We start from the raw sequence: 144,179 nt of genomic DNA on the forward strand, positions 1-144,179 counted from the left end.
GATGTGTGTGAATTTAAAAGATAAATTTTCATGTCAATAAAGTACTGTTGTGCGATAGACTTCAAAAGTTATGTTGGTTTTGTGCAAATCCCCTCAGTGGACTACATCTCTCATCTCGAACGATGTACGTCACCAACGTAATGAAATGATAAGATTAGCTGTTATGCTAGTTAACGGTTGCATCTTGCTGCCTGCTTTGTCACTTAACAGTATCTAATGTACAGTCTATGGACGAATACAACTTACCTGATGTGTTTAATCCTCTGACTCATGGTATTTTCATCGGCAAGGAAAGCACAATTAAGACCTGTTGCTGGTATGCTTGTACAATCTAGTGTGGCTGTGAATGAGCTAACGTCATTAGCGCGACTGATGGGTTTGTAGTCGTTGGAATTACGATCTTTCACAGTGTTGTAATTCAATAGTTACGAAACAAACTGCAAATGTCTTTACATGAAAAATTGTCTTTAAAATTGACAAACATCATATGGGTAATTCAAGGCACAAGTCAACCGAGACCAGAAAATAATTAATTTTTCGCCATAGACTGGCATTCAAAATTTTTTGAAAGATAGGTCCCATGGAGGCAAACGGAAGTGGCGTCACTGGGACACTCTATAGTCCAGTAGTAATAGTTAGCAAATTAGTAACAAACTGAATTTTTCAGGATATGTTCAGAATACATTTAGGAATGACATACTAAAAGTCCCCGTGAATCCCCTTTGTGCTCTCTGAGATATTCAAGATGGCGTCCAAAATGGCCACCATTTGGAGATTTCTCTCCGTATCTCAGGCTTAAAACCTGATACAAATGCAATTAAAAGGTCAAAATATATGTTTTTTTTTTAGGGTAAGTGAGTCAATTTCATCATTAGTTTCTTGAATGGAGACATGTCATAATAATTAATCACTTCAGTCATCATGTTGCTTGGCTACAGCACTTTGGACGCAAAGTTGCCAACTGGAAGGACGAGGAAAGTGAAGTTCTGCTGATTGCCTTATTGTAAGCTATGTATCGGAACTGATCCAGTGATTCACAACTGGAAGCTCCATACAGCTTCAGGAGGAAGCTTTGACCTGCTTGTTGTACTTGCTGATGAGTACTTGCAGCATTGATGAATGTGTCAAGTAGATCATACTCTTTCTTCTTATGCACCAGATTAAATGCCTTACGCTTCCCTTGGCGATACAGAGCAGATACAGTGTCACATCCAGTTATAGCATGTAACACCATCAGATATTTACTGGTGTTACCAATGCTCCCTTGTATCTCGTATATGTTTATGAAATGGCTTTATTACTTGATGTTTAGGACTTTATGTGTACAAGTATAATATTATATGCAATATGAAGTCAGCATTATATATAATATTATGTGCTATTACATTACAAAGGTTATAGAGGGAAAATTGCTGTCTGATTGTTGTCTAACTGTGCGTTCAGACCAAGAGCTCCCAAAGTTGCAAAATCGCTTTTGTCACTGGTAAAATGCAGCTGCTAAATAATGATTCTGTCGTTTTTGTCGCTCAAGTCGCTCACGATATGAGAGATTTGAACCTTCTAAGATCACATATTTTTCATAGACACTAAGATGGTTTATAAACATGATTAAATGTATACAGAAATGCCTGTAGCCTAAATGTGCTTTAAAACTTGCCATCAAAGTTATTCCTCTTTTGCCAAACTTTCTGAATGAACAAGGTATTCTTATTCAAAGTTAGCTTACACTAGCTGTTTTTTGGGTCACTGTACCATTTAAGCCCACCATTTAACCTACCATTTAAGGAAAAAGGCATTTTTTGCACATATTTCACATTTAGAAAACATTTAGTTTGTATACTCAACATTTTTAATCCTTAAGCAGTGTATCTATCAGTAGGGCTACATGTATTGACTAATGGTTTGCTCACTACGCTAACTAGCATAACTCATCTTTCTACATAAAGATATAATACAATAAACAATAATCTCCCAATTTACATAATATGAATCTACATACTAATTCAGTGGCTGAAAATAATTGAAAAGAGGCTCTATCTGAGGGGTTCAAAAACACCAAAGTTTTGAAGCGACTTTATCTGAGCCTCCTTGAGACTGCACAGATGTAAGCGAGCCTTATTCAATATTGACAAATGTGATTGGTGCCAAATAAAACTAACATATAATAAAGACATTGTGTGATTAGAGAGCGCCCCTCTTTTTCTAAAAAATGACTTCAAAGTTACACATGGGCTTAAATGGTGCCTGGGGTTAATGGGTACACTAATTTTGTGTTATTGTCACATTAATGACCTTGTAATCTTGGTTAACTTTAACTTTAGCAGTGTGTCAATGGTGAATTTGGATTCCTTGTATGAGAAAACATATATTTTAACATTTTTATTGCATTTGTATTATGTTGTAAGCCCGAGATCTGGAAAAATCTCCAAATAGCGGCAATTTTGGACGCCATCTTGAATATCTCAGAAAGCACTGAGTCAATTGACTCAATTTTGAGGTAATGCTCTTGGACTATAAATTTATCATAACTTTTGAAAGGTTAATGATATTCCAATTCAGTCTTTTTTGTTAAATAGCCCACAACTTGCTGAACATGTCATACACTCTATATTTGTCTCTATCTCGTATAGAAATATGATGAAAATTCATTTTTATGTGAATGAAATTCAATTTTAACGAATTTCGGTATACATTTGGAGAGGATTTTCAAAGACTGTTCATTACTATATAAACATTACCATATTTATTTTACATCATTCGATAGAACTGACCCTTCTGATTACAATGGTATGTATATCCCATTGATGGTATGTATTATACTCAAGAAATAAGTTTTTTTGTGTAAGGAGGTCATCCAGCACCAAAAATGGGTGTTCGGAGTGTTCGGCACGGGCACGAAAGGGTTAACGCGGACACCTCCCCTTAAGAGCAGTGCATGCAGGTTCACGCTTAGGGCATGTTTGGGACACAGTCGGAAAAAACAAACAAACAATCTTAAGATGAATCATAGAAAACCCTGGTAAGTGCATGAATCCATTGTCATCGGGGAACCGGGCCCTGGGCTTTTCACAACTGAACAAGAATGCTCTTGTTGATTCATTTATAAAATCTTTTTTCGAGAATTTTGATCATGCAGGAAACATGAAAAAAAAAAATATATTTCCTGATCATAAATATCAGGAAATTAAAAGCAAATTCTGCTGACCACCAAGTCACTGAAAGTAATGTTTCCCATAAGCCCCCCCCCCATACAACGGCAGAAGCGCCCCCTAGTGGACCCGCCGGCGGGCCCATTATGAATATTCAAATTAGCTTGTAATTTATTCCTGCAGTCATCAATATTCATCCAAAACAACCAACTAGTCATTGTTACTAACATTCCAACTATGTGCATATGTATTGTGGATAGCCCTAATGCAATAGTTAACTAGAACGAACTATATTCACCTAGCCTAGCATGTTGCTATTGTTTACACCGGAAGTAGCCTCCCTTTAAAACGGAGCTCTTTAAACATGTTCAAGATGTAAGTTAAGTTCAAATAAACTCAAAATAAAATTATTTACCTTCAACATATCTTAATAATTGGATTCAGCTGCATGGATATGTCCAAAAAGGTTGTTTATTTGCTTGCTCACGTTACAGTGAAGAACAGTAACATTTACCCTATATAAATGCAACAAGATCTTCTCTAACTCTTCCCGACCGCCAAATTCAAGTTTACATACAATGCTATACATGAATCAAAAGCTAAAGATGTCCTCTTTATAATTCCAGAGTTGTTATTTGCTGTAAACTAACTAGTTTTGATAAATGACGGTCTCTTTCACCTATGGTGAGAACGCCTGTCTTGTTTACATTCAAACGTGGTCTCTAATATTACTTCCTACTTCGCGTCAGGCTTCCCAGAAGTGATTGAGGTCTTTCTTAACGAATAGTATGCCTTCTTACAAAAACATAAATGTGTCATTTACCCTGATTGGTCTAACCACGCCTTTCCAAGGATAGTGCGTCATGACAAGGACCCACGTGTAGTGCTTATGCGCATGTTGATTACGCAGAGGTGCAACACCGGCGCCGTAAAAGTCAGCGGCTTTGACGAAATTATATCTTTGCTTCTGACTATAATATTGCTATTTTTGCATCATGGCAAGACCACGAAGCATGACTTTGGAGGAGATTCACGCCTTCCTTGATGTGGAGTCGGACTTCAACTTCGAGGAGATTGGTGATAGTGGTTCAGAGTCTGGCAGCGTGGACTCCGAGGTAGAGGATGCATTCGCGGAGGGCATGGATGTCCTCCTTGACTTGTAAGTGATCTTGTGTCTATTCACGTAATGTAGTTGAAGTAATGCAAATGTGTATATATATAAGGATGTGTGCCTTTGCATAGCTGAACTTTATGGTGCATGTCACGTATGAGCGAATGAGATACTAAAAGTCTCACGAATGTTAGCCTTTGCATTTAGCTGAACGCAGTGCATGTTAGGAGAGAGAGAGAAAGAGTGAGATACTTTGGCAGCCTGTTCGTCATAAATATGTCCATGTCTTGCACAGTGTAGGAAAGGGTAAGGCATACTATTATAATGTATTGGCAAGTAAAATGGAGTAATTTATCATAGAAATAGAGATGCATACAGTACCAGTGTTGCGAGCTAGTAGCCACCCTGCCTAAAAGTTCTGCACGCTCACACGTGGTCAGTGCTACTGCTGCCCACCCTAAAGTTGCTACTTTATCATCACTATTAACCTGTTAGTAGCATGCCATGCAGGTGTGCCTTATAATACTACATGGTGACCATTTAAATATGCAAACTTTTACATGTGGCTCATTGTTCTTATACTATATGACTCCATCAAACATGCACTTGTTATGTTGGTATAGTGATCATTTTCTTGTGAGTGATACATTTATTAGCTTGCACAAAATATAATTAATTACTCAGTGGAACATATAGCCATTTCTCATTTTAATATATTGTCCCATCTTTTTGTTCATGCAGTGCTGAACCATCTGCCCCTCTGCCTCGCTCCCTCACCTCCAGTGACCCTTTGGAAGGGACCTCAGCTACAGCCCCACCTGTCAGGCCTCCAGCGTCTCCCCCCATCGCCACTCCTGGTACCTCTGCCACTGGTCCCTCAGCCAGCACTAGTGCACCTCAGCATCGTGCAAGAGGCCCAGCTCCAGCCCCAGCCTCAACTCCATGCCCTCCTGCAGCAAGGTGTAGTGCCAGGTGTGGCAAGCGCCCAGTCCCAGCCTCAACTCCATGCCCTCCAGCAGCAAGGCGTGACAAGCGCCCAGCCCCAGCCTCAACTCCATGCCCTCCTACAGCTGCTGCGTGCCAGGCATGGCAAGCCCCAGCTCAAGCCCCAGTGGAGAGTGACCCCCCAGTGGACATGTGGCATGATGCAGACTGGGAAGATGTGGAGCCTCCTCCTTTCAAGTTCTGTCCCAAGAGTACCCCAGACCCCCTGTTTTCTAACACTTCTACATTTCCCCTAAAAGACATAAGCTTAGTTTCAATACAGTATTTGGCATTTGGAGAGGTAAGGATCCTCCTTATTGGTTAACTTGAAATAAGTGTAAATATTAGCCTGAAATGAAGTGAAATTTATATTTACAAGGTCAAAACACAAAAATACCACACACACAACCTGCTAAATGGGGAAAATCTTGTTTTTGTATTTTGGAGAGCTTGGAGAGGTTATGGACACTTGGAAACGCCTATATGCACCTATTAGAAATTGCTGTGTAGAACCTATGTAATTTTATGCATCTGCTTAAAATTTTGGAGTTTGCTTCCTAAGAACATGTAGATACAGGAAATGTAGTGTATGACCTGCTGTTCTAACACACCATCCATGGACACACTGACAACCACAAAAATAATAGGCGTTTTTTACTTTTTTGACATTTTCCTCTGTATATGATGTTCTAAAATGTAGACTTAATGAAGGAAATAAAGGTCTGGAGGTGAATTAATGTCTTGGTCCATTTGTTGTCTTCAATTTAAGCCCTTAATATCCAATGTGCTGCATGTAAAACATTAGATAAAGAATCTTAAAGTCTTCAAGTACAAATCGTTCCAAATGAAGCTGGAATTCCTATCTGCGTAAAGGGGTTAACATGACCCTGAGTTTTGTTTATTTACAGAAAACCACATGATATCAGTTGGCCCACGCTGAGTAAATAATAAAACTTATCTGACCCTGTATTTCCAGTCCCAAAAAACATACATATCTCTATACATATGGTCTACCCATTAGTCCAGATGTGCCGTTATTTCCTAGAACACATAGGGCTAAGAGGGTTCACACCCAGGGCAGGGATTTTTGTTTGTCTAAGAAGAAAAAATATGTAAAGTAAAAACAAAGTTATCTATTGACCAAATAACTTTGTAAAACCAATTTTAGGATGTCCTGGCAGGACACAGAGAGCTCTATGTGCCCTCCAAAATCTTGATAGTGGGGAAAAAACAGCTCATGACCTAGCCTTTAACTATCTGCAGGAGATTGTGTTTTGCCCTGGAAGTGTGAGGGTTGACAGTTCTGAGGCAGTAGAGAGAATGGTGATGAAAGGTAGATCTGCCGAAACAACTGTTATTGTGTATCCCTGGCAACAACACTTAGGAGAGATTAAAGATGTTAGGTCCTCAGAAAGATGTGTCTCATTAAGTGAGAGCATATTTGCAGCACATGAGTCGTAGAACATTTCCAGTATGTTTCCAAGTCTTTTTAGCTTCATGGAGCAGACTGGCTCCAAGATGGGGTTAATCATTTTCATATATCTGGGTCCTACTTTTTAGAATTGCTTCAGTCCAGATATCTGTCAGTAGTGTTAAATCCATATTAGCTTTATTTATTTGGCAGAAAAACTTTGGTAGAAAAAGCAATAGAGACTATTTACATGTTAAGTAATATCTTCCCTGTAAAAATACATTCTCAAAGTAGAAAGACTCATATTTATGTCTTAGTTCTGGCAAGTGTTTCAGTCCTCAGAGTAGTCCGTGAGAAAGCGAGAAAATAATTCCTTCCTGCTGCTTCTCCATGTGCTTGGCCTGGCTGGAAGCTCATGCATGTAATCGTGGCAAACCTTTGGAAATAAAACAGGAACTTGAATCTGGCATCAACAGCTTATCAAGACAATACAATAGTGGTTTGTGTGTGTTTTACATGTGTGAATATTTTTTTTTAAATAATCATTTAAAGTGATGAAAACACTGGTTGGAAGAATGTACACTAATCATATACAGTATTTTAAAGTAATTTCCGCACCTGATAAATCCTGCAACTCAATGCTGTGCTGATATGGGTTGAACCTTGGATTACAAGAATGAGCCATGAGTATGAAATCAGGGAAAGTGTTGTAAGTAAGGCTTTAAGTCATTTGATGAAATGTAGAAATAAAGAAATCAGTAGTACCTTTCATGTGCCATGATCTGGGTTCTGTGATAATTATTTTGAAGTTTCTGTTGATAGTCATCAGCATAGACATAAGCAAAGGTTCTTGAGCATGTAAATTATTAGAATTTTATTTTTTTTGTTACTTAAATGAAAATGTAATAAGCTGAAAATTCCCAGTGAATAAAACAAACATAACTCTGACCTAATGAATAATTATGATAAGTTTAATGTCTACATACCTTGTGTTTTATGAAGCAGCAAACGGTGATAGGTAGAAGTATTCCACAACATGCTGTCATGGCAATAAATCCAAGCTTGTAGAAGTTGTGTAGATCTTGGCTAGTCTCATTCCTGAGGTTACTCCCCAGCTTTTCAATAGCAGGCTCCTCTGAGAAGAAATTAATTTGTGACTATCACACTCACAGTGTTTCTTCTAGATCAGGGACTGGTTGTACGCGAGCTGCCACTATGGGGTACTCAAGATGAAAAGGGCAATGTCGGAAAGGTGTTAACAATGATAAATTAATTAATAATCTAATGAATTCATTAATAATAAATAATTTCGAATCGGGTTATAATAATATGGAAACATGAAATTAAAGGAAATCATTTGTAAGGGTGTCACAATTTCGATTTTATTTCGAAATCGATCGAAATTACATCTCAATCTCGAACTTCGAACTTAAAAGTAGAATCGACGATGCAGCCACACCCCCAATGTCAGATCCAGCATGTATGCCAAGACGCACAAACACACATGCACGTGCTAAACTGCAGCGTCAACACTCCTCTAATTTTAGGCTGCAGCCAGTTAAAATATAGGCCTACACATCAACCTACCGAAATCAAAGCCCCTCTTGCTACTTTGAAATCACCGGTGTGGAAGTATTCGTTCATTCACGTCAATTAAAACTAACTTAGCCTACTCAACTCAGCAAGTGAAAAGATGGTCTAATTACAGTCCAAAGTTACTTTAAGGCTTAAAATGCACATTTATAAGTACATATTCCATGAGCACTAACCTTGTGTCTCTTCGGAGTGTGCTGAAACAATCAAATTAACATTCTGTGTTGTTTCATTTTACTATCTTCACGTCTCTGTTTTAGCCTAAAGTTAGTTCTGTTTATATTACAACCTCGCGGTTGGAGCGGTTTCAAAATAAAAGCCCCCGAAAAAGAAAAGGAAAAGGGCAAAAAGAGTAAATAACATATAAGGAATGCATTAATAGTAATATTTAAAAAAGATCAAAAATCGAATCGAATCGTGACTTTAAAATCGAAAATTACATCGAATCGAGGATTTGGAGAATCGTGACACCCCTATGTTTTCATTAAAAAATAAGCTACCCACAATGCACGTGATATCCTGCGGGACGCCAGAATATCTGACACGTTTGTTTTGTGGAAGCATAGGCTTGGTAGGAGGCTACGCAAACATGGAAAACTGGCTAAAAACAGGGACACTGTCCAAAAGAGGAGAAGCGAGAGAAACAGAGCAGGAGACGGGCAGAATGATGATGAACAATGGGGCAGAATGATGAAGGCAGAGGTGGAGCGCTTGGGGATAAAAGAAAGGATGAGACAGAAAAGACTGCGCGAAGAAAACAAAAGTATGATGAGGCATATACTGTAGGCCTTGGCTTCACATGGATTGGGAGACAGACTGCCCACAGTGCACAGTGCGTAGTTTGTAGTGAGGTGTATCTAACCGGTCTAATGTTCTTCACACTGTTTTTTTTTTAGTGTGAGAGCTCATAGACCAGTTGCACATTTTGATTTTGTAATTTGTTATCATGTAGGGCGGCTAATTAAACATGATGCCTGGAATGCGTCAATAGAATGTGTTACTTTTTTATGTGTCGGATGGTGGGGGTACGCGAGCCGAGTCAGGATGTAGAAGGTGGTCCGCGGGGAAAAAAGTTTGGGAACCGCTGTTTTAGATTTTTCTTAGCTGTGGGGGCAGGCCAGGGGGACACCCCCTCCCACCTTCAGAGTGAGCGGGAGAAAGCTTTGGTAAGCCAGTTATCTATAGGGTGGCCATACGTCCGGATTTAGGCCATGTCTGGTGTCCTGCACAGCCTCAAGCCGGACGCTCATTTGTCCTCCTTTTTGGAGTTGCGCTGGGCTTCTAGAATCGGACGCTAGACTGGTAAACCCAGCCTGATCTGCCGGCGATTTCTTTTTCGCTTACAATTACAATTTCGTTACAATTTTGCCGGCTTATCCACCTGGCGCGCTATTGGCTGGTTTACAACGATGACGATAGCGGAGCGACGGCAAAGTCTCTCTCATGACTGTCAATCCAATTCCCTTTCACCTCTCAACGTTGTTCAATGTCTTTTTTAGGTTAGCAAACAAATTGATTGAGTGGGTTTAAACACAAAAATCGCTCGATGCCATTGCTGCTTCTGCAGACCGCTGATAAATAGAATGTTACCTATTAGCTGACTCTTTTATCCAAACCAACTTACAACGTCGGTTAAGTACCTGAGCTTGGCGGGCTGTAAGCAGGTGCCGGCAAAGGTTCCTGCTGGGCATACTCTGTCTCACAGCTCCAGTCCACAGGTGTACTGCTGTGGGTGATGATGTCCAGGTAGAGGGTCAGCACCTCCTGCACCCTGAGCAGGGCCTCTTTGGGAGAGCCATGGTACACCCGTTCAAATGTCACTGGATCCTCCTGATTTTGCAAGAACAGTAGCAAGATTAGTGCTGAATCAGTATAGTCAGTGTCTACATCAAAAGGAGAATTTAGATCATAAAGGATCAGTTCAAATCAGACATCTCAGATTTTGTTCAAATGCTGTCCAAGGCCTGTAAAATATTTCTGTTCAAATCATGTTATTCATATTATTTTCAGCGCTTGAAATTACTTCAGTTTTAGGGTGTTTTCACACTTGATCCCTTTCAGCCCTCTAAACAAACTCAGATCTATGACTCAGCATTTTTTGTGCATGTGAACACTCCAAATGCACTCAGAACCCTCAAAAGTGAACCGAACTGAGACCACCTCGGGAGGTAGTCTCGGCATGGTTTGCTTTAAAGTCCGGCACGGTTCGCATTATCTGTGCATTGTGAACACAAATCGCCCTGGGTTCTCTTTTTGCATTGTAGGCTAGCATATTTTGTCATACTTGACTTACCATTGCCAAAGGAAGAGAAGGCATGTTGTTTATTATAATAATAAAAAACAATATTATCGTTAGGCTCATGATAGGCCTACAGACATTTGTAGGCTAATTTGGCTACAGCCAAACAAGTTTGTTATAACGTTAACATTAGACTGCATATGTTTTCCTCCAAACTAACAATGTAGAAATCAGCGAACTTTGGATTACATTGCTCACCATTTTTCATGATCTGCTAGCTAGGCTATTATCTCTCTGTCTAACTCTTCTTGCATGTGGCAAACATAAGAGAGACTGCGCAGTGCAGTTAACGGGATTCTGTTCACTTGTCATTTTGGACGTGAGCTAGAGTTGGACATAGCAACAGTAACCAGGTGGGGTAGAAAAATGCGATTCACCGGCGTGTTGACTGACAGTTCAAGAGGATATTATACAGTGGGCAGTGCTTCGACTTGGCCAGCTTCCCTCGCGGTCCGCGCGCGGGATCACGCAGCATCAAGCGACTTTAATTTGTATTTTTCCAGTGACGCTGCAACGACACTGCAACAACCGGCAGAGGTCTCAAGTGAGCAGGGTGTCTCGTAAAAAGAAATGGAGCTGAAAAACCCTACACAGACTTCACTACAGACTTTAGCAGACTGGTTTAGAAATAATTTAATAGCCAGAAATATGCCTGCCCTGCCCTAATAAAGAAATATTTGGTTAACGGCGAGTGAATCCCCTTTGCAGCCGTAGAAGAAACGCAGGACAAATTAAACATTCTGGTTTTCTCCGAGTGCAACGATGATAGACAGACATCATTTGGACAACATATAGAGCATATTAACCTCCTTTGCTTAGCAAAATGCCTTCCTGTTACGTCCTGTTATCACGGTAAGTTACAGGCGATAAACTATTTTTGATGGTCACAAGTTTACTTCATTAGCATTTATTTTTTTGATTATTAAAGCGTGTTTTTCATTTAAAGGCTTGACTTCGTGCTTATTCAGAAGAGCATTTAGTGCTCTCCCCAATCCCAGACGTTCACACTGCATGTTTGTTTGTAATGGATGCAACCGCGAGATACGCTTGTCATAGGCGCCGATACCGTGGGTGCTCCGTCTCTCGGGCACCCACTGAAAACATCGAGCACCCACGTGTGCCAGCTTACAGTCCCGGCTAAATTTACATTAATTTAAAATCAAACATCGCAGTTTATGTTAAATTCAGCATCTCTCATAATGTGATTGGATATGTTGCTGTCAATTCCCTACTTCATATACTAACCACTAATGAGAATGTCTCTCGTATGAAAATTCCTGACACTTCCCACCTGAAGAATTAACGCAAGGCTTTGTCGGGTCTTCAGCCCCGAATGTTTAAAATGTATATAGCACTGTGCTTTATGATTGTTGGCTTCTGATGGTATCTTGCTAATTCACTGAACTGTATTAGGTGACACAAATGGTATTGCCTTTATCTTTTAACTCCTTGTCTGAGCGACTACCAGTCCTATGGTTTTTAAAAGTCAGATGTTCCCTGACAAAGACATTTGAAAATTAAGAATGTTTATTGACTTGAAAAATACACTAATTTTTGCAAACTCCCTTCATTCAACCCTTGAAGACATCGCGGTCTGGTGCGCTATGTAGATCGTTTCTCGTACCATTTAATTTCTCAGAATTTAGGTCTACTAGGCCTACAATAACGTCATCACCAAATACATCTTTTATTTTTAGTTGATCAACCACAAAGAGTAGCATAGGCCTACTGTGCACAGTGCACTGACGACTGTAGCAGCCCAAGGTAACCAGTTGTAGATGAGAGGCAACCCCTTGTTTCAGATAGCCTGGACAACATGTTACCTGGGTGTTGCCTAAGTTATTAATTAATGGTAGCCTACAATAGTTAATTGATTCGCGTAACATATAGTTGGCTCAAAGAGTAGGGAATCAGGATGGAGAGAGTCACGCGTGTGTTGCTTTTGCGGGATCTAGGCAATATTATTTGCGCATTATGTCAGTGACGCGCATCATGTCATCTGTTTTTAACTTTTTGTATGGTTATTGCTTGACAGGGGGGATCCCACGCAACCTTCAGCCATAAGGCATTTCCTAATTCACCCGACACTGATATTCAAAATGTTGAAACTATTTCGGCATAGTCTATAAGCAGTTTAATTAAATGTAATGTTAGTTGTAAACAAACGGGCTACTTGGTGAGGCTTGGCCTCACAGATGTGCTCGTGCCTTAAATGGCAATACAAATCTTCACGATAGGCCTATTAACTGACCGCCCGATTCACGTTGGCTGGGGGGCAGGGGGGGCCATCAGACATTTGTTCCCAAGGGTCTATGCATTGTTAATCCGGCCCTGCCCCCAACGAACGCAACTTTCCACCTCTGAGACAGATTAAAAGAAGTCTAGAGGACTCCTAACTCACTAAGACCTACTTACTGTAGGCTGCGCAAACCACAGGCCTTTTTTTTGGGCAAGTCTGCATTCGAGGCAGGCCTTCTGTTGAAGAATTTTATATAAATCCTGCGCTAACAGTAATCCTCCTACCCCCCGCTACCACAGCTGTGGATAGTGTGGCATGCTCACGCTTTATGTCTCCTTCTTGCAAACTAGGCCTATAGCTCAACCATTTACGTCTTCAAAAAATAACAACTTGCCAGATATGCCTTCATATCTTTGGGCTTCATTCAGCATTTTGTTCTTCCACTGGAAATTACTATTCTACATTTGCTGCCTGCTGCATCCTTTCTGTTTGTATTGTTTAGAAAATGTTTGACGTCTTGAGTTAATGCATTAAACATTGTTTGCTGGTAACCAGCCACAAATAGCCTACAGATTCTTGCGTGCGTACATTCTCTATTCTCTCCAAAATGTGCCCATTCTATATGCTGGCCAAGTGCGTAATTCTGCGGCATAAACCAGATGTATTTGTTTATTGTACAGAAAAATAAAAATAACCTGTCAAGCAGTCAATTGACTACATTGCAGTCAATAAGTAGGGCAAATTACTTAAACCAAAACGTGGGTCATAGTTGTCTAAGCCTCTGCTGTGAGGCCAAACCCATGAACAAAGACGATTGATATCTGCAATAGTTTTTTTTTTTGCTAAACAAGCTCACAGCCCGAACGAGTCATAGCACTGAAGGGAGAGGCAACTGGCATGTGATCTCCCCACGGGCCAATGGATGTACAAGTTTTCTCCTGTGCCTACGATATTTAATCCAGTGTTTTGTCAAGTTGCAAAATGCTATTCGTTTTAACGAATTTTTATGATAGTACCCTATACAAAAAGTACTTCATACTATCTTAATTGCTTTATACTCAATACTTGACCAATGGCTATTGCATCTGTCTATTGAAAGTGAGAATGTGGCATGTGATCTACTGTGTAGGCTTCATAAAATGAAATAAACAGATTGTTAATGGCCTACAAGCTGATCTGGGGTGCGTTTCCCGTACAACTACGGTTAGCTTTTTACTAACAGGATGCATCGTTCAACTAACCAACATGTAAGTTACGACTGTTTCCCAAAACTGTCGTACTTACATAGTACTGTAAGTTTGGACCATGATAGTTTCCAAACTTCAGTAGTCTGGTGGTTAATGACGTTTATTAGCACTTGACAGGTGTGTGACTTTTACTTACGTGCACATGGCTGCAAATTCACTTTTAATTACAAGGATACAAGGAAGTTTATTGTCACATGCATATACTGGAAGTAAGAAATGCAGTGAAATTATGTTTATGTATTTTCTGCCTTGGGCATTTTAAAATATGGATGTATGGTAGTTAGAAGTGTAAATATCAATTAGAAACCTAAATATATTTATAATTATTAGTCTTTGACATGAAGATCCCTGGAACTATGCTTCTAGCATTCTACCACAGGTCGAGAGGTGTAGTTGTAACTACACAACTTTACGATAGTGGTTGCGAACGTTCGTTGCTACTATGGTTTTGGGAAACACTAGTAGTGTAACGATGCATTGGACTATGTAAGTTCCAAATATGAATGTAATTCTGCGGCATAAAGCAGATGTATTTGTTTATTTGAGGGTCTCAAAACTCCTTTATTGTGACACACCTGCCATCAATCAGTATTTTCTCTAGAAATATAATCCTTTTTTAATGTTGTCCCAAAACTTGAAGTCTCCAAAACAAAAGGCCATGACAATAATAAGGATAAAACAAGGCGTGTTTGTATTTTGTGTAATTTTCATGCAACTGAAATGGTATGTGGGGTTGCTAGTAGGACCTTAAAAATCTATGTGGAAATAGCTGTGTATATGGAAATTTAGTGTAGTGCTGGGCGGTATACCGGTTCACACCGTATACTGGTGTATATTTTCGGTATGATATGAATTTTTAACATACCGCCATACCGGTGTATTTGATTACACAACGTTTGGTACGCTGCGCCGTGCGACAGTGTTTCAGACGGGACTTTTTTCACACGCACGCATGGTGCGACTGCGAGGCATGGTGAGGGTAAACACAAAACACCCTAAGTTTTTCCCCTGAAGAAGTATGACCCTTAAAGCTTAATTTCTCCTTAGGTAAGGGGTGTTGCACAGAATACCTTAAATTGTTTCTTTAGTTAAGGAAAAACGTTAAGGGATACTGCATTAAAAGGGATTTGCCGTCACGAAATTTCTATTGAGATTGTTCAACAGCTGTAACTAGCTGGCTAGTAGGTGATGTCGTTAGTTAGGAACCCACCGAACACAGTGAAGTTTAATGATCTTATCATTCATCTCACCTTAAGAATTCGCTGAAATTATCCAGGTAGCAAGTAAAGCATGTTATAGACATGAACTGAGCAATACTAGCTGGCTAGTTAGAAATGATTCTGACTGTCATCAGTGCACCAAAACAAACTTTTTTGTTAATGTTTTGCCTAGCTAACCGAGCCGAACCGAAGCTCATGGCAGGCTAACAAGACATCCACATCCACATGAAGTTAACGTTAGCCTACCACTATGTAAACCACACAATAACAATAAGGCATGTTTCTGATCGTCCTATTTGACAGAGTAAGCATATTAGCAGAGAGGTTTTATTATGACCGCCGCGCAGCGATGTACCCCCATCATTGATCTGTAGCTCCCCCGCTGGACTGCACCCCCCACAATAAATTAATTTATGTGTACATTTAGTGACCGTACACCAACAAGGATTCCCGGGACACTGAAAGACCAGGGTACACGAAACTTGGTGGGCATGTAACCCCACATGGATAGCATGGAACCATCGTTTTTTGTTTTGATCTGTAGCCCCCCGCTGTACTGGACCCTCCGAAAGGAGGGTAGGGCAGACACAGTTTTCTTTGAATATCTTGAGAACCGTAGGGCCTAGGATGACCATTTTTTTCCGTATGTTTGCCTCCAGGGGTCATGTTAACCCATTCCATGTGCACACATGTGCACAAACTGATACACACGCACACGCATACATTCACAGTAATCATACGTATGACACATACTCACACAGTAGACATATGTACGCATGCATGCACATGCACAAACACACATACGCAGGCAAACACACAAACACACACACACACACATAAACATAAACATGTACACGCACACATGCACACAATTCAAGAATTTCTCAGAATTATGAACAGGCAAGATGGGTGGGGTTGTATAAAATGAATTTTACATGTGAAATCTATGAACTAATCATGTTTTGGTACTTCTTGTCTAGCAGATACCAGTGAGAATTGAGTGTGGATAATGCATAAGACAGAATCATATAGGCCTTTCAGCGTAATTTAATTAAACCAAACGCCCACTTAAACAGAGAATTGCTGAGCACAAAGCCGCCATACGTAACCAAAACATGGACTATGCTATAGCGTGCCACTATCTCCAGGTGAATCATGGCTCTTCCGCCACACTGAAATTCTGGGGAATTGACAAAATACTGCCTCCCCAACGAGGCGGAGACATGGTCAGAATGCTATTTCAAAGAGAAGCGTTTTGGATCCATACACTCAACACAGTTGAGCCCCATGGTTTAAATGAAGAATTATGTCTTTCCTGTTTTCTCTAACTATGTCATTTTTTATTTTATGTTGATTTATTTTGACTCACGTCTGATTCACACTGACCAATGATGTATTTGATGCTTACTTTTCTTTCTACGAGGTCTTGTATTGGTTAATTGATGTTAATACCCACCCCTCACTACTAACCATTGTCTTGGGAGAGGGAGGGGAGAATGGACTTTATTATCTCTGCAATGTTACCAGTATGATTTGAGTCTGAGGAAGACGCAGTGCGTCGAAACGTCAGTCGTTTGTGCACCTGAATAAAAAAAGTTTAAAAGTTCTCTGAGTGCTCCGGTCATCCCTGGGTGTAGTCTCTCTGAAGGAGAACATTTGAATTTGATTCACAATGAAACGTTACATTTAATTTACATGTTAACAATGAGTAGTTTTGATTGTTGTTGGTGGCGTTATTGCATCCCTTTTATGAATGCAAAATTGTTCCCTCGCGATTGGAAGCTCCTGTTGCCGCATAGGCGACGCATTTCAAAACATCGCAACGTGAAATGCCGCAAAAAGCTGTTTGTGAATAGGTCTTAGTGAATTAGGAGTCCTCTCGACTTCTTTTAAGCTGTCCCAGACTTAGGTGCTACTTTTAGGTCTAAAATGCTTCGTGAATTACTTTTAGTGAAAAAAAGTAGGAGTCCTAAAGTTAGGAGTGACACGCCCATTATTTTTAGGAGTTGCTCCTAAATTCGTCACTTAGGAGCTACTTTTAGCCTTAAAAGTCTTTGTGAATACGGCCCCAGAACTGTATTGCATTTTGGGGCCCTATTGCATCATATCACATCGTATCGATTCGTACCAAATCGTTCTATATTAAAATGTATTGTTTCTTAACCGTATCGTAGCTTATGCATCTAGATACGTATCAAATCATCTTATAAGGGAGAGATGCACACCCCTACCCCAGTGGTTACAACAATTACATTAATACACAGTATTAGGTGTTATAAACCCTTGTGTCAAAATCCAAAAACACATTCAGAAGCCCCTGCCCAAATTAACTTAAAAAAGCGCACTAACCACCAATCAGCCAACCAATGGTCACAAACACAAGACAAATGGCCCATCTAATAGCAGTATACTGTATGCAGCATGTCTTTGGGGTTATCAAATGGGCACCCGCATTCACCGATGTTTCGCTAGGCCAACGACACCTCATGAAGGCTTAACAGTGAAACTAGCGTCCTGGAGACACTCCCCTCCATGCTGCCACCATATAGAGCTGGACAGTCCCGCCCACAGCCAAAATGCGGTTAGGTGCCAGATGTAAGATTCCCATTCATTTGTCCCATTGACGTTTGGAAAAATCCGTATCTAAAGAGTTTTACAGCATGTCTTAGGCTAACCAGCTACGGCATAAATCATAAGCATACAACATATCATTTCGAGTGAAAAAACGAATAGAAAATCCCAAAAAAGTCAAAGGTACAAGATTGTGTACATATTTTCATTTCCGAGCGAAGGAACTACTCATCCCATAAACCACCGCGCCTCACTGAATAATATATAAGCAATGCACAAACCAGCGCGAAATCATTTCCAACCGGCGACAGCACGGGAACCCTTTCCTCCAAACAGTGATTTTTATATAGTGAATGTGCAGTTAATAGCAGTTATTTCAGGAATAATCGTGTAAATAATAGTGTTTTGATATTGAATTTTATATTTATCATCATGTGTGTGAAAACGGTTAACGTTAACGGCAGTGCTTCGTAACGTTACCTGACTCATCCTATGCCGTCATCACTGCTCAGTCGGGCTGATGCATGGACTGGTGCATGGTCTGCTCTTGGACCACCATATTCAGTTTATTAATTTGCAGTGAATTATTACACAAAATGTTCATTAAATGCACGAAGTATTCCTAGGTTAATGATTGATATGAATCATACAGTATGAAGGCTACAGTAGCCTAGCTAATGTTAACTAGCACTGCTAGCAGCATTAACGTTACCAACCTCCCTGCTTAACTCACCACAACTTTGTAGGTCTTGTCCCTCATGCTGGCCCTTACAAACTGACTCTCGGACACTCAACAGTCAATAATGTGACCCGATTTAAAGTGGCTTTCACCCCTTTGGACACTCACTAAAACATAATATATTTCATACCTGTGTTGCAGCATGTAGGCTAATGTTAGCTGCATTATGTAATGGCATACAATGTCGGAAATGCTAAAGGTTAGCCTGTCGGCTACCTGAAATGTTTGAGTGTTTAAACTAACATTTACAGTGGTCTATTTGATAGTGTATTGGCCCTGACTAAGTTCGTGTGATGTATAAACCCCAATCCTTGTTGATACAAGTACTAATATTCGTCAAGAAAGTTTTTAATCACATTAAGATTTTCGCCATAGGCAGTAAAAGACTCCACCATCTTTGTCAATATTTTTCGCAGAGAAAGTTTCAAACTATGACCATAACGGCCTTTCCACCAATCAGAGGCATCATTGTGGGATTGTTCAGGATTGTGGGTAATGAAGTACTTATCCAAGAGATCGCGAATAAAAGGCATTTATCTCAAAACAAGGTTAGTGCCCCATGAACTTTTGGCGTCTATATGAGCATATACAATCGCTTAGTACAGCCGTAGCTGGTTTTAAGTCTACCTTATGCAGTTAAGTTTTTATGGCTTATACCACAATTTTATAATCACCACAACAATATACCGAATTTTTACATCCGGCATTGGCTGTGGGCGGGACTGTGCTAACCTGACCCTAGCCAGATGAATGTCGTTCCGCTTAGCTCCGCCTAGCTTCACTCACATCCATCTGGGACCTCTTCCATTGAGAGTGATTTCTCCAACCAACTTTATGGTTTAGCCAATCAGGGCGCGAGGGCGGGGAGTTTCATAGATGTGACATAGCGTAGAAGCGACTGTGAGTCTGTTATTAGCGTCACGGGTTGGCTTCGATGTGAGTGGTTGAAGTAGCACGTCAATAGATGACGGACAAGTGGCTTATTCAATCATATGCAAGCATTTTTTGATTAGGCCCAGCCTTCTGAAGCAACACTTCAATGGATCGGTTCCAGATGGATGAGTGGAGCTAGGCGGAGCGAAATTCATCTGGCTATTGCCAGGTTAGGACTGTGCAGCTCTATTACCGCATTGAAATATCCAATATCCAAGATACTAGGCCTGCACGATAAATCGTTATAAAATCGCAATCTCGATTCACCCCTGTGAGCGATTTAATTTTTAAATGACTTCGATTCTCATTTAAGTTTACGAGCCGACTGCATCACAAACGCTACTACTTTCTTCTGTGAGTTTTAAAGCGCTCCCCAGCGCTGCAATGCTCTCCCTTTTAAGAAATGTTCTGTAGCCTAGGGTAGGCTACTGCAAAAAACATTGGGTACTAGTGACGAGAATCAGCCAACCACTCAGTCTCAAACCGAACTACATGGCCAGTTGAATGTTAATTCTCTAAAAGGCAAGCTGTTCAAGAGTGTGCTAAGAAATCATTCTGTTTTTTAATACTGTACTTGCTGCTAATACTGCTAATTTGTTTTGTTTTGTTATGGTTTATGTGTGCAATAAACATTACACTTTGTGAGAAAAAAAATCGTGGCAGAGAATCGTGATATCAATTCTAAGCTAAAACATTATGATTCATATTTTTCCCCGAATCGTGCAGGCCTACAAGGTACTCTTAACCAGGCATGGTCTAGGTTGGTTGGGTTGGTCCGTCCCGTTGATGTGGACTGAACCATAACCCTAAAAACCCTAACCAACCACCATCGACCTAGGCACAGTCCATCACAAACACAAAACAAATGAGCCAGTTAACTTACGCCCCATGTTGCCACCATATTACCACAATAACATATCCAAAAACACTCTTAAGACATGGTCTAAGTTGGTTAAGTTGGTCTGTCCTGTTGATGTAGACTGAACCATAACCCTAAAAAACCATAACCAACCACCATTGACCAAGCCACGGTCCGTCACAAACACAAAACAAATGAGCCAGTTAGCTTACCTTAGCTTGGGCCCCAGGAAGTGTAACTTCTCCTTACCCACAACCATTCACTTGCTTGTTCAGCTAGGACATGTTACTAACCACTTGCCTTAGACTTTGTCTACAAATGCCCAATTCAGACAGCAAGCCAATAGGAGATCTGGCCACAAACTCTCGTGCACCGATTTCAATAGGCCTTAGTGGCACACTCCAACCTCGCTGGGCTGCCTCCTCTGCTATTTCAATTAATTTCGTTCTCTTCAGCTCATTGGCCTCTTCCACTCTGTCTTCTCTGAATCCGACCACAGAAGTAAATTCGGTCTTAATCTAGTGCTCACTATATGTGGAGGTACTGCCATCTGCTGGCCAAGATCAACTTTCATTTCCCAGCCCCGCTCCATTTTCCAACTGGCCGGTTTTACACCTGGCCTTCACGGAACGAGGCCTAACCCCTTTACTAGTTGCTAATGAATTGACTTCTCTCTGTTTATCCTCAATTGCCACTGCCAAACATTTCAATACCTGGTTGTGACGCCACGTATACCGCCCCTGGGTGAGACTGACCTTGCACCCTGATAGGATATGGTGGAGGCTGCCCACACACGAACAAAGTGTGCATTTATCATTCTCGCCAAACCATTGACGTAAGTTCTTGGGAGCACATCATACGTAGCACCTAACATAAATTCTGATCCTACCAGCTTTCATGCCCCATAGATCTTTCCATCTAATCTGTCTTTTTTCCATTTTTTCCCAGTTCACCCACTGCCCTTGTTTTGCCTGTGACATTGCCTTAGTACTGTACATCTTACAGTCTCCTCCTGTGTATGCATTTCCTCCACTACCATTTTCCTCTTTTCTCCTGCAGAAGCCTTGCTCCACAAGGGTTTACTTGCGTCCAACCCTAAACACCCCCACCCATGCTGCACATGGCCCATTATATCCCTATGCCTCAATGCTGATTGAGCTTGCCTAACTGCCTGTTCTGGGTTCCACTTCCTCCCTGCATTAGACAACTCTACAATGCCCTTTCCCATACAAGGCTTATTTATAGTTATAATATATCTTAGAAGGCAGGAAAAGAAAGTTAGATTGGTTTCGAACAGCACTTGTTTCCCTGTCCCTGTTAGATATCTGAAAAGTTAGCATTTTTTACCATTTCGAAAAGAGCCACAATTCGCCCTATTCACCCAGCGGCCAGAACGAGGCTACAGGGTACACTTGCCACCAGGTGAATAAGGTAACTTTATTAACGTTGTGCCAATATTTGAGCTCTCCACATATAATATGGGCTTGAAGATTTTAAGGATTAAACAAGGGAAGGTTGTGTTTTTTCCCCCCATAGGATTAAAATGGTATGTGTGGTAGCTAGTAGACACCTGAAAATCTATGTGGAAGTAGCTCAGTGTATGGGCATTTAGGTGTACAAAGTGCCAATGTTGTACCATAGATATAAAGAGTCATAGATAAAAATCATTGTTTTACCTCAGGGACAAGAATGAAAAAGCAAAAGTATACAATGTAACCAAGTAAGTCTATTTATCTATGAATAGAACATGGAACATCATTGGCACTTCATACACAAAATGACTATAAAGTGAGCTATTTCCACATTGATTTTTGTGTTTGTACTAGCTACCCCACATACCATTTTAGTGGTATGAAACCTATGGTACCTATGAAAATCACCAAAAAATACAATCACACCTAGTTTTATCCTTAATACATGTGCATTTGTTATGGAGACCTCAAATATTGCCTCAACATTAACAAAAGCATATAAGTTTGCAGATAAAATACTGATTGATGCCATGTGGGTACAAAAATGATTTTACTAGACCCTCAATATCACTAGTTTTGCACTTTGCTCCAAATTTAGGCTTTATGTAAAATAAATGGACATGCAGTATAAACTTTTAATGGTCCAGTCATACTGAGAACATGTTTGTCTTCGATCCTACTAAATTTGAGCAGGCTAGGAATAATAACATGGTCTCTAGGATATGGTATTTCTAAGATATTATTGGTAGGTCTCTAGGATATGGTATTAAATTTGAGCTGCTGGTTGTGGATGGAATAAGAGGGCTGCCCGGTTTTGTTTCCTCGTTATTGCAAAATAATCTTTTAAAATGCAAACACAAAGGATCTTGGTTTATTCTGCTACTTTATTATTTTACATTTGATATATATATATATAGATATATATATATATATATAGTGTTTCCCATACATTGACTAATCTGTGGCGGGGCGCCATGAAATCCAAATCGGCCGCCACAGATTAATATTCTATGTTTAATTTAATTTAATTGAAATCAAATCCTTGCATTGCCATTGAGCTGCGCATTTTAAGTACGCAGCCTTTCCTTACCCCGCCCCGCTCTCTCTCCTAGCATTGAAGTTAACTCTGCTAAGGTCTTATCACAACATAGTAGGCTACATTGAAGAGACTAAACTAAGTTAAGTTATGCAATCAAGCAGTATCTCATAGCTAACATTAGAATACTGTTTGGATGTCGAATTTAGCATGCTTAGCCCCCCTGTCCAAGTCAGCTACCGCCACAAATTGAATCCTATTCTGTGGGAAACACTGATATATATATATATGGTTAACAAATAATATGTGCAAGATAACCCATGAAAATAATCTTACATGCCTTTTATACAGCTTTAAAGGGGGGAAAACAGGCTTAAAATGGTCCGAATGACATGACTCCCCAAATTAATCCTCATCTGAGAAGTTAATTATTTATGTATGCATAACATAAATATTTTTTAAAACTTTTGGAAGAATCACTTAATCATTTGCAAAAGACAGTTTATTGCTAAAATGTCCACATGAGCAGAGATCAAGCCCTAAATAGGGACACAACTCATTGACCAAATGTTATGCCAGTGTTAGCGTTAGCATTAGCCAATGTAGAACCACTAGCTGGGTTCCAATTATCAAGCTAAATCTAGGCAAACAAAGGCATCCCTAGGCTAATTGTATCCCCATGATCACCTGGGGTGAGCATTTGTGAATCTGTGGGGCTTCCTGGGGGGTATTGTACCGTTATTTCAGGAATAACATTACAGAAGCTACAAAATTTTGATTTGTACTACAGTAACGTAGCCAGCTAGTATTTAGCTGTGCAGTATGTACATTGAGTAAACCTCCTTCATGATACCTTGACGTGCTGGTGAGAGAACTAGCAGCCTGGGCTTTTAGCTCAATTACTAGCACGCTCGCCTCCCGATCCGAGGTGCTAGAGAGCAAATATACATTCAGCCAGCTCAAAAAGCGCAGAAATATACTGTATGCTCTGTCTTCCAGAGAAGTATACACTACAACTCCAGCTGTTACTTGTCAACCAAAGGCCATCTTAGTGCCAAAAGTTGACCAAACCAATACCTGTGGTGAACTTAGCATGGGCAATAACAGAGGATGAAAAGTGGGCTGAGTATGCAATCAAACTGATGCTTCACTTTAGTCAACCTGTCTGACCCACCTGCTATAAACTCACTCCTTCCTCTCTTTTATGAAAAAGCTGCCGGCTTTGCCATGGTCAGACATGACATGAATGTTGTAAAACAATTGACAAAGCACCTAAATCCCGGCCAGGTCCCAGTTATGGCATTTGACCTACCACTATATACATTTACAAAAATGGTTCAGTGGAGTGATCCAGACTGTTACGGAGAGAGAGGTTTGTGATGCTTAGTGGGTTACACATAGAGATGGCTCTATGGAACACAATCAGATAACCTTTAGATGGAAGTAGTTGAACAACTGCACTATGTGATGCTGGGGTGGCTACCTCTGGAACAGCAGACTCCTTCTAAAGGGTGGGCTGCATGGAAACCATTTCCAGAAGTAATGGATACCTTCATTGCTATGACAGCAACTGCTTGCATTGCGGGAGAAGTACATTTGTGTTCTTTATGATAAGAAAACGGATCTTGAAAAAGTCAATGATCTCAGGAAGGACTTGTTTTCTCAAATATGTCAAATATGTTCTCAACGGAAAATATCCCTCCCACACAGGCTGCACTGATACAGCATTCAAATAGAACAGTGTACCAAGCTAGCATTTGGTCCAAAGGTCTGCAGGCTACCCAGTCAGTGTCTTCTACTGAAAAATGACTCCTGACTAAATTAGATGATCTTTGGACACCTTTATGGACACTTTTACCAGAGGCAGCCAAAGTATGTGGAGAACCTCTTAAATGTGTCAGCAAAGGTGAGCCTCTCTGCTCTCGAAAGTGCCGATGCCAGGATGCTGGGTTGCCTTGCACAGTATTATGCCAATGTGCCAGAGCATGTGAATAGATGCATATATGCAGTATGTAGACTAGGACTAATGTAATCTAGTGTGGTGTTTTACTGTGTCTTAAGAAGTTGCAGGGACTATCTGTGCTTAATTGTATGTTTTTTATGAGGTCTGCCTGAGGTGCTCGAGTGTCTGTGTTTATAGTATCCTTGAGACAGTTGGTGGATATATAGGTAGCCATAGTGTAGCCGTATGGTCTGCTTAAAACAAAGACATATCTACAAGACATACCTAATTTCATGTTTTTAGGGGGTTGTTTAGTTGGCCTTTGAAAAAGCTGCCAATTTCGTGGATAGGCAGTGCAGCCTTTTATCAATTTCTTTAAAAATGCACTTCCCGTTTGAGTAATCTTCCAGGATAACTTAGGATCACCCAAGGGACATATATCAAATTTCAATTTGTTTTGGTGGCCTCTAAATCAGCTGTTAATTATATGGGTGGCCATTTTAAATTTCTTCAAAATCTCACTTCCTGTTTGAGATATGTTTGGTCACCCCTTCTAGGATGTCTTAGGGTCAACCAAGGAATATATATACCAAACTTCAAGCTTTTAAGAGGTTGTTTAGGTGCTCTTTGAATTATAGCTTCCAATTTTGTGATGGAGAGTGTGATATTTTTCACTTTCTTTAAAAACTCACTTCCTGTTTGAGATAATTTGGGGCACCCCTTCTAGGATGTCTTAGGATCACCCAAGGAACATGTATACCATATGTGAAGCTTTTAAGAGGTTGTTTAGGTGGTCTTTGAATTAGCTGCCAATTTTGTGGCGGGGAGCGCAGCATTTTTCAATTTCTTTATAAACTCACTTCCTGTTTGAGATATTTTTGGGCACACCTTCTAGGATGTCTTAGGATCACCCAAGGAACATATCTACCAAATGGCATGCTTCTATCCACCGCGTACTTAGGACTAAACACCACCCTGTGTCACTGGATATTTGACTTCCTCACCAACCGTTCACAAGTGGTTAGAGTGGGGGGTCTGACATCTGACTCATTAACCATCAGCACTGGTGCTCCCCAAGGCTGTGTTTTGAGTCGACTGCTGTACAACATCTACACACATGACTGCAAAGCCAACAGTAGTCATACCTCCATCATCAAGTTTGCAGATGACACAGTGATCTTGGGCCTGATTAGTAACAACAATGAACAGCTCTACTTGGATAAGGTTGATGATGTGGCACAGTGGTGTCAATCTAACAGCTTGACACTGAATATCAATAAAACCAAGGAAATGGTAGTGGATTACAGAAGGCAGCAGCAGAACTACAGTTACACCCCACCAATGATCAGCGGGCAACCTGTAGAGAGAGTCACAAGTTTTAAATACCTTGGTGTCCACATTACTGAAGACCTAACATGGACTGTTAACACTCAATATGTTCTGAAGAAGTCCAGACAACGACTCTACTTCCTTCGTCAGCTAAGGAAATTCAAAGTTTCTACATCCATCATGAAGGCCTTCTACACTTCAGCGGTTGAGAGTGTTCTAACTGGTAGCATCATCACCTGGTATGGGAACTCCACAGTTAGAGATTGTAGTACTCTGCAGAGTAGTGCGCTCAGCTGAACGTACTATAAGAACTCAACTCCCTGCTCTACAAGATATCTATTCCAGAAGAGTACTCCTAAGAGCCCAAAAGATTCTGAAGGACTCTTCTCATCCTAACAATGGATTATTCCTACCGCTGAAATCAAGAAGACGCCTATGTAGTCACAAAGCCAGAACTGAGAGACTCAGGAGAAGTTTTTATCCCCAGGCCATCCGAACTCTGAACTCACACTATACTGACTTTGCACACATTCACTCTTCAGCACTCTCAAACATTTCCCAACTCTGAACTCACACTATACTGATTTTGCACTTATTCACTCCTCAGCACTCATGACCCCCCCCCCCCCCCCACACACACACCTACAAGACTTTTAGCACTTTTACATCCCTCACCCTATGCTATAGACCTTTATTCATTTTCTTATTTCATCACACGTCAAAACACACACACACACACATATCTGACTTTCTCCAACTTTTGCACATCTCCATAGAACTTTTTATTTATTATCTTTGATTTCTCCTCCATCTACCCATGTCCTTGATTGCCTAGCCTTTCTGCCCCCACCCCCATCCCCAACACACACACAAAAAACACACACACTTACATCATCACTGTCATCACCTCAAATACATACAGCACACTGCTTGCTACAGTAAGCCTCCTCTACTTGCTGCACTCTGCCCCCCTACATACACAGCACATTGTCTTCAGGATCTTCTCCAACACACATCCTCTCCATACTTACAGCACACTGCCCCCACCTACCCACACGCACACTACACACACAGTCACTGCTACACTCCCCTCCCGCCCACACACACATCTTCATCACTCACATACATCATACATACAGTACTCTGCTTGCAATAGTAAAAGTCCCTTCACCATACTTGCAGTACACTGCCCGCCCCCCTCTCCCCTACATACACAGCACATTATTTCATCAGGAAGCTTCTCCAACACACATCCCCAACATACTTACAGCACACTGCCCCCAATACACAGCACATTGTCTCATGAGGAAGCTTCTCCAACATACATTGCACACTGCCCTCTCCCCACATACACAGCACACTATCCTATCTCCCCTGTCATCCCCCAACACACACACCAAGACCCTGGCAGTTGGGTTAGCCCCTTGAGCCGTGGATCTGCCCAAGGTTTCTTCCTTGGTAAGGGAGTTTTTCCTTGCCCCTGTTGCTCTTAGGGTGCTCCTTGTTGGTGCCCCCCCCCATTCCAATCCTCCCCACCTTATGCAGCCCTTGCCACTTAATCTACTAAACCCCTCTTCTACTGCACTTTTTTACCCCACTTTGCACAAATAGGCTGACACCAGACATAATTTCACTGCATTTCTTACTTCCAGTAACTATATGCATGTGACAATAAACTTCCTTGTATCCTTGTATCCTTGTAACGATTTTTCACTAATCTCCCCTACTAGTGATCTGAAACGTCTGGTTAGAGGCACAAAGTTTAAAGACATTTAAGGCGTGTCCAGTCCACATTCGCTAATTGAATTCCGTGATTTTTTTGTGATCAAGAGCTGGGCACAAAAGGGTTGTTGTTCTTATGTTTCTTAATCAGTCATGGGTGTGTTTTGAATATCCTTTCAACCAATGATTATGACATAATGACGGATAATGATGGTCTGGTAATGATGATCTGCTAAACTCAATAATCCCTTTTTAAAGTCCAACCCTTGTGTCAAATGGCAAACACAGTTTTGTGTATGGGTAAAACCTTTTTAAATCACTAACAACAAACTTGTGTGGTAAAGCTAAAACAGCTGTTTTTGTGCGCCTTTTGCAGTTACAGTGTCACAGTGCACTTCATATACTGTAGTTTTTCTGAATCATTCTTGAAGGACTCTCTCTGAAGATCTCTGAAACCTATGTAGCCAATAAATCCACCAAATTTGCCAAGCAGGACACACATTCTCACACATTCTTTGCAGTACTGCAAAGTGAATTTACGGCTTTATGCCAGGTTCAGACATGTTTTCAGCTTTGTTTTGGCATTATTTTGAGAAACTTCCAGTGTGGGTCCCAAATATGAAGGTTGGGAATGATTCTGAAACAGTCTTGTAGTGTGACATACTCATCAACCAGCAAGTTGTCCGTCAACGAGTTGTTGAGTGTTACAAGAGAGCACTGTCCAAAGCTAGCTGGTTTGCATGCTAACTTTTGCCATTGTGTTTTTGGGTTGTCCATTACTTGTACATACTCGTACATCTACATAGGTCTTCGTATGTCCCATTCTAAACGTCACATACTAAATGTCAAGGATAAAGGTCACTGTGACCTCACAAAAATGCAGGTAGACTGAAACTTGGTGGACTTAAATGCCACGGAAGGCTCTTCAACAAGCAATATATTTTAGATGTAGCATCAGTATAACAGCATCTTCTGTTATATTCTGCTCCTTTCATGTTCTCTCAGACACTAAATATCTTGTTTATGCAGGATAACAGGGCAACTCTTTATTCAACTTTGACGCACACATAAATCCTTCAGCATTTTAACATGCTCTTTCACTAGCTGCTAAAACACAAGTGACAGTCCATCGAAAATGTATATGCTTGCTGAAAAGCCTTCCTGGAGGAGCCTGGCATATAGGCAGTTGGTATCTATTCAATTTAATTAAAAAGCAGACACTCACCTCTACCTCCTCATTGATGACGGGTGCACATTGCTGGGAGTAGATATTGAGGATTAATCCTTTTAGGGCACGCACATTCTGCCCGTTCTCTGAGCTTGAGACATAGTGGAAATTTGCACTGAGCAGCTCAAGTGCCCAGGGCAGGGCTGCCTTGATGTAGCACACCTTACTCTGACAGACAGGGAAACAAAAAAGGCAGATTAGGAGCCAATCAAACAACATAAGTAGCTTGTGATGGAGTCAGGAGATAATGTATTTAAAGGTGCTATGTAAGACATTTATTGTAATAAATCATAAAATGACCATAATATGGCATCAGAGATTAAAGCAACATGTTATTTTCAAACACTGGCTTCACTAACAACAATGGTACAGCCAGGATATTCATAATTCAATTAATGTTTTGAGGTTGTGTTTTGGCCTGCTGCGCCACCCTCCACCAATCACACAGCTAGTAGCATTTGGATTGCCGGATTAGCTGACTAATGCTCTCAAATGTTTTGATTTTGGACAGTAATGGTTGTTCTTACATATAGCACCTTTAATATTTTTTCTTAAGACAGAAGATCAGGTAGGACATAGGTAATGAAGGCATTTTATGAGATTGAAAGAGGCATTTAAATACTTTGATTAGGATTTACTGAGATCAGAGCAGTAAATAAAAATGAAAACATGATGTAAATGTAATTATATGCCTTTATGCTGGGCTTTCATTCACTTACCAAGCTCCCCCTTTCAATGAATGTGTAGGTAATGAAACATCCACTTTGCAGCTGGTTGTTGATCTGTACGGGTAAAGGAAATGTGAAGTAGGATTCTGGCCTTTTTCTGATTGACTGACGATTTTCTGTTTTGATGGTTGCTTCCTCAGGCAAGTATGTCATCTGTTTTACTAGATTTTGTTTTGAAAGAATTATTCACTGAAAGCGTTTTTTTGGAAAGCATGGGCTGTAAACAAGTTTTTATCCAGGATTAGTCCTTTATCAAGAACATCAGACTATGGCTGCACAGAGAGAACCGATCAGCCGAGAGTACAGACTATTATGAAGAGATTTAGAGCTACAATTCATGACCAATAGTTTTGAACGATTTCAAGAAATGGATTGTGTTTCATATCCTTTTACAGTTACCTGAGTCATGTGCTAGCACATTTGCATTCTAAGTTTTCTTGTATTGGTGTTTGGCAGTGCTTACCAGACTTTTGATATGAAGCAGATGGTCTTTGGTCAGGGAGTGCCTACATGGGCCACGGACATCCCCCATGGCAAGGTTGACACACAGCAGCATTAGAACACACAAAGTCTTCACCTGAACACAAGATGGAAAGTTTTGCTAGTGACTTACAGTGTGTCAATTGGTTCTGTTGTACAGTGTTCTATAGTTTCTCACCAAAAAGTGGGCAAACATGTAAAATACTGTAATCCTTTTCATTACACTTTGTAGTGTTATTCAGTTGCTCCTTCATACTGTACTAGAATTTACTATTGCATTATTTTACACTTCTACTTCTAAAACATGTAATATTGACAGCGTTTTTATTGTGTATGTGAAACTGAAAACAAGTTGGAGCTGTTACAAATATTTGGAAAGCAGACATGCATTCAACCTGCCAGGTAGGCCCTACATCTGATTTGAAGACTAGACTGAAGTGAGACAACCTTGTTTTTACTTCCTAACATTATGAGGATAATTGTTTTTAGCTATGACAAACTATGGATCCTTTGTAATGTCTTTTCAGCTGGTCATTCTAGCTCTTGGACGAACGTGTCTCACAGTATGACTGTTAATAAATACGAAAGAAAATACGGATCTGCCAATGCCCTATTAGTCTGAGTGGAATAAGTACACAGCAGTTGCTATTCTCATTCAAAGATCACAGTGGTTTGGATGCAATTTAAGACGATAGACACACACTTCAGCTTTTTTCAGTTACTCAACCAGTTGTCATCCATTGTTCCAAACACAACCTAACATGCAGATGACAGTTACTCATGAAAAGTTATTTTAGATTAATGCTTCAGAAATAATATTTTATTTCTCACCTGTGGTATGGTGTTTTCACCATTGTGAAAGACTACTGGTACCAGTAAAAGGAACTAAATATTTGTATCTGTTTTATTTTACCATCTGCTGATAACCAGGGGCTATGGTGCAAAATAGATGGATGGATTAGTCAAGCAAGTGAAATAAAGTGTTTTAAACAAATTGTGGAAGTGTTAATGTTCATACTGGCTTGCCTTTGTCATCACAAGTTCTCTTTTGGTCTGCCTAATTGAAAACATATAAAATTGTTGATAAAAATGCAAGAATCACTATTGTTGACAATATGACACATTTTATATCCCTGCTTTTTAAATTAGAAATTAATAAAGAGACTGGTTGATTTAGGATCAGTAATGTTAAAAATGTAGTTGAGAACAAAGCCAGTGAAATTTTGGTTATATTTTCATAACATGGTCTTCAAACAGAATCAGATGGAAAGTGATCTGTTTTTTGTCTTTGCTTGTTCGAGAGTGGATATAGCAGGGTAGTTTAGATTCAGCATCCAATCTGGGAACTCTGTTTCCAATTTTTGTTCAGAGCCTTCTCCCTGTGGTGGAAGATGGATGATTGCCAGGAGAGAAGACCAAACACCACATTTGGTGCACTTGCCAATATGTTACAGCTTAAATAACTTTCAGACATGCAAACATGAACATGGAAATGAATCAGCATGCATAAACAATTGATTGAATACTTGCTCAAACTTTCCCCAGTAGTCATGACCAGTGAAGTACTACATGATCATACGACCTGCAGACCCTGTAGTTTGTCCAAAAAGGTGAATATTTTCTGGATTAAAGTAAATACAGTAGCACTATCTTACCTGCTCTGATAGCAAATGTGTCAGCTTATACAATGACAATCCTGGCCATAAAAGGAATAGGGAAGACTTGAAAACCTCCTTGGTTGAGAACAAAAAAATTGTGAAAAGAAATCCTTCACGTCACATTGTGACAGTTTGACTTGCCGACCCTTGAATGAGAGTAACGGTTATACGAGCGTCGTACCTGGGCGTTGTGTAAAATTTGGTAAAGCTTGGTGGTGGTCATCAGGCTCCTTGCTAGACTCAGCAAAGGTCGAAGTCTGTAGCTGGATGCATCGGACCAAGCAAAGTTTTTTTTTTTCTTTTAGTTTTTTTTTTTATTCAATAGAGGTAAGATTTCCCAGTTTGTCTCAGCTGAACTTGCAGGCTGTCACTGATGGTTAAGTGTCCATTGTGGCTGTTTTAAAATAGATTGGATAGAGGGTTTCCTCTCTTGTGCTTTTCCCTCCTGCCCTCTCTCACCTCCTCTGTGTGTGTGTGTGTGTGTGTGCGCGCCCCTCGTGTTTCTCTCTGCTGCCGGTTTTCCTCTCCCTCTTCCCTCTCACTCCCAACCACACCTCTTCGCTCTGGCATTTACACACCAAAGTTTCAGGCATTTTACAACATTAGACTTCAGGAAATACCAGATAAAGAGTTCAGATGCAAAAGCCTCTAAATCCATCTGACAGTTTTCTCTTAAATTGGCTTTTTTTTTTATCAGGTTTTTGCCTACAAATTGATATTTCAGACCAGGAAGAGAGTGGTATTTAGCGGGTTTTGAAGCTAAATTATTTGATTAACGTATACTATCTGTAGACAGCATTCACTCTCATCGTTATCTCATTTTTGATGGAGGTGGCGTTTAGAGGCTTTTCCATCTGAATTCTTCAGATGTTCCTTCTATAAAAAGTAACAAATATAATTTTGGAGTACATTCTATTTTGGCTTGTATTCATTTTACACATTTTATTTTACAATGTTAAATTTTCTCATGTAATAAAGCTTTATACATACTGTACAGTGCTGCTTGAAAGGTTGTGGACCCTCAGACATGGTTAGTTGCTTTTTACAACAAAAAAAAAACTTATTAAATGCACATCCAAACCAAAGCTGACCTTCCAAATAATAGACAGAAACAAAGGAAAGTTAGTTGAGTTCATAAGTTTACACACCCATGCTAAAGTTGACTAAAAAGAGGAATAAAAAAATCATCTTTTGGAATTTGATCGTAATGCCTTGATTGAAAAAATTAGGAAAAAATCCAACTTTTGAGGACACCAATTTTCTTTGTGAATGAATGATGTATCGTAAATAAATAAATAAATGCTCTTCCTTAATATACAGGAGACAAGTTTTGTTATGATACCAAAATTATTCTATACCGTCTCTATACCAATACCAAGTCAAGAATGATACTTTTAAAAAATTTGATTTGGGGGCTCCCACTAGAGGTCTGCACTCCCGCGGTAAACCCGCGGGTCCCGACGCAAAAGAGTGCGGCGCGGGACAACTTTTGAAAGCTCTTTGCTGGAGCGGGCGGGATGAGAGAGGTGCGTTCGCGGGTGTGGGACAAACCGATGATTCACTGCATTCCCGCAAATTAAATATGTGCGTAAAATTAAATATGGAAATGCTTAAAGTACTGTTCATAACTATAGTTTAGCTGGATGTTCTGTTAGGCAGCATTAAAAAACGGGGTTTAAGCGTAACTGACGGATAGCAGGCCTATAGCCTATATTGTCGTTTACGTGGGTTCAATTTGTTCCTGCTGCTCATTGTCAAAACTCAAAAATCGAAAGCATGACAGAGGAAGAGGGCACCAGACTAGGCCTAGGCCTACTTCAGTTGTTAGCCTACATTCAGAACCAAGAAACTGACATCTGGAGTCTTTCTCAGGTGTGTGTGCTCCTTTCGTGAGACAGAAAGAAAAACTGAATAGGCTATCCCTCCTGCATGCGGGCTTTAGCGGGCGGGAGCGGGACATCATGTTACAGATGCGGGTGGGAGCGGGACTAAAAATGACACATTTATGCGGGAGCGGGACAGAATATTGCGGGAGCGGGACTGAAAAATCAGTCCCGCGCAGACCTCTAGCTCCCACCACCTTCATGTCATCAGTAATATTGAATATAGTGTGATCATTCACACCCGTGGCCATCCTAGCCACACACACACACACACACAAACATACATGGAAAATGATGGTTTATGTTTCCATTTCATATATTTTGGAATCTAAATATAAAATATTTTTAATAATGTTTAGTATTTTATAATCTGCAAAATTACTAGTAGCTAAAATATTTAGTCATTTGAATACTGATTTTAAAACTATTACACTTATACAGGCATATCACAGAGCTTGGACCGGCATCCCAGTAAACAAAATAAAGTCCTGGCGACGTCCCCCAAAGGTCCCCTGGCGAACGTCACCTCCTCGAAATTGTGTAGGGTTCCCTTTACGTCCCACGGACCTCTGTTTGGGAGGTCTAAAAGACGTCCACGAGACTTTAAGAGGACGTCCTGTAATGGTCACCGCGGCGTTATGCGCGCAACGTTTATATTTCCGCGATGGTAAAAAAAACATGAAGCGCGATTTGGTATGCTATTACATCCTGTAAGTCTCAGCGTTGCTAGGAGAGGTAGACGGAAAATGAACACGAATTAATGACTTGATCTACAACTACACAATCAACTTCACTCACCTCATATTTTCACGCATGTATGAAATCACGTCCTCTGAATGCATTACACTAATGATGAGTAGACATGGACATTTATACCGGGCTAGGATGTGCTGCTTTCACATCTACGGTGTCATTTTCTTAATAAACTAATACAACGTTTTAATGGGCATGTCCCGTAGCACAGCGGTCCCCAACCACCGGGCCGCGGCCCGGGACATTCCTTAACCGGGCCGTAGCCTACGACATGAGTTTTTAAAAAAATGCATGCAAACTAAACTCAATTTAATTCGCAATAATGTCACGTTTTTACATGACATAGGCCTATATGCAGTTGTTTGATTGCAAGCATGTTTGCATTTTGCAAGGTCTATTTTCTTACGTCTGTCTGTCCCGCCTTCAACACTTTACATATTGCATTCAGCGCTGCGCAGCCTCAGGTCAGCTCACTTCACTTGATCAGTTCTTGGCGAACGGTAGTGTCACACGAAGTTAGCTAAACTGCTAGAATGAGCAACAAAAAACAAGCATCTTTAGCAGGTCACTGGCCAGAGTGTTTGAGTTGCGAGAGCCGCTGCAGAGATTTCTTACAGAAAAAAAGTCACCATTAGCTGCACATTTTAGTGATGAGGACTGGGTGTCAAAACTCGCTTACCTGTGTGACATATTCGGGTTGCTTAATGACCTCAACCTGTCACTCCAGGGGAGAATGACGACTGTCTTTAAACTGGCAGATAAAGTCGCTGCATTTAAAGCCAAGCTTGATTTGTGGGGACGACGAGTGGACCGGGGTGTATTTGATATGTTCCAAACAGTAGTGGGGGTTTTGGAAGTGACTGAGGCAGGGCCCTTTCTCTCGCAGCTGGTGCGCGATCACCTTGTTGCGCTTTCAAATGAGTTTGTGCGTTACTTCCCATCCTCCAAAGATCCACGGCAAACCAATGAGTGGGTCTGCTACCCATTTGTCAATATCCCGAATAGTCCTAACTTGTCAGCGCAGGAGGAAGAGCAATTGATCGAAATTGCAAATGACGGTGGTCTTAAGAGTGTGTATGAGGAAACCTCTCTGGCGGGTTTTTGGATCCAAACCAAAGCAGAATATCCCGAGATAGCCGTAAAAGCGCTGAAAACGTTGCTACCATTTCCCACCACGTAGACCTATCTATGCGAGGCCGGGTTTTCGGCAATGACTGCAACTAAGACCAAATTGCGCAATTGACTGGACATTTCAAACACACTGAGGGTGTCACTATCTTCCATCACCCCCAGATGGAACCTTCTTGTTGCAGGGAAACAAGCACAGGGCTCCCACTGATTATGTTCGTAATGCACTATTAGTTCCCATGTTTTGTTCCCATATTTTGTTAAACATGTTCACACTTGATAGATGTAGCTTCAAGTTCTTCAATATCCATAGTTCATATTGTTCAATTTTCACTTCTTCAAGTTCAAGTTTTTCACATGTTTAAGAGTTCGTTACCTTCACTGTTTATACATAACTGGAGCTAGTTCTTTTCAAGTAATGCATGCACAACACATATGGAAGCCCCCGCCGGTCCAAAAAAAATGGGAATAGATTCCAGATGTTTCTATTCTATATCATTGTTTTATTAATAAACAGTAAGGCTCTGGTGAGGCAGAGAGCTTGCTCCTCGTCAGAAATCTCATCGGATGTGCACTCTTTGCTGTTTCCACAAGGAGCTGCTGTAACATCGGGGACAGCTATGCGACACTTTTAAACGCCGCATCGCATGCTGCAAATAAATTACAATGACATTTAAACAAGTCATGAAGAAGCAGTATCCTTAATTCTTCTGCAATGTAGTGATAGAGCAATGATAGAGCTAGATCGTTTTGCTTTACAAATTAAGTAGTCACTTCTGTTGCTAGACAACCCTAAACAAATGCTACGTGTGGTCTGTTTTTAACATTTCTCTAGTTTTATTGCATCGTATTCAGCTCCAAAAGTCGGTTCAGTCCCAATTCGGCCGTGTGTGTGTTTCTGAAAATAAAACAGATAATAAGTACGTGATGTTAAATAAACCACTGCCTATTTAGAGCATGTTACATGCATCACGTAATGACAGTTATCTGAAGAAATGCGCATTGTAGGCTAAGCTACAAGCTAAGAACAGCAACTTTGCTAACTACACCAAGCATCACATCAGCGAACATGACTTTGATAAAATCCCTTCCCTAGTTTGTAACGTTATACATTAACGTTAAACTCAAAATGTATGTGCTACATAATTCGCAGACATGCTGAATTATGTAGCACAGACATTTTGAGTTTAACATTAACAACTTTTTTTCTTAGTTTATGAAGTTGTCGTCTATGAGCAAAGTAGACATTTGGTTCTACTTTGCTCATAGACGCACAACTTCATAAACTGTATGATATGTTGCCTTAGACTACGGTAGGCTAATGCAGCTACTGCTAAAGACTAGATAGATAGATACTTTAGTCATCCCCAGACGTGTAACGTGAAGTCGTGCATGGATGTGATGTCTCCGTCCTGCAGGCGGTAGTCAGAGCGCTCTCAACTCCACTGCCATGTGTGAATAAACAAACTGACAACAGGTATAGGCCTACAGTATCTACTGATTCGATCATTGAGACTACAGAATACAGTAAAACAAACTTTCTGTCTTTCTGAAGTTTATTTTTGTATTCCGGGGTACAGTAGCCTAATTGCCTAATGTCTTGACAACAGTTTTTCTTACCGGCTTGCTGTTTAAACTGACTGCGCCGCTCTGAACTTTCCTGCCAGGTTTATGACGTAAACCGCTACATCTCGGCTCTGGCATTGCCTAAACTCATCGTCTGGGAAATCAGATTATCTGTCAATATTGGGCTTTGAAAGTAGGGGATATTTGCTCAGTAATAGTAGGCTACATTTTGTAACCTAGAGAAACCGAGGGGAAGTTAAATTAGAAATTAGAATCGTTGGAAATTAAAAAAACACGTACAAAAAAAGATTCGGGGCTTTTGAAAAGAGATTCGGGGCTTGAGCTCCCGAAGCCACCCCCTCGCTCCGCCAATGCAACCACCCAGCAGTAACTTCTGCATTCAGTGAGATTTGCACCGCCCTAATTTTATTTTTGACTCTTCCCGTCACCGTTGCAACCTATGAGCGCTCATTCTCCAAGTTAAAGATCATTAAAAACCACTTGAGGAGCACAGTGGGACAGGAGACTGAGTGGACTTGCCATGTTGTCCATAGAGAATGAGAGAGCAAAGAAAACGGACATACTCAGAGCATCGTGGACGAGTTCGCAGAGCGCAAGGCTCGTCGTATGCCCTTCAAATAGTGCTGCGTATTATTGTTGTTTTATTATTAGGGGTCATGTAGCCTAATGTTTTTGTTGTTGTTCTCTTGGTTACATACGTTCGATGGACTTCAAAATTACATAGTTGCTCTCCGTGGCGCTGACGCTTGTAAGACGCGCTGTTGCGGGCATGTGTATGTTGTAAAATTATGTTATGATGAGTTTAATAAAGGGCCCGGTCATGTGGCCCGCCCCCGGCCCGGCTCTGACTTGTTCCGCCACTGATGTCGGCATAAGGTCCGGGGGACGTCCCGTGTTTGTTGGGATATGCTATAGCCCCAAATCGCAAACAGTGGATTAGCTAGGGGCAGTGAGGCAAAAACTTCCAAAATAGCATCAAACAATTTAGACTTCAATCACCGCCATACACAAGCATCACTAAACGTGTTAACTTAAATTAACAACAGTGTCCAGATAGTAGGCCTATTAAATAAAGGAATGGTTCGGTCATTGTGCAAATTAACCTTTTAGGCTAATGCCACGCAATTAGCTACACAAATAATGTAATGTGGTAATATAGCCTACACCAGGTTATGCATTAGCCCATTAAACTTTATACAAATAGGTATAAGACGCGTGGCACTGTTCCGTTTCTTTGAGGACAAGACTGAAAGGGAGTAAATTTGTCCTAGGCCACCTCTTCCCACGCATAGGAGAAATCTCGCTCGCTTGCAGGGATGGCAGTAGATCTCGCAATCTGAGCATTTCAATATTGGGAAATAAATGACTGCTCTCTCCACCATGAGAAAAAGTCAAGAGTCATTAGGTGTTTTGTAATCAATGTAAGCAGCCACTTCGCCCTGAAAGACTGCAGGCAGATCCCGTGCATGTGATTTTTAAAAGTGAAAGTGGGCGATTCTCATGAAAAACAGATTTAAAACGGTTCACACTTGAAAATTTTAAAATGGCATTTGAATACAATTTTTCTTTTTGTTATGCAAGATTAGGGTCTAAACTTCTTAAAACACTTAAATATATATATATATATATTTATATTCATTTTTTTCTGTATATTTTGGAGCATTTTAGTCAGTCAGAGCACATAAATTCTCAGCACCGCAACATGATAACATAGAATAGATATGGTTTAAAAGTTACAACTATTTTAATTTTTTAATAGATATTATTAACAGTTGTGCCCATATGTGTATATAGCCCAGAAATTTTTTTTCAATTTTATGATTTGTCTCATTACCGCAACATATTTCATGATTCATGTCCTGTTTTTTCAGGATATTTAACTGAAAATTCAAATGTATAATTACTTTAGTACAGATGACAAATGAAGAAATACAATTTATCCAAATACCATTATAAACTAGAATTTGTTTTACAACAGCAAAATAATAAGTCAATAAACCTGTGTTGCGGTAAAGAGAAAGGTGTTTCGGAAATGAGTGTCAAAGTTTCGGTAATGAGATTCCTACTTAATTACACTTTACACAACAAACACAGAGTGTGAATGCTGGGAATATATAACAAATTCTTGAGATTTACCTTTAGAGTTTTGTATGGAGAAGTAAATGTGGCATTTTCTGTTGAAAATTATTCTCAGAAAGAATGAAAATATCCCATTTTGAACTGTGTATTTTAATAAAACACATTCCAGCATACTGTACCTCAGTACCTCAGACATAAATTCATTAAAAATATAAGCATGAATGTAGACATAAATGGAAAAGGAATGTTTAAATACAATATAATCAATACATCTCATTACACAACTGTGAAACATTAAATTCATGAAAACAATACACATCAATGTAGATATAAATCGAAATGGAATGTTTACATACAAAATGATCATTACAACATCTCATTGTGCTCATCTCATCTCATACATCACAATATGCATCAGGTTTGTGTTTAGCCCAAATATCAGGCAAAACACAAAAATGCCTCGCAGAGGAAGTGACTGGCAGAGGCTCGGGAATTTGGTCTTTGATGTCGTGGGCGGTAGTACCACACCTTTTCCCCAGAAAACTTAATTGATGGCACATAAAATCGGTTTTCCCCAGCGCAGTTCATAGTGTCCACCTCATACTGGTCATCTGCAATCTGTATTTTAGAAAGAATAATTTTAAGAGAGTGCCATCAACTTGCCTCTCCAGCACTCATTTGAAACTTGGCGACTAAACAAGCCTGACAATGTAGTTTCACCTGAAAGTAATGCCTTGAAATATTTTTTTTACCTGTGTAACTACACCGAGGAACAGATCTGCGTCGTATTCCACAAGGACCTACTGGCCAACCTCTATGGAAGCCTCTGGTGGCTTTGTGGAAACGTCGTCTTCCTCCGCAAATGCATGGCGTGATGGAGAGAAGCACTCACAATTTTTCTGACAGAAACATGACACTTCCCTCGTGTGAACTACCCCAGGAGTGGTGGACATCAGCTGTTGTGTAGATTAACAAAAACAGTTTTAGTAATTTATCTACTGATTTACTAATTTATGGAAATGTGATTAGGATGGCAACATAATGATATCTTGAATGTACTAACTTACAGTATGTGGCTAGTGTGACTTGTTATGTGAGCACTTAAATATATTAATTTTGACCTACTTGGTGGATTTTCATTGTCCCTGGGACTGGCTTAAGGTGTGGAGGAAGCAATTCACCCCTCTCTTTAATTTTGTCCTCAGACACCTGTCAAAGTCACAGTGAACTTCATTATCAGTTTCTTAAGTCACAGGCATTTCACAGAAGATTGAAATGGTGTTCAACCAAACAATCTACAATGTGCAATATAGCCTAGAACATAGTTACACACACACACACACCTGGAAGAGAGTTACCGAGGAGTTCAGGGTCAGCTGCTGAAACAGAGTATCTGCATCTGGGATGCTTTGGCCGTATGCCACTATTCGGTCTGCCAGGTTTTAAGGCTGCCCCCACGCCATCTGGGGCTCCTTTTCCAAGAGACGCCTCTGTGAAGTTCCATGTCACGTATTTAAATCCATGGAGGAATGGTACAGTGGAGGCCAAGTAGAACGAATTTCTGTTTCTGTATTGGGATGTTGGGCCATCAGAAACAAAATGTATGTTGCATACATTGGGGTGTTGTTGGCGGATGTACCTCAAAACAGGTTCCAGGTGGGCCCATGTTGCTGTTGCATTGTGCTGGAGGCTGGCAGACACTGATGCAAAGGCTTCCACCCTGCCTTTACTGTTGTAGAACACACCAGTGTGGAGGATTACCTGCTGGTTCCCACCTCCGAAATGGGTATCCTTCACTTCCCGCGCATACTTGCAGCTCCAATTTTCGCTGTAATCGATATGGACCATCACATCATCATCATGGATGCTATCCTTCATCGTCTTGAGAGCGGAAAACTGGTGCCTGATGTTGAAGATATGTGCGGCAAAGTTGGGGAGATGTTCCGTGGTAAGAGCTACCAACCTCTCAATGGAAGTACTTCGGGTTTCAAGTGCGGTGTTCTTCACTTCTTTCTCCCTGGTTGCAGCTTTCCCAGTCCTCTCCACTGTGATAGACCTGGTCACCCACTCCTGCCAGGTGATTATGTTGCCCTTGTTCTCCACATCAAGTGCTGTTGGAATCACTCTGTCTTTGCAGGCCTCACAACGATTGTACATACAGTCAATGTTGTTGGTGTTGCACACAACTGACTGTACGACATCACCTGCGCAAGATGATTCCCAAACTCCAAGCTGGTGTAACTTTTTTATTTTGAAATGGAAATTTTCATGCAGCTTGCATGCACATGTATCCCTGTCAGCAACTTTTGGCCTGACAATCCAAAACGGTCTAAGCTTAAAGAAATGCGCCTTAGACACATTTTGATGCAGGTTTTCACCACAAAACTTCTTGTGCAGGTTAGCCATTGTGTCACACAAGTGCCTTTTCCTATGGATCACTCCTCTCCGCCGGATCTCCCCAGATTTTCCGTTGACCACAGTGGATACATCATCCCTATGGAGGAAAGAATGTACCATTTTCAACAGGCCTTTCCTCTTGCTGTTGAGCGAAATGCCACCTTTCTGCTGCCTGACTTTTTTGTTTTTTTTGGGTCGTGGCAATCTGCTTGGTCACAGTCACCCTTCGAGCTTGAAGTCTCCTAAATTTCTTGTTGAGATTCTGCATTTCTTTTCTGTTTTTTTTCAATTCCTCTTCTGCCTATCTCAGTTTGGTCCTCAATCTGTTGACAACTTTTGATTTCTTTCTGATTGTGCTTCTCTTTGGGGTTGATGACTGTAGTGGTGGTGTTGGTACATCGTCTTGTATTGATACGTGATCCTCAGGTGTTGGCTTATTTACTTCAGCTATTGCTGAAGAATCACTTAATTCACTCACAGAAGAATCTGGAGTGAGACTGAGAACACATTGGGTTTGTTTTTTGTTCTTGTAGCTTTTCGCTGAATATTGTCTCCACTTGAGTTTTTTTTTTTTTCTCATGCTCTCTTTTCGTAAGGTCCTTGACAGTCTTCACTTTACCACTCTCCTTACGTTTGTGATACCTGAAAGAAGAACCCAAGATTTGTGTTACTGAACAGTCATTACACAAATTAAAGTTATGTGCACAACCATTGTTATTTATATTTGGACTTCATTGTGTGTCCATGTGTGAGCGCATGCACATCTGCCTCAGCCTCATGTACACGCCTGTCTTTCACAGTCTGTCTCAACCTGTGTGTGTGTGTGTGTGTGTCCCTATTATCTCCCTGTCACCCCGAACCTCTCTCTCTCTTTCCGTCTGTACTCCTCAAGTAGCTCAGGATTGCTGTAGATTTTCCCTCTGAACTTGCCTTTTTATTCAGAACAGATTCCTGTCTGTTAGGAAATGAAATGACATTGCATATTACAGTTGATTTTAAAATGTAAAAGGTAAAAATATTACTTTACTATTTACAAAGAGAGCTTATATGGATAGCCATATCATAGAATTGTTACATTGAACCACACATTCTATTATGCAATGTATATTAAACTTATCTCAAAATGACATGATACAATGCAATGACATGAAATGATGAAAATTCATATAATAAACGGATTTATATAGCAGGTCAGTGCTCAATTACAAAGGACCACAGCGGCACCCATATAATTTCCGAATAAGATAAAAAAAAAAACTGTTAATAAGTATTGATGATATATACGTGTGTGTGTATATATAAATAAATAAATATTTTATATATAAATAAATACATAAATAAATATTTTTTGTAAATAAATAAATACATAAATAAACTATGACATAGATACTATAATATACAATATACTATATACTATACTATATAGCAAGTAAATTAATAATTAAATAATAAGTAAATAAAAAAACGAGTAATAAATAATATAAATAATAATAAATAAATAATATAAATAAATAATAAATAAATAATATAAGTTCATGTCACTTAAAACATTAATTTCTCATTACCGCAACAGTGAATCTCTCCACCGCAACAGGCTTTTAATTGTTGCGGTGTATGAGAAAAACTGTTCTGAGCCTGAGTGACCTTGACCTTCTGGGGCCTCTCTGGGGCCACCATGATGCTAGGCTAAACTTTTGCTAGCTTTTTGTATTTAGACTTAAAAACTTAGACTTAAAAATTCCCAAAACACAATAAAATTTTCATTTTTAAACATTGAAAACTTGCTGTTTTGGTAATGAGAAAAAAAAAAGTTGTGTATGCTCGCTGACAACCAAGTTTTTAACATTTATCTGGAGAGATATAAAATGAGGTGCTTACCTGGTAGCCATCTTGGGTGTTACAGTAAAAGGTGTCCCCCCTCTCAAAATGGCTGTTTTTTGTCTGTTCCTTGTGGTCTTAAATGGTGCTTGAAAATTGTTGCGGAGGCTGAGAATATTGGGTGTGACCAAAGTTCTTTTTCTAAATATTTTCTTTTCTTTTACCAGTGAATTCCAAGCAATAACTTTTTATTGAATGTAACAATTTACCTTATGAGATACATTTAAGTTTTTTATTATTTATTTATTTTAAATATTAAAATTATGTAGTTGAAGAGCCGAGATTCAGTAATGGACGCGTTGCGGTACTGAGAATTTCACATTAAATTGTAAAAAATACATAATTTAAAATATCACAATGTCTTCTTTTAATCACTTCCAATATAGCCTATGATGAGATGTTTATAAACCAGTGTTTCCCAAATTGATAGCATTTATCTGTTCATCACAATCCTTAATGCCACCTCATGAGTCTGATTTCGTGAGAATCACCCAAGTATGCGCCTAGTTTTGGGAGGGCACACGAATAAACGGATGGATTTTACATTTGTTTATCAACTTGAAATGCAGGCATATTCTTGTGGATGTGTTACTAAAATATGTATATATTTTTTTATGTTTGCATGTGATGTTTATGAAATGCCAATAGACCTCTGAAGTTCGCCTACAAACTACCTATGGCAAGTTGCATTGTAAGTTAGCTCTGGGGTAGCAAAGATCAAAGTGTGCCGTCTTTACATAGCCTACCAAAGATCACAGTATCCACTCGAAGGCAGAGGACAAAACTGTGTAGAGTAAAACGTCTTAATTTCCGATTTCTTCGTTCCCTTGAGAGTTTAAAAGGTGCAATAATTCAAAATCCCCATGTTATTTTCCCATAGAAAAAATCTCATGATACCGGGTCTCCTTATTTGGGCAAAGATGGTAGCTTTTTTGTAGGCAAGCTTCAAAAGGCTATTCTATATAAGCCCTTTTTCCATTAAAAAAAGAATTATAGACAGTCAAAGAAATGGACGAATAGATGACGTTTTCAATGGGAGGGCACTGACACAAATTCAAACAGTTTTTCAGTTGGCTTCCCATCATACTGCGCAGACTCAAACTAACTTTGTGACGTTAGCCATCAAACTGAATCTTGTAACTCGTCTGATAAATGGTTCACACAGAAATTCTTCACACTTCCTTCGCCTTCAAAGTCATGAAAAGTTAAACATTTATTTAGTTATTATTATTAACATCATCATCACAAGTGATATCAAGTCGGGTTCATGTTGAAACTACCAGTCATGATCATCTTCATCGTCAATGGTAAAAAAAAAAAAAGTATCCTGGATGAATTTAGCCTTGACTTGGTTTCACAAAAGAGATGGCACATAAGTTACCATGGGGATTTATTCTCTGCACCTAGCCTGGTCCCGACCAGGCTAACAGCCAAGCTCAGTTAATTCTAATGGTAATTATGTCGTCTTATTGGTTCAGCTAGCTGTCCTTCACATCAGACCTCCGTGCTAATTTTTAAGGAGCTTTATTCCATTTATAAACTATTTGCTAAATGTATTTGCTTTCATAAAAACAAAACAGATTGTCTACTACTACCATATGGTTATTATTTTAATTGTGATAGCCTTATAATTATTAACATAGGCCTAGGTACTCATTGTTTGCTTATTTTATTGATAGACATTTGATGAATAGCCTACTGTAGTTGATTGGAAGTGGAGGGGCAAGTTTTCGAAGGTATTTTCAACTATAATATTAAGGTACATCATAGGCCTACTATGTGCATCTTTGCAGTGGCAAGCGCTTTCTTAATGACGTTGCGTGCCGAGACAAGGAAGCACTCACGCGTGGGTGCATACGTAAATTTGCATTCAGTTGGTCTACCACGCCTACTCTTGCTGTTTTACAGAAATAGCCATGATTCCCCATTCCAAAAAGGACAACTTTACTTCATTGTTAGTCTATATCAAAAGCAGTTGTTCACTTTGTGTGAATGACGCTATTTTTCCGTGTCTTTTTTATTCCAACTGTGGGCACTTTGGAGCAGAAACGAGAACGCGCACACATCCTGAATTACTTACACCTGGCTTGACATAGTCGCTCCTACTCATCCTAGATTGGCATTAGTGAAACGAGTAGTACTAGGATGACCAGACAACGCTATGTCAAACCTCGCTTTATCACTTACATGTATCTTGGATGTCTTAATTCTGCCTTTGTGAAATACCCCTCAGGAAGTAACAGACACATGAAGTAACAAAAACAAGGCAGGACAAGACTCTTGATTGATAGTGATTAAACGTCCACGAATAATGAATAATGTAATGGCCCAACTCGAGGGGCGGCACCAAGCATGCATTTGAAAATCTTACTGCACTCAATTGGATAACACTAAACAACCAATGTTTACTGACTGATAACTTTGATAACACTGGATAACACTATGACTCTCATCTGTTTAGCCCGCCTCTGGCCCACCTATATCAGATACACCGATGTGATTGGTTCCCCGCGATGCAAGGGGCAAAAGTAACGCACATCATTATTCATTACCAGAGTCTCTCACTGAGCAAATTGATATTGTGCTCCTGCGAGAACTCTGGATTCCCAGGGTAGGTGTTGATGTCATGCATGATAGAAGGATGATGCGTGCACCCGCCAATATGGCTGTTGACAATGCGCTCTTAAAATAACAACTCGCCATAGACTTCTGACCAGGGGGATATTCCATCAACCTCGCTAAAGGCCAAACCTGGCTTATTTCGATAAGTCTCGCTAATTTTAGTGAGCATTCCGTTCCATTAATGAGGTTAATGTGAATCCCAGCTTGGTAACCATGGGAATTTATGCCACAGAACTAACCTGCTCCATGGCAGGTTAACTTTCAAAAGCTAAATTAAGCTGTGTTGCAAAAAAAACAATCAGTCAGAAAAACAATCCAAAAGATGGTTCCGTCAACCTGTGCTCTCGTCACCTGTAGCCTACAACTTCAAAAAATAGAAGTAGGCCTATAGAAATGTTTTTTTCCGACAGTGCACCAAGCATAGATTTACACATCCGCTACCTCCAAAGAATGTATGAAGATTATATGATTAAAAATGTTATAACTTCACATGCGTGTGGTTCTAGGAATCGTGCTACTCTGTCACTTACGCTCGGTGGTGGTGTAACGTGCAGCGAGACGGTATAGGAAAGAAATTACATTCTTGCGTGTTCGCAGGTTCGCTTCCCATGTATTAAGGCTACATTGTTTATCACCTTGATAATGGCATTTTTGGTTATAATCTTTGATGAAAGACATATGTCTACTGCTGATAAAGGGTCATGCACATTTGGTAGGCTGTTCAGTGACTGCTTTGCCAGTGGGCTATATTATATCTGATGCAAGCCACAGGGTAATTATTCTGTAGCCTAGGCAGCTAATAATTAAAACTGCTTCATGTGTCGACGATTGTTCATGAATGTCAAATCAACTGTGTGCTACACAGATTAAAAACTAGGCATAAATTGAATTGAAAGCCATTGCATTTCAGATCATTTTATTTCAAACACTTTGGGACTTATGGGAGACAATAGGCTATTATGTTGATACTAATTTATTTTATGACCACCTACACCTAGACAATAATTTGGAGTGAACTCTTTTAATATAAGAACGTAGGCTATAGATAGTTTTGAATATATGGCAAAGTTGTTTTTGAGTTTATACTATTTATTCATTCACTCGTTTTGTTCAAGCATAGTCTATGTGTTCAAGAGTGAAGCCAATCAAACTCGCAATTGATTTCAAATCATTAGCATTGTTGTTTTAAATGTATGCTTTCATTACTCTCCAATTTCTGTAGGCAATCTATTTTTTTCTCTCGATGTTAAATTTGATGACTTTCGATGAAAATCCTGTAGATGGCGCTTGCCTATCGAACAGAAATCGTCGTTTTCGTCAATCTACTGTTTTTTTAGTCACTTTTCTTGGTCTTCTGTTCTACCTCGCACGAAGCAGAGATGAAGCTGAACTAAACCTCGCTTGAATAAACGAGGCCAAGATGCCGCTAACTTGAGTTAATGGAACGGCTTCAGCCCCAAGTGAAAGTCTACGCTAGTTCAAGCCAGGCTATTTCTGTTAAGCGCCGCCTTCATTAGCGAGGTTGATGAAATACCCCCCAGGTGTACAATAGCGATTTTTAGACAATGCGCTAAGCTACTCCCTAAGTTGTTAATTGCCACACCCCTGGGCGCATTGTTTAAAAAATAAACGTGCAAAATACCGAATTAAACTTAGTGCCGGGTGGAAAACGAGTTTTACGCCATGTGCCAGCGTGCAAAATACAGCCCATGAATGAAAAAGCTTTTTGTCTCCCACAGGAGCACTGCATGGCAAGTTGCTCCTTCCTCATTTATGCATATGCATTCATGGGAATGTCAATGGAAAAGTGGGAAGTGGGAGAACAAGCTTTAACAGCAATAGACCTCTGAAGTTCGCCTACAAAAAAGCTACCATCTTTGCCCATATAAGAAGATCCGGTATCTTGTGATTTTTCCTATGGAAAAATAACATCGGGATTTGGAATTATCACACCTGTTAAGCTCTTGCACGAAAGAGTCTGAAATGCAGACGTTTTCCTGAACACACTTTTGTCCTCTGCCTTCGAGTGGATACTGTGATTTTTAAAAAGCAGGTGTTCTCCAGTCAGTTTTCAAAGCACCCGTTAAGTTTATTTGTACCATGTCGAAAGCGATCTTTAGCTTTGTTCACGTTTCATGTCTTATGTCCGCTCTTTCACGTCTTCCCTATAGCCTATGCCTGCTTAATTTTGATTTATTTTTTTTTCCGTATAGCTGCACAAATAGCTTGCACATATTTTTAAACGGAATAGAACTACGACACTGCATTATCTCTCTGTTTGATGACATCTTATTAGTATTGTATTATTTCCTCATTGCTAATTCAAAAGGTACCATTACGTTGTGGGCACTCCTACATTAGTAGGGTGGAGAAAAGCGCCAGCTGTGAGATGAACTTTAGTTAAATAGAACATAAAAAGAGAAGGTACAGTGTGCAGTTTCTGTGGACTGGCAATGGCAAACACCATAAACAGCGCCAGTTTAGTGCATCTGCTCAGCTTGTGAAAAGCTATTTGATGTTGGTGTTCATTTGCCAGAGTGTGAGAAGAAGTAGTCTAATGATCATTGTTTTAATCTGACTGAAAAAAATCTTGTGTGAACAAAATCTCTAAACCCATCATGCTTCTACCTTTAAAGGTGCCATGTGTAATATCCGCCAAAAAATCAATTCATACTCCACATTCCATAAAAGATGGAGGCAGTATACCTCCAGAAAGTGAGTTGGTCTACCCTAGAGTAACAACCGTACAGAAACGTGTATTGCAGTTTGGCTGGCGGTTATGTTGCCCGCATACCGCCTCCCATGGCCGAAGCTGGTATTATGACACCTGTCGGGCTGTGGATAGTAATTTAGCATGCTAATTCTGGTTGATATCTCTGCAGCACTATACCTTGCCATTTCTTTAATGACATCATCGCCCTTATTTCTTCTCATTCTTTTGATGCGTGTAGCTCATTTTTTGGATATTTTTACCTCAATTCTTACACATGGCACCTTTAAGTAGATTCACCAAGCTTCTGTAATGTCATTCATACCCTGTCTTATCCACACAGTGGTTCGATTCCATTATCTTTATGATGAGAAGTATGTGTGGAGTATGGGGTCACGCCATGCATCACAACAAACTGGAAATGTGTGGCGACATTGTGGGAACATTGGAGTTTTTGCATGACAGCAAAACATGTGGTCATTCCCCCCAATGTTTTCCAGTAGATGATAGTTAGAAGAAAAAAAAAACAATGGGAGGATGTACCACCAAGGCCTAATCCAGGCAATCCTAAAAGCTGATGTGTTGTCATATTCACAGACATCGGAACTGATCTTAGTGACATTGTTTGTCCCTTAAAATAAGCTGACATAAACTGATGAATGTGCTGGCTTTATTGTGTTACTATCTTGTTCTGTGTCTCCTAACCGAAAGTAAGAGTTTGAGATGCAAATATGTGTGCATCAGCAGAGGCCTGTTTCTATTTGGGGTGGCTGTGCCCCCTTTGAGGTTATCTCCATCTGTGTCTCCCAGTGAGTTATTCTTGCGTTTGGGCTTGACTTTTCACCTAATGACATTTTTGAAGAATCCATGAGACAGCACACAAGTTTTTCTTCCTGTCTTTGTTTAAGACAGTGGAGATACAGTGCGTCCCATCTGATGTTGTAACATCATTATTTTTTTAAAGATTAAAAGGCTAGTGGGAGTTTGCTTATTCTATGGGAAGAATACATGTAGATGAAAAATGATTCACTATAAAAAGCTGAACAGCTGGATATGCCTGACTCCTTGCAGATGTAGCAGATCAAGTTTTGTTGTCATGGGCGTAGGTTTGGTCTGAGCTTACCACACACACACACACACACACACACACAAAAAAAAGGAAATTAAATATCGTCCACCCGATGCCAGTCACTGATCGCAATTTCAGAGTGCGGGAAGGTTTTTTCAATCTTTTTACGTTTTCAGTGGAAAAGCCTATCTGTCCCCTTTGGAATTATATCTCAAAGTACCCTCAGGAAGAGGTCAGTGCTTTATGTCCTGGGATTACACATGCTCAAAAAGGGAAAAAAACGTTGGGCTAGATTTTTTGAGTTTTCAGGTGTTATGAGAAGCAATATGAGAGAGAAATTTGGGGATCACCGATCGTGGTTTTGGGAGCCTATAGGAAAATGATTTACTTTTTTCCGTTTCAACCTGAATATTGGTGGGGACATTTCAGTCGTCATTTGACATTGATGTTGACACGTCCTTAAGTCCCCACACAAATCTACGCCCATGGGTGAAATACCACAGAGTGCTCAATTTCCCTCCAGTGAGGGAGTGAGTAATCTGTAGTTCATCAATACAGCCTATAGAAACTGAGAACGGACAGGAGGGACTCCAGGGAATCCTGCATACAGTAGAGCTCCCTATTGCCTTTGGCACAAGGAAAACTTAAACCGCATGACACAAAGTCAAATTTAATTATTCTATTTGTCATTTAGCATTCAGCTCTGAGTAGTAATGCCACTAATGAAAGTCAACAGAGGTGTGTTTGTTTTTTGGTCGTTTCTTTATACTTCTGAAAATGTTTTGCAGACTTTTTGAATTTTGCCAATGTGTTTGCTCCACAGTTTGAAGTGGCAGCAGCAATCTGTTTGGAACAGCCCTATGACTTTAACATATGGCAGCCATTTATGGGATTGACATGAAAGCTCTGCTTTGCCTATAAAGATAGACAAAAGTACAATGAAGTTTGCATTAGTCCATTCCTCGTCACTGTTTCTGAGGACTTCAGAGAATCACAATTTAACTAGTGTTAGAATTAGGGGTGTGAATCTCTCATGTAAAAGACGATACGATTCACATCTAGATACATGGGCACGATTCGATACAAGAAAAGATACATGTTCATAAAAAACGATTCAGTACGATTCGATGCGATGCGATTCGATGCAGTTGAAGAATGGAAAGCATTCTGAAAGATTTCTTATCATTTGCTTAAGGTGCACATTCATTTTATATTATCAATTATCATGGTCATGTCAATTAGGCAAAAAAAAATGTGTGCCAAATACAACATAAAAATAATTTTTTATAGATTTTATAGTTATATCTGATTGTTTTCAAGGAGCTGTAGCCTATTGTTGAGGTAAGACAATACCGAAATAAAATAAAACAGTGCTTAAGACAATCTTGGCCTTTTCTCAGATAGCCTACAAGAACAAAATAGGCCTAGCCTACATATCAATGAACTGGGCCTGAGTCTGAGTGAATATGAACAAAATAGTAATAATTTGTGCATCGTTTTAGCAGCAAGGGCCAAATTATTCTTTAACATTAAGGAAATCCCTTCATCAAACGTAAGGCTACTCTACAGACTATCGTTGCCGTTTAGGAATGCTATAGTAAGTGTTTAATTTCGCGCTGGATTTTGAAAAACAAAAGAGTAAAAACTGTGAAAGAAACGACCGAGTGCGAGTTGTCACGTACTTAAGTTGCAGTAGATGTATGGGTAATGAAGTCCTTTGACAACTTTGGGCAACGAGTGTAGCCCAAAACGAACTTCATTACCCACAAATCCGTGCCACGTGTAGTTTCAAAACAGGAAGTGGGATGAACGCGCTGCTTGCAACGTAAATGAGAGTCTGAGCGAGCAGAAAAGGTTGTGAACCAATTCGTAACAAGTAAATCGATATAACGACCGGTTCATTTCAGTTTTATTCCGTCACATATCGATTTAGCCGTATCTTACACGTTAAAAACGGATACCGGTACGTATCGGTTCATCTTTACACCCCTAGTCAGAATACATATTGAGCTATATTATTTTATCCATAAGATTTCTGCACTGCTGTTAAATATTAACTTATGATTAAAGAGAAAGTTCAACTTGGGTTAAGTCATAGCAGCAGTTGTTGTGTAAATGATTTGTTTTGGGGTTTGATTGGTTGTATGGTCGGAAGCAGTTAACATTAGAACAGGACCTCCTACCTACAGGAGTGAGTGAATGAGTGGGTGGGGGAGAGAGGGAGAGGGAAAGAGGAAAATAAAGCAGAGACTGGGAGTCTTGCTGGGAAGCGGCGTCATCATCATGTGTCCAGCTGTGAGACATTATAAATCTTTCAGTTTCTCAAGTCATTCCTAGAATACTCACGAAGACAGGAACACACGCAAACCAACATGTGAGTGGGAAGATGAAGATAGAAGTGACATTGTCCTCAACAACAAAAAGATTATGGCATAAAATCTGGGACATTGAAAGAAGATGTGTTGAAACTGTCACTGTCCCTGGTTGCCATTTAATATGATTGATATATTTTGATGGAGACATATTATCCTCTCCCCTCTATATTGCTGGAGAAAGTCTACTTGTTGCGCAATAAACTCGATGAGTTACAAGCAAACTGCAAATTACAGTGGGCATTTAGAGAGGCCAGTTTAATCTGTACAAAATCCAGGAAAATGGTTGCAGCACCAACTCAGATTTTCCTCAAAGTTTGTCTACACAGTGTTAAGGTTCCATAACTAAAACCTGTAAAATATTTTTGTTCAATTCATAGACTTTTTGCCCTTGATTGTTTACACTCTCTAAAAGGCTGTATCTTGGAGGCCAAGTTTGGACATTCATATCTTCAAAAGTATTATTCTTATCCTGAACAAATGTTGTAGAATGAAAGACAAACATGTTCTCAGTAAGATTCAATAAATAAAAGTTTTTATTACAATCTCATGTTTTATAGAAGTATTGTGACACACCTGCCATCAATCACTCTTTTCTCTAGAAATATAATAATTTGTTACTATTGTCCCAAAATGTGAAGTCTCCAAAACAAAAGGACATGACAATACGTTTTTTTTTCAGTTGCTAACAAGTGTTTGTCCAACCAGTTGTCACATTTTCAAAACTCTAAATACAGTTAGCACAGCATCGGTCTTTTGTGGCCATACCATTCACACATTTCATGTTGTTTTCACACGATATGCAGTCAGTGAACACATTTCCACAATGCTTACATTTTCTTAACAGACAAGCTATACCTTCCAACAAAATTATGGATCGTTTTTGAAGTATTTATGAATGTTAACACACAACATCCCACAATAGCAAAAACAATATTCCAAACCTTAGATACGGTATGAAAACCTCTGCTTCTGCAATGATATCAGTTCAAAAACAGTATATCTCAGCTGATAATAAACAAACAATTGAATAATTGACACACAACTGATTTATGTTGGGTGAACTGGGCCAACTACAGCTGATTCCAGTCTGTCTTAGACTCAGTGGCAGGGGTTATTTTTTTCTATTACATTGACACTTACTGTATTTAGTAAAAGGAGGACTTTGAGGAGTGATGTTTTTAGAAACAGAAAAAGACATACACTGTAATGTCTGGATGAGGAAGAGTACGAGCAAGGGGCCCAGGGAGAAGAGCAGGCCCAGTGAAAGATGCAGGAGCAGGGCCAGGGAAAAGAGCAGGCCCAAAGAGAGGGCAAGATAGAGGTGTAAGAATGTGTGGTGGTGGCATTCCAAAGGCTGCAAGAACTGTTGTCAGTGATGAAATTCGTGCCACTAGCATTGACCATGTAATCAATGCGATGTTGATGAAAACATGTGGCCTAACCCTGAAGATCCTGAAGATCGCAGATATTGGATACAGTAATTTTGTCCTTTTTTTAGCTCCTCCCTTTTTATCTGGGCTTTTTGCTGTTGTTTTTTTGTTCAGAATGCTCCTGTGTGTTTCATGGATATTTTGTTCACTGTAAGCAATACTGTAAAACTTTTTCTGTTCATCATACTGTAAACAGTATTTCTACTGTACCTCCTGTAGTAAACAGTAAAGGACAAAATAAACTGATTGGCTTTTTACTGGAATGCTTTTGAATGTGAACATAACATGTGGACATACAGTTCCCAACCAAGAAATATAGCTAAGTATATGGACATTTAGTGTGTAAAGTACCATTCACAGAATAAATGCATGTAGTTACAGTTGTTTTGGGAACACCAAAATTTACAATAAACAATAGATTTTAGCGCCCCCCTCAGGTGAAACACAGTATAGCATTTTGTTCCTTTTACAATACCATTTCAGTTCTCTTTCAAGCATTCATTCGGTATCTCACTATGGGACACGCCCCCTCACGAGTTCCCCAGAAGCCATTATTTCATTACGCCAGCCACTTCCTCCTCCCTTATATTCTACGGCGCAACGTCATTGCTTCAGTCTAAAACCTCTTCTCGCCCCCAGAGGCTTGCTCTCTCGTATACAGGTGCTGTGGCTTGGTGGCTTAACTGTTCATTGAGCGAGGTAACGACTCGGTCCCCGAACGCTACCTTAACGCCGCTTCATCTTCGAAGAGCACTGGTTTGGACTTGGCTAGCCTGTCGCCAAACAGTAGCCTCTCCCTTGCTAGCCTGTCGCCAAACAGTAGCACGCTAGCCTGTCTCCAAACAGTAGCCTCCAAACCCCAAAGCTAGTCTGTCTCCATATAGTAGCTCCAAAGCTAGTCTGTCACCAAACAGTAGCAACCGCTAGCCTGTCCTCAAACAGTAGCGAAACAACATGTCGACGCCAGTGCCCCCCCTCCCCGCGAGGAAGTGCGAAGCCCCGGCTAGGATGTGTTTGTGTGGGAACAAGATTTCGGCCGCTGACACCCACCAGGTGTGTGCCGCGTGTCTGGGGCTGCAACATCCCCGGAAGTGTGTGAACACTGCGCCCGACTTTCCCTCCGGTCTCGCCGACGTAGGCTAGCACGCCTAGCTAGTCTCACCGTCGATGACCCCATGCTAGGAGCGGATGACCTCCCTCCCCTTGAGTCAGCAACCCTTTCCCAGGAGCCGGCCGGCGCTCGTGAACTGGGCGCTAGCTGGGGCGACCAGCTCGACGCTCTATCGCCTATATCCGACACCGAAGACAGCCCAATGGGGATGCTAGGTGCGACTGGCGAAGCTGAACTCATCTCAGAGGATGACTCCGTCGACCTACTATCCCTGGGGAATGAGGATGGCGATGACTTATTCCTCCCAGCCACTCAGGCTGCTCGCCCGAGCGGCGTGAAAAGTGATAGCACCGCCACTGAGGCTGATGAAGCCGCAAGCGTGGGCCTTCACAACGTCTGCAAGAGAGCAGCTGCAAAGCTCGGCAAATGTGTCCGTGTCCTCTCGCTACGAGGGAAAGAGGCTCCCGAAGGCTAAAAGCTCCACCAGACAACTACTGCCCGTCTTCCCCGAGTGCCTTGAGGAAGCCACACGCTCATGGAGCAGCCCATTCTCAGCTTAAAAACCCTGCTCAAGGGTTCAAGGGCGCTGGAATGGCCAGACATGGAAAGCAGTGGATTCTCACATCTGCCCCTGTCGAACCCGCTCCTGGCCTCCCATCTCCACCCCACCCAGAAGTCTCGCGATGACCCCTCGGGACCCGCATTCCCCCAAAGCCGACAATTTCCAGTCCGGGCCGCGTGACTGAAAAAAGCTACAAAGCAGTGGCGCCGGGCGTGAGAGCTCTCAACGCCTCATCTCTGCTCATGGCCTACCAAGCCGAAGCTGGAGGAAGACTTCGTCCCGGCCCCAACCAGCCAGCTGTGTGGGACCGAAATGTGTGTGGTCACAGACCTCTGCCCTACGGCTACACAGGTGTCTTGGTGCAAACAGCGGGACGGGCTATGGCCCTCATGGTCTCTCAAGAGAGAGCTCGCTGGCTCAACCTCTCCAGCCTCTCCCACAAGGAGAAGACCCAGCTGCTAGATGTGCCCGTGGACCCCAAAGGCCTCTTTGGACCAGCCGTGGCCACTATGCAAAAGCAGTGTGAGGGAAAAAACGGGGACGGTGAAGCTGCAGCTGTGCCTCCCCAGAAAGGCACAAGCCCCGCTCCCAAAGCACCCAGACAGACGTTCTCCGAGGCAGCGGCACGCCCGCCGCAGTACCGGATACCGAGACGTCAGCTCCCAATCTAGACTGCCACTCAGAGCCTTGGTAAGACCCCCGAGCTCAAAGGTGCCTGGGTTAAAAAGCCCTTTAACCCTAACCCAACACAGGAGGTCAGCAAAACCCCACCCGTGCAGGGAGCGGGAGGAAGAAGAAGCTGTCGCTTAGTAATGCCCACCTTTGCAGGCGGGGGGGCGGGTCCAGCCAGGCAGCTCCCCCCTCCTCGACTCACACCTGCCCCGTTCCTGGGCCTGTTCAAAGAGACATGTTCACTGCCCCCCCAGAGGCGCAGCAGAGGCCACAGAGGCGCCTCGCAGTTCACAGCCCACTGAAGCGGAGAAGAGACCTGGAGTGCCAGTTCGAGCCCCAACAGAGTCTCACAAGCACACACCAGTGCCCCCCCTTCAAAAATAAATGTTTCGGTGCGCAGCCAGGCCGAGGGCGTATCCGTCAAAAAGAATGCAAAAAAATTGTCAAATGAACAAAAAGCTCTCACAAAAAGTCACAAGCCATGTTCAGTGGCAATGGCGTTACAATCACTCCCTAATAACGCCAACCAGGCGGGCCAAAGCTCCACCGGGGCGATGGGCAACATAAGCACGCTAAGCGTTGCAGCCCACGCCAGCTTCGGTCGGCCAGTTAAAGCGCCACTAGATGGCGTCATTTCGCCACTGTACTGGCGGATGCACGCGGAAGTCAGACTGGATAATAAAGATTATAGAAAAGGCTACCGCCTACAGTTAGCTACACCCCACCCCGTTCAATGGGATTGTATAATCCCACGCTACAGGGAATCTGCCCGTGTTCTACAGGGGAAATAATTTCCTGTTAAACAAACAAGCGTCAGGGTAGTCCCCTCGAGCAAAGCCGCCACGGTTTTACTCGGTATTTTCTGGTCCCAAAGAAAGGGGGCTTGCCCAATATTGGACCTGCGTGCACTGAACAGATACCTAAGAAAGTACAGGTTCAGGATGCTAACCAACGACGCATTAATGCGCTTAGTGCGCCAGGCGGTTGGTTCACCTCAGTGGATCTGACCGATCGCGTTCCTACACGCCCCGATCTATCCGCCCACAGAAAGTTCCTCAGGTTTGCCTTTCGAGGTGTGGCCTACAAGTGGCTTGTCCTCCCATTTGGCCTTGCGCTCAGCCCCAGAGTCTTCGTCAAGGTCACCGAAGCGGGTATCGCGCCGCTCCGGGAAAAAGGTTTACGCCTGGCTACTTTTTATCGGCGACGCTGGCTGGTGGCCGCGCACTCATACCAGGCGGCGCAGCAGCGCATCGCTCTCCTTAACGGAGCACCTGTTACTAGGCTTCAGAATAAACTGGGGCGAAAGCGCCCGTCAGATCACCACCTTCATGGGGCTGTCTCTAAACTCCGTCTCATTCAGAGCGGCGCCTGTCAGCGGAACGAGTCAAAGCGTTCACGCATGCCTCAGCTTTTCCGCAGGGGGGCTACTGTGAAAACCACTGTGGTGGCTTATGTCAACAAGCAGGGGGGACTGAGGTCTCGTCATATGCTCACGTTGGCACACAGACTGATCTTATGGAGCAGCACATGGCTCCTGTCATTGAAAGCCACACACGCCCCCGGTGTATTGAATTTGGGTGCAGATTTATTATCCAGGGGCAACCCCGCCACGAAGACTGGAAACTCCACAGCGATGTGGTGGCTCAAATCTGGTTTACTTGAACGGGTCGGCGAAAGTGGACTTATTAAGCCTCAGAGGAGAATGCGCAATGTCCGATGTTTTTCTCCCCTTGCCATCAGAAAGCCCGTTAGGGATAGATGCTTTGGCACACCAGTGGCCACACGTCCTGCTCTATGCCTTCCCTCCGTTGGAACTGATCACTCCAACGCCGCCAGGGTGCTTGAACACAGAGCCTCTCACTCATTCTCAGAGCCCAGCTGGCCAGGGAAACCTTGGCTAGCAGAAATAATCCCGCTACTCCACTCCCCACCGTGGCCGCTGCCCCCCCGGGACCTGCTGTCCCAAGCGAACAGGGAAATATTTCACCCTCATCCAGAGCGCCTGGCCCTCTGGGTCTGGCCCGTGAAAGGCTGAATCTGACAGCTGCAGGACTGCCCTGCAATGTCATAGCGACCATTCAGAGCGCTTAGGGCGCCATCAACTGGGACGTTGTATGATAGCAAATGGCGTGTATTTAATGACTGGTGTATTAAAACAGGGACGATAGCCTTCCAGTGCTCTGTGGACGTTATCCTTACGTTTCTGCAAGACTTACTGGATAAAACAAGTCCTTCTCCACTGTCAAAGTTTACCTGGCTGCCATCTCGGCCTGCCATGTAGGCTTTGGGGACAAAACAGCTGGCCAGCACCCTCTCATACGCCAATTTATGAAAAAGGGGCTCGACGCCCGGCCCGTTTCTAAACCACTGGCCCCTTCATGGATCTGCCGATGGTTTTGATGTTCTGTCTCGCCCTCCCTTCGAGCCATTACAACAGTTGATCTTTAAAGTGCTCTCACTCAAGACGGCTTTGTTGGTGACTTTGGCTACGACTAAACGCGTAGTTTATATTCATGCCCTATCTGTGAATACAGCCTGTATGCAATTTTTCCCGGGTGACTCAAGGGTTGTATTAAAACCCAACCCAGCGTTCATTCCGGTTTTCAACCCGCCACTGTCGTGGTCGGGCCGATTGAAATATTTTTATGCTTAACCCACCGCCTTCGCCTCGAGCAGGAAGCGCTGAATGCGCTCTGTCCGGTCAGGGCGCTATGCGCGACGCGGACAAAACAGCGGAGTTAAGGAAAAGCGGAACAGCTGTTTGTGTCTTGTGCAAAGTCACATCTGGGTAGACCGCCACTAAGCAGCCGCCTATCACAATGGATTGTGGCTATTGCCCTGGCCTATCTGACAAGGGGTTACAACCCCAGTCGGTTTACTTGAGCCCATTCCACTCGAGGAATGTCGACATCATGGGCTTTATTTCAGGGCTTCCCCATAGAGGATGTATGCTTGGTAGCGTGTTGGGCAAACCCGACAATGTTTGTCAGGTTTTACAGACTTGATGTCACTGCCCGACTTTGGCACATTCAGTGTTAGGCACTGGGACGCCGGGGCACTGATGTTGTTGGGGATGCGCAAACTTGTCTGGCAATCCGGGGAGTCACGATATCCCATAGTGAGATACCGAATGAATGCTTGAAAGAGAACTTAAGGTTACTCACATAACCCCGTTCTCTGATAGCATGAGTGAGGTATCACCAGACCACCTACTCCCCTTGCGGTGGCGAAAGAGGTTGGTTAGCTAGACTGAAGCAATGACGCTTAGCGCGTGGGAATATAAGGGGAGGAGGAAGTACCTCCTCCACGCCGCTATACGTCAGTCGTCCAGCCAATGGTGGCTGGCGAATGAAATAATGGCTTCTGGGAACTTTATGAGGGGTTGTCCCATAGTGAGATACCTCACTCATGCTATCAGAGAACCGGGGTTACGTGAGTAACCTTAAGTTGCTTGAAAATGACACAAAAATACAAACACGCCTTGTTTTAAACTTATTATTGTCATGGTCATTTGTTGTGGGAAAACATTAATAAACTGATGTGAAGAGGAAATAGTGACTGATACCATATGAAAAAACGTTTTGAATACCCTCAATATCACACTTCATGCACATTTTTCCAAAAGATAGGGCCCTTTCGAAAGTCAGGAGACATTTAGTACAGGTATGAAGACAGAAGATTTGCACAGAAATCTACCTGAAAAACTTTGGGGTGCCACTTCGTGTGGATAGAGACGGCGCCATAGTGGGAAAAGATGTGGGGGCGGTCTGTGTATACATAGATACAGATATACACTGTAAATAAGGCATTGAGTAGATCAGTTTAACATTAGAGAAACATGCTGCCATTAGGCATGGTCAGGCAACTGCCTGGGGCCTCGGCCACCAGGGGGCCTCGTCATCCCCATATCGTTTTTTTTTTTTTTAATAAATGATCACGCATCCAAACAATATATTCTAATCCATAATAAAGATTGAAAAAAATATTTTGCCTCATGGTTGCTCATAAACTCATCATAAGATCAAATGACTGCAGTGCAGGTCCGCTTCCTGTCACCATACCAGCAACTAGCTAGTCTGAACGAGGTCTTGGTGAGGTGGAGTTGAGCGAATGACAGCAGCCATGAAACGTTTCCAGAAGTGATAAACGAAAAAGAAAGAGGGAGGAGGAAGAATTTAGAAAGAAATTGCCTAAATTAACCAAATTCTTCCAGTCGAAGAATTCTTCCACGGAAGAAAGTAATTTGGACAGTGATGCAACAACATCTGCAACATCTGCTGAGCTAGGTGGTGTAGCTAATGCTAGCTGCAGTAGCTGTGGCACTGATGCACCACCACCGACAACTTGCACTACATATTCTTCTACTGATGATGATGATGATGATTATGATGTTGATCTAAGTGAAACAGTCGTGAAGGACAAGATCACTGTCACTGCCAAAGTCCGCACTGGTGCTGGTGGTGCTGCTACGGACACCATTTCAGTAGCAGAAGCTTTGGGTACAACGAAACCAGTAACGTGAGTAGCCCTAATACCTAGCACTACAGTGACGACCCTGTGTTATGGCAAGACACCATAAGAGATGCAGAGCGAGTTGAAATCGTTAAAAAAAGGCCCCGTGCAAATTAATAACTTTGAATTCCCCAAAAATGCAGATAAACCACCCAGAAGATTCACGGTTGAACATTATTCAATGACCATAAAAAAATATTATATCGGAGGGGCCTTGGAATCCTTTGCCTTGGGCCTCAAAGTGTCCAGGTCCGCCCCTGTGCACACCAGATGTGGAACAAATATGTGCCACCTGGGGCAAGAACACTTTTGATCTCTGTTATGGCAATGTTAAAAAAAAAATGCATACACAGCGAGGGGGAAAAAACCACTAAGCACTGCTGATACACCTGATACCTGCATATACAACTCAGCTACAACGGGAGGAAGTATTTAAGAAAACAGTAAGGGAATGGGACAGCTCTTGTGCAGAGGCTTTGCAGGACTGTTTTGAGCGTAACATTATTTCCTCAAAGACAGCTAATATATTCTCCATTAATCAAGGCTGTAGTCATGATGTCAACAGTCATGTCATGGGTAATAGACCTGTGGTATGACTCTTTGTCTCCAAAATTTATATATTTTTAAAATAAATTACTACAAACTAAAGTATCTTTGTTAGCCTCGATAATACACAGAATGCAATGGCTCTTTGACTACAGTAATTACTTACACCTAAAGGGTTGTAAACTAAGGCTTAGACTCATAGGTTTAGACCTATAGCCTAATACAATTTTGTATTTGTATTTTGATTTTATTATGCTGATGGCTAATCACACAATTTTAACATAGTTTGAAAGGGACAGGATTCAGAAATATGCTACTAAGACAGGCCCCTCTTCTGTCTGACTCACCTCACACCTCAGGTTAATTTCTGACATTACTCCTAGCATATGAATGCATTATTTATGTTGTAAGACGTGAAAGAAATGAATGACACAGGCACGCACAAATTCATCAATTAAACTAAAAGGGCACTAAGTTTCACTTTCGCTATCATTGCAAGAAAATAGGCTACAGTATGGAAAATGCTTCAAAAATCCCTTTCAGTCTGATAGGCTACAAAAATTAATTAAATGTCCGTAGCCTGTGCTACACCATTCCAACAAGTTTTTTGAGAATTGTACCAGTAGCTTTTGTGATATTGTCTCTCTGGAACCATCACTAGGCTACTAATTTGTGCGTTATTTACATTTGATTACATTTCAGATGGTGGTGCTTGTTGGTTTCCTATAGTAGCCTATAGCGTTTTTTTTCTTTCTTCATTTTTCTATGTCCGTATATTGGGGGGGGACATTTTTTGTCATATTTGAAATATTGTGCTTTTTTACAATAAAAAGCACAAAAGAAATACCTGTTATGTCCTCCATAGTAGAATTTTATGTAGGCCTACACATTTACAGTAGGAACAGATATTGGGTTCTGCCCAAAAGTCGAATAACATAAAAGTAATGTAAAAGTAACAAGTAACGTAAAAAGTTACTTTCCATAGAGGGTAACTAAGTAAAGTAATGGATTAATTGTTTAAGAAGTAACGAGTAATGAGCAAACACTACTTTTTAAAAGTAATTTCCCCAACACTGCCCCGCACGACTCTATTACTGAAGAAAAACATGTTGAAGCTTGTTTAAAGTTTGCTACACAACATTTGGACAAGCCTATGAAATACTGAGAGAATGTAGTCTGGCCAGGCATGTCATCCTATACAACATGTTTGGAGGAGATATGGCACTGTACTGTACATCACCCTAAAAATACCAACAGTGAGGTTTGGAGGTGGAGTCATCATGGTGTGGGTCTGTTTTTCATGTCATGGTACTGGCAGACATCATACAATTGAAAGAATGATGAATGGAGTCATTTTTTTCCGGGAGAATCTTACCATCCACCAGGATGATGAGGATGAGACATGGCTAGACCTTCCAGCAGGACAATGATCCAAAGCAGAGAAAGGAAATCAAGGCCCTGACTTAAATCCAACACTTGTTCTTGAGGTCAACATTCACAAGAGGAACCCCTGGAATCTTCAAGATTATCTAGACTGTTATGTATCTGTTTAGAAGAATGGGCCAAAACCACATTTGACTACTGCGTCTCATTAGTTTTGTCATACAGGAAATGTCTTTGAACATTTGCCATTACAAATAAGGGCAGTGTTCCTACCCGAACACAGAAAGTTGCTGGGTCGGTAATCGCCTATAGAGGGCCGCTAAAACAATGGCAGAAGTGCCATTCGTCATGTTATGAGGTTTTGTGCCATCAAAATGATTTTAGTTAAGGTAAAAAAAACCTCCTAAGGGTGCCTTTAAGCAAATTTGTCTTGATAAGATGCCTTACAATAAGTAAAACTCTTATTGAATTCAAAAGTCAAAATTATCTTACGAGTCCGTTGTCCAGGCGCAGACGGGAGGCAAGCAGCTGCCTTGAGCTAGCCAATGTAGCAGCGACACCAGCAGTAGCAGGGCGGTTGGTCCTCCGGTGGGCTCAGCACCGGCGGAGAAGCAGTCGTCCTCGGGGAGGTGTAGCTCCGGTGGGCCCAGCACCGGAGGTAACAGTCGTCCTTCAGAGGGTCGGGTAGCTCCAGTGGGTCCAGCACCGGAGGTATAAATGAGTTAGTCTCTGAAGGAAAACTGCAACAAGAGCTAGAGTAGCTAGTAGCTAACGACCTGTAGCACTAGCAAAACAGTAAGAAGTTGAACAACAACCCGACGAGAGACACGAAGTCAGTCCACTCCAAACCGATCACAATGAACGTGACCCACTCGCACAGTTCACCGTTCGTGGGCCGGGGTACATAAAAGCACCGCTAAGTCGCCACCGAACAGCACTGACAGGCGGAGCAGGAGAAACAGTGACCTCTCTTCACTCCGGGCAGACTGGAACGCCTGAGCCTTCTCCTCTCTGAGGAGATGGAACCTTCACATTACCCGCGATTTCGCGGGTATAAACAAATAACAAATAATCATTGGCGGAGTATAAATTTCAAATAAAAGCAAAACAGACAAAGACATTTGATTGGTGCACATGTATAGAATGTTGTAAATCACAGAAGCAAGTAAATTACAAAGCATTCTGGTACATGGAGTAAATTCATACAGTAACAAAAGGGTAGTACAAGGTTATTAAGCATACTGAAAAACGTCAATTTTGCAGGTGCTTACACATATAACACTTAATCTAAATCAATTCTAAAAACAGTATCCACATAGTGGGTGATTAATCAAGAGGTGCTTGCAATGACTGAGGCAGGGACTGTCTGAGCCTGTGATTCTCTGTGCATAGGTGCTCTGTGTGAGTGAGTGTCATGGTGATGGTGCAAATGAGTAAGTCCAACAGTGCAACAGTGCAAGAATAAAGTCAAGAGACCAGCATAAAATAAATATGAACATATCAAAGAGTAGGCAAGGTAATATAAAAAAACTATATCTATCTATCTATCTATCTATCTATCTATATCTCTCTCTCTCTATAGGCCTATATATATAATATATATATATATATTTATATATATAACTATATTAAGAAAAGGTATAAGTGTGGCCACAATCCGGCTGTGGCATGGAGGGAGGGGTTATGCATATGTGCTAATATAGCACGCAAACAGTGAGGCAGTAAGACAGTGGTAAAAAGTGGCTAGTGGACAGACAGTGCCCAAACATGGAGAGGGTGGAGAGGCAGGCAGACTATGCGGAGAAGTCTATCTCTCCTATTCCCTTAAGTGTAGCATTGAATAGTTCAATTGCCCTGGGGACAAATGACTTCCTCAGTCTGTCTGTTGTGCAAGGCAGTGAGCGAAGTCTCCAGCTGATCAGGCTCTTCTGCTTTACAATAGTGCTGTGGAGTGGATGACACTCATTGTCCAAGATGTTGATCAGTTTGTTCAGGGTCCTTTTGTCAGATATTGAAGTGATGCACTCCAGTTCAGCTCCCACTACAGAGCCGGCTTTCGTTACCAGCCTGTCAAGTTGGGACAGCCGTGGCCTACTGGTTAGCACTTCGGACCTGTAACCGGAGGGTTGCCGGTTCAAACCCCGACCAGTAGGCACGGCTGAAGGGCCCTTGAGCAAGGCTCCCCGAGCGCCGCTGTTGATGCAGGCAGCTCACTGTGGCGGGATTAGTGTGTGCTTCACCTCACTGTGTGTACACTGTGTGCTGTGTGTGTTTCACTAATTCACGGATTGGGATAAATGCAGAGACCAAATTTCCCTCACGGGATCAAAAGAGAATATATACTTATACTAAGTCGCCCAGCATCCTTCTTCTTTGTGCTTCCTCCCCAGCATACAGTACCACTGCATAGAAGAGGACGCTGGCAACAACAGACTGGTAGAACATCCTGAGGAGCTTAGCTGCACACATTGAAGGACGGAAGCCTCCTCAGGAAGTACAGCCTGCTCTGCCCTTTCTTGTAGAGTGCGTCAGTGTTGGCTGACCAGTCCAGTTTATTGTCCAGGTGGAGACCCAGATACTTGTAGGTGCTTACACCTCCACATTGACCCCATCAATGGAGACTGGTAGCAGAGCGGGCTTAGACCTGCGGAAATCCACCACCATCTCCTTGGTCTTTGAAGTGTTGAGTTGAAGGTGATTGAGTTTGCACCACTGCACAAAGTCCTCCACCAGGCTAACAGATTTTAGCAGAGAGACTTTTCCGCAGAGGAAGGTGCTTATAACTAAGCTCTCAAATGAGGCACTAATAAAGAGTAATAAAGAGGGAGGATGTGGAGAAAGTCTTCCAAAGAGTAGATCCCAGTAAAGTATCTGGGCCAGATAACATATCAGGCTGCCTCCTGAAGACCTGCTCCAGGCAACTCTCAGGGGTTTTCTGCAAGCTTTTCAACTGCTCATTAGCACAGCAGTCCGTCCCTGCCCTCTGGAAGTCTTCTATCATCTGTCCAGTGCCCAAAAACAGCAAGCCCACATGTTTGGACAGAGGGGTTGATGACGCTGTTCTGACTGCTGCACAATGTCCATATGCACCTGGAGAAATCAAGGAGCCTTGCCAGGCTGGTGTTCATTGACTTTTCAAGTGCATTTACAGTAATACTGTGCAGACTTACCTCATGTAACAAGCTCAAGACGTGGATATACTTGGCAGGTTATTTAAATTATCTTCTAAATCTAAATAATGCTGCCCTGTGGATTAGCCTTTCATACACTATAGAGCACAATCAGCAATAATATTCAATACTCCCCAGATGGGGCACATTCGGAAATTCACGTTTATGACGTCAAATTTATGACGTTGGTGGCGACACCTAATATGCCACGGAAGGCTTTTTCAGCCAGCACATTTATTTCCGGTGGAGCGCCAGCAACGGCATCTTCTATTCATCTTCTCTTTACCTTTTATTGTGCTCCTTTAGTTTTCACCCGACACTAAACAGGGCTCTACAGTGCGCCCATTTCACTCACACATAAAATAATAGCGTGCGAGTGCAAAAAAATATTTAGGCGCACTGGTGCGAATGACTTTTAACCAAGTCAATGTTTGTCTACAAAATACACCGCAACATCGCGAAACATTACTGGTGCGAACCATAAAATCACGTCGCCAATGCAGCATAAAAACTACACCTCCCATCAATGTTTTCGCAGTTTCGCGTTGTGACTTGCTAGTTGCTTCTATTAAATTCAAGGGTCGCAGAAAAAGCGGAAAGTTAGACTAGCCTGCCAAGATGCAAAGTAGAACTAATTTCTTCAATCCACCGAATTCATCGGATATATGAGGAACAGGATGAGATTCTGAGAATGCAGTGAGAGAAGGAAAAGGTAACATGCCTTTTAGCCCAGTTGACGTATTGGCTGCAATATGCAAAATATAGGCTAGCTTAAGCAAACAGTCACAAAAGTAGCCTCCCGTAATACTCCAGTTTTCTTCAAACAACTCCAGGCTTCCATGTATGCTTGTTTGTTTTACACCAAATACAAGCTGAAGTGCAAAACGAAAGTACTGTATGCATACCATTTGCCTACTGCCCCCATCAATGCAGATATTTCAAATAAATATAAATATCATTGATTAGACAATGTTGGGTTTTGTGAAAGAAAATTCACGGTTTTAGTAGTAGTATTGGGCAGTATGCAGATAGGTCACCGTGGGCATATTTGGATTAGCTACAGGTGGATTCACAAATAAATAAATTGGCCTAGGGACCTATATTTGGCAGGATAGCCTACTTCATATACAGGCTAAATGCAAATATGGCAATGCATTATATTATTTTACATTAAATTAACAAAATGTAGAATAATAGAACGGACTAAAAATAAAGTAGGCACTAATGTTCTTTAAAATCTTGTTTCCTGTAAATGTTGTCAGTCATTCTTAATCTTTGCAATTGGTGCACTGGCATGTTTAACTGCAGTGTAAGTTACATTATGTGTAAGTTCAGTACAGAACTGACTGTGCCTCCAGATTTTTGTCTGCTCCAAAAATGTTTAACTTGGGCACACAAGTGCTCCTGGAAAAAAATGTTAGTGTAAAGCCCTACTAAACATCTTGTTTTTGCCCAACAGTGCAACTGTCAACTTCGACACACTCATAAATCCTTCAGCATTTTAACATGCTTATTCAGTAGGTGGCAACAACCCACCGGGTCCGTGTAAACAGGTGCGCTAAAACAATGCAGAGTATAAATACCTTGGCTTTATCAAATGTATTATTTAGATTATTATTTACTTTTATACTTTAACTTTTACTTTTTAGATTTTATACTTGTGTGTTTGTGCGTAACCACAAATGAAGTTCCCTCACGGGAAAATAAAGTTCTCTTTAATCTTGAATTGACAGGGCCATCTTAGAGATAACATACTATCTGTACAAACAAATGTCAATGATAATGAAATTCATATATGTGGAGGTTAGAGGACAGTAGAATATGTGACTGTATACATAAATTAGCCAGGATTTGCATTGCTCCTGTCTTATTTCCAGTGGACAAAAAGAAATGTTTGATAGAGCGAATACAGCGTGTGTATGGGTGTTGGGCAACTTTAATCTTTCATTACACCATTGCATCTGGCAAAACGACCTCATTGAAAGTAGAAGTGTACAACAACATTAGCATCCATTCAGACATTTTAGTGCAATCAGTAGAGGAATTTAGTCTGTTTGAATGACGGAAAAGCTCACAGCCTCATTATAATGAAGTTTCATTCTTTAACAAAACACGTCACTGCAAATTGGCAGCGGCAAAACTTAATTTGTTAATAGTATGTGTATGGCATTTCTGGGTATCTTTTTTCCCTGACAAACTTAACTTAAGAGATAGTAAATTATGGCCAAACACCATTGCCTCACTGTCTGCCCTAACAACAGCAAACTAAAGTCTTTCAGTCCAGTGTTAACAATGTGAGTAAAATATTGTTTAAAAGCTATTTCTTGTGTTTTCAGCAGTTATGCAGCTTCATGCTGCTATACATGGAACCAGTGTTGGCAGGTTAACTCAAGAAATGGAAGAGAAACTAGAAGTATAGCAAAGACTCAAGGAAGAGAAACAAAGAACTGCAAAACAAATGACACAAAAAGTCACAGACAAAAAATATCAGGTATGCCTGTCACACGGCTTTAGCAAAGCCTATTCGATTGTTATGTCGATCAAACTCAGTGTAGTAGCGGGCAATGAAATTAGCCCCCAGGATCCAGATGGGGCCAGTTGGGGGCGGAACGTCGAGGCCTTTGAACGTGACAGTGCAGATGTCTTCTCCAAACTGCGATTGCTACAGTGTGAGAAGAAAGTTTGGGCATAGGAGTTATTTGGTAAAATAGAATGATGTCAAATATGTTTTACAAAAAGTGTAAAGTGTATGAAGAGGTGAGGCAACTTGCTAATTAAGTGCACCCACCCTCTCCAACTTATTACACCCTTACCAAAATATTACAATCGCTACCAATTTGGACATTACTCTTGCAGCATGTACTGTATAAAGGGAATGAGATGAGAAGCTTAAAAGGACTATAGATGTTATGCTGTTGAGCTTGGAAAAGCTAACATCCAAGAGAACTGCTGACAGATGTTGAAGCTGAATAAATGCTTGTAAACACTTGTACTGTAACTTCAATGCTTGAATGTTGCTAATAATAGTTTCTTAGGTATCTCACCATGATAATGACTATTATAAGTAACCTGGACCTGCAAATGGCAGAAAAGTTGGCAGGACAAATACCCAGAGGATGTAGTCCTCTTCTGTGAGTGGATATTCCTGACCTCCAAGATGAAAGGTCACGCTGGGTAGGGATTTGACCAGATCACAGTTCACTGTGTACTAACAGGAAAAAGGTAGGAATTAGTCCATTTTGTTATCCACACAAGCTCCAACAACAACAACAAGACATTACATTTATATAACACTTTTCTCAACACTCACACTCACAAAGCGCTTCACATGGAAAGGGGGACCTCACTAACCACCACCAATGTGTAGCACCCACCTGGGTGATGCACAGCAGCCATTATGCGCCAGAACGGTCACCACACACCAGCTTGAGGTGGAGAGTGAGAGCCAATTACAGTGGGGGATGATTAGGTGGCCAGGTTGGAAATTTAGCCAGGACACCGGGGAATCCCCTACTCTTTGCAATAAGTGTCGTGGGATCTTTAATGACCACAGTGAGTGAGGACCTCGGTTTAACGTCTCATCCGAAGGACGGCATCTTCGGCATTCTACAGTACAGTGTCCCCGTCACTTGAGATCGATCTTTTTGGTCAGAGGGAAGAATGCCACCTACTGACCACCCATCAACACCACTTCCAGCAGCAACCTAGTTTTCCAAGGAGGTCTCCCATCCAAGTACTAACCAGGCCCACACCTGCTTAGCTTCAGTAATTCAGCTAAGACAAGGTATCCGTTGGTCTGGCTGCTGGCATCCAGACATGCAAAGACTTGCACTATGCACGTATACCTCCTCTCTGACCTTCTGCCTCACCTCACAGACAGATAGGTATCGGAACGCCTATTACCACCAGTCCCCTCAGTCCGTCCTCTTGCGTGTATGTGTCACTTAATATTAATTTCTATACAAACCAAGACGGCGGATTCCTAAAGAAACGCAAGCACCCACACCATTGGTGTATCTAAATTAGCTATGTACCAAAAATTACATTTTACCGTGACTCGAAGAGCTGTAAACAGTGTTGTATGTCTGCGTGTACAAATCCGCTTGGCGCTCCAGTGGAATTTTGAAGTAGTGACAAGAATTCTCGGTCTAGCTGTTCATGTGCCGTGTGAAAGGGTGGAAGTAGACGACCCACCAGGCCAGCACTAACCTCTGAGCGTGGTAACCAAAATATTGTTTATCAGGCAGTAAAAGCCCCGGTAAGAACCAAACCAGATTTTGTTCAAATCTACACACCTATGGCTACTGAAAAATGTAAGGTTCATTTATCAAATGTTGTTTTGAAGTATTAAAAAACATTGTTGTTTTAGAATTTTCAAACAAAATGGGTGATAATTGGAGGTGTTACGATAAGTTCAGTATGGCACCAATAACTCCAAAGACGGGAATTCTCTCAGAAAGGTTTCTCATAATCTTTTAAATAAGACTTGCTACCCCAGAGAAATCATCCTTTTCTTCATCACCGGCCAACTCATCTTAGACATGTGTGAGAAATGTGGTTTGTTTGCTTGGTCTCAAATCATTGTCCATTGGGTATCACGCTTGTGCGATTGTGCAAGAGACGATGAAAAAGTAGCACAATTGACACTGACAAAACTGGCTGTGAAAATAAGGGTTCTCAATGTACAGTACCTGGCATGTGTGGGTGACTGGCAAAAAGTTCTGCTGTCATTTTTTTCAGGTAGATATCACACGTTTTCCTTACTGACAGCCCCGTTTGGCTATAGCTATGCTGTTGTGTGGTGTTCCAAATACAAGAATCATAATTTATGGGGTCAGAAATGTAATGTTGTGTAATGCAGAAATATTATGCAGATTATTTATGAGTTGGTTATTGAAATGTTCTTCTTGAGAGCCATGTTTATACACCAGACCTCCCCAAAGGGTCACATGTGGTGTCATTTAATGCCTTGCACTTGCACTTGAAGGTGCAGTCAGCAACTGTACACAATTTTAAGCTTTTTTGTCAGCAGTCATCTCCTCACAACTGCTAGCGGCCGATTCTGTGAGTACAGAGTAAAATAAAAACGGTCTCCAAAAACTGGAAACAAAGACAGTGGAAGCAGCCTGTCCCCCAAACAAAAACAAAACCCTGTGTGGAATTTCTCTCGCAATACTGACAGGAGGGGTGAACTACCTCTCTGGTGTGTTTTGTTTGGTCCTTGGTTAAAATATAATGTATATTGTTTTGGAGCGTCTGCTAATAATTTTAAAAATAAACATAAACAAACACAACTTCCTGCGCAATCGCTGACTGCACCTTCAAAGGTACACTGTAGTACAGGGACAGTAATTACAGTATTTAGAGTTAGATTCCACCCCTCTCTTCTGTGCTCCTGGAGCAACATGTTGATTGCCTGGAATAGTTAATGGCTTAGCTGTTCTGTTTGTTGTCCATTTACAGAGACAGGACTGTTTATTAACATACAGTAAGGGTTCGACTGCACACTCAGAGCAGACAGCTAGAGGAGCCATTCAATAAGTTTGACAAAAAGTATATTGGATTAGAACCACCACCTTTAAGTATCAATATTTTGAGCATCTTTGAGCACCTATTACAGAGTGGTAATGGCAACCAGGGTCATAGACAACTCCTCACTTCCAAGGAGGTGCAAATAGCAGTCTTACCCAGTGCTATAGGCTCTCCGTCAGAATAGTGTGGACTGGAAGTGATGCTCTATTTTTCTGTTTACTCTTTACTAGTACATACAGTATTCACTAATGTTACATACCCCACCCTCGGCCAGTTCAGTGGCACCAATTGTCTTCATCAAAACAGAGATTGATGAGGCGGGGCCTGTGATGTAGGAGGAGCCAGTGTCAATCACAGCTGTACATCCCTCCTTACAGAACAACATATCTGTGCCCACAGACACTCTAGAAAGGAAGAGAGAGATCGATATTGTTGAGGAGAGTTCATTATGAACGATGGCAGTAGTTCTGAAAAAAAGTAAATAAGCGCTCACCCTTTCATGCTGACCTCCCATTTCCCCTCCTCTTTGGTATCCAGGTAGCTGAAGGACCCTGTGTAATAGTCAGGATCTGTCCCACCGAGAACAAGCTCTCCACCAGGCTTTCGCTTTGGATCTCTGACAAGGTTTTAATACAGAAGAACATTAGCAAAGAGTGCTTATATATATATATGTATATATATATGTATATATATATATATATATATATATATATATATATATATATATATATATGGGTAAGGCTATTTGCACCCCTGGTACAATTAGCAGTGTATGCTATTTGTACCATGGTGCAATTAGAAGTGAATTCTATTCGTACCCCGGTGCACACAGCAATGTGTCCTATTAGTACCCCGTCTGGTACAAATATCAATGTATGCTATTCGTACCCTGGTGCACACAGCAATGTGTTCTATTAATACCCCGTCTGGTACAAATATCAGTGTATGCCATTTGCACCCCTGTGCATTTATTCTGGCATATTGATCACACAATGAAATAATAATTGTAAAAAAAATAAGCAACATTTTTGTTGTTACGTAACAGGGTGTGAATAGCTCAGCTGTGTAATAGACACTCTGAATAAGGTATGCTGTTTGCATCAATGTACAGTTAGAAGTGGATGCTTTTCGTACCTTGGTGTTTATAGTACTGTATGCTATTTACACCCTGGTGCATGAACTAACTAATTGTTGCAATAAAAACTTCCGTTTGAGAACCGATTTCTTGTTCAAATTGCGCGCCTTCTCTCCAGAGACGTTGGTACACATGCACACTCACTCTGCCAAAACACATCACACGGGAATTGAACCCTAGTCTCCCATGTTCTAACCCAGGTCTGTCACCACTGCACTATCGTTATATTCACAACGTTTCTGACAAACTGATGGTTGTATGTGTTCACTGAACCAAGATTATGAAAATAAAACACAACTTTTCAATCTAAAACTGAATCTGAACAGATATTAGTGCCGAAACCTTTTAGAATTTTTCACTTACTGCTGATGAAAAAACGAATGTCCGCCATTTTTTTTGTGCACGTGAGCAACGTCTTTTTGTTGTTATGTCTCAGGGTGTGAATAGCTCAGCTGTGTGGCCAAGGCTATTTGTACCAGGGGTGTAAATAGACACTCTGTATATATATATATACTCACTGTATAGAAACAATAATAATTTAAATATTTTTTTTATTATTTTTCAATAATAAAAGTAATAAGTGGTAGTGCATCTGATTGACCAGTTTATGAGACGTGCTTGCAACAGACTAACCTGCTGTAGTACACAGAGAATACCTCCTCTTTGAGTACATGCTGGGACATGATGCGGTCAAATACTGGTGTAATGCCATCAATGGCCACGTCAGGGTAGCCCATTCCCAGCACGCCATCAAACTTTGCAAAAACAAATGGGATGGCTGGAAGTGCTGTGGCCTCTGCAAACACCTGCACCACTGGGATGCCCCCCACCTACAGATGGGACCAATGACATTCACAACAGAAGACATTTATGTCATATCCTCCCTTTGAACATGCTGATCATCTTTTTTTCCAAAGTATATATTGTTTTTAGTCATAAATGTATCCCATTAGCATACTAGCATACTGTGCATTAAGGTGTCTCACCACAACCACATCCTCGCTCAGGAAACCTCGCACATTCCCAGAGGCATACTGGATAGAGAAGCCTGTGCCATTCTGTATATGTGTGTGAGATTTAGATCCATCATACCTGTTATGAGTGACTGAGAGATAAAGAAAAGCACATTCCTTAACATTGCCTGCTTTTGGACTTCAGGCCAAAATAGACCTCTGTAGTGTGTGTGCGGATGCCATTTGCACCAGTATTGAAATGTGTATGTGGAGGAGACTTACAACAAGCTGTGTAAAGTGGGGAGCAGTTATAGGACGGAATCCACAGATTGGCCGAGCCTGTGTCAAACACCACATTGAACATCTGAGCTGGGGACCCTATACTTATCTCCCCAAAATACTGAGTCTGAAAGATATAAAGGGCAACAGAAAGACGTGAGATGGGAGAAGATAATAATAATAGGGTGATGCAAATGTCTAGAACTAATTCCAAAATTAATTTGCAGAGAAAACATCAGAGTCAACAGGCAACAAAGCTCTTGAATCGTGTTAAATTAATCTTTGTGTCTTGTGTGTCTGTTAATGTGTTGAGGTGTCTCACATCCAGATAGTTGGTTAGTGGGGTAGGAGCTGTGCCATTGCGAGGTGAGGGACTGTCACCCCTCTTCTGGATCAGCTGTGCGATGATCTCTTCTGGGGTGATCCCCATGTCCTGTAAAGTCTCTCTGATGGAGGGCATTTTCTTCAGAGAGATCCTAACAAGGAAACAGTATATCCACCACAAAAGATGGAAAATAGGTTTTAGATTAAATACACTTGCCAGTGCATCCTTCATGTTTTCTTTACCCAAATGCTAACCATGTCACAAATGCACACGGAGAGACAGTCGACAAACACGTCTGCACTGAATAATAACATGTAAATAGTTATGTGTACAGTTCTCTTTCATCACATAATATATTAATACAATAATGACATAAATGTATTAGAGTACCTGTGTAAAGCCTGCTTGGATGCCGCGGCAACTGAAAGTAGAAGTAGAACCCAGCCATGCATTCCCAGGGCCATTTGCTAACTGTCAGAACAGATGTCCAATCTCCAAATCACCAATGGGAAGTATATCCACAATCCTTTACAAATCAAGATGAGAGCCTTCGTCTTTCTCTCTCCAATCCCTTTACTCCAGGGTTTTCTGATGACTTTGAAGTTCTTTCCTCTTTTTATACCATGTCTCCTTTCTCGGAGTGTCCCAGGAAATCTCTGACTCTTAAGCCTCTGTCGTGCTTCCCAAGAAGAAAAGAACCCTCCACCCCCACAGGCCCCTGTCTCTCACTCCCTGGTTGATAAACTGGTCCCTGGGTGGGTTGACCTTCGACCTAGAGGGGGTAAATGAGGAGATGGGGCAGGCTGGCCAGGGACTTCCAGCTCAGTATAGTCATCACAGCCTATGCGTCGCCTTGCGATGTCCTCAAGCTAATGGCAGCAAGTCTGGGAAACATCAACAAGAGAGCTAATGGATGTCAGATATGTATGGATAGTTCCAATAGCCACAGGTAAAGGGTCTCTGTAAATGCTGTAGATATAATCATGATTAAATCTACAGCAACTTCTAAAGCTGAAGCGAGGACACGCACATCCCCATAACACTATTACTTGGGTGCAGAGTCAAAGCAAATACAAGAGAGAAAATATGTAAAAACAACTCACACACCAAAATAGGTCCTGCTAATAATTGTAATGTGCATAATGCTTTTGAATGCCTTGCTCTTCTTCATATTGCTTCAGTTGGTACTTCTCCCATATTTGAACAAAAAAACAACTATTGCAGAAACAGACACATACGTGTATGAGGTCAACAGCACTCAACAACTCTCTTTTGTGTTCTTTTTCTACTCTCTTATCTCTTCAACAGTACTGTATGACCAACTGATTGCCAGACTTTTCTCTAACTGATCTATTCTCACTTTGCTGACGAGTCCTGCAATTGTTGGTCTGAAATACATGGAGAGAAAGAGAGCCACAGAGTGATAATGCATGTGAAAGAGAAGTTTATGTTAGGACAGTGGGGTTATGTAAAGATCTGGAGGGCAAACAACCCTTGGTTCTAGGTTACATCATGATCAATAACCCTGCTCTGGAGAGGACTGGATTAAATTGTCTTCTTAGTGTCGCTTACAGTCAATGGACCAGCTGTTCCCAACAGCTTGTTTCCAACTAACTAAGTGGAGGAATAACTGATATCTCATGAAAATGTACAACTCAAATTCAAAAACTTCCTTGCCCATGATCTATCTTCCTAGTGGCATTCATGGCGCTTGTTCCCACGGTACCTGATGTGTCTGTTATGGGGTATTTACGTAAAGCACTGACCACCCTGCTCACAGAGAGATATGGGCACCAACGTCAGACATCAGCGCAGTTAGGTCAGAGGGCAGGTCTTAGGTGACTCCCTGGGGGCTGAACTACCAGGAAGCTGAAAGACATCCAGTAAGCTGCTGTTGACTAGAGTAGCATAATAGAACTCTATTCCTATAAACTTACAGGCCTTACTGTATATTCAAAACTAGTACAGAACAATCAATGTGCTAAACATTGACATTTACAACATGACAACTAGTATTGGCCGTTGTCATTTCCCATTTCCGAAGTTTGCCAAAGCGTATAGACCAAGACCTATTGTACACCAATTAAAAAATATTATATTTTTTTGCAGAAACAAGGCATATAACTGTGTAAGTCACCAAAAGGTCTTCTAGACAAATTATATTTCAACAGAGGAATGTTAGGATACTTGAGAAAATTATATTAAGTTACAGTATATAAAGAAAAGGAGTTTTTCCAATTCTGGTCCAAGTGTTATTGAATGATAGTGTGGTAATATGGAATGTTCATACTTTGTTGTACTGTGGTTAAGATGGTATGTTTTATTTTATTATGATATTATTGGCAGTATTTCTTAAAGGTTATGCCCTAACCCAGATGACATATCCTCACTGTTGACAACTTTACTCCACTTGAGAATCTTAGAAAAGAGCTACTCTCTGTTGGATTCTCAAAGTACTGTCTGTAATGTTTGACTTGATGTGCATAACAGATTTAGCTGAAACATTATATGAAAACACTCCATAATAGCATAACAGACGTCTACTAAGGTTGGAAGAACAACACAAAGAAATATGTCTGACCCATTAGCTAAATCAAGTAATTGTGTTGGGGCTTCACCCCATTGTAGGTTTTATGACAGAGTGCAATGTAAGTATAAACAGATGCTGTTTGAAACCTCTGTGATGGAAGGTGGTTCCTATCAAGTCCCGCAATGAATTTCTGGGCTCAGTCTCTAGAACAGAGTTCTTCTGTTTTTGTTTACCTCCTATCAAATGCATCTAGCCAGAACCCCGAGCCCAGTATTTAACCCTGATCCGTATACGTTGCTGACAATTCTAATTGGCCTTTGCCCAGTGAAACGTAGGGCTGCTCCATGAGAGAGTTTCCCACCAAATCAGGCATATTTTATTTAGCATCACTGTTTAACCCCCATTACCCACTCCGGTGGGCATGGGAAAGTCATCCGTCAATGATGCTGTTCTGTTTCTACTGCCTGACGTTGTTGTATTCACTCTCTGTGACATGCTCTGGCAAACATGCTCTGACTAGATGTTGGCTGTAGAATCAAACTGCCACTGAATGTGGACCCTGTTTAAGGAAGGAAATTTGAAGGGGGGGGTTTTGTGTAGTCACCAAAATCTCCTCTAGGTGGGGACTCATGTATAGAACACAGCAAAAGTGGATCTGGGGCTGGTATAATGACATTTGTCCACTGTCAGCAGTGTTTCTGGTAGCAAATACCCGCATGTGTCATGAGCTCTCTCTCTGCCTGGTAACACGCGCTGATTGAAGTCTGATGACCTCCACCTGTTCCTGCTCTGCTCTGCCTCACCCTCGTTTACCTACCAGCTGCACTGCATTCACCACTCATCATGCCCTGTATATAAAGCCTTGCTGTTCAGTCCACACTTGTCAGATCGTCTGCAACCAGTACCAGTTACATGCCTATTTTGGAAAACGCCTCTGACTCTTTGCCTGTGATCCCGGACCCGCTCGACTACTTCTGTGTTCTCCAGCCCCGGTAATCTTGACCTGCCTTCCGTCCCTCTTCTCTGAATACCGCCTAGTCCTTGACTGTACTGCTGCTTCGTTTCAATTGCTGTTGTGTGTGTGTTTCCCCAGGACTTCCCGGATCATCCAGCTCCTGCCATCGCTGTTAGGCTACTGGGGAACACACACACGCAGACTCTGGAACTCCTGTACCCCGAACCCCTGAAACCCCTTAACCCCCAACCCTTAAATAAACTTTTGAACGTGACGCTTTTGTGGTCCTCGTCCTGTTTGGTGTCTGACAGTGCGATCTGACCAAACATGGACCCAGCGCGGTCGAACCAGCATGGAAACCGGCCAGAACCAGAACCACCCACCGCCATGCAACGCCTGGAAGAGACAGAGAGAGAGGTAAACCGCAATACTGCTGACATTGCCTCCCTACTTCAAGCCGGCTACCAACAGCGTCAGCAGTTCCAGCAGCAACAGCAACAACTTGCAATGATCATTCAACTTCTCACCAACCTTTCTCCTCTGCCTGCTCCCACCGCCCAGCCCCAGCCAGCCTGCTCACCGCCCAGCACCCGAGTCTCCTGCCCAGTCCACTGCTGCCCGTGGCTGCCGGAGCCCCAGAACCCAGGATCGGCAATCCAGAGCGGTTCAGCGGCGACCCAACCCAGGTGCGGGCGTTCCTGGCGAGCTGCCGTGTCCAGTTTACCCTGCAACCCAGGACTTTTGCCACTGAAGGGGCGAGGGTCGGTTACGTGATCACTCACCTGACGGGCCGAGCTCGACTCTGGGGAACGGCGGAGTTTGAGCGCCAGACCCCAGCATGTGCAACCTTCAACTTATTCGCAGAGGAGATGCTCAAGGTATTCGATTTGGAATCCACAACAGCCGAGGCATCTCGGACCCTGATGAGTATTCGCCAAGGCAGAAGGACTGTTGCGGATTACTCCATTGACTTTCGAACTGTGGCAAGTCGGAGCTCCTGGAACATGGAAGCATTGGTGGATGCCTTCCTCCACAGCCTGGCGGACTACATAAAGGACGAGCTGGTTTCCCATGATCAACCCCCCACTCTTGATGAAGCCATTGCTCTGGCTGTCCGCATCGACCACAGGATCCAGGCCCGCCGTCGTGAGAGGGCGCCAGAGTCCATCCACCAGCACACGGAGTGTCCCAACTGCCCTTCTGTCCGCACCTGCCACACCATCTAGCCAGCGGGACCAGTCTGAACCCGATGGAGATCGGCCGCGCCTCCCTAACCCTGCAGGCGCCAGCGACGCATCACCTCCAACTTGTGCCTGTACTGTGGTGGTGATGGTCATCGAGTCGCCACCTGTCCAGCAAAAGCCGGAGCTCACCAGATGTAGGAGGAATCCAGATGAGCTCAATGAACATTTAGCCCTCCATCAGCCGTAAACCCCTCATCCAAGTCTGTCTTCACCTGTCTGATTCCACCCACACCCTGGCAGCCCTGGTGGACTCTGGCGCAGAAGCAAACATTATTGACACAGGACTTGCTTTCGTCAGCTGGGCTTGGAAAGCCATCGCTTGTCCACTCCTGTTCCAGCCCGGCCCTGGGCGGTCCGCACTGGCACAGTTACCAGCATCACAGCCCCCATCTCAATGATGGTGTCAGGAAACCACCGAGAGACCATCCGCTTCCACCTGCTCAGCTCTCCAGGCCAACCCCTAATCCTGGGCTACCCTTGGCTCCGTCTCCACAGTCCTCACCTCGATTGGGCCTCCGGAACTGTGAAAGAGTGGGGAAATGCCTGCCACCTTACCTGTTTGCGTGCTGCCTCGCTGCCCCCCGGCTCAGTACCCCCCAGCACTGCCCCCGACATTTCTAATGTCCCTGAATGTTACCATGGCCTCCGAGAGGTGTTCAACAAGACCAAAGCCACATCTCTGCCCCCACACCGTCCCTGCATGCGACTGTGCCATTGATCTCCTCCCTGGGACTGCTCCACCCAAAGGTCACCTCTACTCACTATCCCTCCTGAAAGAAAAACTATGGAGGATTACATCAGGGACTCCCTGGCAGCTGGACTCATCCGCCCGTCTTCCTCTCCTGCTGGTGCCGGGTTCTTCTTTGTGGGAAAGAAAGATGGTTCTCTTCGCCCCTGCATTGATTATCGAGGTCTGAATGTCACAGTGAAGAACAGGTACCCTCTGCCTTTACTCACCTCTGCTTTTGAGTTGCTCCAGGGATCCACTATTTTCACCAAACTGGACCTTAGAAATGCTTACCACCTAGTCTGAGTAAGGGAGGGTGACGAGTGGAAGACTGCATTCAACACCCACACCGGCCATTATGAGTACCTGGTAATGCCATTTGGCCTCACCAACACCCCAGCGGTATTCCAGGTGCTGGTGAATGATGTGCTGCGGGACATGCTGAATAAATTCGTCTTCGTGTACCTGGACGACATCTTAATTTTCTCCAGAACTCTGTCCGAACACACCCGTCATGTCCAGCTGGTTCTTCGACGGCTCCTGGAGAACTCTCTATGTCAAAGCGGAGAAATGCGAGTTCCATGCTCAGACTGTCATTCCTGGGATACATCGTCGCTGAAGGCAATATCCAGATGGACCCCGCAAAGGTCTCGGCAGTTACCTCCTGGCCAGTTCCGGGGAATAGGAAGAAGTTGCAGCAATTCCTCGGTTATACCAATTTCTACCGGAAATTCATCCGAACTACAGCTCCGTCGCCGCCTCCCCTCACAGCTCTGACCAGCATCAAACACCCTTTTTTCTGGACCCCAGAGGCCAACACAGCCTTTCATACCCTCAAGGCCCGGTTCACCACTGCCCCATCATCTCCAGATGCCGGATTCAGACCGGCAGTTCGTTGTCGAGGTGGATGCCTCAGGCGATGGGAGTCGGGGCCATACTCTCTCAACGGGCAGAGGAGGACAACAAGTTGCACCCCTGTGCATTTTTCTCTCGCCGGCTTTCACCTGCAGAGCGCAATTATGATGTTGGAAACCGTGAGCTGTTGGCTGTCAAGCTTGCCCTGGAGGAGTGGCGTCACTGGCTGGAGGGGTCCACAGTTCCGTTCCTGGTCTGGACCGGATCACAAAAACCTTGAATACATCCACGCAATGCCAAACGTCTTAACCCCAGACAGTCCCACTGGGCCTTGTTTTTCACCAGATTCAACTTCACCCTGTCATACCGCCCAGGTTCTCGGAACACCAAGCCGGACGCTCTCCCCGTCAGTTTCATAAGGATGACCCCTTCCCAGGAACCTGCATCAATTCTGCCCGATCCCTGCGTGCGTAGCTGCCCTGACCTGGGATGTCGAGGAGGAAATTCAAGAGGCCCTCCGTGACCATCCCCGTCCCCAGTGCATGCCCAGGCGGTCGCCTCTTCGTCCCCAGAGAATTTGAGGTCCCGGGTCATACAGTGGGGACACAACTCCCGCCTTGCCTGCCACCGGGGCTCCGCCCGCACCTGCCATCTCCTTGCCCAGCTTCTGGTGGTCTTCTTTGAGAAGGGATGTCCGAGAATTCGGTCCGTGCCTGCCCCCCACCTGCAATCAGAACAAGTCCTCCACTTTCGGCCCCGCTGGTTTACTCCCAGCCCTTGCCTGTGCCCACCGCACCCTGGTCCCACATCTCCTTGGACTTTGTAACTGGCCTCCCACCATCAGGTGGGATGACGGTCATTCTCACTGTGGTTGACCGGTTCAGCAAGATGGCACACTTCATTCCCCTCCCTAAACTGCCATCTGCCAGAGAGACTGCCCAGGCTGTTCTTGATCATGTCTTCCGTCTACACGGGCTGCCCAGGGATGTTGTCTCTGACCCAGGTCCGCACAATTACCTCTACATTCTGGAAGGAGTTCTGCCGTCTTCTAGGGGCCACAGTGAGTCTCACCTCTGGGTTCCACCCCCAGTCCAATGGTCAATCGGCGGGCAAACCAGGAGCCAACCTCCTCCATGAGGGTGCACCCCTACTTTCCATGTTTGAAAAGTCAAGCCGACGCATGAAAACCCGCTGGTCCCGTGCACGCTTCCTCCTCCTCCTCGCCTCGTTGGACGGTGGGCTGGTGTACACCGTTTACGCCTACCGGTCCAGGCGGGCGAGGTAGGGGCCTCAGTATCCGTCGACTGGGAGGGCTATGGACCTGAGGAGAGAACCTGGTGCCAGCCAGTCGGATTGTGGACCGGACACTCATGGCGACTTCCACCTGCATCCTGATCAACCTGTAATCCGTAGGGGCCGCCCCAGAGGGGATCCCTAACCGTCCTGCCGCCGGCTTCCTGTCCTGTGCCTGACCCTGTCTCTGGTACCTGTCCCGTCTTCTGTCCACGACCCTCCAGCTCCCTCCGAGGATGAGGATGTTCACTCGGACCGCTCGGAGGAATTCTAGCTTCCCTCCACCGCCCCCTCCGCCCTCGGCGTGGTGTGTCACTCTTGGGGACTTCTGGGGCCGTCCCCTTGGGGGGGTTCTGTCATGAGCTCTCTCTCTGCCTGGTAACACGCTGATTGAAGTCTGATGACCTCCACCTGTTCCTGCTCTGCTCTGCCTCACCCTCGTTTACCTACCAGCTGCACTGCATTCACCACTCATCATGCCTTGTATATAAAGCCTTTTTCAGTCCACACTTGTCAGATTGTCTGCAACCAGCACCAGTTACCTGCCTATTTTGGAAAAGCGCCTCTGACTCTTTGCCTGTGATCCCGGACCAGCTCGACTACTTCTGTGTTGCTCCAGCCCCGGTAATCTTGACCTGCCTTCAGGTCCCTCTTCTCTAGAATACCGCCCTAGTCCTTGACTGTACTGCTGCTTCATTTTCAATTGCTGTTTGTGTGTGTGTTTCCCCAGGACTTCCGGATCATCCAGCTCCTGCCATCGCTGTTCGGCTACTGGGGAACACACACGCAGACTCTTGAACTCCTGTACCCCGGAACCCCTGAAACCCCTTAACCCCCAACCCTTAAATAAACTTTTGAGCGTGTTGCCTTTTGTGGTTCCCCGTCCTGTTTGGTGTCTGACAGTGCGATCTGACCAAACATGGACCCAGCGCCGGGTCGAACCCAGCATGGAAACCGAACCCAGAACCACCCGCAGCCATTACCCAGCGCCTGGAAGAGACAGAGAGAGAGGTAAACCGCAATACTGCTGACGGTGCCTCCCCTACTTCAAACGACTACCAACAGCGCCAGCCAGTTCCAGCAGCAACAGCAACAACTTGCAATGATCATTCAACTTCTCACCAACCTTTCTCTCTGCCCTGCTCCCCACCGGCCCAGCCCCAGCCAGCCTGCTCACCGCCCAGCACCGAGTCTCCTGCCCAGTCCACTGCTGCCGTGGCTGCGAGAGCCCCAGAACCCAGGACCGACGATCCAGAGCGGTTCAGCGGCGACCCAACCCAGGTGCGGTTCTTTTGACGAGCTGCCGTCCAGTTTACCCCTGCAACCCAGGACTTTTGCCACTGAAGGGGGGGGTCGGTTACGTGATCACTCACCTGGCGGGCAGGCTGAAGCTCACAGAGGAGGCTTGGCCGGGCGGAGTTTGGCCAGACCCAGCATGTGCAACCTTCAACTTATTAGCAGAGGAGATGCTCAAGGTATTCGATTTCTGGAATCCACAACAGCCAGGGCATCTCCGGACCCTGATGAGTATTCGCAGAAGGCAGAAGTTCTGTGGGGATTACTCCATTGACTTTATTTCCATGGCAAGCCAGTCGGAGCTCCTGGAACATGGAAGCATTGGTGGATGCCTTCCTCCACAGCCTGGCGGGACTACATAAAGGGACGAGCTGGTTTCCCATGATCAACCCCCACTCTTGATGAAGCCATTGCTCTGGCTGTCCTTGTCATTCCACAGGATCCAGGCCCGCCTTGATGGGTGGGCGCCAGGATCCATCCACCAGCACCGCGGAGGTCCCAACTGCCCTTCTGTCGCTGCCGCACCACCATCCTAGCCAGCGGACCAGTCTGAACCACGTGGAGATGAGCCTGGCGCCTCCTAACCCCTGCAGAGCGCCAGCGACGATCACCTCCAACTTGTGCCTGTACTGTGGTGGTGATGGTCATCGAAGTCGCCACCTGTCCAGCAAAGCAGGAGCTCACCAGATGTAGGAGGAATCCAGATGAGCTCAATGAACATTTAGCCCTCCATCAGCCGTAAACCCTCATCCAAGTCTGTCTTCACCTGTCTGATTCCACCCACACCCTGGCAGCCCTGGTGGACTCTGGCCTTGAAGCAAACATTATTGGCTTGGAAAGCCATAAAAGGGCTTGGAAAGCCATCCTGTTCCAGCCGGTTCCTGTGGGCCCTCCGGTCAATTGCACTTGGGTACAGTTACCAGCATCACAGCCCCCATCTCAATGATGGTGTCAGGAAACCACCGAGACCATCCGCTTCCACCTGCTCAGCTCTCCAGGCCAACCCCTAATCCTGGGCTACCCTTGGCTCCGTCTCCACAGTCCTCACCTCGATTGGGCCTCCGAACTGTGAAAGAGTGGGGAAATGCCTGCCACCTTGCCTGTTTAGTGCTGCCTGCTGCCCCCTGGCTCCAGTACCCCCAGCACTGCCCCGACATTTCTAATGTCCCTGAATGTTACCATGGCCTCCGAGGTGTTCAACAAGACCAAAGCCACATCTCTGCCCCCACACACCGTCAAATGCATTTTACTGTGCCATTGATCTCTCCTCCCTGGGACTGCTCCACCCAAAGGTCACCTCTACTCACTATCCCCTCCTGAAAGAAAAACCATGGAGGATTACATCGAGGGACTCCCTGGCAGCTGGACTCATCCAGCCGTCTTCCTCTCCTGCTGGTGCCGGGTTCTTCTCTTTGTGGGAAAGAAAGATGGTTCTCTTCGCCTCTGCATTGATTATCGGTGTCTGAATGTCACAGTGAAGAACAGGTGCCCTCTGCCTTTTACTCACCCTCTGCTTTTGAGTTGCTCCAGGGATCCACTATTTTCACCAAACTGGACCTTAGAAATGCTTACCACCTAGTCTGAGGGGGGGAGGGTGACGGTGGAAGACTGCATTCAACACCCACACCGGCCATTGAGTACCTGGTAATGCCATTTTTGGCCTCCACCAACACCCCAGCGGTATTCCAGGTGCTGGTGAATGATGTGCTGCGGACATGCTGAATAAATTAGATGTAGTGTGCCTGGACGACATCTTAATTTTCTCCAGAACTCTGTCCGAACACACCCGTCATGTCCAGCTGGTTCTTACGGACGGCTCCTGGAGAACTCTCTATGTCAAAGCGGAGAAATCACGAAGTTCCATGCTCAGACTGTCATTCCTGGGATACATCGCCGCTGAAGGCAATATCAGATGGACCCCACCAAAGGTCTCGGCAGTTACCTCTGGCCAGTTCGGGGAATAGGAAAGAAGTTGCAGCAATTCCTCGGTTATACCAATTTCTACCGAAATTCATCCGAACTACAGCCATCGCCGCTCCCCTCACAGCTCTGACCAGCATCAAACACCCTTTTTTCTGGACCCCAGAGGGCCAACACAGCCTTTCATACCCTCAAGGCCCGGTTCACCACTGCCCCCATCCTCCAGATGCCGTTCAGACCGGCAGTTGGATTCTGTCGTGGGATGCCTCCAGGCGTGGGAGTCGGGGCCATACTCTCTCAACGGGCAGAGGAGGACAACAAGTTGCACCCTGTGCATTTTTCTCTCCGCTTTCACCTGCAGAGCGCACTATGATGTTGGAAACCGTGAGCTGTTGGCTGTCAAGCTTGCCCTGGAGGAGTGGCGTCACTGGCTGGAGGGGGTCCACAGTTCCGTTCCTGGTCTGGACCGATCACAAAAACCTTGAATACATCCGCCAATGCCAAACGTCTTAACCCCAGACAGTCCCACTGGGCCTTGTTTTTCACCAGATTCAACTTCACCCTGTCATACCGCCCAGGTTCTCGGAACACCAAGCCGGACGCCTCTCCGTCAGTTTCATAAGGATGGCGCCCCTTCCCAGGAACCTGCATCAATTCTGCCCGATCCCTGCGTCGTAGCTGCCCTGACCTGGGATGTCGGGAGGAAATTCAAGAGGCCCTCCGTGACCATCCCCGTCCCAGTGCATGCCCAGGCGGTCGCCTCTTCGTCCCAGAGAATTTGAGGTCCCGGGTCATACAGTGGGGACACAACCTCCCGCCTTGCCTGCCACCCGGGCTCCGCCCTTTTCCTGCCCATCTCCTTGCCCAGCTTTCTGGTGGTCTTCTTTGGAGAAGGGATGTCCGAGGGAATTCGTCCGTGCCTGCCCCCACCTGCAATCAGAACAAGTCCTCCACTTTCGGCCCCCGCTGGTTTTTACTCCAGCCCTTGCCTGTGCCCACCCGACCCTGGTCCCACATCTCCTTGGACTTTTGCCAACTGGCCTCCCACCATCAGGTGGGATGACGGTCATTCTCACTGTGGTTGACCGGTTCAGCAAGATGGCACACTTCATTCCCCTCCCTAAACTGCCATCTGCCAGAGAGACTGCCCAGGCTGTTCTTGATCATGTCTTCCGTCTACACGGGCTGCCCAGGGATGTTGTCTCCTGACCCGGGTCCGCATTCACCTCTACATTCTGGAAGGAGTTCTGCCGTCTTCTAGGGGCCACAGTGAGTCTCACCTCTGGGTTCCACCCCCAGTCCAATGGTCAATCCGAGCGGGCAAACCAGGAGCCAACCTCCATGAGGGTGCACCCTACTTTCCATGTTTCGAAAGTCAAGCCGGCGCGGAAAAGCCAGCTGGTCCCGTGCCGCTTCCTCCTCCTCCCTGCCTGGACCGGTGGGCTGGTGTACACCGTTCGACGCCTACTCGGGTCCAGGCGGCGAGGTAGGGGCCTCCAGTATCTCGTCGACTGGGAGGGCTATGGACCTGAGGAGAGAACCTGGGTGCCAGCCAGTCGGATTGTGGACCCGGACACTCATCGCCGACTTCCACCGCCTGCATCCTGATCAACCTGCAATCCGTGGGGGCAGCCCCAGAGGGATCCCTAACCGTCCTGCCCGCCCGGCTTCCTGTCCTGTGCCTGACCCTGTCTCGGGTACCTGTCCCGTCTTCTGTCCACGACCCTCCAGCTCCCTCGAGGATGAGGGATGTTCACTCGGACCGCTCGGAGGAATTCCTAGCCCTCCACCGGCTCCCCTCCGCCCTCCGGCGTGGTGTCACTCTTGGGGACTTCTGGGGCCGTCCCTTGGGGGTTCTGTCATGAGCTCTCTGCCTGGTAACACGCGCTGATTGAAGTCTGATGACCTCCACCTGTTCCTGCTCTGCTCTGCCTCACCCTCGTTTACCTACCAGCTGCACTGCATTCACCACTCATCATGCCTTGTATATAAAGCCTTGCTTTTTCAGTCCACACTTGTCAGATTGTCTGCAACCAGCACCAGTTACCTGCCTATTTTGGAAAAACGCCTCTGACTCTTTTGCCTGTGATCCCGGACCATTCGACTACTTCTGTGTTCTCCAGCCCTGGTAATCTTGACCTGCCTTCCGTCCCTCTTCTACGAATACCGCCTAGTCCTTGACTGTACTGCTGCTTCGTTTCAATTGCTGTTTGTGTGTGTGTGTGTGTGTTTCCCCCAGGACTTCCCGGATCATCCAGCTCCTGCCATCGGCTGTTCGGGCTACTGGGGAACACGCGGGACTCTTGGAACTCCTGTACCCCGAACCCCTGAAACCCCCCTTAACCCCCAACCCTTAAATAAACTTTTGAACGTGACGCTTTTGTGGTCCTCGTCCTGTTTGGTGTCTGACAGCATGCTTTGAAACTAGTGCTGTTCTGTCATTGTATTATATTGTCATATTACATATAACATTGTTGTAATTGTCTGAGGTGATGCTAGCTTAAAACATCTGAATGTACTCACAATGTTTTGCACACATTTTGCTTGAAATAGGAGTTACATTGTGTGATAGTAGAGGATAACAGAGGACTTTCTACTTTAGACTTCCTGAGATGGTATTAATGAAATGTTATATCTGAGTAGACAGCTGCTCAGCTTGAGTAAGCACCCCTGGAATGATGTCACAGAGGCTGTCATCTTTGCTTTCTGTGATTTAGCTCTGGAGAACAAATCCTCGGTCTGATTCATAATCTACGCATGCTATGTGGACGTGAATGCATCCAGCTACGCTAGGGCAATTTGACACGCAATTGCATAGTAAAATGTGTTGTCCAATTTTTTGTAACATGACAAGTGTGAGTGCCTTCAGCGAGGCTCAGTGATTTTTGTGAAGTGGTTCAGGGGGTCCCAGTGAAAACTGAGCTAGGACCAATAGATGGGCCAAGCAAGGTTCCCCTTTCATAAAAACCATGGAAAGTCATTAAAACAGGCACAACAAGGGATTGAGTAGACTGATTTTTGCATTGCTTTCTTGGATTGTCCTCTGTGTAGGCTACTTGAGATGACAATGGTAAATTAGACCACTGATTGTCTCGTTGACAGTTAATCCTCGGAAAATGGCATTTGTACGACGGAGTATTAGGGCCACACATGAAGAAGAAAAAATATTTTTGCCATGGCGAGATTAAACTCGACATGACTTTAAAGTCGCCATGTCGACATTAAACTCGACCTTTCGAGAATAAAGTTGAAATATCATGTCTACTTTAATCTCGACGTGTCATGCTGACATTAAACTCGCAATACTGTTTAAACATAGCTTAAACTGTGTAGGCTATGTAGCCTACACTAACACACAATATGTTACATGAAAATGGGCTTCAAATAGGTGTTATTTCAGATAAATGGCTAGATTGCAGATATTTAGATAGATTGCGTCTTGTCTGTTAACTAGGCTACTCATTGCCGTCATCGTGAAGTGCTGTCTCGCGGTTATGGAAATACCATGCACTATGCCGTTTAGGCTAAATAGCTAGAATAATGATATAGCTAATGTTTCTATACAAAATGTTATTTCACTGTTTTACGTGGATAAGGCCACTGCACATCCAAATTACTGCCCTTCATGAATAACTGCCCTTTCACAGGCCGTCACTCTCCATAGGATAACATGGCAAAACTATTTTTTCTAAAACTGCTTTTCCATGTCTCACCTGCAATACGTATAGGAGGCTAGAAACACAGGTATAGCTAAGCATATATTTTGATCCCGTGAGGGAATATGTGTGCATATGTGTGTGCATGTAGGTATAGGCTACTAGCCTACATGGGGTCGGGAGGACAGCTTCATTCGTCCCAGTCTGTTTTGCATCCATTACAAACAAGCAACGTGAAAGTCTAGGATTGGGGAGAGCGCCTAGTCTAGTGCATAAGCATGAAGTTGAACCTTTTAGATGAAAAACACTCTTTAATAATAGGCCTACAATAAATAAATAAACCGCTAATGACGTTTAGGCTACTTTTGACCATCGCATTTATCGCCTGTAACTCCGTGATAGGACCTAACAGCAAAGGCTGAGCAACGGAGGTAATATGTTCTATGTTTTGTCCACATGATATACAGTAGACCTATGTCTAATCATTGTTGCACTCGAACACTTTGAATCATTGCTGCACTTGTTGCATTGTTTCATTCGTCCTCCCTTTCAATCGTCCCGAGCGGTCGTTATCTCTCCAAACTAACTTTATTCTCAAAATGTTGAGTTTAATGTCGACATGATATTTCAACTTTATTCTCGAAATGTTGAGTTTAATGTCGACATGGCGACATTAAAGTCGATACGTCGAGATTAAAGTCGATATTACATTTCAACTTTATTCTCGAAATGTAGAGTTTAATGTTGACGTGGCGACTTTAAAGTCGACATGTCAGTTTAATCTCGTCATTGCAAAAATATTTTTTCCTTCATGTGTGGCCCTAATACTCCGTCGTACATTTGTTTATTATAGGCTTTTGTGATTGAAATAATTGTTTTGAGGTCAACATAACTCTTGCATAAATCCATGAACAAAATAGTTGTTCTGATGCTGAGACTCTACTTTTTCTGACAGCATTTTTTCTGAGACCTGACTCCACTTTTTCTGACAGCGTTTTTTCTGAGACCTGACTCCTTAGAGATGTTTTTCTGAGGCCGTTTGGTTTGAAGCAGTTTTATCTGAGGATGACAGAGGTTTTTCTGAAGCTGAGGCAGTTTTGTCTGAAGATGACAGGTTTTTCTGAAGCTGAGGCAGTTTTGTCTGAAGATGACAGATGTTTTTCTGAGTCTGGTTTTTCTGACGCTGAGGCAGTTTTGTCTGAAGATGACAGATGTTTTTCTGAGTCTGACACCTGAGTCTGAGGATGTCCTAAAATGAACACTGTAATGTAGCCTATAAACTTTGTACATAATGTCAAACATAGTTTTGGATTCAGTGGCAGGATTTCTTGATTGTACAGTGCCTGTCTCTCAGTAATATTTTAAAATGAGAGCTTCGTCAGCTGGCAGTAGGCTACTTTGTCAGCAGTCATGAGAAGTTCGCTTGCTAACAGAACATAAATATGCTGCCCAGAAACCTTGTGAATAGTTCTGATTTTACTACACTAACGAGGTTGAAATATAGCCTTTGCCTACAGCATCTCCTTAACAGTAATGTTAACAAAATGACAGCATTCATATGACAAAGGAAAACTAATTCGGTCACTCAAGGCTGTGCCACAGCAACCAGTGTACAGTTCTACCCAATACTCGATGTAGCTAGTGTTGTCTGACGGACGAGTGGGTTAATGCACATTTTTCCAGAACAGATCTGCAACTTTCAGGCAGTCCTGAGTTCGAATCCAGGCAGGAGTAATGATGCGACATTTTTCTTTAGAAATCTTTTTATTGAATCGAAGTTGTAGCCTACTACAGACCGTCGATGAGGTGTTCTGAAGTAGGCTTAGGCTGGGTGTAGGCTACATTGAAACTTCTGCGGGGTAACGGGAGCATTTGTTTTTAAAACATAACTTGTATCTTTCCATTCCAACCATTATTAGCAATAATAAGCAGGCATGTTGCGGTTGCAATTTAAGTGAAATTTCTACAATATCCCAACAATTTTGGGTTCAGCAAAGGACGTTTTTCCCTTTTTTATTCATGCCCTTTACAACTATGCTTATCCGCCCTGGCAAACTTCGTCCATTATGCATCGATCAGGAATCGAACCCTGCTTGCCCTCGTCGCAGTCCTGTGCATTCTTATTAGTCTGTCAACTCCATGTGAACGAAGTGACAAATGGCTCAACTGACTGTTCTACTGATTTGGGTTAAACAAAATGAAAAGGCTCTCACTGTACAAAAGAGAAAGTATCCTTCAGTGTATGTGTCTGATGCGAGGGCCCCTTTCTGACGGGTTTAGGATGTACAAGAGGGTTGACTTGATTGAGAGGCTCTCTGAATCGAATTCCCTAATTTGGGGTTTGGGGCTAACAAAGGGAGACTACTTCATAGTCTTTCTCTATCTCTGAGTCCTTGTTCCTTATTCCCTTGGCTCGTACTTCATAATGTGGTTAACTCAATAAAAAAGGAAGATGTATTTGCAAAAGTTGATTCTGATCAGAGAGAAGTAAAAAATTCCTTACTACAGACGTTCATCTGCCCATCCAGAGCTAAGAGGAAATTGACTACCCTATTCTTAGGGGAGTTTAACCAAAATTAAAGCTCTTCTTGAAGACATTTATTGTAACACATAAAATGTAACTGATCACAACGGATCTGTAACAATTTAAGTTCTATCCCTAAATACACTTGTATTTATCAGACAGATTTCCGTATCCTCATTTGTGTGATGTGCATTTGGACCACAACGGGCCCTGGAAAAGTTTGATAACAAAGCCTATTTCTTTTTTTGTGTGCCCTGGAGCATAGGACTTTCCTTCATAAATGCCTGGCTGAGTTTGCTACTCCTATGTATGTCAGTGCATTACGCAGTATGTTTTTGCCCATAAACAGTGTCTTAAAGTAAGCCCTCAAACGGACAACTTACCCACCTGGAGTGAAGTCACCTCAGTAGGCCAAAGCCTCTGTTGCAAGGTGTTCGATGTTCTCAGCAACACAGGGGAGGCATAGAAATGTGAAAAGACTTCTAGACGGTCTTTTTACAAACTTTTTTTGACTTTAATAAGCACAAAAAAATAAAATGACGAGCGTCTCTGTGTAATCCAGAGCCAAGAGAGTGATCAAGAGGGCCGTTCTCTTTCTATACCTTTTTTGCGCTGGCTTTACGTCCTGGCTTGATCGTATCTGCAACTTTAGGGTACCTTGTTTCCAATTCCCAATAGGCTCTAACATTGGGCATCTGTACCAAACCCATGAACATGTACATACCAAGAACTTGCTCAATTTCTTTGACAGTTGTGTTGACCGATTTTCTTTCTTTCTGCACACGGTACAGGTTTGTTTGGTCTGCAACTAGCTGTAACATTTCATTTGTCACAAATTGCTTGAAGTACATACAGTATATGGTGTAAACTCGGACCTTTCTTTAATTGATTCATCTACACTGTCATCAAATTGAACATCTGGAGATTCAAAGTCTGCCTTTCTCCATCTGTACTCCCTCTTCATCTTTTGTTTTGCAGATTTCTTTGTTCTTGTGGCATGTGTTGCTGTTGCACTCTCTTCTTCTGAGCTCGTCTTGTCAACACTTTCAGCTGTGTCTTTCTCCTCTTGTATGTGTCTTTCTCCTCTTCTCTTTACTTTTTACTTTGCCTCTTCAACGCCTCTTTGTTGCCTATCTAACTGTTGGAACCCCTTCTCCAGTTTCAAGTCTCTGGTCAATACTTTCATCTTTTTTCATTGCTACTACTAGAACTTTCATCATCATGCTCTGCATTAGGAGTCCAATTCCTATCTTCCACTACAAGGCCCTCTATGTCGCTCAAATGGCCATCAAGGAAGTTCAGGACATCTTTAGAACTTCCTTTTAGCCTTTTTCCTTTTAGCCATCTACAAATTAGCCATAGCATAGTGTGGACAACATCATACCATCCACGTGGCAACCCTGTCGAAAGGTTCTCAACAGGACCCTCCTCAGCATGCTTGGAACTCTAGAGGAAAAGGAAAAAAATGCCACTGGAGGGACTTTTTCAAGCCATTAGTCCATGCATACAATTGCACAAGAAACTACTGTACACCACAACTACTACTCACCGTACAAGCTGATGTTCGGCAGGCAGCCGAGACTCCCCATTGATCTTGTCCTTGTCCTTCAATATTTATGAATTATAATTAAGAGTTATGAATTATTTGTTGTAAATATCACATTTCAATCTGTTAATTGTGTAATTAATCCATTAAAACACTGTATTATGGACTATGGAAGACATGATATACAGCATCCAGAAAAAAATAGCCATGACCATTGAAGGATTTTCTACTAAATACCTGCTGTATCAATTTTGATACAAATTTTACACCAAACATTTAAACATTTTAAGTAAAGTTTTTTGAACAAAGTATTTTTTTTATTTTAAAATATTGATAAATATGTAAAGGTAAATCTCATCATAAAATCATCAAATGACCAATATCCTTGACCTTTACATAATCAGCAGGGTACTAGAGATTAGAGGAGACAACAAGTAACAGATTGTATGCAACAGGGTTTTATGCAAAGTTTATATCTCATGGTCATACAATGGGTCTCAGAAATGCATGTCTCAAATATGATACGCACGGAATTAAAGGGAATTATTTGTTGTAAATATCATGACTCTGTTTACTGGATCATCGAACACAAAACCTTTTATATCTAAGCAAACACTATATTTCAAGCAAACCTTCTTAAGCCTAGGCAAAACATTTTAGGTTATATCAGCAAAAACAATTTTATGCTCTAAGAAAACACACTCTAATTCTAAGCTATTAAAGGTGCTCTAAGCGATGCTGGGTAACGTCACTTCTGTTGACTTTCAAACAAAACAGAGAGCTAGTTCGCTACTTCCTCCCCCTCCCTCCCGTGCTGCTCCTGTGCAATTAAAACTCTCCTAAACGCGCATCTCATCTGTGATTTGCTGGAACAGTTTGTTATGTTTTTATAGACTAGGTTGCCCATGTTTTTGTTGCCGTTTTTTGAGCCTGGGCTGTCCATCACGTTTTTTTACAGTGTAAAAAAGCCTAAAAGACGTGTGGCATCGCTTTTTTATTTGTTTTGGAGCAAGCTGAATTTAAGCAGTTACATGACTAAAAATTATTTTAATTGTAAACTATGAAACTTAAATGTAATTTTGAGGAATGGAGATGAGTTTTGGACGAGTCAAAGCTGGAAGTAGGTTTTAAAACCAGCTTTTTTATTCTATAGTTAGTCAGTTAGCCCAAAAATAATAACAGTAAATTAAAAATAAAGATTCAATTTGGCTACAAATTCAAACTGAACACATGGCTCATATAAAAGTATTTCAGTGTACAGTTTCAGTCCACTGAGAACCAAGCAGTGTCATTTGGAGAAAAGGGGGGGAAAATGTCTCTGATGGTGGTCATTTTGTTGAAGCAGGAGATTATGGAAATTGTTGCTAAACATAGTACGTACATGTACACGTACATCTTACATTACTGTACAAATGATCAGGCGCGTGCAGTCAATATGGGCAGGCGGGGCAGCGAACTACTTAGTAGTAGTTTGCTGGTATCCTCCACAAAAAATAGTTCCTCAGTAAATCATTGCTCCAAGTCTATTTTTAATAATGTGATTGTCACATTAGTTTCTGTAGGGTTTCTAACTATTTTGGTCTATTAACATCAACTTTTGGATGATGGTGGCGATTCTAGTTGAGTTTAATGTGTCGTGCAATGTTGGGGCAGGGCACCTCGATGATCACATTCCTCCTTATGTTTATCGCATAACCCTGGCGGCTTCAATAAGGATTGCAATCCGCGCTAAAAGACACCTGTATGGTCGTAAAGTAGTCTGCCTCATGGTCATATTCTAGAACTGTGCTCAAATTATTCCGCCTCAAGTTTCTGTTAAAAAAACAAATTGAGAGGTTGAAATTAGAAGATAAGTTAGCTAACCCTGGTGTCTTCCTTGGCTTAACAGCTAGTGGGGAAAAAACAAAAAAAGCGGTATAGAGTCAGACAAGGCTCTCTGTATGGTCACCGCAGCTACTGCAAATGATCCAAAATCTTTTGAGTTGTTCTGCAAAAATTACATTGACGTCTCTGTTTACTGGATCAGGGTAACTTTATACAGTGTCCTTCAAAGGCTTGTTTTGACTATTGTGAATCTGGCAAAATTTAGAACAATTTCAAGGTTAGAGAAATAGCCTTCAAAAAGACTCCAGGGTAATTGGAGCGGTGGTAGTGTAGTGGTTAAGGAGCTGGGCTAGCGTGTAGCCTGAAAGTTGTCGGTTCAATTCCCGGCTTCCACCGTTGTGCCCTTGAGCAAGGCACTTAACCCCAAGTTGCTCCGGGGACAATGTGATCCCATGTAATATAGCTGACATATGTAAGTCACTTTGGTTAAGAAGTGTCTGCTAAATGTAATGTAATGTAATGTAATGTAATGTAATTGGCATATGGAACAGCACTAACGTGTATTTAAACATTTCAGTAAATATAATTCTACCAGAAAGACTCAGTAGACAGAATAGAATCAGTTAACAATTTAATTAGTAAAGGAAAGGCTTGGATACAAGAATGATAGTCCTGAATAGGTAACAGTCTTTGGCCGTCCAGCGATGAGTGGATCTCATCTCCTGCCGATGGATGAAGGCAGGGGCAGGGAGCCTACCCCCAAAAGTGATGCCCGCCAGGGCGGTGACTCAGTAACCTGGTTCTGAGAGGAACAAAGACATAGTATACATACAAGATAATTTAAACAGCATGTCTGGGCAGGGGTGATGAGGTTGTGCCAGGACGCCGACAGAATTTTAAAGTGGCTAGGTGTTAACCATTTAACCTAGGGTTGCAATGGGGCCCCGCAGCATGCTTTCGCTATAGTGGGATTTAAAAGCTTGACGAGCTGGGCAACCAGCGTCTAGGGCAACCTAGACCAATGCGGCGGCCGGGCAACCGGCGTCCAGGGCAACCTGGACCATAAGCACTTCACGATCTGGGCGCCCAGTGACTAGCAAGCTAGTTAATCGTGACGAGCCAGGCAACCGGCATCCAGCATCTAGGGCAACCTAGACCATGAGACGTGCCGGGCAACCGGCGTCCAAGGCAACCTGGACCATTAGCTGGGCAACCAGCGTCTAGGGCAACCTAGACCAACGTGACGGCCGGGCGACCGGCATCCAGGGCAACCTGGACCGAACTGGGCAACCAGCGTCTAGGGCAACCTAGACGAGCGTCATGAGCCGGGCAACCGGCGTCCAAGGCAACCTGGACAGTGAGCTGGGCAACCACCGTCTAGGGCAACCTAGACCAACGTGACGGCCGGGCGACCGGCATTTAGGGCAACCTAGACGAGCGTCACGAGCCGGGCAACCGGCGTACGGTGCGACCTGAACCATGAGCTGGGCAACCAGCGTCTAGGGCAACCTAGACCGATGTGATGGCCGGGCGACCGGCATCCAGGGCAACCTGGACCAAACTGAGCAACCAGTGTCTAGGGCGACCTAGACGTGCATCACGAGCCGGGCAACCGGCAAGAAGTGACCTAAACTATAAGCGTCAAACGAGCTGGGCAACCAGTGAAAAGGGCAACATGCCCATGGCTGAGACTAAATCACCACAAGCTACCGGCATGCTGGGCCCCAATATGTTTCAGCGATTAGTGCAAGGCAAATGGCAGAATTTAACCACCGCCACCAGGATTTGTGAAGGTAAAATGAGGTACCTGAGTTAACATGGGAGAGCAACTCTGAGCATCGAAAATGTCAAGAGGAGTTAGTTTGATGCATCCTGATGGATGACGTGGATAGCCCTTTTTGGGCGGCAGTCTTGGCTGCACCGATGCGGAATGAGTGAGAAGTGAACCTCTTTGGAGAGAGGTTACATTTAAGCAGAACGTTAGCTAGATGGCTGCTGAAAATCAGGTAAAGTGTGAGCTGTAGTTTAAGGTAGTGAACGGGGACCAGGGAAGCAAAACATGGTTAGGGTTAAAAGATTAAACATGCTTTCAGGATCGGACTGGTAATCTGTACAACCGGGCAAATGCCCGGTGGGCCGTTCCACATGTGGGCCGGTGACCTCTGGGATTTTTTTCTCTCTTTTATTTAGCCTATTTGCGGCCCGTCATGTAGGCCTAAGCCTAGCCTATAAATGCAGTTGCATCCATTTGGCTTGGGGGGTGACAGGTCAATCATTTTGGCTTCTTCATGACAGGTTCAGTGTGTGTTACGATCGCGCCCCCCTGCCCCACACCTCAAGTGGATTTGTCCAAGCAGCCGCGCTTGGTTTGTGGGGAAATATAGCCTACGAGTGCATGGTAGCCTATAGTGATGGGACAACCGACTCTTATACGCAAGTCGGTTCAAACGGACGGTCGTTGGTTGGCCTACCGAGTTAATAGATTCGGTCACCGGTTATTGACCTACACTAGACTCAAGCACTGCCCATGGTTAGCCTACATTCGGTCTTGTTCAGTAGTCAGCTGTGCGCGCGGTCTCCTCGTGAGCCTACCAATAGCCTATTCATGAATTTCAATGAACAATTCCAAGATGCACGAAACATAAAGGCTTTTGGGATCAGTTGATAACTCAACTTACCAAGAACCTAGACACCCATTTGATTACTCATGCATTAGCACGGTTACGGTCTCTAACCTGTTGTACAGTCCTCGTGACAGCCTACCAACAAACATCTCATTTAACATAACAACCAAGATAACATGACGTATATTTGTATTTTATATCCATCGGTAATGTAGCCTGTGAACCTCTATATAGGCTACACAATCACCTAAGATGCACGAGAAATAAATAGGTTTCCGCAATCGGTTGATAACTCAAACTTGCGATAACACCCGTCTGATTACTCATACCCTCGGTTACGGTCTCCTTCAGTAGCCTGACGCGCGGTCACTTCGTGAACCTACTATATGAAGCCAGCAACATTCACCTCTCTAACATTTAACCTTCTAACTACAAAGATAACATGACGTGTATTTGTAGGCTGTGTGATGAACTTCCCCATCGATATATGAATGGCCATGAACACAAGCATCTACCATGCACTAAAAACAAGGTTAATAACTTGCCGCGAACCTAGACAACCGTTTTGATAATAGACTCATAGCCTTTACCTCGGTTACGGTCTCGTTAGCCTGATGCGCGGTCTCTTCGTGACAAACGAAGCCAGCAACATTTAACTTTTTACTCAGATAACGTGTAGCCTATTTGAAGCTTATGTGATGAAGGCTACTTCCCCATCAATAATGTGTAAATTGCCATGAACACAATCATCTACGATACTAGAATAAGGCTTGGTTAATAACTAACTTAACGAGAACCTAGACCGTTTGATAACATTAGACTCACCCTCGATTACGGTCTCGTTCAGCCTGGCACGGTCTTCGTGAGGCTAAGCAACATTCACTTCTCTAACATTTAACTTTATAACTTTAAGATAATCTGACGTGTAGGCTAATATGAGATGTAGGCCTACTTCCCCATCGATAATGTGTGAATTTCCATGAATAAATAATAGGCTACGATGCACTAACAAGGCTGGAATGAATCAAACTTGCCGAGAACCAAGGCAAGATAAAGGGTAGGCTACAGCGGTTGTTGCATGGTTTCGATCTCATTCTGTCTCCTCGTGACAGCCTGCAGCCTAGTCATTCACTTCTAAGCATTTATTTAACATGATTACTAAGATAACATTAGGCCTGTGTGTATTTGTAGGTATGTGATATAATACTTTCCCATCGATAAAATTTCCATGAACATAAGCATCTAGTTTGCACTAGAAAGCTTAATGTGATCGGTTGATTACAACTTGCCGAGAACCTAGCGAACTGTTTGACTCGTGTGGCAGCCACGGTTACGAGGCCCGGAGAACCTAGCGAACTGTTCGACTCGTTTGACAGCCACGGTTATGAGGCCCAGAGCCATACAGGCTCATCATAGTTTGACTGATTATACTACCACTGCAGAAGAGACGCTAATACGAGATACGATGAAAGAGTAGCGACGAGAACACTCGAGCACAGCCAATCAAGCCAGTGTTGCTCTGTATGTGAAAATGAATGATGTTAGGAACACTGAGTCGGTTTTTGACGTTTGGCACTCGATTCTCCCGGCTCAGTGACACGAACCGGGTTATTTAACCGACACTTCGGTCAGTTCGTCAACACTAGTAGCCTAGGTTGTGTAAGTGCCCTCCGCTGGCTGGTGTTCACATCATCGCAGTTTAACTGTAAACAGCAATGAGAGGTCTAGTTTTATTCCATAAATTGTTTTTATAGACGTAAGTTGCACGCGCTACCAAGAGCTTCCATTTACTGCACCATGTAGGCTACTGTAGTGCGGTTCTGTCAACAAAAAAAAACTACGGGTAGCCTACAATTTTCGCACAACTTGGTGGAAAAGTAGCACAGGTTAAAGAAAACCCATTCATTTTTGGAGCTGATCCTACTCAAAAGGAACTTCAAAGTATTTCCCATATAGTAGGCCTAGCCTTTTAGCTCACAACGACAGTGAAAGTGAAACTTGGAAAGTGAAGTCTCTCCACTGAGCGTTACATTAGATCAGCGTTTCTCAAACTGTGGATCGCGACCACTACTGGGTCGCGGAGACACGCCAGGTGGGGCGCGAACTGACGTGAAAAACAGTTTTTTAATTTATTTTTTTATCTGTAGCCTGGGCCCAGGTACCCGATGCGCAATGGACGCACTGTGTTATTCACAGGGAAGGCGTGTCAAGGCAGCTTAGTTAGTCCCGACCTACATGAGATTTTGAACGTTGTTTTGAGAGTGGTGAATTCCATCAAAACCCGGCCCTTAAAAGCGCGTCTATTCTCCGCACTTTGCGAAGAGATGGTAGCTGACCAAAAGGCTGTACTGTTTCGGTACAGATCCACTTGCACGACACTTCATTTTGTCGTGTCGCATAGATGTCGCGCTGCCTCCCCACGTTCAGTCGTGTGTGGGCGTTTTGTTTAAAATGTCAGTTACCAGCTCATACTCAGTTCGTTTTAACGTATCTTAAGTGTTTTTCCACAAATGGACCACCATTTTAGGCATGTACTTAACAGTATACAACACATACACACGCCTAAACAAACTATGCAAGCCATTTGGAAATCTTGTTTTATTTAAACTACTCAATGCAATCTCAAATCCTTACCAGAAACACCAACAGTCAATATATTCATCCAAATCCTAGTTTTGTTTGTTTTATGGACTAATAGTGGTCGTGGAAGAGATTATCTTACATTATTTGTCTTGTAAGCAGAACCAAAGTTTCACAGGCACCGTTGTGGTAGAACAAAGGACCTACAACCTCGTCCTTTCATTGGAGAGTCGTCTCGCGTTCAACGGATTCATTTGCATAAAGATGGGCTTCGCCCAGCTTTTTTTAAGCGACATATTTTCAAATGCAGCTGCCTTCCCGAATGCTTTGCGGCGTTAAAAAGTCGCTTGACGTCACCCATAGGACTAGAGTGGAATGCGACACGACAAAATGAAGTGTCATGCAAGTGGATCGGTACCGTTTCACAGCGAGGCAAGGTGGCTTTCCCGAGGTAAAGTGCTGTCGCGCGTGTTTGAGCTCCGAGTCGCCTCTTCTTGGAGGAAGAGCGCATGTTTAAATCTGCAAGCACGTTCACTAATGAACATTTCTTGACGAAGCTGGCCTATCTTAGCGATATATTTGATATATCTTAGCGATACATTTGAGTTAAATGTCCAGTTACAAGGCAAAGACAAGCACCTACCTCACCTAATAAGATTAAGAAATAAGCAAATAAGATTACTGCATTCACCAAAAAAACTTGAGTATGGGACAGGCGCCTCGATCGCGACAGTATTATGCCTTTGAGCGAAATCGCTGAAACGTCTGATAGGCACTCTTGTGATCCCATGTATTAAACAGTAGGCCTACATCACATCCCTGCAAAGTTTATTTCAAAAATATTTCCCAACCAGCAGTGCTCAGTATGACTGGATTATGGATCCATTTAATGCAGCATGTTGGTATTTCATTGAATATATTGTACAATGCTGTAAAATGGCCTATGCTTCCTAATATGTTGCTGGAAAACAGAAATATGTGTGTTATGTATTTATTTATTATTATATCTGCAGCACCAGCTGATTTTAACTCTGTTGACCTACCACTTTCTTAGAGCGATGAGGGACAGGTGGGGCTCGAGAATGCCCCCTTGATCAAAGTGGGGAATGAAAGAAAAAGTTTGAGAACCACTGATCTAGTTTGTTAACTACCACAATCACGAGTTGGGTCGCGATAGTCTATCATTTTTAAAAAGTGGGTCCCCAGAAAAAAAGTTTGAGAAACACTGCATTAGATGCACAATCAATCGTGAGTCGATGCAAGTAAAAAGTATCATCTGGTAGGTTATTAACGAAGGTAGCCTAATTTTGCCAAATGTGATGACGCCACACAAACTTGGGCAAAAACATTTAGTATACACTTGTGGTGATAGCCTACAGTTAATGTGAATCGCGGACTATAACCAAAGTAAAGGAGAAGATTTGCACCAAATAAAGGCTGTGGTTGTGTTTTTACAAAATGCACAAAACGTAATTTCTGTCAACTATGACTATGTCCATGTTCAGTAGCCTATATTTTTCATTTATAGTCAAGCAGTGACATGTGGTTTAATGCATGGGGTAGGCCTAACATGACGTGAGACAGACAGAAGATGAGCCTGTCTTTAGTAGCCTATCCCTGAATCCTGTCCCTCTCAAATCCCTTTAAAATGGTGTGAGTAGCAACCAGAATTTAAAAAAAAAATCTCGGAGAGACACCCCCGGACCCCCGTGTTATTGTGATTAGGCTATAGGTCCAAATCTAAATGTTTGGGTTCAGTTTATGAAGTGTTGCTACAGTTGCTACATAATACTGTGTGTTTGTTATTTATGGGGGGAATCAGGGGGGATTTTTTTTTTGGGGGGGGGGGGGGGTCGTCGGTCCAGTGGTGGGCCGGTCCAGGAGAAAATTGCAAGGGCCGAATTTTGTTCCCAGTCCGACCATGCATGCTTTACTCAGGATCAATGCAGGGGAATAGAGCTTGTGGTTGCAGATGCTTGGGACCGGAGCAATGAGTTAGTTGATATGGGTGCTTGAGTATATTCGCATCGAAGACATGTGGTTTAATATTTAGGACAGATGAGCATTATGACTAGTTTTGTGGAAGACTAGTGCTTGTGAAGCCAGATGTGTGTTCTGGTTCGATAGCTCACCTGCAGCGGCTAGAGTGAGATGAATGCATTGAGCTGCAGACCCAAGGCCAAGATGGATGCGTGAGAGCTACACCTTAGCACCTGCTCTTGGAAAGCCCCCCAAAATAAGATGAGCAGCATCAGTAATGCGAGGGAAGCATGACCTTGCGACGTAGACAAAGGACTTCTCAGGACAATTCATGCCTGTATGTGACAGGAGGAAGAAACATATGTAACTGAAATATGACAAGACAACGAACAGATGAGTGCTGGGGTACCACCATGGTGCTTATGCATCTCAGAGTGCAGAGGAGCTCTGAGTGACGTAACGAGAGCTCGCTATACCAGCTGCACCAACTGTGGCAGGATAGTACAGTTTAGAACTGACCGCTGGAGAGACAATGAGTAAAGGTAGCAATGAGGAGAGAATAAGCAATACATATCGCCCAACTGGATGCAGAAATTATATCAGGCAGGCGCCAAGCACTGGCCCCTGAGTGATGAGTGGAGGGGTGTGCATACACGTGACATTACATGTGGCCGGCACATTTTAATCAAAGCGACTGACAATGTACCTTGGGAATCCAGAGTTCTCACGGAAGCGTTTGCTCAGGGAGAGACTCGAGCCTGGCAAGGAGTATGATGCACGTAACTTTTGCCCCTTGCATCGCGGGGAACCAATCATATCTGTGTAGCTGATATAGCGGGCCAGAGGTGATCTAAACAGATGACAGACGTAGTGTCATCCCATTGCGTTGAAGTTAACATTGACCGTATAGCGTTATCCGATTGCCCTTAATTGCTCTTGATCCCTTAATCAGTCAGATTGGGTCAGGTCCTCCAGGCTACTGACAATGCGGTAAACAGGTTAAAGCTAAAACAATTCTCCCACAATGCCAGTGCAATTAAAAACAATTTAGAAGGTAGAGCACAATAACGAAAAGTGCATCAGTGAGTTTTACACAGACAAGAGTTAGTTCTAGACAGGTGATAAGTGCTGGGATTAGTAAGGCTAGTTTTAAGCTGTGCCACAAGAGGAGATATCCTCGAAAGCGCTGGCCTTCGGGAGAATTGTGAAGACGGAGGGATGATCCCACTCCAGTCTGAACTGGAAACATGATCCACGCGATTGCGTGATTCCGTGAACCGGACCTGCCATCCCTGTAATAAAGTAGATGTTAGGCGTGATAAGTGTGATATGTGGAACTGCTTCTCCATTGACGAACTGCATCCCCTCAACGGAAGAGAGGCATGATGCACCTGCAGGGGTTAGCAAATTAAAGATTGGTAGGAGAATGTAAAAGGAACTTGCATGTCCTCCCTGGCGCGATCACTTTGGGTGAGCATATCTGCCAAAAACAAAACAGCCAAGGCAAAATAGGAGAATGGAAATTAGAGTATACATTATTTGCAGAGGATCCTGCTAAAACGGCAATTCGGGTCAACAATAAATGTGACGGATGGCGTGACTAGATGGGCTTAAATCACATGGACACGCAGAGACCCGTTGTGTTTAAAGAGAGTGCATGAAGGGCGCAGCATTGGCCTAAAGGAGACTTGAGTCTGCCAGTGATGTCGGACCGCTCCGTTTGACCTGCGAGAAGGAAGGAGTGGTTAGACAGTTGACATGTAGCATCGTCATCGGTAAAACAGTCAGCCAACGGCTACGTTGGTAGTCGTGATCAACGAACTTCCAGCATAGGCCACCACTTAAACCACAACTAGCAAAATGTAAAATTGCCGACATAATCATGAACAGCCGGTAACCATTAACACCAATATATGGAGTGCTGAAGCGACCCACTGGTGGGCAGTGAGCAAAGTGAGGCCTGCCATAGGAACCCAATACACAATACGGAATCAGAAAAGACATTTCAAACATACAAAAGACGCTAGAAGGATGTGTTAAATACACAAATGACACAGGTTCTTAATTAAAAGCTCAACCAACACCATGTGGGCATAAGCCCATCACTGTGGTGTCAGCTCATGAACACAGACATAGTACGGGCATTGAAAAGAAAACACCTATTATTGCCTAGATAATAGCTTGTGTGACATACTGGCAATTGATGACCATGGGCCAGCGTGCCGTCATTTTGGTTCGAGCTTTGGTGTAAGACCCCCCAAAATTGAGAACCCAGATAGCCGAGAACGTCTGGGACATCACGGCATACCTGGGACATGACAGATCAGCGGTAGTTGAGAGTAGTTTGATCAACGACAACTAGCGATCAACAGCCCGTGCCACGTGAGCAAGCTGAAGTGCAAACTCGCATACAAGACCGACTGAGGAGGACTTGAGCAGTGCATGCAGAGAATCACCCAAAGAAGGCCGTGTAGACTTCCCACCAGAAGGTATGGGACGCAATCCCAGATGATTAAACAAATGCAACGAATTAACTGGCTTCCCGCAGCCATGCACAAGGAGTGATACCTGAACCGAAGTTCCAGCAGCCGAGTAGCCTAGCCTAAAGCCTATGCAGCCCAGCCACGAGGCAAATTAAGAGGCTACACAAAAAGACAACTGGTTTGACGACGCTGAACCAAGGTAGACAACGAGATAACCACAGTGAGTGTAGAACATCAATTAAACAGGTCTTAATACAGGGCCGGGTTCAAAGGCAGCGTGGTGCAGGCTAGCAATTAACAGCACAAATTGCAGGGATTATGAAATCAGCAGGAATTATTGTAAGGAGGCCTAAGTGAAAGTTAAACCGTCAGTCAGTTTGTTTGCTGCCCGCCGAATAGCGTTGGCAAGCAGGTTGCATGACTGTGGGTAGAGTGTAGCCCAGCCCGAGGAGCTTGGGAAGAGAGAGCACAATAACCTTACCAACCAGACACTGAAGCTTGAGAAATCGTTGCCGAAACGACATGGGCCTGCAACAGAGTTGCGCGAGGATGGCGACCCGGCAGTAGGTTACCGTGAAGTGAAGGCTGCAACAGCGTAAACGTGACTGGCTCCGATATGCAGAGATTAGCGATGAAGCGACATGCAGTGGCCCTGACCGAAGGACGCGCATGTCTGAACAGCGCAGCGAACAAGTGTGGTTGGATTGTAACAATTAACGCCACTGAGGGCAGAAGTAGGGTGTGTCACTTTCGAAACTGACGTCTCGAATCAGTGTCGAGGCTTCGAAGCACAAGTGTTTCGAAACACTGCTTCGAAACGTGGTTCAAAACAGCCATGTCATGTGCCCACTGCTTCGAAACATCGTTCAAAATCCCCATGTCATGTGACCAAAGTTAAGTGAACCTTCGGTGCATTTAACCGGTGTCGGCAGGCGTGCCCGCGCGTTCAATTAACAGTGTAGCTTTCTCTTAAACAATAACCATGATGGTGTAGTGGTTAGTGAGGGGTTTTTTTTGCACGGTAGCCCAGGCTGCTCAAATGTGGTTCGATCCCCGTTTGATTTGTAAGGTATTGTTTCAGATCGTATCTGTTTATGTTTTCTTACTTCACCATTAACCACACAGTTTCAACTAAACTCTCAGAATGGTCAAAAATCGAGAGTTTTTATAAGAAGAAAGTGATTTAGAGAACACATAGTGGCAGCAATAAGATTCTCTTGTGGTCATGTGGTCTCCCATCCAGTTATTGACCAAGGGCATGCTGCTTAGATTTTGACAAAGACTGAACACAGGTAACACAGCGAGCCACGAACTTTAAAGACTACATCTCCAATACAAAGCATTTGACAGATTTGTTTCACCCTAAACAGCTCTGAGGTGTCGGAATTGTTTCAAAGCTTCGGAACAATTCGGCACAATTGCTTCGAACGTTTCAGTGTTTCATAAAGCCTCGCTTTGCCCATCCCTAGGCAGAAGGGGCGAAGGTAAAAATGCAGAGAGCCCAGGTCCACACGGAAGCCTGAGCTAGGACGTCAAAGTCGGCGTACTGAGAAGCAAAAGCAGTGTTAGGTGGAACATATTTAAAGAGCCCACTGAATTCCTATAGGCTAGCGCTGATTGAATGAGTGAATGATCAGATTGCAGGGCTTTCCCAAAAAGTAGGCAAAGCTAAGATTGGCTCCATGTAAGCATGGGAAGAGTAAAGGCTAAAGGCTGGGAGGATTTAAGTTAGGGATATAAGTGAAATGCGACTATCTACAGTCATGGACATTTCCAGTGGAGTTCCAAAATAACAATGTTGACTGGCTGAACTATGAATGTGTATGTGTAAGCATGTTTACCACCAGAGAAATCTGATACAGTATTAGGCTGTTATAACAATACAAATCATTCCCATTTAACACCTGGGCTAACACAAGTACCAAAATACAGAGAATATAGCTTTGAACCCTTACAAATACTTTCTGTTTGAAAAAGGAGGAAATCCAAGGCACTCTTCGTATCCAAAAATGTATAAAAAGCCTTTATTTTACATGGCTATGTCACAGTTTATGTTTTTAAATGTGACAAAGCCATTACATGGCTACAATAAAGGCTTTTTATACATTTTTGGATACGAAGAGTGCCTTGGATTTCCTCCTTTTTCAATTGACGTCTGTACGTGTTCTACACCAAAGAGCACCTTCAATTTTTTTCTGCAATTCCTGAGCACTTTGGATTTTTCCTCATCTCATGATACTTTCTGTTTGTTTGAAAGTACATATATCAAACAACATACATTATCCTTAAATGCTTTGTTTTACCATGTAAGGACAATATTGGACAAGTAAGGACAAGAGTGTGTGTGGGAGACTGCTCAACTCAGTAGAGATTCACTTAACTCATTCAGATGAAAACAGTGAAAGTGAAAACAGCTGGTTTGTGGAAAACCTCTCTCTTGCACTACTTTCAAAATCAACTTTAAAATGTCTAAAGGCAAAACATAAATTCACTACAGTGAATAAAAAAAAGTAGTAACACAGTTGTTAATTGCCATGATTATCATTGTGCTTGTGAGAATGAGTTGTTTCTAGTGGCCTTGATGTGTGCTGCCACACATATAGAGATATTTATCTCTAGTTGTTCTATATACATGCACTACAGATGTAGATGTTTCTTACCTGGTACAATAGAATGGTGTGCATAGCTCTGTTAGACTAGTCAATCAGTAAATCACAGTAAAGTAGGTTTTCAAAATAACAATGCGATACCAGTAATCACAGGAAGCATCAATGTAAGGGCATGTCTTTAGCATCTACATTGTTCATCATTCACCATGATGACAATTCAGCTTTAATTACAAATACTTAATATACACACACACACATGACAGAGTGACAGACCACTCAAATTTGAAGGCATAAGTTTACACATCGAGTATACTTTATCAGCCTTTTCCCTTAATGCTAAGCCTTAAGGATATTGTATTATAAAACAACAGAATGTTTTTAAAGAGCTGTTTAATGTTACTGTTTAAATGTGGAATGTCCATGCACACAGATCAATGAACCATTCAGTGCTGAGACAAAGGAAATTCAATATGTACACTGAAAGTGTGACGGACAGGATCAGAAACATTTCTGTGCCATTTGACCGCACCTGAAGCAGAGGTTGTCTCCTCTACATCTAAATAATACAATACAGGCCAGCAATGACTTGCCCAAGCTGGTCTCTTAAACAACACATCCTTTTTTACAACAGTGTCTACTTGTGTCTACTGTAACATCAAAGTCAGTAAAACTGTTTATGGGAAACAGTAAAGAGCAGGTTTGATACATGCACATGCTTGTTCCATAACTAAAACCTGTAAAATATTTTTGTTCAATTATATTGTTTTCATTGTCTTTTTGTCCTTGATTGTTAACACTCTCTAAAAGGCCTTATCTTGGAGGCCATGTTTGGATATTCATATCTTAAAAAGTATTATTCCTAGCCTGACTAAACTTTGTAGAATGGAAGACAAACATGTTCTCAGTAAGATTCAACCATTAAAAGTTTGTACCACAGCCTCATTGGTTTTATAGTATAGTATATAGTGCATAATTCAATATATTTGGCATCCTTTTAATTTTCAAAGTATTAGGAATGTCTGATTCTTTTTGTAATATGAGAAGTAATAGCCATTCCATTCAATTCAAGTATCAATCAGAGTTAATGCCTTGTAAGGAGCAAAATGCTATGTTGTGTTTCACCTGAGGGGGCGCTAAAATCTATTGTTTAATGTAAATGTTTATTTTGGTGTTCCCAAAACACCTGTAACTACATGCATTTATTATGTGAATGGGACCTGGTACATTATTGGCACACTAAATATCCATATACTTAGCTATTTCCACATATATTTTTATGGTCCTACTAGCTATCACACATACCATTTAAGTTGCATGAAAATGATACAAACATACAAACACGCCTTGTTTTATCCTTATTATTGTCATGGTCATTTGTTGTGGAGACTTCAAATTGTTGGAAAACATTCTTAAACTGATGTGTTTGAAAAGAAAATAGTGACTGATAACAAATAAAAAAAATCGGAGTGTCTATTTACACCCCTGGTACGAATAGCCTTGGCCACACAGCTGAGCTATTCACACCCTGTGACATAACAACAAAAAGACGTTGCTTACTTGAACAAAAAACATGGCGGACATTAATTTTTTCGTCAGCAGAAAGTGAAGAATTCTGAAAGGTTTCGGCACTAATATCTGTTCAGATTAAGTTTTAGATTGGAAAGTTGTGTTTTGTTTACATAATCTTGGTTCAGTGAACACATACAACCCTCAGTTAGTTAACAGAAATTTCGTGAATATGACTACAGGCCTATAAACTATAAGTTTACCTGCAAACACCCTCTAGTTGTGGAAGTAGATAGTACTGTGGTCACAGACATGGTTTAGCATGTGGGAGACTGGGGTTTGATTCCTGCATGATGCATTTTGGCAGAGTGAGTGCGCATGTGTACCAACGTCTCTGGAGAGAAGGCGCGTAATTTGAACAAGAAATCGGTTCTCAAACATTCTGACCTATTCATTTGGACAACTTGATACAGCCCTATACAGGCTAAAGTTACCTTGTGTTGTTCTAGCATACCAATTGCCTACCTTGTTTTTGCCCATCTGGAATAACTTCTCTAGTTTTGCTGCCTCCATACTTTCTGTTTTCGTTGTTTAAACTTGTGATATCCATGATAAGTATTGAGTTAGTGAATTAGCTCAACATTGTGTGCTGATAACCATATATAGATAGCCGAGTAAAAGAAAACAACAAGTAGCTACATGTAGGTGCCTGCGTGCGTATTCTGTCTCCTGCTCAAACAAAATGTGTGCGCGTTAATTTTGATAACGTGTTCACTAAGTTACATAATAGAAAATTGTTAATAGCCTGATGGCATGCAGCTAATGGGATACTGTACATAGTTGGGAAGGCATGGTGGACCAATTTGGTGTGAATACACATTACACACACACACAAGGGAAATTTCCTCTCGTTGTTGAGTAGCCTGATGGTACGCACAGTGCGTACGGACGTACACCTGCAGGCACGTCTAACTGTATATACAACAGGGTATGAATAGCATCCACTTCTAACTATATACATTGATGCAAACAGCATACCTTATTCAGAGTGTCTATTACACAGCTGAGCTATTCACACCCTGTTACATAACAACAAAAACTTGTTACTTGTTTTTTTTTATTATTACATTGGGTGATCAATAGGCCAGAATAAATGCACAGGGGTGCAAATAGCATACACTGATATTTGTACCAGACGGGGTATTAATAGAACACATTGCTGTGTGCACCGGGGTACAAATAGCATACATTATTTGTACCAGACGGGGTACTAATAGAACACATTGCTGTGTGCACCGGGGTGTGAATAGAATTCACTTCTAATTGCACCAGGGTATGAATAGCATACTGTACTGTAGCCGTGGCCTACTGGTTAGCACTTTGGACTTGTAACCGGAGGGTTGCCGGTTCGAAACCCGACCAGTAGGAAGCGGCTGAAGTGCCCTTGAGCAAGGCACCTAACCCCTCACTGCTCCCTGAGCGCCGCTGTTGTAGCAGCTCACTGCGCCGGGATTAGTGTGTGCTTCACCTCACTGTGTGTTCACTGTGTGCTGAGTGTGTTTCACTAATTCACAGATTGGGATAAATGCAGAGACCAAATTTCCTTCACGGGATCAAAAGAGTATATATACTTATACTTATACTTAGCATACACTGCTAATTGTACCAGGGGTGCAAATAGCCTTACTCCAAAAATACCCGTTTTTTCATACACTCAATATCGCACTTAATTTAAATTTTTCCGAAATCTAGTGCCCTTTTGAAAGTCGACATTTAGTTTACATTGTTTACACATGCTTATTATGGGTTGGTCTTCCAGCCTAGAAAATTTGGGGAGGCTAGGGAAAATATTTGTCAAGATATGAATGCCCAAACATGTGTTTTCCAAGCTGTAAAAATGAAAGAATTTCAAGGTCTGAAAAAGATATGAAGACAGAAGATTTGCATCGAAATATTTCTCAGGCCTTGGATTTAGGACCCATTGATGATATAGACAAGGTTTGAACAAAATCTAAGACGGTGCAGCAACAACCTTATCTGATTTGACATGAAATTACCCATGTATGAGTCAGGGGCACATGTACAAAGGAAGCGTAATTAGCACCTTTGTCTGTCTGCAAAAAGCACACGCTGTACCTTGGCCTATTTTGTGGAAACAAAAAAAAGCTACCTGATCTGAACATACAGTATTCATAAGCATTGGCCACAGTTCCAGCAGACTCAAAATCATTTAGATATGCATGAAAGCTCATCATTTGTTTGGGTGTTGTAAAAGCTCAAAACAGGTCAAATAACTTCAACTGACTTTTTTGTATAAATACCACTGATAGCTTTACAATATACATTGTGAGCAAAACGCTGACATGTCACATCAAAACTAAATAGATCTTAGTGTTTTTACATTAAATATTCAGCAATATAGCCATGGATAAGTCATCCAGTGCATTCAAGTTGTGATAAGATTCACATTTACATTAATCTGTTGGTATTTTAAACTCAAAATTGACAAGCAGCGGTAGTTCATAGAAATGCCATGTCTGTGAGGGTTGTGCATTCTACTGACTACAGTGCCTTTAAAATAAAGTTTTATCCCCAGATTTGTTATGACCTATACTAGTCTATGATTGAGAGAAGATAGTGCTACAATATGCCTGATACTGGTGAGCCAGACAAAATATACTGCTCAAAAAAATTAAGGGAACACTTACAGTTTTCCACAATTGTTAAAACACATTTTTTTTAAACCTTCCACCCTTTTCTCTATTCTCAAACTACATTCACAAAATGTCTGACAGTTCTTGCAAAATAATACACTCGCCTCAAAAGTTTTACTTGTGCTCAGAGCCAGTGTCAGAGTCAGAGAGAACAGTGTCAGAGTACCGATCCAGTGTATGATTGAAGTGTTCTCTTAATTTTTTTGAGCAGTATAGTTCTTAAGTCCAAAGCGGACCACATGTAGGCACCGTCACTTTTTGTTCCTTGCCCACGCACACCACAATGTCCAACTGACAAGCATTCCATAAACAATGATTTTATTGAGCACTGACAATAGAACTGAATCGTAATTTATATGGCGGAGGCAAAAGGGTCTGGCGGTGGTGTGCAGGATTGTATCAGAGTGCGCCACACTCATGTCGGCGGCTACTGTATGTATGGGGGTCATGAAGCAAATCCACTCTCAGGCACCGAAAGTGATATGAATTTTACACAGATTTATACTTATTACAAACAGCTCTGGTAAGATATTAATTAATATCTAAACTATACTTGGGTACTGGTCATGTAAGTTGCGCACAAAATAATGGAGTATATTGTATCAGAACCTTTTCCTGCAGCTGCATCTCAGTTCTAACAATCCCAAATTGTATTTTTAATTTCCTAATCATATTATTGCTAAGTATTACTTTGAGATTTTGTGAATTTTAGATATAATTAAATTCTTTAAAAAGAAAATGTTCCCATAATATGATACTAACTAGTGTTTCAAATGCTATTAAGGAAGATTCAAACTGCAGAAAATGTCATGACTTTCCTGTACTTTAGCACATATGGATAATTAGTTTCTTCCATCTGTTTAGAAAATGCTCCCAGATGACTTTTCTTTTTATATACATAAAAAGAAAAGATTATGAAAAGCTCTCCTTCGTCTGATCTAGACTTCTCAAGGGACAACCATAACATCAGACCTTGCCTGCTAACAAGTTTACCAAAGCAAACAAATAAAAACAAATGGTGACCTAAGTTCATTTAGGCATCTGTCTGATGTTCTAAATCATTCCGGCCAGCCAGGGAGGTAGAAAAAGTCCAACAGTTCCCAGAATGCATACCAAGATGAACATCCACAGGAAAATGCGGTCTATGACCATCGCTACATATTTCCAGTCTTCTCTCACCTGTCAGAGGAAGGGAGAGGAAGAAATGATATGAAATAGTTATCTCAATGCTCATGGCACATCGTCTCAGTGTTCAATTTTTAAACTAAATTGATTTTTTGTGGATGACCAGATTTCTTTAAGGAAATACCTGTCACTCATCGCAGGCTAATAAAATATTTACACCATCGGTATGTAGCCTGATACACCAGCCAACCTCTGAAAATGTGCCACCTATACTTGTTTACTTGCCATTTGCAAGTTGGAGGATTACTGACACTGTTAAATTATGCTGAAATGCTTACAGTACATTATGCTGTTTTTTCTCAACTTCCTTGAAAACTGTATGTTTTGTTTTTCCATGACTGTATGCAAAGGAAACAACACCTCCTTCCTCACTGAATGAGACAAGTTCTGTACACTCTTTACTGACGCTCTGTATTTGCTCCCTCTATAATGTGATGCAGTTTTACCCATCTCCAGTGAGAGGCTCCCAATTTACATTTGCCATCACAATGCCTCTCAGACCAAAACAATAGCATTGTGTTTGCAGCAGAAAGGATTTCTGCAAATAGAAATCCCAGCTTGGCTACATTTGTGAAATACACATTTTATGGATTTTCCATTTCCGTGTCTAATTTTCTCTCATAACAAGTAAGATTTTTTGCACATGAATATTGTATAAAGTGTGGTGAATTTAGTTGTCATGGCATTTTGGTGAATTATTGTCACATGGTGAAACCACAGTAGTTTCCTGCTTATTTTAAACTTTAAACCGCTAACTTAGCCTGGCATTATACGCTGTCATATCATCATGCCACTTGCCACAAATGTATTGTAAATGTGCTCCATCTAAACAGCACGGCAGTGAAGATGTAGCTTAGACTTACAGAGAAGTCGGCATCCTCTGCACGAAGGTGGTCAGCAATGTATTGCACTCCTTCTATTGCCTGCTGCGTGGAAGGAGACATGGTGGTGACCAGATTCAAGGCTGCTCGCTGGGCCTCTTGTTTTGGTAAACCAGCATGGGTTGTATTGGAGTTACAGTGCAAATGGTGCTTGAATGGTCTTTCCTCCCCCATGCACTCTGCTGTCCCTTTCTTATCAGTGGTACAGTCCCTGCCCAGGCTGTCATATTGGAAGTTGCAGGAATGGTAGTGTCTTGGGGCCCTCTGGGTTTGGGAGTCCCTCCCACCTTCCTCAAACATGTGCTGCATTGAATGGGCCTTGGAAGGAAATGCCCAGCCCTCTTTGTCCTTATGGAGGGGGAGGTGGTGAAACAGTGGCCCAAACGGTGGGGGAAGGGTGGAGGAGGAAGAGGAAGGGGAGCTGGAGGAGGCTGTGGTGAGGCCTAGCCGGTGCAACTCCTCCTGAAGGATGGAGCACTGGCTGGAGGAAGACCTCTGGAAGACAGCTTGAGTCTGGAAATCATCCTGTTGCCTGCTCTGCTCCAGTAGGTGGTGTGAGATGGGCTGGTGGTCCTGCATCTCTGGGTTGGCCAAGTGGCTGGCGAGAAAGGCTTGTCCCTGCCATGCAGCCTGGGAGACCCCGGAGGTCTTGTGCATCATTTCAATCAGCTTGCGACAGTTCTGTTTGCCCGTGGCAGGCGGGCGTTTCATGAAAAGGAAGCGGGGCACGAAGTCAAGGAAGACCCAGCGCACCCAGTGGGGCATGCCATGCGTCCGCGGTGACCGGTGGTGCACGTTGAGCACAAAGACGGTGATGATGATCGAAAGCGTCACGAAGATCATGGTGAAAAGGAGGTACTCGCCAATGAGGGGTATGACCAGTGATGTGGACGGGATGATCTCTGTGATGAGCAACAGGAAGACAGTGAGCGAAAGCAGCACAGAGATGCAGAGTGTGATTTTCTCACCACAGTCGGACGGCAGATAGAACACCAGCACGGTCAGACAGGAGATGAGGAGGCAGGGGATGATGAGGTTGATTGTGTAGAAGAGTGGCAGCCGACGAATGATGAAGGAGTATGTGATGTCTGGGTAGATCTCGGTGCAGCACTCGTACTTCTTGCTGTTATACTTCCCCACGGCGTTGACAATCACCCACTCCCCACTCTCCCAGTAATCCATCTGATCCACGTTACTGGCTATGCTTATCAGGTCGATCTTGGCGCGGTCATATGTCCAAGAGCCAAACTTCATCTTGCAGTTTTGCTGGTCGAATGGGAAGAAAGTGACATCAATGCTGCAGGAGCTTTTGTAGATTGCTGGAGGCATCCACTTGATTTTCCCATCATAGAAAAGTTGAGCTTTTGTCAAGTGAGTCACTGCAAAATCTCCATCAGCACTGAATAAGGGAAAACAAAGCTTGTCAACTGTATCCATGGTAAGACACATTGTTAAAAAGAAAATGTGTTTGCAAAAGAGACAGCAATTCAAGGCTAATGTCTCAACAAAAATAGGCCCTTGCTGCTGGAAATTTATTGGACAATTAAACTTTTAATGTATTAATGTAATTAAACTCTAGTAAATGAACGAATCCATTATCTTTTATTGGATCAGGTAATTCGCTGTTAATGAAAGATGCTAAGTGGGCATGTAATGTGTTCAAAATGGCTCTCTAGGAATTGCTTCCAGTGCAACACATGCAGATAGTGGAACCTCTCTTTTAATGCTGGAATGAATTTGTGACCAAAACACTGCCAACTGCCTTAAACTAAGAAATACTTGAATCACCCTGCCCTCATATTGTTTTAGTTAGAGGCTGTGGTTTGTCTGATCTATTGTAACAGATTTATTTCTGTTGAGGCCCCTCGGCTGTTAAATTGCCCTGGAGTAATATGAATTGCAATGAAGAGCAGGTCCCTGAGGCTGGATAGTGACAGAGACAGGATGATATGGTAACACTTCAAGTGGGCTCATTTTCCCTTGCCATTTCCCATAAGTGCGATGAATGATGGCAAGCCTATATCCTTAGTTACCACGTTGCCCTCCCTGTCCCTCACATCAGCAAAATAAATGAAAAGTCCATTGTCAGCCATGCTCCATTTTAATATATAGGTTGTGGAGATATGAGTGTGGCTAGTTTCAGTTTTGTCTCCGCTTTATCTCATCCCTATCAAAATATTTCACAGTTTTCCCCCCAGTAATCAAGAACATACTGGAGGTATGACTACATTCTGATCATTGAAATAGATACGGCTGAGATATAAAGGAGGGTTGAAAGCAGAATATTACTTATTATAAAGGACTATGTCAGGCCGCCAGATGATTTCTGAAGGGATGCGGATTGAGGTGACATTTTCATATTCGTCTGGATTCCAGCGGAGCTTATAATCATTCCATTCCTGTTGGAACAAAGAAAACTGTCATGGGAATGTTCTAGCAGGCATGACTGGGGAATTGACAGGAGAGGTTTTAATTATAATTCTGATTAAATTCCAAATATTCTAATCAGACGATACTTGTTTCACCCAGACATTAGTGGTCATCATTTGATTCTTCTCATCCTGGAAAAACAAAAAAGCAGAATTGCATTTCACAAATCATGCAAGTCTGTGAAGCAACACATGCTGGATAATAAGTGTCCCTTTCACTCTGGCTATGGCAAAGCAACAATAATGATGCATTGTACAGCCAGAATGCCAATTCTCTGGGGGAAACACCCTATATATGTGAGTGTACTGCTAACTACAAGGCCACTGTGCATCCAGTTGACGACCTCCTTCGCCACACCTCCACCCTACTCACCACATCAATTAGCTGAGCGATGGAGAGGCCAAAGTGCACCAGCACCACGTCGGACGTGTTGGCCACCGGCCGCGAGAACTTGTTGTAACGAGTGAAAAGCGTCTTCAGCAGTCTCTCCTCAGCATGGGCTCGTGCCACTCTCTGTGCCGCTGCAGGAGTGAGAGACCAAGATGAGACCAGATCTCGGGGAGTTTCCAGGTGCAAGGCACGCCCGTCACACAGTGAAATTGTGGTATACTTTTTGTCTCCTATGTGGTTAGTTTCTCCTTTAATGAAATGTTTAGTTTAACCATGCATATGCTATAAGAATATGGTTCCCTTCATCCTTCTTTGTCCCTGACCCCCCCCCTCTGTGGGAATTATTAGTGAGAAGTATGTTTGTTGCAAGTTTGATGGTGAATACAAACATGAATACAAATATTCTTATCTCTGTTAAGACTAACTGGTTGGATAGATCACTGTTAGGGTAGTATCTTTCCGTGTATGTGTTAAGAGTATAACAACTGACTTCAAGCACAGATATTTGGGCATGTTACTTGACATTTCACATGGGTATGAGGGAACAGTAAAACTGCAGTCTCACACCAGTTTTAATTTTGACCACAAAATCACAAACCATTATTAACTACCTCAGAGATTATCAATACACCAATATATTACTGTACTGCTATATTTATCCACAAAACAGATTTTTTTTCAACAACTAAACCAAGGATGACTTTATGAGGAAGCTATGAGTCTTGTCCATTTCTAGATGCAGTTTACCAGTAGGGTCTTGGGTACGGCATTAACCACCATTACCATAATTTAATTACGGACCACCTGCTGTGATGGCTGAGATAGCTCTAAATTACTGCTAGATTGATTGGAGGCTTCAGATTCTCCTGAACACAAACAATAAAATATGGTGGTGTTGTAACAGACTTCTACAGGGCTTTAGCCATGTAATTTTGGTTGTGGTCAGCTTTCTCTTATTCCATGGTTTAGCTGAAGACTAATTACTTCCTTACAGAATCGCACCACTAGAGTGTCGACCCTATAAATAAGAAAAAATAAGTTAGCTCTCTGCAAAGGCACCTGAAGAGGTAGCTTTCCTTCGACTGGAGGCAAGCAGACTAATAGAACAGACCACGACCCCATGTGGCATTTGGAGATTGTGTCTGAGTGTTTTTTTTGTGAATGAGGAGCGACCTTTGAGGCACACAGATTGGGATTGTGAGACCTAGCATAGATAACAAATGTCAGTGTGGTTCTTCCAATGGGTAACCAGGAAGCGGACTGAAATTCACCACTTCGATTTCCTCTCTTTATTTATATTCTGTGACATGAGGATAGGTTGTACGTTTCTATGAATGATAGAATTATTGTGAAGACATTTCTTTACTTTGTGAATTTTACTCTTTTATAAGAACTAGCCACAAATGTAGGGCCTGTACCATGGTTAGATGACTAACACTTTATACAAATTAACAACGCTCCACTAATTTGGAAATAATCATATTAATTTGAGACAATCTGCTAAATGGATCTGAAATGTTCTCTTCCCCAAATAGTAAAATAATATTGCAAATAAGATGCAATCATTTGTGGAATGGGACCAAAGATGAAATATTTAAAAAAAAAAAGAGCCTTTGCAGATACCCAATCTATCAATCACAGTAAATGAGAGTGTCTTGTTTTTGTTAAATTCTTGCCCTCTAAACTATTTTTGATGTGTTTGGATCAATATCTTATCAGATACATTTTCAAATCTTCTTTGCTCAGTCAGAAAATCCAACACCCCAACCTTGAGATGTACAAGGACAGATGGAGAGTGACTTTCATGTAAACCATTAATCGCTATTGATTATTGGAAACAGTACAACATCAAAGATTCTTTCTCTGCTATATGTTCAGGAGTGAAATAAAAGCAGCATGTGGTCCTAATTTATTCACGCCACTTCTACCATACCAACATAAAGTAAAAAATAAAGTATAACAGCTTTTATAATGACCATTTCTATTTTTATCATATCACATAACAGTAACTTTACATAGCTGACAGACTGATTTAGATGACTCATATTGCTCATAATGAGGTTGTCTGTTATGGTCATATCATATCAACAGATTTCACATCAACTCAAGTACTTATTCAGTGCTGAAACAAATGTTACACTCCAAATATCTATAATGCAGTTAATGCAGAGAAAAAACAATTACTATTTTCTCTGTAGACAGCAACCACATCCAATTATGTAAATAGCACATTAATGTTGAAACTTAAAAAATCTGTGAGTGAGAACTTAAACAGTATATTTACCTGGGCAGTAGACCACTGACAAGAGGATGAGAAACACACATGCATTTCTGGCTGGACTCATGCTGAGAGAATCTGGATCTGTGGAGATGGTTTACACTACATCAGTTCCTGACCAGCTGTCCGCCCAGGTGCATTTACAGCACAGCAGTCCATTCCCATCTGCAATGGTTTAAGTCCAGCAGGTAAGAAGATGTGCTGGACTTCTTCAGTGTTTATCAGATGCTTTGTTGCCATGGCGTGGAACATATAATCACTATCAGTCTCCACTTTCCACTCCTCGGTCCACGGTCCTGTTAATACAGAGAGGGGTTCATCTCAGCTATCCCTGCTGTGACTGCCAATCTACTTACATCCGCCTAAGCGTGGAGGTGAGAGCTGCTTCTGAGAGCTACTCTGGGCTCGCGATCCCTCTCATCCTCTCCCTCCTCTTTCCTCACTCCCTCTCTCCCTCCCTCATGCTTTCCCTCCTCCTTCACCCTTGTCGTCACTCCCCACAGCTGCAGCTTGAGAGTTAAAGTCACCCCAAGGCTATGAGGTAAACAGTTGCTCAGTAGAGTGTACGCCATGATTGAGTGCAATAGGTAGATTATCAACGAGTTCAGTTCAGATGTGTCACAGTCTTTAAAATAGGTTTGTTTTTATTCCAGAGTACTGTTACAGGTGGATGGATTCCATGGATTCAGAACTCTGCATGTCTTACTGTTTAAGTGGTCGTAATTAGATTAATTGTGTTATCATTTATTTTTGGAATGCGTCCCTGATGTCAAGTGAGTCAGTGTGAGTTCTGAGGAGGAGAAGACAAGCTGCTGGACGAGTAAACTCAGGAAGGCAGCCACCTGTTCTAACCGCCCCATCTGTGCTGTGAGTCTGCTAGTGGGAAGAGAGAGAGAGATCAAATGGAAACGAAGGGCACACTTTTTAAAAACAGATCAGGGTCTATTTTCCTTTTTTCTTTCTTTAGTCTTGTCCTTTCCAATGACAAGTAGCCTACTGCTATCCAGTGTCAGAGGCACTGTTTTTATTTTAAGCAACCTGGTTCGTTTGGAGCAGTTGAATCGGAACGTGAGCATTCCCCCCCAAAGATTAGTTTGATTGGGTATATGTGAAAGCAGCAATGGCACCCTGTTTCAGAACAAAACAAACGGACCGAGACTGCCTGAAGGAGGTGGTCTCAACTCGTTACCATTTGAACTCTAGAGTGGTCTGTTTGCTCTAGAAGAAGTTAAATGTTTAATTTATATTTGGGCTGATCAGGAGATATTGTGGGGAAATTTCCAGACAACACTTTAGCTGTTAAATATCTACTCCGGTTGTTGTTGTTCAACTGGCTACACTTTAAAGAAATGTAGATAGATGATAGATAGATAGATAGATAGATAGATAGATAGATAGATAGATAGATAGATAGATAGATAGATACTTAGATACTTTATTGATCCCCAGGGGAAATTCAAGGTCTCAGCAGCATACAGACAACACAAACACATTCTTTAACAGCAGAAAGAGTAATTAAAGTATATAATATAAAAACACAACTAAGCAATAAGGACAGTAGAAGATAAAGAATATGCTAAATATACTAAAATACAAATTACAAAAATACAAATTATACTAACTAACACTTAATCTAACTCAATTCTAAAAACAGTATCCAGTGGTGATTAATCAATCAGAGGCGCTTGCAATGACTGAGGCAGGGACTGAGCCTGTGATTCTCTGTGCATAGTAAGGTATGGTAAGGTGCTCTAAGGTGCTCTGTGTGAATGAGTGTCATGGTGGTAGTGCAATGGTGATAGTGGTCATGGTGATAGTGCAAATGATTAAGTCCAACAGTGCAACAATGCAGAAATAAAGTAAAGTAAAGTCTATATATCTATATATTTAACTATTTAAGAAAATGTATAAGTGTGGCCACAGTTCGGCTGTGGCATGGTGGGGGGGTTATGCATATGTGCTAATGTGCTAATATAGCATGCAAACAGTGAGGCATAAAGACAGTGGTAAAAGTGGCTAGTGGACAGACAGTACCAAACATGGAGGGGGTGAAGAGGCAGACAGACTATGCAGAGAAGTCTATCTCTCCTCTTCCCTTAAGTGAGGCATTGAACAGTTCAATGGCCCTGGGGACAAATTACTTTCTCAGTCTGTCAGTTGTGCAAGGCAGTGAGCCGAAGTCTCCAGCTGATCAGGCTCTTCTGCTTAACAATAGTGCTGTGGGAGTGGGTGACACTCATTGTCCAAGATGTTGATCAGTTTGTTCAGGGTCCTTTTGTCAGATAGTGAAGTGATGCACTCCAGTTCAGCTCCCACTACAGAGCCAGCTTTCCTTACCAGCCTGTCAATTCGCCCCGCATCCTTCTTCCTTGTGCTTCCTCCCCAACATACTACTGCATAGAAGAGGACGCTGGCAACAACAGACTGTTAGAACATCCTGAGGAGCTTACTGCACACATTGAAGGACCGCAGCCTCCTCAGTGTTGGCTGACCAGTTCAGTTTATTGTCCAGGTGGAGACCCAGATACTTGTAGGTGCTAACCACCTCCACATTGACCCCATCAATGTGGACTGGTAGCAGAGTGGGCTTAGACCTGCGGAAATCCACCACCATCTCCTTGATCTTTGAAGTGTTTGAGTTGAGTTTGCACCATTGCACAAAGTCCTCCACCAGGCTCCTGTACTCATGTAGACATTTCAAGGATGAGCTCAATTATTTTGGGTTTCTCTTGTCCATGACTTCTGAGGTCAACCTCCCTTAGGGAGTCTGGAGTAATAACAGCTTTTATTTATCATGACAGATCTTTTTAGTTTCATTTTATGTAATCCATCAAGAATATCCAGTTTATCCTGTTTTAGTCCTACAAATAATAGGTGACAGACTTGTTGCTCTCATGCTCGCTAGGATGCTTGTGTGTTTGTAACCTGTCTCCGACGTCGTGAATAAAGCTTTGTACTCTGCCATACCGCTGTACCATCATGAAAAGACAAGCAGAAGATTGGTCTTTCTCTGTCTCTCTCTTTTTCACACACATGCATGTATTCACACATGTACCAGCAAAATTGTGCTCCACAAATTGTGTGTGTGTGTGTTTGGAATGAGTTAGAGCATGAATCCGAGCATCTGCTGTTTTAATTTGCCCCATATTTGCCAAATCTGATGTCTGTCCTGCAGTGCACAAACATGGGCCTATTGGTGTTCTTTTTTTGCCTACAACCCAAAACAACTTGAGATGCTGAGTGTAATGCAAACAAGTCACTATTACAGTGCTGTTATTTATGGGGAACCAAGTGTAACAGACCTTATTTATTATACAGAATCACATTCTGAGCTCCAAAAGGTGTTTTCATTTATTTTGAAAACATGCTATACTGCAATAACTTCTGTCCACATAAAGAACAGACACATTAGCGTTGTGTCCACAAAATGCTGACGAGGATATTCTTTTGTACACAGAAAACACTTTCATAGATTAGATTTCTCCATTTTCACAGATGCCAGTGTATGACAAAGTGTAAAAAACGATTCAATATACTGTATCCTAGGTTACAGAATGAGTTCCAAGCACGGAATCAACGGCTTCTTAAAGGAGAGAGGCTTCAGTATCAATTTGAAAGTCTGCAAAAGTCTAAGCAGCCTTTGCCTTCATGGACAGGATGTGTTCTGTATTTTCCTGACAATGCCTGAAATTTGAGTGGGATTCAGCAGACACTTATATCCAAAGCTACTCACAATGTTTGGGTTTCAAATCAGGGCAAAGCATTCCTTAGGTGGTAACTAAGACCCCCAGTAGTCCAGAAAAACACTGATGTCTATAAAAGCCTTTACTGTAGTGGAAAGATGTCTTTTTGTAACTTGCTGATTCACTGAATGTAGGACCAAATACCTTTTTGCGCAGATTGTACTTTCCATACCATATCAGTATGTTTATTTGGAAATCAACTTCTGATGGCACAGAGTGATTATCGTATGATGTAGTGCTCTGTATTTCCTAAAAACATAACTCGAATATAACATGGACAGAATTACTTTTGTCTATGAAATTATTTTTGTCTGCAAAGTGAGACATGGATTCAGTCTTGTCCACGAAACAGCCATCCATTTTGTTTAGTTTTTTTGTGTAAAAAAGAATGTGCACTCTTCAAAATTGCATCTGCAATTGTGGACAAAAATTGTTGCAGTGTTTGATTTTGTAACAAATTGATGGATTTTGTAGCTATTTTGGGTTTCAGTAAAACTGTCCCTTAAACAATTCTTCTGGCTTTTTTTAGGAACAGATCCAATCCAGGGGAATGGGCAGCTCTAACCTGTGTGATGTGAGGCTGCCACTGGAGTTGGTGTTTACCCATTTACAAGATCCATTTGAACTGAGGCAACACATAATTGCATATCAAATATCTGCTAAAGTAATGAGATGAGAAAAGATGTCTTTCCATTTTGGAGGGGGATCTTGATCTGTTCAAAATTCATGAGTTGTTCCCTTTAGAGACCATTTGCAAATGACCAGAGGAACCTCCTTGGAAAAGATTAGTTCAACCTTGAATTGTATTTCTGTGAGATGAGGAAGAAGCAATGAATGTCCTGCTTCTAAACTTTCCATTGCAATTCCATCATAACTAATATCCTGGGTTAATATCACCTCTCGCCAATGTCACTATAGTCTAACTATAAAATAACAAAATGGTGTCATTGTAATGGTATACCATGGATTTTTTTGTGAAGGATAAAGAGGTACTATATTTATTATCACTCAACATGAGTAGTTTGAATTAAAAACCAAGTGGAGAATTAGGTGTGGAAGGGGCACGTTTTTTGTACTTGGTCAAGAGTCATGTCCTTATTAGTTATATGGAACATTATTCTAATACCTTGGGTCATCCTTCACCTGACAGGAAAGGGAAAATACATATTGCACAATACAGGTCATAATTCACAACCCACTTCCATATGAAGGCAAGTTACATTCATGGCCTGAATAAACATGTACATCAGTGATAAATCCTGTGTGTGGCAGAATGGACCCGGTCATTTACTGAAGCTATTTGACTATTTCATGACATGCAAGCCCTCATGGGTAATATTCTGAGCACACACACGTATACACGTGTCTAACTTTAGTATTGTTATACCTGATAGCTTTTTAAGTGTTATTCCCCAACCAAAGTTTCTCCATACAATACCTGAAAATAATGCATTTCTCTTCAACCATAGTAAAATATCAGGAATCAATGAGCTGTTGTTCCAGATGGTGGACTTGCAATGTAAGCAGTTTCAAAAAGCTATTTAATGAGTAGTATCTCTAATCAATTATCTGATTCAAATTATAATTAACTAATTAAAAGGGTGTTCTATAACATGCTTTAATGCATAATGTTCTAATCAGGTTTGTAATCAGGGCAGGCGAAACGGTTCCCATGCAACTTCTAAGGTGTTCCAAATATGCAAGCATCAGACTCATCAACAGTACCTGCAAAAAACATTACACACACACCTTTGCACATTGTTATTCGATATGTCGATATACAGGTACAGTCGCAATGGAAGGCACAGGAAATAAACTCACTTGGTCCATTCTTCCTGACATAGAAAGTCATTCATTAATATTTCATCAAGGTGCAATGGCAAAGAGATAAAGGCTTCAAAACATTATGCAGAATGTCTTTTCCATATGGCTACCAGGCTACCTGCCTGACAGACTTTGCTGCCCACATATTATCTGCTTATGGACATAACTAAAGAAAACAACCTGACAGTGGTAAGATGATTAATCCTGAGGCAGGACTAATGTTCAGAGACATTTCAAGTATGTAAATCAAAAGAGCTTCCCACACCAACAGAAAGAGCCATCTCTTTGATTTCATTTGCACAGTCTGTGTTCTCACAAATCTTAGTTGCAAAACATTTGTCTAAGCCAGTTTGATTTGGTGGTACAGTGTTTGTACATCTGTGTGCATCTTGTGTTATTCCCTCTTCCTGTCAAAGCAGTTGTGTTAGTGTTTTAACAACAGACGTTAAAATAGTATAGTGTATATGCAGTTATCATTTTTCTAGTGAATGTTTTCAGGCTGTGTTGGCTAACAGGTTGTCAGATTATAGTTGGTTGAGATGACACATAAGCACAGATGATAAGAGATGGAAACACTCACAGATGTGTCTGAGTACAATAAACATGACAGTAAGTGCTCAACTTAATAAACGAAAGCCATGTGTACCCTGCGCCTTAAGATTGGTCCGGTGTCAAGCTTGTTTTGTTTTCCACTCTTGTCCAATGTTGGCCAGACAGGTGTGTGTCAGAGGCCTGCCCGTCCATCTGTTTATGGTCACATCACCAGAGAGCAATTAAAGCCATTATCACCCCCTGTTTGAACAGCGACAGGATTTCCCTTGAATTTCCCTTTGGGGATCAATAAAGTATCTATCTATCTATCTAGGATGCCATTTTCTGCCATTGTGTAGTGGCTCTATTTGTCTTTGCTCCATTTGCTCCATGTGTTTATTGCCAGTGTAATTAATTGTGATAAATTGTTGGGTGTACGGGGGAGACGCGGGAGAGGATGAGCCTGCATGGCCAAGTGAACGGTGGCATTTAAATCAGAGGGAATCAGTGAACAGCATCCCCTCTCCCGTGGGGAAGAGTCATTCATCATGTGTGGTGGGGGAAAAAGAGAAAAGGGCCCGGGCTGACATCCCACGCCTGCCGCGCCGTCACCATCAGGCTCCTTTAACGCTTCTCAGGGGAAGCCGTCACATCTGTGAGGATTGATCTTTGACCCCACACGTGACGTGCAGCTGTCAGTGAACCGCAATCCGTCAGACTTGTTACCTGTAGAGGTCACCGCCACCCACTTCAATAGGGACTGCACCCCTGCTATGCATTCACACTCCACAGATTTGATGCGGTTATCCATGCATGATGATTATGATACACATTTGTTTTTGTGTTCGCTCAATTTACTGAAGCAGAATTCCAGCATTGAGTATATTTACCATTATTGTTATGATATCATGTCCATTAGTTGGTTTATTTTCCCGTGTTCCTGTCTTATTATTCCAATATTGGATTATGATATTCAGTGCATTCATTAATATTCCACATATTGTTCTAAATTACTATCTGTAGTATTGTAATGTCTGTTCATGCATAATGAGGTTGACTTTGATGGCATGTCCTCCTCGTGTGTGGAATCAGCCGGATCTGACACACCAGGAAGCAAATATTTTAATATGCAAAGTCTTCCATAATTATCAACTGAGTAGACCAAATATCCCCAGAAGAGAAATGTGCAATTGTAAAAGCAGCCAAAAGACAGACCTTTTTTTCTTCCCTGTCCAGGCACTGTTCTTGCCAGGAGGAAGCAGACAACCCCATGGTAACAGGGTTCTTCTGAGAGCTGAAAGGAAGTCATTTATGCTTGTCTGCATTTTGATACCGGTGGGTCTTATTAACTGTGGAAAACAACAAAAATTTGGTTTGGTCAAAATTTGGTTTGGTTTGGCTCACTTGACATAATTACCCATAAAGGCTCTTCTTTTAGATGACTGTTTAAATGTTAATCTACATTGTTTGGTATGGTAATTTCGAATGAGCCTCCATTTAGCTGTACCATGCTAGCTACCGTGAACAACCTTGCACAACATCTTGTTCATTAAGGGGCTTGTTGCTCAGAACTTAAACTCACAATGGACCAAGAATCAATATTTCAATAAAAACTTTCCCCCAGTAAAGATTTTGACATGAAAATGGGAATTGACAGGTTCTCTTTCTTCAAACAGTTAAATTTTAAAGGGATGCAATGTATTTTATACTGCACAATTCTAAGTTTGCCTTGCAACTGTGCTTCTTTAAATATTTCGTCCTTACAGTACAGTTTCAACTTTTTAATCTCATAGTCACATCTATCGTTTCCGCAGCACAGTAGCCATATGTACTGCATGTTGCAGTTTCAAATTAGTGCCCCAGGTCTCACAATTGCAACAGGAAGCCCACTTCTTAAAGAAACTCAGTAGAAGTACTTTCAATGAACCATGTCTATGTCTATCATAAAACATTTTTAAAGGCCTTGATTTATTTTTCAAGGATCTGTGGGAACCCTTCTTTCTCATGTGAGAGTCTCTCCAGGTTTAGCTGCAACCGGACTCCTTAAGTGATGCAAGCTTGAATGAGTACCATATGCTCTTTCAGACCGCACCATTCTACTATCTGTGGATTTCATTTTGCATAAGGATATGCCATAGCATATTAATAAAGATAATTTGGGTGAGGTCAGGTAGTTGTTTCCAGTTACTGATTAAGAAGATAACAAAAAATATTAATCAGAAATCTTTTTATACTGCATTTTACATAATAATGCAATTATGAAAAAGTTACTTAAATACATCTTTTTGTCCTCCACAGGGATTGTTATACTTTTCTCCTCACTGTTATACAGTAGTATAGAGCCAAACAATGAATTATGTGGATACAACGTCCATCAATTCTGTGGGACCTGGTTGCCTTTGTGGGCAGAAAATATTGTATTTCCCTCCAGCTATTGATTCAACCAAGGGTCACATAACAAGACAGGGGAAAAACATGCACGATTGAAAAGCATGTTGATCCATTGGGGATGCCCTTTCCCTGTAACACTCAATAGCAAACAAGAGAGACCTACTACTGCGCCAGTTGGACAGGGCAACAGGATGATGGCTGAAAGTAGATCAACTTGTGGGAGATTTCTTTAACAGGATATTTCATTACTTAATTAGTACTCGTTGTTCTGCCCAGTGCCCTGGACTATTTCACCAAACAGTTTTGCGTGTGGTTCTGTCGAGGATGTCAGGTAGACTTTGTCATTGACAAGCCTGGGCAGAGTGGGCTATTGATGTTTTCCTCAACAAACCCCACTGGCAGGTCTCTAGGCTGCTGCTTGCCAAGAGCACTCAGACCAGCCTGTGCTTTTTTTATGTGCCATAGATACTGCTGATCCCTACTGTGTCCAGTCACATTGATGCCAAGTCTGGGCCATTCTCCCATCAGTTTGTCTGGCATCTTGTCCTCTGCTGATGAGGTGTAACGTGGTTCTCACTGAAATAAAAAAAGTGAAGAAAACCAATTACTAGAAAACGAACAGAATTTTGTTCTCCTCAGTGTCAAGGACAAAATGCTGCAAGTGCTCCCTCAGTAGGACTTTGAACCACTTCATCCATTTAAAATGTCAAACATTGAGTTCCTCTTCACCCTTTGCATATTAAAAATCATGTGTATCATATGAAGAGTTTGGTCCCACAATACAACTGCAATTTTATTAATATTACCCGAAATACACAATTAAATGACATTAGTTTTTATATTTATTTTATATATATATTTTTATATTTATTATACTAGCCAAACCTGAGCATCGCCATTGGCTATTCAACAGGAAGTGCCAGAATCGTCTCAAAAGTACTCGTATACTTGCAGAAAATACTTGTGCAAGCGGCAGAGATTCGTAATGGCAGAATAGCTTCATAATTTAAAGACAGCAACTGTGGAAGGTTTAGTACCTGTGGAATATTTGTAAGTGAAGGACATATGAGTAATACTTAAAATCATTCATGTTATTTTTACAGTTACAAATCCTGATACACACACACACACAATACATACGAGACGCTTCTCATCCCTAAGGTGGTGCAAAAGTCTGTGCACTTGCAGAAAAGATTTGTAACTGTAGGACAACGTTTTGTGCATAGAATATTGATTTGTAATTGTAGAATATTTTTGTAATGGTAAAATATTTTTAACTGTAGGATGATTTGTAGCTGTAAAACCGATTCCGTACCCGTAGAATAGATTTGTAAGTGTAGGGCATATTTGTAATTTTGACAATTACTTGTACAGATAATTTTTACAGTTACAAATAATTTCTACAGTTTCAAAACGTGATACACACGTACAAAACATTTGAGTCTAATATTCTTCCATATATATAAATAATAAAATTGTTGCAGGATATGTAAAGGAAACTATTGTGCCTTGGTGTGCAATGACCCAGTGAGTTTGACAATGAGTCGATCTTTGAGTGGCACTGAGAGCTGAAGAAAAGCAAAGCCTCACCTTCTGACAGCCCAACATGGGAACATAGTCAGAGAGCCCTCCTAGTCTTGTTTACCCTCTCCCAATGGATGAGTTTTCCCTGTACTATAACTACAGTTCACATCTTAAACAAACCACTGGTCTAAATGGAAAGATTTGTTTAAATTGCGTCATGGTGTCTTATGGTGTGCCAGTGAGATTCCGCCATTCCTGTTCACGGTATTTAACGCTCACGATGGCAGGTGGAAGTGAGACTCATTGAGCATTCTGCTCCAGTAGAACGTGTGAGTGATGAGTCTGAAAGGTCCACCTGCTGAGACGGAAATTAAGCAGTGAAGTGAGTCCCTGTGGGGGACGGAGCTGAGCTGAGGTGCTGTTATTAACACTTTTATGAGTGACACTTCAGCTGGATCAGATGGCTTTTAAAGGAGAATTCCGGTGTGATATTGACCTAAAGTGTGTTGAAACATGATACCGAGTGTGAACGTTTGTCTCATAGCCCATCTCGGCTTGTCCCCTGCACTTAGGGTTGCCAACTTTCTGATATGAAAATAAGGAACGGGGGTTGGGGGTGTTTCGATAATACACTTCAGTACACCGGCATCCACTTCAGTTAGTGTGTGTGTGTGTGTGTGGGGGTATTGAAATTATGTATGTATTATTGTACTAAATAGTGCATCATTTTACAAAATTGTGAGCTATTATTTACTAAAATGCGCACATAATATACTACATTCTATAGCCACTAGCCTACCCATTTTCTATCTGGTGCAAAACAACAATCATTTCGATGCAAAAACACTTGATAAAGAAATAACTGTTTGTAGCCTATTATACTCAAACCAAATAACTCTGAAAACTGAACTGGCGGATATGCTGTCATAGAAAAAAATATATTGAACATCACAAGCAGCTCCAGAAGCTCTGAATTTGGTGAAGCCTTATTTTATTTCTGGCTTTTTTTGGCTATTCTGCAGCAAGTAGGCTAGCCTATTTGTTTATCTTGCAAAGATGCACTGTAAAACTCATGACAAGACATGTCATCTCACGCTACGCTATCAGCGTAATATACGTGACTCGCAGTGGCTCAAACGAAAAGTGCATTCTCTGTTGGGATAGTGATGACAGACAAACTGAGGGATAAATGACAGCAGCAAAGTTTCCCTTTATTTCATACAAATCGTGTATTTTTCGTTCATAGTCTAACTTATAATACTGATCTGTCATGGATTTGCACAAGTTGATTCTCAATAATCTGGAACAAAATGCGTTCCATTATCAGTTCAATATGAACACATCTTTTTCCTTGCAAATACGGGACGATTCCGTATTTTACGGAACGGTTGGCAACCCTACCTGCACTCCAAAATCTGGCGCTAGTTAGCCGATGCTACCAACAGCTTTTTCAATGGTGGTGCTTCGGCATCGGGCTAGCCATGCAAATAAATCACAGTTTTACACCATTTACGAGGCTCAATGTATCTCCACACTTTATTGGTAGACTTCCGAGGGCCCTGACATTTAAAACGAGACATTGAGAACTTTGAAAAAGCACTGGTAGTTTACTTACAAGGCGATTTATACAGACAGTATCTTCAACGAAGTTTAGCGTTTGCAGCCATCTTGAATTTAGTCACGATAAATTCGATTCCCAGCGACTAGTAAGAATGAACAGGTATGATAAGGGATCAGATTCCAAAAATAATTCCGTGGAAATGCATGGATTCCAGTTGCTGCCAGATGGCTGCAAACGCTAAACTTCAATTTGAGTTATGCTCAGAAAAGGATGTTAAATATCTTGGGCTATGGATTGAGGACAGCTGTGCTCTCTAACACCTATAACCACTTGTCTTGAGGGTTCTTACCAACCTTATTCCCTCACCTTCACTAACAGTTCTGCATACATTAGCTTCTTCCTTTCAAAGGCTTCCCCCATTTTCAAAGGCAACAGTTAACTCAAGAAAGTAAACAATGTTCTCATACTCAGAATACACCACTGGTCTCTGTGGAACTTGAGGCTGCCTTCCAACATTAGCCAGCTATGAATCCAATTTTGTGGTTTGCCCCTTACTATTTGTACACAGCATGTCAACCCTTTTCTGCCCCTCTCATACAACAAAAATTCTTCTGTCCCTTTTTTAACAGTAGGCCTAGAAAGAGTTGACTTAAATTCTCTTATTATCAAACAATCACGCCAATCATTTTAAAAGATTATGTCTCCAAGTGTAGCGACTGGGTCAGGCTACTTTTACTACCAGACAGACTAATAAACAATTTGCATTTTCTGTCTTTACCCACCCACTGAGTGAGGTTCTGTGGAGTTGGAAGCGCATCATCAGTGCCTCCAACAATTAATCTAATGTGGTTAGCATCCATAGCCAACAGCTCTCTCCAGCTGAGCCTCCTCTTTTTGACATCAAGACAGTTCCAATTACCCTTGCTTTGCTTGAAACGTTGTGTTAATCGCCTAGATTCCTCCTCTTCCTCTCTAACAAAGCTGGTTATCATCTGCCTCCTCTGCCTTCCTTTTTGTAGCTTTACCCCATGATTTCAAAACCCCGTCCAAACCCTATTCTTCAACCCTGTACCGGTCCAGTGATATCCCTACATCTTTTAACTGGTACTATGGTTTAACACAGAGCAACAACTTCATTTCAGCTTTTGAAACTTTCAAAACCATTGATTAGCAACTTAGGGCTTTGGGCTTTTAGACTCGACATTGCTTTTCACTTTCATGAAAATGGCCCATGCATCTGGATTATTTGCATTTTAGTAATGCCTCATACTGTAGATGCACCAATCCATCAGTCTCTCTGTGCAGTGTGGTTAGTATTCAGGCTGAACAAGGCTCTCTGGACATATTCCAGACCTTGAGTGGACAATTGCCTGTGTGTACTCTGTGTACCAACACAAAAACACCATCAGACATTCACATTCTGGTACATATCAATATATTGCAACATATAATTGGTTTACATACCAGAGGGCTCGACAGCCATGGGACAGCAATTGAGACAGAAACAGAGTTTATTTAGTGGTTTGTTGTTATACAGTTGCAGGAGCATTTGCAATAGGTAATGAGAGCCTGCATAAACAAATGCCCTCAAGCCATTACCTCACATTTATAATGGGGTAATTTGTCACAGCAATCACCTTACTGATCCTGACTCGTTCGTTGTAGCCTGTGGCTGAACCTTTCAAGGAATCCAAATTGAAATGACAAGACTGATAAAAATGACCCTCCAGGATATAAAATGCACATTGCATAATTCAGTGATTAAATTCGGACAACTTGATTTCTTGAGTTTTGAAAAATCACTCCTCTGTTTCTTAGTTGTGTCGTGTGTGCCATGCCTTTACCCTGAGGCCACTTTGCAATTATAGAATAACTGACATGGAGTAAATAAGAAACACCAATTACACGTAGGGCAAGACTTCAAACGTCAACTGCTGTTGTCAGTTGAAAGCAATGCAAGCTGAAGGCTTCTCACCAGCATCTCGTCATAGTTTCCTTGAGGGTTAGAGGAGGCTCTGTTTCTAGGAAAGTGTTTCTCCATTTTTATATGGTTCATTTTTATTTATTTACCAACAGCCCCACACACCTCTGTATCATCCATCCAAAGGTATTGCAGTTGTATTTGCTTTGACTTTGCTTGCATATTTACTTGAATATTTACAATGTTAGTGGTATAAGATCTCCCTGAGTGGTTTGTGTCTGTGTATTTGATCAAATGTTTGCTTGTGTATGTTTGGCATTCAGCACAGAATTGTGAAGGTAACCATTCAGGTAATGTGTAATATCACTTCAGTGTGACTCTGTGTGTTTCCAACAAGCACCATCTCATCAGAACACATTACAGATATTTGACCTTACCTGAATTTCAATCAGCCTGGGTCTTTCTCAAAGGCAAGGGGCACTGTTGTCTCAGGAGGAGCCGTCTGTACTCAAATGGTTTCATTCATTTTTACTCAGTTTTCATTTTTATTCCATTTTCTGACAGGTTTAAATGTGACATGAATGTTATGATTCATTTGTAAACACTGCAAAAAAGCTTGAGGTTTACGGAGAAATAGAAAAACAATAAACACTGTCTTTGGCCCCAGCTGTGGCACAACTGGCTGGGGCACCTGCACCATACGCCGGCGACCCGGGTTCGATTCCCGCCCCGTGGTCCTTTCCGGATCCCACCCCTGCTCTCTCCCCATTCACTTCCTGTCACTCTCCACTGGCCTATCATTAAAGGCATAAAGCCCCCCCCCCCAAAAAAAAAAAGAAACACTGTGTTTGGGTGTGTTGTAACCTAAAAGACCTGAACAAAAATAGGAAAGGCCATATCTGCCACTTTGTCAGCAGTGTGTTAGTTGCACACTTCTTGGCATTTAGAGCTATCTAGCAGTTATGTATTTCCCCTCAAAACTGAGATAAACTGATAGTATTTCCTGGCAGTATTGGGTTATAGAGGCAAGAATGTGGCCTAGCTTCTATTAATACTTTAGGTGACTTTTTGGGGGCCAAAGCACTTGGAGCTTGACTGACATCCAACAAGTTTATGGATTTGGATTTAACAGAATTCTTGTCACAGAAATCGTATGAAGGATCTATCAGACAATATGTATCATTGTACTTTATAATAATAATAATAATAATAATAATAATAATAATCTTTATTTATATAGCACTTTTCAAAACAAAGTTACAAAGTGCTGTACAATATCAACATAAATGAAAATGCAAATAAGACATAATAATATAACAATCAAATAATATATACTAATTCAATTAAAACTTAACATAAATTTGAAAAAGGAAAATAAACTTACACTGAAATAAAACTTAGTGAAATAAAAATTGACACTGAAATAAAACTTAGGATACTGAAATAAAACTTGACACTGAAATAAAACTTACTGAAATAAAACTTAATAAACTTAACACAAAATTAAGTATGTTACTTAAACAAAACTAAGGAAGGCTTGCTTGTAAAGATGAGTTTTAAGGAGGGATTTAAAAGAGCATACTGACTTGGCTGACCTGATTTCATCAGGCAGGTCATTCCAGAGCCTATGTGCCCTGACACTAAATGCTCTCTCCCCTTTAGTTTTGAGATTGACCTTAGGAATAGTTAGGAAACCACTACCAGATGATCTTAAAGTACGCAGAGGTGTATAAGGTACTAGATCAGATATGTAGTTGGGAGACAGGCCATGTAGGCCTAGAGCTTTAAAAGTAATCAGAAGAATCTTAAAAATCAATTCTAAAGCTTACTGGGAGCCTGTGCAGTGAGGCTAAAACAGGAGTAATGTGATTACAGTACTTTGTCTTAGTAAGAAGCCGGGCAGCTGAATTCTGAACAGTTTGAAGTCTCTTTATAGATTTTTGGTTCAGACAAGAAAAAAGACTATTGCAGTAATCCAGGCGTGAAGAAATAAATGCATGTATAATGGTCTCAGTGTATTTAAAAGTTAAGATGGAACTAATCTTGGAAATATTTCTGAGGTGATAGAAACAAGACTGTATGAGCTTTGTCATGTGACGTTCAAAGCAGGGGCTTTGAACCGGTTCAAGGAACGAAAACGAAAACCGGGAACTTTTTGTATTTTACAGGGAACAGGAACGAAACCGGAAACGTTATTACTTTTTATGTTCTGGAACAGGAACACTTATTTAAAAATAATGGTAACCGGTTAATACCGGTTTTATTTCGTTCCTCAAAGTTGCCTAAAAAAAAAAGTAATTATGTTCCTGTGCACGTTACCATGACGGCTGAGGTTCACTTCCTGTGTGACATCACATCAGACATTCGCTGACTGAATGGAGAGAGAGCGGTGGATTACAAAGTCTCCACTCCACATCCTAAATAAGAGGTAAATTACGATCCATCGTTAATTAAAACGCTCATTCCAAACACAATAACAATAGCTATATTTGTTGACTCCACGTTAATGATGGACTAGCGAACATTTGGCTAAATGGCGCCAACACCTCTGTTTGCCTAATGCACAGATGGCTTGTTACGGTATGAGTAGGCCTACTGGATGGCCTTTCCCCCCGACAGTTGGAATTTGTTGTTAACCACAGTATTTTTTTGTTCTAACCGGTTCGGGAACGTCAATTTATTGGTGGAACTCATAACCGGAAACGTTATAATTCCGTTTCTGTTCGGAACGAACCGATTGGGAAAAAAATCGGTTCAAAGCCCTGGTTCAAAGCTTAAATTACTGTCAAACCAGACACCAAGATTCTTTGCAACAGGTTTTACACAGTCTAAAAATCGAAAGGGACCTACAGATGGTATCATTTGTTTCACTATGTGCTGGGATCCAATGATGAGGACTTCTGTTTTGTCAGAATTCAACTGGAGGAAATTGTTTGACATCCAGTTTTTTATGTCACAAAGACATTCATTTAAGGAATTCAGCATACTAGGATCAGAGGAACTAATGGGCAGGTACAGCTGTGTATCATCAGCATAGAAGTGGAAGGAGACAGTGTTTCTGGATAATGTGCAGGAAGCATGTATAAACAAAATAAGATTGGCCCTAAAACTGACCCTTGAGGTACCCCATACTTGACAGGAGAAAATGGAGATGTGTAACTGTTTGCAGAAACACAAAACTTCCTATTTGACAAGTAAGATGAAAACCATTGTAAGGCTGTACCAGACATTACTACCCAATGTTCCAGTCTATGCAGCAGTATGCTGTAATCAATAGTGTCAAAGGCTGCGCTAAGATCAAGAAGTACAAGGACAGAACACATGCCATCATCAGCTGTTCTTAAAAGGTCATTTGTAACTTTCAGCAGTGCTGTCTCAGTGCTATGATACTTTCGGAAACCAGATTGTAGCTTTTCAAAAAGATTATTATTTTCCAGTGCAGAAACAAGCTGCTTGGACACTAATCTTTCAAGAATCTTTGATACAAATGGTAACTTGGAAATAGGTCTGTACTACTTTTTCAGGGAAGACTGACTGAGCATTAAACTCTTTTACAGCAATACCATGACATGTGAGAGTAAATAACTCCAGGTCTTAATTGTTATTTATGCATGAATGTATGGCTAAATCAGATGTTTCCCTGTATTGCCATAATCAGTTTAGATTACAACCATGTAGATTTCATGTCAAAATCTTACAGTATTCTGAATATGTGGTCTCGTTGGGTCACAGCAGTTGTAAAATGCAGAATATTTTACCTTCTTCCGTCAACTTATTTAATAGACCACAGACTATTAATTACTGCATCTCTAAAATAGAATCACGGGGAAACTGATAGCTGGTATGTCAAGGACAGAACATGGAATGGCATGCAATGTATCTTGTGAGGCCTGTGCATTCACTCTTACATCTCATCATGTTGTTTTGTGCCTTGATGAATTAATGGCACTTCTGTGTGTAAACATGAATACAGGTGTATCTAATGGCTGTGCGCTCATCAGGGCTCTCCACAATCTAGTCCCCTCACACAGTAGCTCCGGTCCCCTCCCAATAACGTAACCTCTGGGTCTTTTGTGCATAGTGTGTGATGTTGGTGGAAAGAAGATGACCTCACTGTGGGGAAAATCTATAGTATCTATAGTATAGTCTCATGGTTCCTCAACCACATGTATCTACATGGCAGTGTCATATTGCTAATTGAATATCTACCATTGGAGAAAATGCTAAAAACACACACTTGTACTCTTAAACATGAAAGTATTTTAACTTGGCTTTCATGCACACGTCTGTTATGCATGCCTTCATAATCTTTCAATATTAATATGCAGCCACAGCAGATTTATTGGCTACCCTGCATATCAGTCATACATTGCAATATAAGCTGCTGGCACAGGAACAATAGAGCTGGCGTTAATGTATGGCTGCCGACGGACTGAGTTGCGCTCAGCTCATTAAAGTGGGTCAGTGGAGGCTACTTCTAAATGAATAAGCACATGCTCCAGGCTTTCTCGTTAGCACAGAGGCTGGTGGCTTGATGGATATGTGGGATGTTGTTGACCTCAGATGATACTTATGGGTCAGCCACCCTGGCAGTCAGCAAAACACCACCTCTCTCATATAACAACATCCAATCCTCTCAGGTTGGCCGATGCGATGACCCGGCAAGGGCACTGGGCCTGGAGAGGGAGGGAGGGGGAGAGAAAGAGAGAGATAGAGAGAAGGAGAGAGAGTCAGGCGGAGGTGCTGTGAGACTGGCTAGAGTAACTCCCTCCTCAGACTGGTTCCTGTTCTCTCTCGGTGGATGGCTCGTTAAATAGAAAACACCATTGGCTTTCTCAGACCACTTCTTTTGTGACAGTCTGGTGAGATTTCATTCTCGGGTCTCTCCCTGGCAACTAATATGAGTCACAAAACAAGACTCGGGGCAAAAGCCATGCAATTTGGTACCATTGCCTTTTTCTCACAAACAAAATCATCTCTCGGCTGCAATTTTTCTTTTGCTGCTACTTTAAAAGATTCTTGACACTAGGCTCAGGCAAGTTGAGACAACTTTTTTGTGGAAAAAAAGCACTCCTCTTATAAATAGCAACGCTCTCATATAAATAAATTATTTTTTTGTAGAATCGGACATCATATCGAATGGTGTTCTATCTGTGTTTTTGTCTGTGTCTATTCCCTCTCGCAAGGACAAGTACATTGGAAAACAATTGGATTTTGAGCAACAGAATGAGAATAGCAATGAAGCAGGTGCTAGATCAATTCTCATGTCTTCTTCCAGTCCCTACTCCCTGAAGATTGTAGTGAAAGACCTGAGACCTGGTGCAGTCCACCTAACACTGACCTCAGTGAGCTCAGGAGAAGATGACAGGTAAAGACAGCAGTGAAGCCCATGCAAGCCCAAGCATGATGGTGAAACATGATGGTAATTTTGATACCACAAATGAATGAAAACCCAGTCAGATCAATGGTAGGAAAAATCAGGAATAGAGTTTTATTTACAATAATGCGGATCAAAGAAGAGACAGCATGACTTCACCTAAAGATCCATCAGCTGCTCTAACTAGACAAGGAAATAGTTAGGGTTTAAGTATCCTTCCAGGCTGACGGGAGATGGCGTTGGTCATCCCATTTCACGTGGACTACACTGAATCAGACTCTGATTAGTGGCAACCTGGCAATACGGAGAAGATACAGTAGCTACTATGCAGCCATGCAGAACACTGAAACACTGCAAAGTCATAATATTCCCACTTATCTCTTAACACATAGTCACACAGATATACACAGGGACAGTACAGGAACAGAATGAGATAACAACAACAGTCATCTCATTTGCGAAAGAGCACATAACAGAAACACCATGACATAAACCACTTATGAATAAAAAAATAATAAGTTCTGAATCCAATACTCTCAAGCATCACCTCTGTGGCCCCTGCTTCTGTGCTGTCTACCCCACTCCTGGACTCATAGCGTAAGCTAGGAGACCTGGGTAACATACTGGAATGGAATAGATAACTTTATGATGGCAGACAGACATAGATGTGAAGTAAACAGAGGAACTTGGGCTGAGCTCCCCACTTGTTTCTCTCCTCATGCATTATGGATGTTGATATCGAGGCCAGTATCTGATGCTCTGTACAGTATGTGATGCAGTACTATAGGGATCATCTGACGACATGACACACAGCCTTTTCTGTGTTTTTCTGAATTTGAAAAAAGATTAATTTGGAATGACGGCGATAAATGAGATGAATACCTGCATATTTACAGTTTAAAGCGGATAATTGTTAAAATATACAGAAGGTATTCTTTCTGAGTAATCGTGACCTTTTCATTTTTAATTGTAGTAATAAAATGGTAGCTGTGTCATATGGGGATAGCTAGGCTGTAATCTGAAACAGCCACCTGATTTTGTCATTTGTCAGCCGGATTCTTGAAGCGGATGCTTCTCTGCTATCAGTTATGGACCTCCAGCATCTGATTGCTCTGAAGATTGGATTCAGTAGATGGGATTGGGGTCAGTCAGTCAAGAATGCTTTATTTGAAGATATTACTTTTTTCACATACAGGTAGAAATGGGACCTGCTACCACTTTATGTCACTTCACATACGGCAATTTTTAAATCAAATCTTACTGTTTAAGACGAAACATGTCTTTGCGTCTAATATACAAGCTTCTTTATTATATCATATCTGTATATCTGTATAATGTTTTGATACATCAATATATATATATCAATATATATATATATCTATATATATATATATATATATATCAGATTCCTTCCTTAGCTTTCTGGATTTAATGAAAATGAATTTTGATCGTAATACTGTGATGAGCATGCATATTGGTCATACACAACACATTAAAACACCTAGTACATGTTTTCCCTGACATTACATGCACCCTGTAGTGAGCAAGCTTTCATTTGGGGAAAGTAAGTCTAGATGTCTTTGTCACTCAAAATGAAAATGAATGAGGAAAATCAATTGATCACCCCCTTCAGCTGACTGGCTGAAAAACATCAGTTAACAACCAAAGCTCTGACTAGATATTGATTCATTGGCCACAGGAAGATGGAGACAGATGATTGAGCAGTAACTAAACTAAGGCCATCCTTAAAAATATTTTCGTTTGCCGTAACCCGACCGACCCTGTCAATTTAGAACCGACCCACATATTTATTTTTTTTCCCCTTTTTAGTCTGACCGACTTGCCGGGTTGTAAACTTATGCTAAAGACCGACCGATTTTTTTTTTTTACTCTAAACAACCAATACAAAAAAATACTATTTATTTTAGTAGGCCTAAGTATTGTGAATATAAATTGCCTACATACAAACGTAGGCTCTCTTAAATAAAACCCTGTGGCGTCATCTGTACATCATTGGTTTACGCATGTCACACTATGGCCTAGACGCTTCGTTTCATTCACACAAACATCTCGACAACGCTCATTACTTGGCACGAAGTTCTGGAAGAACTGTGTCCAGATCTTTTCCCATTCCTTCTCACCTCTAGTCTAACGGTGACCGTGTTGAAGAATTGAAATTGGTTGTGGTCTATTCAGTATTTCTGAAAATATGGGTCCGCAAGACTTATGGTCCGCGGAGTCGTGGAGTGAAATTAGGCCCGGTTCTTCGTCTGATAATTTGCTGCGAAGTTGATAAAGATACCGCGGGCCGACAAAAACAAACGTTTCTGCTATCGATGTCATTAAACATGGAGCCATACAATAAAGTGGTGGTATGAGCGCTTCATTCAATGCAGGCGCCTGCGCGAGAGAAACTGAAAATAATCAATAACGTTGGTATCAAAGCTTCGCTTCAACCTGTTGAATGCTATTTAATTGTTTAACGACACTTGATAGAACGACGTTGATTTTTGGAACTTCCATAGAAACAGAGCAGAGACTGTATAATACACTGTATAGCACTGAGTATTGTATAGTCAAATTTGAATATAACGTGGCCAAAAGCTATTGTAGCCTTCTTTCTCTCTGTTAAAGATCAACAGATCAGTGATTTACGCCTATCTGCTCGCCAAAAAAGCTGGTATTGTGTTTCCTGAATCCTTACATTCAGGCATTCAAATTAAACTTCATTAAAAAACATGTATTTTTTTTTCTCCATACCAATGTATGATGCTTGCAGGAGGGAAACATCCCAAAACAATAGCACCCATATAATTGTTGCTGTTTTGAGAAGTATTTCTTTTCTTATGCAAGCATCATGCAACCATGCAAAAGTAATGAAACTAATTATATCTTACATTACTAAAGCAGTCCTCTGATGTGCATGTCACAAAATATTTAAGTGAAAGTGCATGTATAACAATCTAGGCATAATAATGATTGTGATAATGACAATTTGATTTGGAGGGAGTGGGGTTGGGTACGTGTAGATGAGCCTTATGGCCCCAAAGTCTGCCATGACTGGGCCTCAGGTCAAAGAAGTTTGAGAAAGGCTGGTCTACATAACCTGCATCAGATTGAGGTTTGCAGTGATGCGCCTGAAGGCACGGGTTGAGGACCCAGTCAGTTACGTCACAATATGCACAATTGTTTAAATTCATACCTACGTAATCACCATGACCAAAATTGTACTTTTTTTTTTACTTTGAATCTTGGAAAAAAAAAAAAATATTGACCTACCTACCGACCCATTTTTTTTAATTTTTTTGGCTGTTACTGCAAACAAGAATATTTTTAAGGATGGCCTAAATAAGACTAACATGTTACTGTACAATCACTCCTAATATGTGTTGGATTGAGGTGAGCAAGAGTCCTAGTGTATGTAGCTGAGAAAACACTGTTGCTTTTCCACCACTATTTTATTAAAGGGAGATAATTCCACATGCCTCAACAAAAGCCCCCTTCTTAAACCATTACATTAATACACAGGATTAGGTGTTATAATCCCTTGTGCCAAAATCCAAGGTAAAAACACATTCAGAAGCCCCTGCCCAATTAACTTTAAAAAGCACTCTAACCACCAATTTACCAACCAATGGTCACAAACACAAGAGAAATGGCCCATCTTACAGCAGTATGCAGCATCTCATTGGGGTTATCAAGTGGGCACCCTCATTCACCAATGTTTCGCTAAATTAGGCCCACGACACCTCATGAAGTCTTAACAGTGAAACCAGCGTCCTGGAGACACTCCCTCCATGTTGCCACCATATTACCACATTCAAATATCCAAATACTCTTACACAAGCATCTTGTCTATGCATTTCCTCCACTACCATTTTCCTCTTTTCTCCTGCAGAAGCCTTACTCCACAAGGGTTTACCTGCGTCCAACCCTAAACACCCCCACCCTTGCTGCACATGGCCCATTATATCCCTATGCCTCAATGCTGATTGAGCTTGTTTAACTGCCTGTTTTGGGTTCCACTTCCTCCCTGCATTAACTGTGGGTGCAACCCTCACCACTGGATCCTTGGACTGAGTAAGTCATTTCCAATCTAGCCTTAGCGCACTTAAATTCTTCTGTCAAACAAGATATTGGCAACTCTACAATGCCCTTCCCATACAAGGCTACACTGCTTAAGCAGTGTGGGACTCTGAGCCATTTTCTGACAAAGGAGTTGATCATTTTTTCCATCCTTTCTACCTTTGACAGGAACTTCATAAACTTTCAATTGTCATATTAGCCGAGGCAATAAACCAAACTGCAGCCACCACAACTTGAGCTTACCTGGCAGCCCTGACTTGGCAATTTTTGCAATACCTTGCCTAGTGTCCTGTCTCAAGTCTTCAACCTGTGACTTGTCACTGAGGTTTGCATCATACCACCTTCCCAGACTCTTTACTGGTGGTTTCTCCAGAACTGTGGGCATCACCTGTTTATTTATAGCAAACTTCTTATCTATTACCTTCCCTTTAACAATTGAGAGACTCAGACTCACTTGGCTTCACCTTTGCAGGCCCATTGCAGATTGCTATTTAACTTATCCAGCAACCTGTTGGTGCATGGAATGGTTGACGTCATGGTTGTCACGTCGTCCATGAAAGCCCTAATCGGGGGGAGACATGGCCCTCCCTGCAACTTCTCCCCACCCACTACCCATTTTGAGGCCCTAATAATGACCTCCATTGCCATTGTAAAAGCAAGTGGGGAGATTGTACATCCCGCCATGATTCCTATCTTGAGCTGTTGCCACCCTGTGGTGTACTCAGCTGTTGAATTTCCAGAAAGTACTGTATGCTTTTACTAGGCTTTTGGATTTTGAAATAATCAAAGGCCTCCCACAAAAGACTATGCTGTACTGATCCAAAAGCATTAGCCAAATCCAACACAACGTGCAGGTCTATCCTCTCACGCTTCGCTAACTGAATTTGGTGTCAATTCATGCTGGTATGCCCTAAGCACCCGGAGAAGCCAGGGATTTCAGTTTTTTGCACCGTGGTATCAATTAGTTTACCACAACACTGAAGAAAACCTCCCCTTCAACATTCAGTAGACTAATTGGCCTAAATTGATCAGTCTCCACTGCGTCCTTTTCTTGGGGAATAAATACACATAAAGCAAGGAAGTTGTTTAACGTGTCTTTCCTATGGCAAATATATCATGTTACTATGTGTATCTCCACAAATAAAACTTAGGAAGGCTGGGGGACACCAGGCCTATCACTGATCCCTTTTACTAATCTATCACATATTCAATAAACATAATGATAGCACATTATTTGTGTTCCTTCAAAATACAATAACCAGCTCCCTCCGAATTTAGGCAAAATGTCCTGTTTTATGTGCTGCTATGTATTGCTGTGAATCTCTACCAATGTTGAGTGTCACCTGGTGTTATATTAAAGCAAGCACGCCTTATGAGACCCCCTGGTTTCTGTTGTACTGCACAGCATTTTAACCCTTTGTAAGAAACAGGAATCATGTTTTTTTTTAATAGCCTGGCATACACTTTGGTCATTACGTCATACTTTCTACTTGATTCAATAGCACTATGTCAAAAGCAGTAACATAGTTAGCCAAGAAGACAGCATAATTTTTTTTTTTTTAATTCCTGTATTCCATCCTGATTAGAGAACTGTGATGTCTGCCTGAACAATGGTGTGGCTCCAGTTAATTCCTTTTGTACACAGGTGTTTGCCAGCTGAGGAGCAGGATACAAATGTTTCCTATTCAGTGAGATAGACACTATCAACACTTAGATTACCTCTCCGCGTTGGTAACATGTCCCAAATTGAGGCCATCCTTAAAAATATTTTCGTTTGCCGTAACCCGACCGACCCTGTCAATTTAGAACCGACCCAAATATTTATTTTTTTCCCCTTTTAGTCCGACCGACTTGCCGGTTGTAAAACTTGCGTTAATACCGACCGATTGTTTTTTTTTTTTTACTCTAAACAACCAATACAAATGCAATAAAATAATATTTCTTTTAGTAGGCCCAAGTATTGTGAATATAAATTGCCTACATGCAAACGTGGCTCACTTAAAAAAAAAAAACCTGGCGTCATCTCTACACCATTGGTTTTACGCATGTCACACTATGGCCTACGCTTCGTTTCATTCACACAAACTGATAACGCTTTTACTTGGCACGAAGTTCTGGAAGAACTGTGGCCAGATCTTTTCTCATCCCTCCTCCCCCTAGTCTAACGGTGACCGTGTCGGAGTATTGAAATTGGTTGTGGTCTATTCAGCATTTCTCAAAATATGGGTCCGCAACATGGAGACTGCTGGTCCGCGGAGTCGTGGAGTGAAATTAGGCCCGGTGCTTCATCTGATAATTTGCTGCGCAGTTGATCAAGAAACCGCGGATCGACGAAAAAAGAAAACAAACGTTTCTGCTATCGATGTCATTAAACATGGAGCCCTACAATTAAGTGGTGGTATGAGCATTCATTCAATGCGCGTCTGCGCGAGAGAAACTGAAACTAATCGATAACGTTGGTATCAAAGCTCCGCTTCAACCTGTTGGAAGGCTATTTATTTATTTAACGAAACTTAATAGAACGACGTTGTTTTTTTGGAACTTCCTTAGAAACAGAGCAGAGACTGTATAATACACTGTATAGCATTGAGTATTGCATAGTCAAATTTCAATATAACGTGGCCAAGAGCTATTGTAGCCTTCTTTCTGGGTACATGTAGATGAGCCCTATGACCCAAAAGTCTGCCATGACCGGGCCTCAGGTCAAAGAAGTTTGAGAAAGGCTGGTCTATATAACCTGCATCAGAATGAGGTTTGCAATGGTGCGCCTGAAGGCACGGGTTGAAGACCCAGTCAGTTACGTCACGATATGCACATTTGTGTAAATTCATTCCTACGTAATCACCATGACCAAAATTGTACTTTTTTTTTTACTTTGAATCTTGAAAAAAAAAAAAATATTGACCTACCTACCGACCCATTTTTAATTTTTTTTGGCTGTTACTGCAAACAAAAATATTTTTAAGGATGGCCTGACCTGCACAGAATCAGTACTCATGCCAAATATCGTCTGTCTGCATCTGGTCAGGCTAGTGCTATCTCACCAGGCGGCTGCAGCTATATCCACACATTCAATGGCACCAGATATCACAAAAAGCTCTCAGGAAAAGACTGATTTATGTTCCGTCTATACAGAGACCATTCACTTTA

The 144,179-nt window shown here is 42.2% G+C and overlaps 4 protein-coding genes and 1 long non-coding RNA gene across 7 annotated transcripts in view; 2 read left to right on the plus strand and 3 right to left on the minus strand.

The window, feature by feature from the left end:
* The first annotated feature begins 4,119 nt into the window (after positions 1-4,119).
* Positions 4,120-6,490, plus strand: LOC125292973 (predicted GPI-anchored protein 58). Its single transcript, XM_048240571.1, has 3 exons — positions 4,120-4,308; positions 5,002-5,456; positions 6,426-6,490. Exons 1-3 carry the CDS (start codon positions 4,145-4,147, stop codon positions 6,488-6,490), a joined length of 684 nt encoding a protein of 227 aa, XP_048096528.1. The 5' UTR covers positions 4,120-4,144.
* A 341-nt stretch (positions 6,491-6,831) lies between these two features.
* Positions 6,832-63,655, minus strand: LOC125292838. Of its 3 annotated transcripts, none has more exons than XM_048240294.1 (9): positions 63,140-63,655; positions 30,276-30,389; positions 29,804-29,866; positions 29,082-29,252; positions 9,889-10,078; positions 7,642-7,790; positions 7,421-7,467; positions 7,274-7,317; positions 6,832-7,091 (listed from the first exon to the last, which is right to left on the minus strand). In XM_048240294.1, the coding sequence occupies exons 2-9, from the start codon at positions 30,366-30,368 to the stop codon at positions 7,069-7,071; spliced, it is 780 nt and encodes a 259-aa protein (XP_048096251.1). In that variant the 5' UTR covers positions 30,369-30,389; positions 63,140-63,655; the 3' UTR covers positions 6,832-7,068. The 3 variants fall into 3 exon arrangements, with proteins under 3 accessions (XP_048096251.1, XP_048096250.1, XP_048096252.1); XM_048240293.1 differs by lacking the exon at positions 63,140-63,655 and adding an exon at positions 32,132-32,222; XM_048240295.1 differs by lacking the exon at positions 63,140-63,655 and adding an exon at positions 31,948-31,978.
* Positions 63,656-67,835: 4,180 nt separating this feature from the next.
* ren (renin) lies at positions 67,836-74,565 on the minus strand. The gene is made up of 9 exons (XM_048241437.1): positions 74,432-74,565; positions 74,039-74,192; positions 73,720-73,843; positions 73,471-73,589; positions 73,118-73,314; positions 71,843-71,965; positions 71,609-71,753; positions 68,927-69,025; positions 67,836-68,479 (listed from the first exon to the last, which is right to left on the minus strand). The coding sequence occupies exons 1-9, from the start codon at positions 74,503-74,505 to the stop codon at positions 68,318-68,320; spliced, it is 1,197 nt and encodes a 398-aa protein (XP_048097394.1). The 5' UTR covers positions 74,506-74,565; the 3' UTR covers positions 67,836-68,317.
* Positions 74,566-111,028: 36,463 nt separating this feature from the next.
* On the minus strand, positions 111,029-118,450 carry chrna4b (cholinergic receptor, nicotinic, alpha 4b). The gene is made up of 6 exons (XM_048241025.1): positions 118,078-118,450; positions 115,776-115,924; positions 115,490-115,534; positions 115,263-115,372; positions 112,956-114,372; positions 111,029-112,086 (listed from the first exon to the last, which is right to left on the minus strand). The coding sequence occupies exons 1-6, from the start codon at positions 118,136-118,138 to the stop codon at positions 111,961-111,963; spliced, it is 1,908 nt and encodes a 635-aa protein (XP_048096982.1). The 5' UTR covers positions 118,139-118,450; the 3' UTR covers positions 111,029-111,960.
* Positions 118,451-138,010: 19,560 nt separating this feature from the next.
* The window catches only part of LOC125293800, a 9,694-nt gene continuing 3,525 nt past the window's right edge, over positions 138,011-144,179 (plus strand). Inside the window, exons 1-2 of the long non-coding RNA XR_007193430.1 lie at positions 138,011-138,086; positions 140,842-141,023. This is a non-coding gene — a long non-coding RNA (uncharacterized LOC125293800). The remainder of the gene's footprint in view (positions 138,087-140,841; positions 141,024-144,179) is intronic.

This window comes from Alosa alosa, chromosome 4, assembly GCF_017589495.1.
Source record: "Alosa alosa isolate M-15738 ecotype Scorff River chromosome 4, AALO_Geno_1.1, whole genome shotgun sequence".
Lineage (NCBI taxonomy): Eukaryota > Metazoa > Chordata > Actinopteri > Clupeiformes > Clupeidae > Alosa > Alosa alosa.

Coding starts and splice junctions, on each gene's coding strand:
- ren (XM_048241437.1), bottom strand. CDS start 74,505: ATGGCCCTGGGAATGCATGGCTGGGTTCTACTTCTACTTTCAGTTGCC. Junction 73,844..74,038: donor CACTAACCAACTATCTGGAT/GTGAGACACCTC, acceptor TATATCTTTCAG/ACTCAGTATTTTGGGGAGAT. Junction 73,590..73,719: donor CCCACTTTACACAGCTTGTT/GTAAGTCTCCTC, acceptor TTTATCTCTCAG/TCACTCATAACAGGTATGAT.
- LOC125292838 (XM_048240293.1), bottom strand. CDS start 32,173: ATGACCACCACCAAGCTTTACCAAATTTTACACAACGCCCAG. Junction 29,253..29,803: donor TCATTGAAAGGGGGAGCTTG/GTAAGTGAATGA, acceptor CCTGTCTGTCAG/AGTAAGGTGTGCTACATCAA. Junction 10,079..29,081: donor TCATCAATGAGGAGGTAGAG/GTGAGTGTCTGC, acceptor TTGCAAAATCAG/GAGGATCCAGTGACATTTGA.
- chrna4b (XM_048241025.1), bottom strand. CDS start 118,138: ATGAGTCCAGCCAGAAATGCATGTGTGTTTCTCATCCTCTTGTCAGTG. Junction 114,373..115,262: donor GACATAGTCCTTTATAATAA/GTAATATTCTGC, acceptor TCCCTTATTCAG/TGCTGATGGAGATTTTGCAG. Junction 112,087..112,955: donor CAGAGGATGCCGACTTCTCT/GTAAGTCTAAGC, acceptor TTCCTCTGACAG/GTGAGAGAAGACTGGAAATA.
- LOC125292973 (XM_048240571.1), top strand. CDS start 4,145: ATGGCAAGACCACGAAGCATGACTTTGGAGGAGATTCACGCCTTCCTT. Junction 4,309..5,001: donor ATGGATGTCCTCCTTGACTT/GTAAGTGATCTT, acceptor TTGTTCATGCAG/TGCTGAACCATCTGCCCCTC. Junction 5,457..6,425: donor TTTCAAGTTCTGTCCCAAGA/GTACCCCAGACC, acceptor ATGTCCTGGCAG/GACACAGAGAGCTCTATGTG.